At 43.3% G+C, this 144,179-nt stretch overlaps 4 protein-coding genes and 1 long non-coding RNA gene across 8 annotated transcripts in view; 1 reads left to right on the plus strand and 4 right to left on the minus strand.

Moving 5' to 3' along the window:
• Window positions 1-11,624: 11,624 nt before the first annotated feature.
• Window positions 11,625-38,877, plus strand: COL9A2 (collagen type IX alpha 2 chain). Its single transcript, XM_027864518.1, has 32 exons — window positions 11,625-11,696; window positions 14,524-14,598; window positions 16,399-16,434; window positions 16,534-16,596; window positions 20,570-20,623; window positions 20,889-20,924; window positions 21,143-21,166; window positions 23,030-23,083; window positions 23,773-23,826; window positions 24,565-24,612; window positions 24,987-25,043; window positions 25,188-25,241; window positions 25,574-25,627; window positions 26,149-26,202; window positions 27,562-27,615; window positions 27,901-27,954; window positions 29,233-29,286; window positions 29,630-29,683; window positions 29,902-29,955; window positions 31,672-31,716; window positions 31,947-32,000; window positions 32,723-32,776; window positions 33,288-33,341; window positions 33,575-33,646; window positions 33,924-33,959; window positions 34,648-34,692; window positions 34,892-34,924; window positions 35,676-35,822; window positions 36,376-36,430; window positions 36,788-36,976; window positions 37,921-37,998; window positions 38,445-38,877. Exons 1-32 carry the CDS (start codon window positions 11,625-11,627, stop codon window positions 38,642-38,644), a joined length of 2,067 nt encoding a protein of 688 aa, XP_027720319.1. The 3' UTR covers window positions 38,645-38,877.
• On the minus strand, window positions 36,890-40,168 carry LOC114044829. 2 transcript variants are annotated; one of them, XR_003569302.1, is made up of 3 exons: window positions 40,062-40,168; window positions 38,862-39,287; window positions 36,890-38,370 (listed from the first exon to the last, which is right to left on the minus strand). It is a non-coding gene; the product is annotated as an uncharacterized LOC114044829 (long non-coding RNA). The 2 variants fall into 2 exon arrangements; XR_003569303.1 differs by lacking the exon at window positions 40,062-40,168 and having other exon boundaries at window positions 38,862-39,021; window positions 39,130-39,220.
• A 6,930-nt stretch (window positions 40,169-47,098) lies between these two features.
• On the minus strand, window positions 47,099-95,997 carry ZMPSTE24 (zinc metallopeptidase STE24). 2 transcript variants are annotated; one of them, XM_027864509.1, is made up of 10 exons: window positions 95,380-95,996; window positions 88,806-88,952; window positions 82,458-82,544; window positions 77,571-77,687; window positions 76,251-76,403; window positions 70,955-71,096; window positions 63,790-63,974; window positions 58,114-58,218; window positions 53,598-53,741; window positions 47,099-48,909 (listed from the first exon to the last, which is right to left on the minus strand). In XM_027864509.1, the coding sequence occupies exons 1-10, from the start codon at window positions 95,497-95,499 to the stop codon at window positions 48,685-48,687; spliced, it is 1,425 nt and encodes a 474-aa protein (XP_027720310.1). In that variant the 5' UTR covers window positions 95,500-95,996; the 3' UTR covers window positions 47,099-48,684. The 2 variants fall into 2 exon arrangements, with proteins under 2 accessions (XP_027720310.1, XP_027720312.1); XM_027864511.1 differs by lacking the exon at window positions 76,251-76,403 and having other exon boundaries at window positions 95,380-95,997.
• Window positions 95,998-109,587: 13,590 nt separating this feature from the next.
• On the minus strand, window positions 109,588-117,998 carry TMCO2 (transmembrane and coiled-coil domains 2). The gene is made up of 2 exons (XM_027864411.1): window positions 117,774-117,998; window positions 109,588-110,284 (listed from the first exon to the last, which is right to left on the minus strand). The coding sequence occupies exons 1-2, from the start codon at window positions 117,996-117,998 to the stop codon at window positions 109,967-109,969; spliced, it is 543 nt and encodes a 180-aa protein (XP_027720212.1). The 3' UTR covers window positions 109,588-109,966.
• Window positions 117,999-123,034: 5,036 nt separating this feature from the next.
• Window positions 123,035-144,179, minus strand: part of RLF (rearranged L-myc fusion) — a 112,260-nt gene continuing 91,115 nt past the window's right edge. For both annotated transcript variants that reach the window (XM_027864617.1, XM_027864618.1), the window contains 2 exons: window positions 131,566-131,707; window positions 123,035-128,261 (listed from right to left, as the gene is read on the minus strand). In XM_027864617.1, coding sequence (XP_027720418.1) covers window positions 123,513-128,261; window positions 131,566-131,707 — 4,891 coding nt within the window. In that variant the 3' untranslated portion in view covers window positions 123,035-123,512. The remainder of the gene's footprint in view (window positions 128,262-131,565; window positions 131,708-144,179) is intronic.

Raw genomic sequence — 144,179 nt, forward strand, 5'->3', positions numbered from 1 at the left:
CAATCTACTCCCTCTTCATCTACAACTCATAGGATCCCTTTCTTCCTTCAAGACCAGATCAAGCAACACCTTCTACATGATGCCTTTCCTGATTCCCCCATCTCTGGTGCCCCCATTCCCTAATCACTTTACATTTATAGTACATATGTAATTATATAACACCCATCTGGGGTACTTCTCCACCAGCCATCTAAATAAGACTCAGGCCACTTGCTTTAGCATTCATGGGGAAAAGTGGAAAAGAAACAAATTAGTTGCTTGCCTCTCTCTGATTTTTCTCCCACAGTTCCCCCCAACTCTCTCAGGTCATGTGAAGAGGGATGTGTATGTGTTTGTGTTATGTATGTGTGTGCACAGCACATGCTCCTCCCCTCCTGGACCCTAACCCCTAACTGAGGTTAAATAAGAAGGTAATGGTGTCTCACTACTCTGTGCTCTGTGATGGCTGATAGTCCCTGGCACTCTGGAATTGGCCATGATGCTCCCACTGATCTCAGTTTATAGTTTTCATCTCCATTCCAAGGTTGGAGCGCAGCTTTCTTACATGCTACTCCAGAAGCAAGAGGCTTGGGTGGACTTTACTTGTGCTCACACACATGGCAGGAAGTTTTTCAAGCATAGGGACCCACGGTTTCTGATTACCAGAGTCAATGGCCACTAGCTTGCATGAATTCAAACCTCAAGGGCATTGGGCAGAAAAATAAGCATCTGATCTGCCAATCCCAGGTAGAGATTTCATTGAGTCAAGTCAACAAGTATTTATAAGCACCTACTATGTGCTGAGGCATTGCACTAAGTGCTAGGGATGCAAAGAGAGGCAAGCATAGTCCTTGCCCTGATGGAGCTCACAATCTAATGGAGGAGATCACATGCTAACAATGAGGGACAAACAGAATGTATACACAGGATAAATTGGAAGCAATTACAGGTTTGTCTTCTCACACTATTTCTTTTTTTTTAATCTTCATTTGATTTTTCCCCAATTAACAAGAATTCATTTTCCCTCATTCCCACAAATCTTCAAAAACAATTTAAAGAAAAAAGAAAAACAAACCCTTGTAACCAATATATTTAGTCAAGCAAAAAAAAAAAAATCCTAGCATTGACAGTATTTAAAACCATATGTCTCATTTTGTATTTCAAAATCATCTTGTCTCTATCTGAGGTGGGTAGAGTGCCCATTGATCCCTACATTGATCAGAACTCACAAGCATTTCAAAGTTGGCTTACCGTATTGTTAAAATATAAATTGTTCTCATAATTCTGCTCACTTTGCTCATCAGTCAGTCCATAAACCTTTATGAAGAGCCTACTATGTGCCATGCACTGGGCTAAGTGCTAAGGATACAAGGGAAGCTCTTCTCAGTTTTCTCTGAAACCTTTTCATTATTTATTATGACATAATAAATATTCCTTTACATTCATGTACCATAAGCCTTGACAGAGTTTTCCTTAGGGGCTCCAGGGTAGTGATGGAGTAAGTCAGAAAGCAGAGCCCAACTCCCTGCTCTGCAGAGGTTAGCCTTCCCCAGGACTGTCCACAGTCTATGTGGACCCAAACCTGCAGCCTCTTAGTGAGAGAGGTATGCGATATCCAAGCTCTGTACTAGGTGCTAGGAACACAATGGCAACAATTAAACACACTCTGCCCTCAAGAAGTTTTTATTCTTTAAGCTAGGATTTTCATTCTAGGTTCTAATGTTTCCATGTTCTGAGCCTTCTTTGACCTCTAGCATTCCACATTCTGCCATTTTGTGTTCTAAGGTCCCTCCCAACTCTGATATTCTATGCTCTAAGTTCCCTCCCAGCTCTGACATTCTAGGTTCTAAGGTCTCTCCCAGCTTTGACATTCTAGGTTCTAAGGTTCTTTCCCAGCTCCAAAATGCTGTTCTAAGGTCCCTCCCAACTTTGACATTGTGTGAGTCAATGAGTCTGAGCCGTGAGTTGAGCAGAGTGAGAACCGAGCCAAGATCCTGCCACAGAAATAGGTCACTCTTCAAACTTTGTTGTTGTTGTTGTTCAGTCTTTTCAGTCATGTCTGACTCTTTGTGATCTCACTTGGGGTTTTCTTGGTGGAGGTACTGGAGTAGTTTGCCATTTCCTTCTCTAGCTCATTTGATAGATAAGGAAACTGAGGACAACAGGGTAAAGTGACTTGCCTAGGGTCACACAGCTAGTAAGTGTCTGAGGCCGGATTTGAACTTAGGAAGATGAATCTTCCTGACTTCAGGCCCCATATTGTACCCACTTTGCCATCTAGCTGCCTCTCTTCAAACCCACCCAAAGAGAAAGCACAGGACCAGGTGCTCTGACCAGTCTGGGAGTCAATGGACTCTGTTGCTGTCCCGGTCCCTGGCTCTGCCCTGTTTGCTTTCATCTTGGCTGCCATTGTGAGATACTCATAGTGCCCCAAATCTACCACCTCCTTCCCCCTTTGCCCTTCTCCTAAAGTAACCACCAAGCTCCATCTCAATTGCTCAGATCCCTTCTATCTGAAGCTGGGTTTTCAGAGGCAAGATTTGAACCCAAGAGCAGCTTTGATGTCACAGAAAAGAGCATTGGTTCTGTAGTCGTAAGTTAACTTTTATCTTAAATGTTTATAGAAACTTCCAAGTCATGTGACCACAAGAAAGAAAACTAGACCTTTTCTCTGCTCTTTACAACCTCTCAAACCTTTCCAATCTCTCCAAGATGGGAACTATGCACAAAATGAAAGCCATTTCAACAAGCCTCACCAAAGAAATAAAAGAGAGAATCCAGAAGTTAATGACAAATTAGGAGAGAAAAAAAGCAAAAAGCAATAATGTTCAAATGAAACATGATATCCATGCATGGAAAACATTGATCTGGAAGACAGGTCTAGAGATAACTTAAGCAGGTCTCCCAAAAGAACACAAGAAGTTAAAAAAAAAATCTTGAATATCATAATGGAAGAAATGATGCAGATAAGAAAACTGCCCAGAAGTTTTGAACATTGAAAACAAAGTGCCAATCAAGAATCCACAGATCATCTCCAGATAAAAATCTCATGCTTAAAATTCCCAAGACACATAGTGGTTAAACAATTCCAATGACAAAAAAAAAAAAATTTCTCAAAATGACCATGAGAAAAAGCCTCAAATATAAAGGAAAGGAAATTCTAATTACATAAGAACATTTTGCACCAACCAGAAACTGCAGAAGGGAATGGAATAATGAGTTTGGAAGACCAAAGGAGCTGATGATGCAACCCAAGATGTTGTACCCTGCAAACTTGAGCCTAACCAATAAAGAAAAAAAAATGGATGTTCAGGAAAAAAAAGGGGGGGGGGGCACTTGAAGTATTTTTAGAAAGAAAACCAGGCCTGAACAAATTATTTGCATCTCAAACACCTCAGACAATAGAAATACAGGAAAGGTAAACAAATACGGCACTCACAGACAACAACAAAATAACATCGGAACATTGGAGATTTCTTTCTAAAAGTATACAAAGAGACAAGGGTGAAAGTAGGAGGCAAACAGAAGTGATGGTGGAGAAACAGACCTGAAACATCAAAGACTAAATCTCACAACACCCTGCCTACAGGTGAAACTATGTTTTTGTTTTTGTTCTTTGTGAAACTAAACTATAGGAGGAAAGGGTATATGAAAAGATAGAAGAGATGAGAAAGATAGAGAAGTATATGTGATGTACCCTAATCAAGTCAAAGGTTAACAACAAAAGGAAAATAACTCCTATATTCTCTAAGGAAAAAGAAAGCCTATGGGAAAATGGAGGAGGCAAAAGGAAGGATTGAAACAAGGGGAAAAAAGGAGAAATCTTGTTTCAGTGGTAGGAGTAACACTGATGAATGTCCTATGGGGAAGAGAGAGAATCTATATTTTGTTGACTCCAATGTCAATGTTATTTTTCATGACATCAAAGTTGCTCTTGGGTTCAAATCCTGCCTCTGAAAACCTGACTTCAAATAGATGGGATCTTAGCAATTGAGATGGAGCTTGGGCAAAGGAGGAAGGAGGTGGTAGATTCTGGGTGTTAGGAGTATCTCACAGTGGCAGCTAAGATGAAAGGAACCTAGTTATAGAAAGTAAACAGTGCAGGGCCAGGAACCATGAGGGCAACAGAGTCCACTGACTTCCAGACTGGACAGAGCACCTGGTCCTGTGCTTTCTCCTTGGCTAGGTTTGAAAAGTGACCTATTTATGTGACAGGATCTTGACCTGGTTCTCATTCTGTTCAGCTCCCATTAATAGACTCATAGACTTACAAAACGTCTAAGTAGGGAGGGCCCTTAGAATATAATATGAAGGGCAGAATTTATGAACAAACAAGAGATAGAGAGCAATATGAGATATAAAATGGATAATTTTGATTATGTTAAATTTAAAAAGTTTTGCTTAAACAAAACCAATACAACCAAGATTAAAAGGAAAGCAGAAAGCTGGGAAACAATTTTTACAGCAAGTGTCTCTAATAAAGGCCTCATTTCTAATATATATAGAGAACTGGGTCAAATTTATAAGACTACAAGTCATTCTCCAATTGATAAATGGTCAAAAGATATGAACAGGCAGTTTTCAGAAGAAGAAATCAAAGCTATCTATAGTCACATGAAAAAATGCTCTAAATCACTATTGATTAGTGAAATGCAAACTAAACCAATTCTGAGGTACCATCTCACACCTATCAGATTGGCTAATATGACAGAAAAGGAAAATAATAGATGTTGGAGGGGATGTGGGAAAATTGGGACACTAATGCACTGTTGGTGGAATTGTGAACTGATCTAACTATTCTGGAAAGCAATTTGTAATTATGCCCAAAGGGCAATCAAACTATGCATACCCTTTGATCCAGCAATACTACTGCTAGGTCTGTATCCCAAAGAGATAAAAAAGAGGGGAGAGGAGAAGGATCCATTTGTACAAAAATATTTATAGTAACTCCTTTTGTGGTGGCAAAGAATTGGAGATTGAGGGGATGCCCATTAATTGGGGAATGGCTGAACAAGTTGTGGTGTAGGATTATAATGGAATACTACAAGAAATGACGAGCAGGCTGATTTCAGAAGCACCTGGAAAGACTTACATGTGATACAAACATAAAGTGAGCTGAACCAAGAAACCATTGTACATAGTAACATCAACACTGTGTGATGATCAATTGTGAAAGATTTAACTATTCTCAGTAATACAATGATCCAAGACCTCCAAAGGACTCATGATGAAAAATGCTATCTACAGGAGGTAGAGCTAAGATGGTGGAGTAAAAGCAGGAACTTGCCTGAGCTCTCCCTCAAACCCCTTCAAATACCTTTAAAAAGTGACTCTGAATAAATTCTAGAATGGCAGAACCCACAAAGAGACAGATTCCCAGCCCAAGACAACCTGGAAGGTCAACAGGAAGGGTCTGTTTTACAGGGCTAAGAGAGGAGCACAGTCTCGTACAGGCTGTAAGAGCATAGACATGGCCCCAGCCAAGCAGGAGCAGGCCTGGGGGACTGAATCACTGGAGGATTCTGTTGGAACTGGGTGAGAGAGAAGCGCAGTCCAGTATAGAGTGTGCCAATAAAGCTCCAGCAAATCAGGAGCAGGCCATGGGAGTGACTGAATTGGCAGCAGCAGTGGCTGCTCCGGGAGTCATCAGCCCACAGACAGAATGTTTGAAAGTCACCTATTTTGACTTCCCAGAGCCAAGATAGCAGAGTAAGCAGTAAGTTGTTCTCACTCTCCTTTATTGACTTTGAAAAACCCAGAGAATATTGCCCCAGGAAAATCCTAGAATAGTGGAGTCAGCAGAAAGATGATATACAGCAGTCTTTTAGCTCAGGAGGCTAGGGGAATTAACAGGAAAGGTCCCTCTTGCTGGGGCTGAAGGGGACCAGTGCAGAACTGGAGGTGTCTCAACAAGCTGGCAGGAGATCTGAGCCCCAGGGTGGTGGAGCGGGCAAGCACCAACACCAGGTTCACACCAACCATCACCACCAGCTCCAGCTCAGAACCAGGTAAACTACCAGACACCTACAACCTCCAGCTGCCAACATCTGAGGCCCCAGCACACAAAACCAGTAACCAGGCCCCTGGACCCCAGCACAAGAAGCCTGGGTCAGTGCCCTCTGTGCCCCAGAAGCAGAGAGCAACTTTAAAAGCCAGAAAAAAGGCAAACAAGATGAGCAAGAATCAGCAAAGAATAACAATGACCATAGAGAGGAATCTTGTTGACAGGGAAGATCAAAACACAAATTCAGGAGAGGACAACATTTTCAATATACCCATATCCGAAACCTCAGAGGGGAATATGAACTGGTCTCAAGCCCAAAAAGCCTTGTTGGAAGAACTCACAAAGGATTTTAAAAGTCAAGTGAGAGAGGTAGAAGAAAAATTGAACAATTTCTTTAGAAATCCAATTGACAAAATGGAAAAAAAAAAGTACACTGAAGAAAACAACTCCTTAAAAAGTAGAATTGACCAAATGGAAAAGGAGGTACAAAAGCTAACTGAAGAAAACAATTTGTTAAAAAAAAAAATGCTATCTATATCCAGAGAAAGAACTGATGAAGTCTGAATGTAGATCTAAGTATATTATTTTTTGCTTTTTTTTTCATTTTTTTTTCTTTTGGTCTATTTTTTCACAACATGACTAATATGGAAATGTTTTGCATGATTGCACAGGGAGGGAGAAAATTGGGAACAAAAACTTTTTTAGATTAATGTTAAAAATTGTCTTTACATTTAATTGTGAAAAAATATTTTTTAAAAAAAGGAACATAATATAGAGATGAGGCCCTTGCAATAGGTATGATCTGCAGGGATTTGGGACTTTCAAAAACAAAGAATCCTGCCCCAGGAGAAAAGGAATCAGAGTTCCTTGAGGGGAGCTAACACCAAAGAATGAGAGGGTAGAGACTTAGGGAGGAGACTTAAAGGTAAAGAGGGGGTGCCGGGAAGAGAATGACTCCAGGGAGGACAAAGGTCAATAATAAACTGCAAAATCAGGGACATAGGAAAATTCCTACCTTGGGGCAAAATACTCTCTATCTGGGACAGGAACAGTTCTAAATGTTTATTTTGTTTCTTAATTAGGTAAATGTGATAAAACTGTTGGTCAACCCAAATTGTCTGTGGTCATTTTATCTAAAGATCGCCATTCTCTTACTAATTGTATTGAAAAATCCTAGCCCTAGCCTAGAAAATGGATAGTTAGATATAGTACCCTCCACTTGGCAGAGAGGCTGTGGTGTACAGAGGAAGAAGGCTATATATTCTGTCAGATGCAGTTATGTTGGCAGGTTTTGTTGAATTGTTTATTTGTGAAGTATATATGTATGTATGTATTTGTATATATATGTGCAGGTATCTTTGCATTACAGGGAACTGCTCAATGGGAAAAGGGTGGGTATAAATCTGATAATGACCAGGTTATAAATACATAATATATCAATACTTTATAAACCACTCTTCTTCCCCCAAAAAAATAACTGATGTGATGAGTTTCACAATGTTTGCTAGTGTTTCAAATTGTTGAAGCTAGGAAGAGTGATTTATTTTAAGTAATAGTCCTTTTGGAAACAATAGTAAATATATATGTTACATTGCCACTTGAAAAGAATAACATTACAATGTTGAAAAAAGAATTCTTCCCTAATTCAGAATTCCTAAGAAAGGGGAGTGGAATTGCCTTTCTGCAGAAACATTTGTTTTTAAGTTTTATAGATGAGAAAGAAAGAGGGACAGAGGAGATATTTCACTAAACGAGTTGGGCTTGGAGCTTGAAGCTATATTTTACAACAAAGAGAATAGGGGGTGGTGAAGTAAGGAGACCAGTCTTATGTTTTGCACATCTGGCAAAGAAATTGACACCAGAACCCTTCTATGGAGCAGATTTCTAAAAAACAAACAAAAAGCCAAAACAAAACAAAACAAAACAAAACAAAAAACAAAGTAGTGAGCATCCTGAGCTAGGGCACTGGGTTCGAAAAGAAAGCCATGCTTCCTACAAGGAAGAGAGACTGAGTCAACAGGGAAGCCCCACCCCTGCAAAAGAAGAGAAGAGTAGAGTTTCTAGGTATGCTCAGACTGGTCCTCTGGCTCACGAATGATTGACAGCTCAGTTTGTCTTACTCACTAGTGCCACCTGGTGGTTATTACTACTATGAGCTGCTCAAGAGTCAGAAGGAATCTAAGAAAGTCATTCAGTTTAGCCTCCTAATTTTACAGATGAGGAAACTGAACTCCAGAAAGTTGATTTGCCTTAGGTCACATACGTTGTAAATGGCAACGCTGGGATTTGAACCCAGGTCCTCTGACTCTTGATTCTAGTGCTCTTCCCATTGTACAGCATTTTGTGGGTGCTTCACTTGTACATCACTATCTCTTCCCAATAACAATCCACTCAGAAAGAGCCCTCCTTTGTAACAAAGACTTATATCTAAGCAAAACAAACCAATAGAGTGACCATGCCTGACAACATAAACCTCATTTCACACCAGTAGCCCACCACCTCTCTGCTGAGAGAAGGAAACCATGTCTCACAGCCAAGGCTCCAAGGAATAAAAGCTGGTCACTGCGTTAATCACAGTTCTAACATCTTTCAAAGCTGTTTTCAGTTACATTATTTGAGTTACTGTGCAAATTATTCTCCTGTCTAATGCTGTGTCAAGCACTTGATAAGCTTGGGATAAAAATACAGGAGTGAAACTGTCCCTGCCCTCAGGGTACATAACAATAATAATAATAATAAATAATAGTAATAGCTAGCATTTATATAGCGCTTTACAATTTGCAAGGTGTTTTACATGTGATATCTCATTGTGATCCTCACAGTTCTAGGAGGTTGGTGCTATTATCATCCCCATTTTACAGATGAGAAAACTGAGGCTGAGAGAAAGGTAAAGTGACTCGCCCACAGCTAGTGAGTGGAAGAGGTAGGATTTGAATGGAGGTCTTCCTGACTCCAGGTATAGCTCTCAGTCTACTGCATCACCTACAATCAATCACCTCAGGCTCCTTTCAGGTGAATTTAGTTCAGCATTCAAACTCAACTTCAGAGAGCACAACTGTGATGGGCTGGCTACGTTGTTCGAATGCAAAACATAGGCTTGCCAAAAAGACTATTTATGGACAACTCACACAGGGTAAGTGTTCACGTGGTGCTCAGAAGAAGCGATACAAGGACTCTCTCAAGGTCTCTCTTAAGAACTTCGGAATTGATTGTGTGACATGGGAGACACTGGAACAGGACTGCTCAGCGTGGTGTGTCCTCATCAGGGAAGGTGCTGTGCTCTGTGAGCAGAGCAGAATTGAAGTAGCTCAAAGGAAACGCAAGATGCACACTAAGAGAATCCACCCTAAAGGTTCACAGGGACTACTCGTGTCTGATCTGTGGAAGAGCATTCCGAACTCGTATTGCTCTGATCAGCCACAGTCAGACACACCAAAACTTGACTCTAGCATAGTGGTGCCATTTTGGTCCTCTTTGAAAACAAAGGACAGAAGGACCTGAGTTTAAATCCGGTCTCAGACACTTGACACTTACTAACTGTGTGACTCTGGGCAAGTCACTTAACCCCATTGCCTAGCAAAAACAAAGAAAACAAGAGAATCTCCTTATCTCTTCCACCTTCACAGCTATTCTCTGAGTCCCTGACCAGCTGCCAAGGACTCCCCAAAGCTTGGCCATGATCCATCGTCACCTCAGGAATGACACCCCACAGTCCCTGCCTGCTTCACCTTGAGCCTTAGCTGGCCCTGGTCTGCGGGGCTGCAGAGGTGGCTGGTAGGTTTCAGCTCCTGCGTGATCTTGGTCCAGCTATGGATGGACTCAAGCCAAAGCCAGGCAGTCATCCCTCTGCCCACCCTGCCCCTGGGATAGCATCGATGGCCTCTGACCCCCACAGATGGTGTAACTAAGGATGCACTGCCCCACCCCCTCAGAGCAGGCAGAGCCCCCTGGCCAAATGGGTTCTGGTCCTGGGAGGAGGAATTCTGGGGCAGGCTCCTGGGACCACAGAATACTAGAGCTGCAAAGGAACTTGGAAATCATCTGATTCAATTGTCTCACTTTACAAAGTGGGAAACTGAGGCCCAGAGAAGTCCAAGTTTATGCAGCAAGTTTAGGCATGGGGGAAAACCTAGACTTTCAGCCCCCTCAGTCCAGCCTGCCCTCCCCAATTTGTGTCCATGGGTCATTGATAATGGAGGTGGAAAGGTCCTCAGAAATCCTACAATCCAACCTTCTGATTTCACACATGAATTCATCATCTCTTCCCACCACACCCTCCCTTCTTCAGTAGCCTATGCTCAAAACCTCGTTGCCACCCCCCACTTCTCACCCTCTCTCGTACTCCCTCCCCCCCACCTAACCTTCATCAGGTGCTGTTGTTTCTAGCTTTACAACATCTCTCCTACATGCACCCTTCCTCTCCCTCGGCACTGCTACCACCCTGGTAGTAGCCTTCATCACTTCATTCCTGGATTAGTACAATTGCTTCCCAGTTGGTCTCCCTACTTCAAGTCTATACCCACTCCAAACCACCCTCCTTTCAGCTGTCAAATTGATCTTCCTAAAGCTGCAGCACCTCCTCCCCTCAATAAATTCCAGTGACTCCCTATTGCCTCCAAATATAAAATGCTCTGTTTGGTTTCTCAAGCCCTTCACAACCTCGCTCCCTTTCCTTTTCTGTCTTACACTTGAACCCCCTCTGAGTACTCTATAGTCCGGCAACACTAGCCGTCTTCACACAGGACACTCCATTTCCTGACTCAAGAATTCCCTCTACACCTGGACTGTTCTCCTTGTCTCGGCCTCCTGTCTTTCCCAGCCTCTTTCAAGACTCAATTCAAATCCGACATTCTTCAACAGATTTTTCAAGCTTTCTCAACCACTCTTCTCAACCAAAGCTTCCCAACCCCTCTGAGATTACCTTCCATTGACCCTGCAGAAAGTCTATACAACTTTTCGAATGCTGTCTCCCCCACTAGGATGTGAGCACCTTGAAGACAGGGACTGTTAATGCCTTCCTTTGTATGGCTGGGGTTTAGCACAGTGAAGTAAGCATTTAAATGCTTGTTGACTGACTGAAGGAGTGACTCACTGAGGCTCTAAGAAATTAAGTAAGTGACTTGCCCAAGGTCATACAACTAGTAAGTTTGAGTTGGAATTCAAATACAGGCTCTCTGGTGCCAACCCAGAGCTCTCTCTTTCAGACAGGATCAGTACCCTCTGTTTACAGATGAGGAAACTGAGGTGCAGGGGGACAGATTGCCTGATTGTCACTTGGGTTACAAGGTACAGGGACTAGATTCTTAGCCCAGCTTCTTTCCATGTAAGACTGTCTCCCTTCTCCAGCATTCTGGGATGCGATTGAGGAAGCCCCCAAGCCAGGCTCCCCACCCTGCTGGTCAAACAAGCAGCCCCTTCTTCTCAGTCTTCTCAGGTGACACTGACCCCACCTCAGCCAATCCCCTCCTGCACCAAGTTCCCAGCGCCCAGCCCCGCCTCCTGGGCTGGCTCAGGGGAGTGAGAGAGGCAGACCTGACAAGTGAACCTCTTTTCCTGGCCCTATTGGAGCACCAGTGCCTTTGCTTCGTCAGGAACGGGCAACAGAGGACCGGATCGCTTTGGGGAACCCGAAGCCCCCACCATGGCAGGGATGGTCTGGAGCCTCCGACTGTTTGTCCTCTTCCAGGTGCTCAGCCTCTCCCTGGCCCAGATTGTAAGTGTCCCCTCAGCTTTGGGGTCCTTTGAAGGGGGAGGGATCCTCAGCCCTCTCCTTTGCTCCCCACTGCAGCCTGGGGGAGCCCTGTTCTGAGGCGACTGTTTGCACATCACCCCTGCTGTCCTGTCCTCAGGCTTGGGGAGTGCAGGTTGGAAGTTGGAAGGAAGAGGGGTAGTCTCTCTTTTGAGGGTCCTCCCTGAAAGCTCCCCGATGTGGAGTCCTTAGGGCCCTCCCCATTACTCACTGGGGCACCCCAGGACTAGGTTTAGAGCTGGCTTGAAAATCTGGGATCCTTCTCCATGGGATGGGATCGAATCTTGTGGATATGAGGGGCTACTTTCTGCTTGGGGGTCAGGGGGTTTCCTTTGCCTTCTTTCTTATGGGCTTCAGTTTCTGATTCTCTCTACCCCCTAAGAAATTCTGCCAGATAAAGTTGGGGATCCTATAGGGTAGGAGGATGTAGGGCATGTGGTGAACCCACAAATATTTGTGGATCCTCTTTGTACAAGGTTTGAGAGACAGACTCCCTGTAGTTCATGGTTGGGGATTGAGGGTAAAGGTGGAGGTATCCCCACTTCTTTGTATACCCCACAGTTCCAGCCTGATCCTGGGTGGGGGAGAGGCTTGTCCAGGAAAGGAATCCCAGATCTGGGGCCCCCAGAGTCTGGTAGTCTAGCGGTTGAAGGAAAGGTGTTTGGGCAGAGTTGGGACAGCCAGGACAATAGCCCCCATTCATGGTTCTCTCCGGAACCCTCCCTTCCTCTCTCCCAGAGTCTGGAGGCTCAGCTTTAGAAGCCACAGTTAATTTCAGTCTCTGGGTTTTTGGATGGCTAGAACGTAGGCAGCTTACCAAGTAGAAATGTCACTTCTCTTTGAACCTCAATTTCTCCATCAGAAAAATGGGTCTAATATTACCTACACTCACCTCACAGAGCAGTTGGGAGGAAAGTGCTTTGAAAACTTTAAGTCTGAGGTGTGTGTGTGTGTGAGGGGGCTTTTGCAGGGAGTGACCTAGAAAAGAACAGACAGCTAGAAAGGGCTTCTTTTCTGGTGACCCAGAGTTGTGATTTCATTAGTGAAACAGACTCCCAAAATTTTATCAATGAAGATTCACAACTTATCATCTTAGAGAGCTGCCAGAGCAAAAAGGAAGGTTGAATAGCTTGCTCAGGGTCAAAGGGCCAGTATGTCTCAGGGATGGGAAGCAAACCCAGATCTTGATTCCAAGCCTGGCTTTCCACTACACGACCTCTCAGGAAAGGATCTTAGAACAGAGACTGTTAGAAAGGGAAGGGAACACAGAGACCACCCAGTTCAACGTCCTCATTTTGTAGATGGGGACACTGAAGCCCGGAGAGGGAAAGAGACTTGGGTAACGTCACACAGAGTCAATGGCAGGCCTGGATCTGTCCAAGCCTAGGCTTCTGACTCCATACCCAGGCTGGGATGTCTTTACATTGCCTCCTGGAAGCAAGGTGATGGTTCTTCCTTTCTGGTCTGAGAGAAGCCAGCCAGCCATTTTCCAGGCTGTAGAAGACCAAGAGTTCAGTGCCCAAGCTGGGCAGAGCATGTTGGGAGTGTGGAAAGGTAAAGAATTCTGGAGTCATGGAATCAGTCATGGGCAGCAAAGTCTTTAATCTGCTCTGGTCCTTTGGGCCTCTGTGTGTGTGTGTGTGTGTGTGTGTGTGTGTGTGTGTGTGTGTGTGTGGCTATCCTGGAGGGGACCTATGGGGTCAGGGGGCAAGGTCCTCCTTGTGTAAGAGATTTGGTGGGGGGGAGTAAGTTGAGATTGTCACAGCTATAAATGACAACCCTGGAGCTGAGGGTAAAACTGGGGTGAGGGGTCAGGGGAGTAGGAACAGAAAAGAAAAATGTCCAGACCTATCTGGGAGACCTATCTGGGGTGGACATTCTAGGCTTCCCCAGCCTTCCCTCAACCTAATGGAGAGGAGAGAGAAATGAATTTGGAGCTGGGTTCAACTCTACTCTTTGCCAGCAAGACATTTACTTCTCTCGGCCTCAATTTCCTCTTCTGTAAAATGAGGAGATTGAATCAGATGGCCCCTCCAACCCCTTCTGGCCCAGATAGTCTGTGATTCTATGATCTGCCTGCCCCTTCTGGGAGGCAGCAAGGTTCACAGGACTGCAAGCTGGAAATCAGGACACCAGGACCCTGGATCTTCCTCCTTCTGCCTTTGGGACCCTGAACAATCGCTGGGTCTCAGCATCCCACTTTGTGTGGGCAATGGAGACCCTGACAGGTCTTGAGAGATTATGAAGTCCAGCCCTCTCATGTTAATGATGGTCTTTAAGGTCCCTTACAGAACTGATATATGATGATTCTATTCCATCCTAACCTAGCCTATATTTTATGCTGTAACCTCTCTCCTAGCTCTTATCCTAATCTATTCCAGGCTAGTCTAGCCTTTGCCATCCTTTTCCACCTCACTCTATGACCCATTCATCCTAACCTTCTTAATGGCACCCTCCTTTATACAAGATTATGGAAGGCACCCAGAGACACAGGCTCAAAGATCCCAAGAATTGAAAGAGACCTCAGAGGCTCTCAAGGAATCCCCACTGTAACATACCTGACAAGTGGTTGTCCAGCCCCTGCTCGAAGAGCCCCCAGAGCCCCAGGGAAGGGCTGGGAAGGGGTCCTGGCAGACCGCCCAGGTGCCTTCCAGGCTCTCCCAGGACTGGGGTCTTCTGGGGCATGTACAGTGGGAGCTGGCACCTGGACTGGGCTCAAGGCTCCTGCCCACTCTTCTTCTGCCCTTCCCGGCCTCTCGGCTGACTAGGTTTCATGTGTGTTTGTTTCCAGAGAGGCCCTCCAGGAGAACCGGGGCCCCCTGGTCCCCCAGGCCCGCCAGGAGTGCCCGGCTCAGATGGCCTTGACGTGAGTAGGAAGCCTGGGACTGGGCAGGAGCTGGAGTTGGAGGGGGAGGGGGGTAACAGGGAGGCGGGGCAGGTAGACAAAGAGGCACTTTGTCTGGGGGGACCCTGGGGATTGTGGGGGGATGGCCCACCAGAAGAGGGCGCCAGGCCGGACCACAACCCTCTGCGATTTCATCAAAGCTCCAGTGTCCAGCAAAGGTGGGGGAGCAGGGGGAGGTAGAAGAACAGCTCACAAACGCCCTCCCCATACCCCACCTTTCCAATAACATCCCTTCTAGGATGCCACGTCCCCCTCCTTCCTTGGTCTCCATAGGAGGACCTTTTATTCAGCAAAATATTATGGGGCTAGGGATTGGTTCTGGGGCTACAGGGAGCTGCCCACTCCTCTCTGGGTTAGAGACAGAGCAGTCTTGCTTCCATGGTCCCCAGCTGGCTGAGAGTGAAATGGCGGGGATCCCAGACATCCCCCACCACCCCTCCCACTGTAGCTGCTGGTGGTGGGGATGGTTATGGGGGTTATTTATAGAGCTGGATCCAGGACACAAGCCCATTCAGTAACTGGCTCCCTCCAGGAGGCTGGGAATGAGGCAGATACTTCATGGCTTCTGGGATCTAGGAAGGTCTGGGAGAGAAGAAAGCCTGGAACTTGAGAGTGGTTGTAATTCTGACTTGGGGTTGTGTGACCTCAGGAAAACCCCTCTATCTCACCAAGTCTCAGTTTTCTCCTCTGTGAAATGGAACTAAAAGTTATTGCAGGAGCTATATCCCCAGGTTTTTCTGAGGAAAGAGCTTATAAACCTCTCAGCAAAGTGGGAATCATTATTATTGTCCTGAGAGAGATCAGACATCCTTTATTCCTCTTGGGCTCTTTTCTGCTCACCATCAGCCAATCCTTTCTCTGCCCCTTTTTCTCCTCCACCACAGTCCTAGACCCCCAGAGTGTAGAGAGCAGGCCCTACTCTCAGGGAACCCCTGACCTGAAAGATGAAACAGTTTCCCTGGATTCTGTCACAGATTTTTCCTGAAAATATTTCTCTTTTCCCAGGGACATAGCTCAGTACAAACATCCAGTAAAATGAGAGAATAGAGACTGGTTTGGGTTTTTTCCTGCCTTTTTTTGTCCATGTGTCCCCAGTGACTAGTACAGTGTGATGAGTAGTAGTCATTTAATAAATGCTTACTGGATTGAACTATGCAAAAGGGAAGCCTCTTAACCCCTTACTGAACCCAATATCTGTTAGATGCTGTTAGAACTCAGTTTCCCCAAAAGCCCCAAGTTGCACTGCCCATCTTGAGAGCTGCCAGCCTACCTGTGTAACACAGATCTCACACCCACATTTCCAGATCCATCAGCTTCCCATCACACAGAACAGCACAGGTACTAACACAGCGAAAACCCAATTCCATTTTGATTACTCTGGCTCCACCCAGGCTGGGATTGTGATTGGTGGGATGGGTAATTTTTTTCTTTCATTAATAACAGATATGGAACATTGGAATGATAGATTTATGTCACAGGATAATAAATTAAGAGTTGGAAGGCATCTCAAATGTTGATCTGGTCTAACCCTCTCAGTTTATGTACATGAGGAAACTGAGACCCAGAGAGTGACTTACTTCTAGTAATAAGGACTTCTAGATAATAAGGACCAGAACCAAGATTCAAATCCAGGTCCTCTGATACCATGATTCCTCCTTAGCTCCATAAGCCATCTTGGGCTCACTCAGTGCCAGCATTGCAAGCAGGTCCTGTTACCCCCAGGTGCCCGCTCAAAGAACCTCATCTGTTTTTGTCTTATAGGGTGACAAGGGACCCCCTGGAAAACCTGGATCTCTGGTGAGTACATTCTTCCCCAACACCTCTGGCCTTGGAGGTTCCAATATTTGCTTCCCACCATATCCTGACTCCATTTTTCTCTCCTTATCTGTTCATCAGGGACAAAAAGGTGACCTGGGGAAACCGGGCCCAAATGGGACAGATGGAAAGCCAGGAATTGACGTGAGTACTGACCAGAAAAGCTTCAGTGGTTGGAGCAGGAACTGGGCAGCCAGACAAGGGATTAGGAGACTGGTCCTCTAGACCTCCACCCTTTTGTGCATTCTCTGCAAGGGGGAAAACCCAGACTGTGAGCCCTGACTCCTATGTAGTCATGTCCCATTTATCTGTGATAATGAAGGGAATCAGTGGTGCAGATAATCCAAAAGATATCTTCTCCTGAGTTTTAGGGTTTGCAGTTCCTAGTGGACAACAGGTCAACAGTAGCTGAGTTGGCAGTATGAAATGGCGCCAGTACAACATGGCAGCCAGTACAACATGGCGGCCAGTACAACATGGTGGCCAGTACAACATGGCGGCCAGTACAATATGGTGGCCAGTACAACATGGTGGCCAGTACAACATGGCAACCCAAAATGTTCATGTGACCTTAGGCTGCATTAGGAGAACCATAGAGGTCAGGACCCGGAAGATGATAGCTCTGTGGTCCTCTACCCAAGTCAGACCATTGCTGGAGGAGTGTTTCATTCTGACTTGACATTTTAGAAGGGATGTTGTCAAGCAGGAACAACCCCAGAAGAGAATGGCCAGGATGGTATAAGGACTGTAGGCCATACTATTCAAGGATGAGTTGAAGGAGCTGGGGATATTTAGCCTGGGGAAGAGAAGATTGAGGCGATGGGAGGAGGGGAAGCCATCCATGGTAATCATCTTCAGGCCTTTAAAAAGGCATTGTACTTGTACTTCTTGAGGAGAACCTGAGCTATGGGTCGAAGCTGTAGAGAAGCAAATTTAATCTCAACATCAGGAAAAATGTCCTGACAATTTGAACCATCCGAAAGTGGAAAGGGTGACCCAGGAGGGGAGGGACCTCCCCATCACAGGTAGAGACTGGATGACCGGCCACTCGTCAGGGATGTTCCAGTGGGAGATTCCTGGTCAGGTACACTTCAGTGAGGAAACACTAAGATCCTTTGCAAGTCTGAGAAGCCATGATGATAATGTAGTCTACTTTTCGAGGGGGAGGCGGCGATGGAGAGAGCACTGCCTTCAGATTCTGTCTAATACTGTGGGTAGACAAATGGTGCTGGCAGATGTCCCAGCACATGCTGATTAACAGTGAGGGAGGCCTTTGGGAGGCCATTCTAGGGCAGGGAGGTAGGCGGTGGGAGGAAGTAATTTAGGGATTAAAAATATCCCACAGGCAATTTCCATGCAGGTAGTTGAAGACTCTATCATTTTTTAATGCACACATTAGTATGTGTCTCCGTTTATTAATAAAAAAGAATAGTTCCTTGCATTTCTGTACAGTGCTTAGCAGTTGAAAAAAAAACATTTTCAAACCCATATCTCCAAATAACAGGAATTCTGAACTGCAAGGATTCTTAGAACATAAAATGTCATAGCTGAGAGGGCCCTTAGAACAGAGGATGTTGGGGCTGGGAGGACCCTTAGAACAGATGTCATGCTTGGGAGGACCTTTAGAACAGAGGATGTCAGGGCTGAGAGGGCCCTTAGAACAGAGTTTGTCAGGGCTGGGAGGGACTTTAGAACATGGGATGTCAGGGCTAGGACGAACTTTAGAACATAGAATGTTACAGCTGGTCTCAGATTTTTTCACTTTTTAAGTTCTGCCTCCTTAACAATCCCCAAAATAATGACTTTGGGGCTTGGAGATTGTGAATCCTGCCCCTACCCTTTCTCAATCTCATCCACTCAGGATATTTTTAGCAAGGGGGGAAAAACAGGCAAGGGAAGAGAGCACAGAAGAGAGACTTCTGGGCTAGGATCAGGAGACCCTAGCATTGTCCCTGATAATGTGATAATAAAGGTAATTGGACTAGATCAGGGCTGGGAAACCCGCAGCCTCCAGGCCACATGTGGCCCTTTAGGTCCTCAAGTGTGGCCCTCTGACTGAATTCCTAAGGGCCACACTTGAGGATGCCAGCCCTGGACTAGATCCTGGCCAAACTCTAAGGTTCTAGTCAACCTTCTCTGCTCCGTCTTTTTGAGTTTATGGTATAGAAGTTGGATTCAGAGCTTAGTTTACACTAAAAAGAAAAGCAGGCTGTCCACAAGAGATCTTCAGTTCTATAGACAATCCTCTCTATTATACTCTATCTATGGAAATTTCCATTTTATTTGGCATTTAAGTCCAGAATTTTTTTTTAAAGACCACCACCACCACCACCAACAACAACAACAGAAAGAGATTAGATCCAGGAGTCCTAGGTTCTAGTTCTGACTGCCATTTATTAGGTGCAGTACCTTGGGCAAATCACTCCTCTCAGAACTCAGTTTTCACATCTGCAAAATGGGGAGAACAAAACTTATCCTGCCTATCTCAAAGGGCCTTTCATGAGGATTAAGTAAAATCACCAACGTGACTGGGCTGTGACCAGGTTTGTGGGGTGACCTATGGCCCTGACGCTGCCTGGGGCCCTGGGCTGGACTCTCTGTGGGGGGCACAGTTCTGGGGGAGCAGCAGGGACCAGGCACCAGTGGGCCCAATGGCTGGCTTCCCGTGGGGGTGGGCCCAGAATGAAAGGCAACATGGGCAAGCTAACTATGGAGTCTGGCCGGCCTTTCAGGTCACACCGTCATGCCTGGCCAGGGCACATCCTTGGGACACAAAGGGTGATGTTGCCACTGCCTTCCTAGGAGATGTTTAATTTGGCGAAGGGGAGGGGACAGAAGAGGAGCCACAGATCCCGTCCAAACAGGTCTAAACCTTCTCATTTTTTAGGCCCAGAGAGGTTCAGAGACTTGTCCAAGGTCACACAGGTGGTAAGTGACAGAAACAGGACTTGAACCCAGGTCCTAGGACTCCAAAGACCATGCTGTTTCCATTACTCCAAGCTAATTAAGAGAGGGTAGGCCAAAGCAATGGCAGCTAGGTGGCTCGGTGGGTAGAGAACCAGGTCTGGAGTCAGCAAGACCTGAATTCAAATTCAACCTCAGACACTAACTATATGACCCCAGGCAAGTCACTTGACCGCTATTTGCCTTGATCCATTGGGGAAGGAAAGGGCAAACCACTCCAGTATCTCTGCCAAGAAAACCCCACGGACAGCATTGGCGTTCATGGGGTCATGAAGGGTCAGACACGGCCAAACAACAAGCCCAAAGCAATGGCTAAGATAAAATAAAAAATAATCTCAACAGCGGATAATCCTGGGCAGCTAGGTGGCACAGTGGATAGAGCTCCAGCCTTGAAGTCAAGAGGACCTGAGTTCAAATCCGGCCTCAGACACTTGATACTTGACACTTGCTAGCTATGTGACCCTGGGCAAGTCACTTGACCCCGATTACCTTACCAAAAAAAAAAAGTATTTATAAAACAGCTGATAATCCAGCAATAAACAAGGTCAAAGAATACTAAATGGCAGAGGACAAAAAGTGACTAATCCGAAGCACTGCACTGTTAAACAGTAATGATGCTTAAGAAAAGAGCAGGATGGCTCCTCATCTGTCCCCTGTGGCCCAGCCCCAGCCCTAAAGAGCTCACCTGATTAGAAATACAGGGTGTACCCTAGAGAGGACCGGTGCAGCGCGGAGGGCGCTACGGTCAAGGTCAATTCTGCAATCATTTATTACACGCCTACTATGTACCAGGCGCTCTGCTAAGCTAAACTCAGGAAACCTCAGTTCAGATCCCTCCTCTGACACTAATTGGTTGTGCGACTTCAAGCACGGCAAATCAGCTCTCTGAGCCTCAGTTTCCTCAACTGTAAAACGGGAATTGACGCCCTCACGGGGTTATTGTGAAGCTCAAATGAGATGAAGTGTATGTGTATGTGTGTGTGTGTGTGTATAAAATGTGTGTATCTATATCTATCTATCTATCTAATCTTTGCAAACTATCTTAAAAATGTCAGGTCCTCTCTTACTTGTAGGGAATACTAAAGAGTCGCTGTGATGTGGAAACCCCAGGGTGTGGTCCTTGTTAAACTGACCCTTTTGCGTCTTTCTCCAGGGTTTAACCGGAGCTAAGGGAGAACCAGGCCCTCAGGGGCCCCCTGGAGTCAAGGTGAGCTCGGGCTGGCAGATGGGGAAGATGGAGCTACCTCCAGGCAGTCCTTGGTTCTCACTTGGCCAGGCTAATCAACGTCTACCTGCCCAGGATTGGGAGGAGGGGTTGTGGAGATGGGGAGGGGGCTTGAGATTAGGGGTCCAGAGAAGTGGAGGCACGTGGGGAGCTTGGGTGGGCCTGGGGGTGCAGGGTGGCTGCCTGTTCTGAGGACACACGGGCAGGTTCCTTTTACCGCTAATCTTCTATCCCTCTGTGCTTTTAGGGTCAACCAGGCCTCCCTGGCCCCCCAGGGCTACCAGTAAGTATTTTGGCTGGCTGGGCTCCATGCCCCTCACTCTACTTTTTCAGGGCCGCTGTGGGGGGGGAATTCTGGGGAGAGTTCTAAGAGAGGTTCTAAGGTTCTGGAGAAGGGGGCTCTGAAGGGAGGGAGCTCTGGGAGGTGGGGAGAGCACTATGGAGGGGAGGGCAGGGAGGGCAGAAAAGTTTCCCAGTCTCTCCCTCTCTTTTCTGTCACAGGGCCCAGGCTTTGCAGGACCTCAGGTGAGTCCTTGGGGGAGGCTGAGGAAAGTGGATGGAGAAGTAGACCCTAGGCAAGACCAGAAGCCATTTACCCTCTCCCAGCCAAGCCCCACACAGCGATCTGAAGGGCTCACAGTCCACCATCTCCCCCGCTCCCCAATCTTAAATCTTAATCCCTGCTAGAGCAGGCTGCAATGAATCAACAAAGTATTTATTATGCACCCACTATGCACCAGGTGCTGAGGCAGGAGCCACAGATAAAAAGACAAAAGTAAAACAGTCTGCCTTCAAGGAGCTTACATTCTAACAGAAGAGCCGGTGTGTATACATACAAGTCTACTCAGAATATATACAAAACAAATACCAAGTAATTTTGGGAAGTGAAGCCTTAGCAACTTTTTTTTTTTTGGAGTGGGGGAAGAATCAGTAAGACCTTTTGATATAGATGTTGCTTAAGCTGTGTTTGAAGGAAACCAGGTATCCCAACTGGCAGAGGTGAGGAGGGAATGAATTCCAGGCGTGAGGCACAGCCTTTGCAAAGACTTGGAGTCGGGAGATGGAGTTTCCTCTTGTGTGCAGAGTAGCAAGTGGAATGGTGTGGCTGGATTGCAGAGTGTGAGGAGAAGAGAGGGATTGGAGAGGGGATGAACCCTTTGCTAGGGGCCTCTGTGATAACAGGGATTCCAATCCCTGTTAAGGGAAATAGGATAAATCAGGAACATTTTGCTTTTACATCAGCTGATAGCTCTTTACCCACAGAACTTCTCACTGATTTGCCCTGTTGACATCACTGGATTCCTAGAGGGAAGGCCTTCCAACTCCAAATATTTCATTGATCAGATATTGACTGAGCTGTCCCCTGGGCCTCACACTGTGCCAGGTGATACAGAGAGAGAAAACACCCCCACCCCCAACGATGAACTTAGGCACCTGCCCTTCTTTGGCCCATTCAAAGGCAAGCCTCACTCAGACGGAGAGGTGATGCTTTCCAGACCCGGCTCAGACTGGGGTGGGGATGGGGGTGTAGCAAGGAATTAAGCAGGGATTGAGATGGGTGAGTGCAAGCTAATTCTCAGTCGTCTGTCCTAATCAAAAGGTCTAGAACTGGGGGCAGCTAGGTGGCGCAGTGGATAGAGCACCGGCCCTGAAGTCAGGAGGACCTGAGTTCAAACCTGGCCTCAGACCAAACACTTGACACTTACTAGCTGTGTGACCCTGGGCAAGTCACTTAACCCCAATTTCCTAAAAATAAAAAAATAAAATAAAAAGGTCTAGGACTGTAGATAACCCAAAAACTCATTTCCACTTGGTTTGAACAATAGAGGACTTTGGGGGACAGTTAATTTACACGTTCAGACCAGTAAAGAGAGTTTGGATTCCCAGCACCTGCTTCCATGGGGCAGGTGGACAGTACAATGGGTAGAGAGCTGGGCCTGGAGGCAGGAAGAACTGTGTTCAAATCCTACTTCAAGCACTTACTAGCTGCATGACCTTTGGCAAATCACTTAACCTTTGTCTATCTTACTTTCCTCATTTGTAAAATGGGGATAATAACAGAATCTACCTCACAGAGTTGTTGTAGGATCAAATGAGACAATATTTGCAAAGCTTTTAGCACATAGCAGGTGTTTAATAAATGTTTATTTCCTTCCTTCCATGAGCCCTAGGGATGACAGAATAGGTCATAGAAAGTCTCAGGCTCTTAAAACTAGAATGTGATCTCAGCTCTGCTGCTGACCTGCTGTGTGACCTCTCTGGGGTTCAGTTTCCTTCTCTATAAAATGGGAGAATGGGAATAAATGATATGCAAGCCCTCTCAGAGCACTGATATTCTAAACTCTAAAATAATGGGGCCACCTCTATGATACTTCTTTTCTCCCCAAGGGACCTCCAGGACCAGTTGGACTCCCGGGAGAGATCGGTGTCCCGGGCCCCAAGGTGAGACACTGAGCTGCCCCCAGGGTCTTAGGTCTCCTCCTGGTGCAGAAGAGGGAGACCAGGATGGTGAAGAGCCTCAAGCCAGCTGAAGGAACTGAGGATATTTAGCCTGGAGGAGAGAAGACTGGGGGGGGGGGGGGGAATGTGATTCCTTTCTTTAAATATGTGAAGGGCTGCCATGTGGGAGAGTGCCCAGAGGGCAGACTCCGGAGCATGGGGGGAGGCTGGATGTCAGGGAAACCCCCCTGACGATGAGAGCTGCCCCCAAGTGGAGTGGCCTCCTCAGGAGGTGGGGAGCCCCCCTCATTAGCTGTGCCATCACTTGGAGACGCTAGCTACACGTGGCACTTCTGTTCAGGTAGCGGCTGCTTGGCCAGAGCCAAGCATGAGATTCCTGTGATTCTGTGGCAGCCCGGCCGCCTCCTTGGGCAGGAGACGTTATTGTGGCCAGTCCCCTGCCTCAGACCCATGAAGTGCAATGGCTAGGGTCCCTCCAAGCAGAGTCCACAGCCTCCCTGGAGGGTCTCCCAGGGAGAAATGGGAAGTCCGTCCTTGAGTCAGACTGGAGTTTCTCTTCCCGCAGCCCTGGCTGTCTCTCATCCGCTGCCGCATCTGTGCCCCTGCTCCAAGGTTGAAGCTGGGGCTCCCAGGGTGGCCCTATTTGATTTAGCACTGGCATCTCTTTTCAGGGGGACCCCGGACCTGAGGGACCATCAGGACCTCCTGGGCCCCCAGGAAAACCCGTGAGTATCTCCTCTGCTTCCCTTGGGGAGGTGAGGCTGGGACAGAGAAACATGGGCCTGGAGCACTGATTCTGCGGCAGCAGTCAGGCTTGACGATGTATTGTCACGCTCCATTGTGGTGGGAGGCTGGGTGTATCCCAATCCCGATGGCCCCCTTCCCCATCTCTCTTGTCCTAGAGTCAGGTTAGGGGTCATTTTAGATGTATGACCATCTTGGCTGTGAAATGGGGGTCTCCAGGGGAGGTGGAGGTCCCCAGAACCAGGTCTGGGGACTACAGAGGCTGAGGTTTGGCTCTTTATAACTTCAGAATGGTATGTGGGGTTCACTCATCAGCCCCTTGCCACAAAGAGCGCTGAGTCATTGTCCAGGAACATTGTAAGAAAGCTCACTCACCAAGTGAGGGGTGGGGGTTGAGGAGGGGTCAGGGTCAGACTGGGGAGACCTGAAGAAGGCCAGAAGACTGAGGGTGGAGGGATTCTCTCCCACAGCTGCATTTCCTGGGAGCAGGAGACAGGTAACTTTAGTGTGTGAACCTTCACGGTGTGGTCTGAGCTCTCTACCCATTGGTATTTAGTCTGGGCTCCCACAGTCTCTGCCCAAAGCCCCTCATAGGCGACCAGCCATCTCTGAGAGATAAGGGGTACAGGGGACCCAGCCTGTCTCAAAACCTGGGAAACTCTGCTCCTGACACTGTGGCCACCTGCCTTCCCAAACCTCACCCCAGATTCCCCTTTCAGGGCCGTCCCGGGACCATCCCGGGCCTCGAAGGCAGTGCTGACTTCCTGGTAAGTGCTAGATCCAGCTACCCAGGTCATTAAGGACCCTCTGCGGAATGGGTCTGTCTTAGAACAGTGGGGAAGGGGACAGGGGTCATTGGGAGGTTATGAAACCAGTTACATTTGGCCAGAGGAGGTAGTGTCTGGCTGTGCTGAGGGGCTGGTGGCTGTGGCTGTGTCCAGGGAAAGGAAGGGAGGGCAGGCTAGCCCTGGGGCCAAGAATACCCCAAAAAGAGGAAATAAAAGTGAGGGGCTTTGGAAGAGCAGAATCACATACCATGCTTTTGACCTGCCCCCAACCCCAAACCCACCCCAACTAAGTGCAAAGCTGGGCTTTGGATCTGGCCTTGAATAACTGTCCTCACCCCACGTTTATATTTCAGTGTCCAACCAACTGCCCAGCTGGTGTGAAGGGGCCACAGGGGCTGCAGGGGGTGAAGGTGAGTCCCAAAGGGGCTTAGCTGGGTTTGGGGACATGGGGCTCAGTCGTATTAGAGGAGATGGAAACTCAGTCTGGGGCCTGGGGGTTGGGGGTAGGGCCTGGTACTGGAGAATGCAGCTCAAACTTCCTTCTCTCCCTTCAGGGACATCCAGGCCGTCGGGGACCTCTGGGGGAGCCTGGCAGACAAGGGAAACCAGTAAGTTTGGGATAGTGGCTCTAGCCCTCGAGGTTCCTCATTCCCTGCCAGCATCCCTTGTTGAGGGGCAGGGAGGAGGTTGTGCCGAGGGGGCTGATGGAGAGCGTAAGGGGGCTAAGGGCAGAGATGGGAGGCCACAGGCTGGGAGGAAGAGGCCGGAGTGGGGAGGGGAGAGAAGCCGGAGGGACACGGATTGGGGAGGCTCCTCTGTTCCCTCCCCTGACTCCTGAGCTCCCTGAGGGGGGCCTCTGAGACCTATGTCTCTTCCTCTTCTTTTCCTGGACTGATTGACTGTGGTCCTCAGGCCCTGACATCTGCCTTCCATCCTCTAGGGTCCCAAAGGAGATGTGGGTGCCTCCGGTGAACAGGGAATTCCTGGTCCCCCGGTAATGCACGCCTCCGACTCATCTCTTCCTTCTGCTGAGGGGCATTAGTGGGACCCTCCTGGCTGTTCCCTTGCTTAGAGACCATAGAGTTAGTGCCCGCCTGGGAGGAAAGGGCCTGGGTTCTCTCGCTGGACTGGATGCCCACATATTTGCTGCATGACCTTAGGCAACTCACTTAACAGCTCTTAGCCTCAGCTTCCGCTCCTATAAAGTAAGACAGTTGAACTAGATTATCCCTGAGGTCCTTCCACCACCAAATCTCATCATCCCATGATTCTGGATGAGGGCCCTTGGAGCTCTCACTGGGTCCTCAGTTCAGCACATCTGTGCCCACCTGGGTGGGATTTGACTCAGGGGAGCAGGGGACGGGGGAATGTGCCCAGGGCAGGGACTGGTCCTTCTTCTAGGGAATGAGACCAGGGAGATGGTGTGAGATGGGGTAGGGCAGCCTGGAGGAAGCAGAGACTACCCTCAGAAGGGGCTACGCTGAGCCCATCCCCTGCATCCTTCTGTCTTGACAGGGCCCCCAGGGCGTCAGGGGCTACCCAGGCACGGCTGGATCCAAAGGAGAGATGGTGAGTCCTCAAAGAGCCCCAGACCATCTTTTGCTTCTTTTTGTATTCCCAGGATTTAGCACAGAGTAGGTACTTCATATTCATTGAATTAAATTGAGATCATGATTATCTACTGAGACCACAGGCCCCCAGTCCTAAGTCTGGCCTGGTCCAATTCAGCTTGGAGGCCCCACGAGACCAATCTAGAAAATGCCAGGCATCAGCATTATCGATAATGATAGTGGTGATAACGTCACAGGAAATAATCTGGGATTCTTTTTTTTTTGTTTTTGTTTTGGTCTGGATCCACCCGCGACTTCTTTGGTGTAAAGAGCTCCTGATGAGGAAACTCACTTTACCACGGCTGCTAATCAACTGTTCTGCAGCTCAGAGTCTTAGGGAACCAGACCAATGACAAGAATCAGAGACATAATGATATCAATATTATATCAAATATAGCTATTATGGGGCAGCGAGGCAGATACAGTGGCAGGCCTGGAGTCAGGAACACCTGAGTTCAAACTTGGCCTCAGACACTTACCAGCTGTGTGACCCTGGGCAAGTCATTTAACCCTGTTTGCCTCAGTTTCCTCATTTATAAAATGAGCTGGAGAAGGAAATGGCAAACCACTCCAGTATCTCTGTGAAGAAAACCCCAAGCGGGTTCACAAAGAGTTGGACATGAATGAAAATGACTGAACAACCAATAGTTATTATAATAATCAACAAGTGTTTATTAAATTCTTAACTATGCACTTGGCACATAAAAAGTGTTAACAACTCCCTGTCAGGGGTGGGGAACCTTTGGCCTTGAGGCCACACGTGGCCCTCTAGGGCCTCAAGCGCAGTCCTTCCACTGAACCCAAACTTGCTAGGCCTTCCCTAAATTATAGATAGATTGAGGCCTGGACATCTGCCCTGGAGGGAAGTCTGGGAGTCCCCCACCCTGATGAAACTAGAGGTAACAGTCAATAATGATAGTGACCAGCTCCATAAAAACACTAATGCCAATAATGCCAGCATCAGTAATGTCAGCGGTGGTTCTAAGAACATCAATAATAAAAATAATATTCATAACCACTGTCAGGCTGTAATTGATAATGGAAAGAATGCAGGGTTGAAGTCAGAGGACCCGAGTTCAAATCCCAGCTCAGTCACTCATTTGAACTCAGGACTTTTCACTTGATGCATCTCACTAGGCCTTGGTCTCCTTGTCTGTAAAATGAGGGCCGAAGTAGACTAAATTACATCCAAGGTCCTTTCCCACTCTAAATCTATACTTCTGTGTCTGAGATAATGATATTATTAACAATGGTCTTTATGATAAGGTTGATGACGTCAATAGGATAATGGCGGTAATGCTTTCCCTCCTGTCTTCAGGGTCCCCAAGGCTACAAGGGGATGCTTGGGTCCATTGGTGCTGCTGGGAAGCCTGTAAGTCCCCTCCACTCCCACCCCTCAGCCTCTTGGCCTCTGCCCCCTGGCCCCTGGGGAATGTGCATCCTGAGATCCCTCTCTCACTCCTGTGCCTGGCTAGGAACGGCTTTGTTGGGGGTGGGGTCCCCATTTCAGTGATCTGAACCGGGCACCTTCCATACTGTGAAGGGCTGGAGGCCATGGGGGGGCCCCAGCTCAGGGAATGGAGGTGGATGTACAGTTCGGCACTGCCCATCCTGGGGCATCCCTCCTGAAAATCTGTGTGCTCTTCTGTGCGTCCAGGGTGAGGAGGGCCCGCGGGGGCCACTAGGCAGAGCTGGGGAGAAGGGAGATGTGGTAAGTTAATGGTTCTGTGTGTGTCCCTTGCTCTGGTGGGAGCCCAAACTGGGGGGGCTGGAGTACTGAAGGTGGGGAGGAGGGAAGAGGTCTGGGCCAGGCTGGGCTCTCCTCCATCCCCATCCAGAAAGTGTGTGTGTGTGTGTGTGTGTGTGTGTGTGTGTGTGCGTGTGTGTGTGTGTTCATATGTTTGTATGCTGAAGAACAATAAGGAAGTGACTGTCACTGTGTGTGTTTGGCTGTCTATGTGCATGTACGTGTGACTGCGTGTTTGGGCCTGTGCACGTGTGTTACCTGGGGGTACCTGTGTTCAGTGTGGATGACGGAGTACACACATGCATTCTATGTGAAAAGAGTTCCAGCTCTAGAGTCTGACAACCTGAGTGCGAATTCTGCCCCGGCAAGACCTGCGTGATCTTAACAAGTCACTTCACTTTGATGAACCTGTTTCCTCTTCTGTACAATGAGGGGGTGGGACGAGGCCACCTCTGAGGTCTCTTTCAGCTACAGATCTAGGCTCTCATGTGCAGGCATGTTATGTATGGGAGGCTGTATACACGTGTATTACACACGCATATACACATGCACACATACACACATGTTCTGTATGGACCATGGCACACATGTGTGGTCTATGTGGGTGGTTATACACTTATGTGTACATATGTACACACACACAAACACGTACATGTATGTTCCATACGGATCCCCACCTGACCCTTGGGCAGCACCCTCAGCACCAACCATGACCTGAGCTGGGCTAAGGAAGAACCAACCTCGACAGGTCACAGGGGCTATTCCCCTGAGGTAGCTCTGCTTTTCTAGTCTCCACGCCTGGAGCGTGACGAATGGGGAGCCCCAGACCAGAGGACTCCGGCGCCAACCTCCTGCCAGGGGCTCCTCACGCCCCCGCTCCTTTCCCCAGATGCCATCAAACCATAGCCGAGCTAACAGGATTAGAGACTTTAGCGGTTCCTAGCCGGGGTAGAGGTGGTGTGGGGGTCTGGGGCCGAGGGGAGGGGTCGTCACAGAAGTTTCAAGGAGACCCGGAGCCTGAGTCTCTCCTGCTTCCCACAGCCTGATTCCCGGGGTGGAGCTGGCTCCCTCGGGCCATCCGTCTTCCTGATGTGTCTGGGACCCCAAGCTGTGCTGTGGGAGGTGTACACGTGGCTGTCGGTGGCCCCAGACCTCTATCTTCGGCCAGGGAGTCTCCCGGGTGTGTGTTGGGGGGAAAGGGAAGGGATAGTGTGACAATACTTTCCTGCTTGGCTTTTGCAGGGTGGTCAAGGTGTTCAAGGCCCCCAGGGAAGCGGAGGACCCAAGGGAGAGAATGTAAGTACTTCAGTTGGGGGAGGTCCTGACTTCCTGGCTTCTTGTGACCTGGGCTTAACTCTGGGCAGGGGGTGGGGGGAATCAGATTCAAGTGAGTCCTCACTCAGATCTGGGCAGGAACCTGGCCCAGGCTTAGCCAGATGGAGAAGGGAGGCAGTTAGAAGACCTGCATTCTAGTCCTAACTCCTTCTCTGTGGGAAATGGGCAAGCCCCTTCCCCACACTGTGCCTCAGTTTCCCCATCTGTAAAATGAGGGGGTTGGACTAACAGAAGGTCTTTTCCAGCCCTGATGCTCTAGGATGTGCATCATTATAAGCCACGATTTCTTTTCCTTCCTCTGCAGGGCCTCCCTGGTATTGATGGCAAGGATGGGACGCCTGGAATTCCTGGGGTGAAGGTAAGGGAGGAGGGGCACATGGCCTAGAGAGGGAGGGTCCCTTAGGCCTGGGCCAGCCCTTGGGTAGGTGGAGCACGATCTTCCTGAGGCTGGTATGAGGGGGGCCCAGGGCCAGTCACATCAAGCAGTCCCACGAGCCCTTCCTCCCCACCCTGGAGGGTCCCTAGGACCGGGGCCACAAATAGAAGAGTAATATTTGTGGCTATTCCATCCCACAGGGGAGTGCTGGACAGCCCGGGCGGCCCGGAAACCCAGGTCACCAAGGACTGGCTGTGAGTATCAGAGTCAGGGCCCCATTCCAGCTCAAGCCTCACTTCCTCTCTGAGCCTCAGTTTTTCCTCTGTAAAATGGGGGTGTCCCCAAGGCCCCTCCAGGTTCTGTCCTTCTAAGTTCTAAGGTCCTTACCAGGCTTAATGTTCTCTGTTCAAAGCTCCCTCCCAGCTCTGACATTCCAGGCTCCAAAACCTTTCCAGCTCTACATCACATGGCACAGACCTCCTCATAGGATTACAGACTGTCCAAAGCATGGTGGGAAGAATTTGGGTCAGAGGATCTGGGTGCAAATCCTGGCCCTGCTACTTGTGTGGTGTTGGGCAGGTCACTTAACTTCTCTGGCCTCAGTTTCCTCTTCTGTAAAATGAGGAAATGGGACTAGATGACCTCCACCATCCTTTTTGCATTTCTAGGGACCTTAGAGGGCATTTAGTCCAACTGGCACCTGAGCAAGGATCCCCTGACCATTCTAATAAATCAAATTAGAAGCAACAGGTAGAAGTATATGGAAGCATATTTTGGCTCAGCATAAGTAAACACATCCCAGGCATTAGGGCTGTCCCCACGTCGAATGAGCTACCTCAGGAAATGGTGAGCTCTCTGTCTCTGGAAGTCTTCGGATAGAGGTTAGAAGAGCATTAGTTTGGGTCTAGTTGGCATGTTTTCTGCACCTACTACACGCTAGGCACTGAGCAAACTCAGTGCTCTCCAGCTCTGAGATTCTGAGATCCTGTGGACTCTGGCTCCCATAACTCCCTTTACTCAGTGTGACTCCTCTTGACCTTCCCAGTTCCCTCTCCCCTTCTCCCCCAGTTCAGGTGGTTGGCTGACCATGGAGCTGTTTTGTGGGGGACAGATGGACCATGGAACACTCACCTGCAATAGGCATGGTCATAAGCTACTGGATTTAGGTTCATTCCCAGCCATTATGGGGCTTCTGGATGGTGACCAAATCCCACCATCAGCAGTCCTGGGCTAGCTAGGGAGGGTCTCTCCTGCTACTTCCTGGTTGCGTGAGGGTAGGTGAGTCTCTTATCCTATCTGGGTAAATTTCTCCATTGGCAAGCCTCTTATTTACCCTATGTGGGTAAGTTTCTCCATCCTGGCCCTGTATTTTGCATCAGCAAAATGAGAAAATTGGATGAGTTCAGAGGTTCTCAACCTGGGGTCCACGGAGTTTGTGGATAGATTTCAAAGGGTTAGTGAATTTGGATGAGGGAAAATTATATCTTTATTTCAGTATATCAGTTTCCTTTTGTAATCTTATTTTATACATTTAAAACTATTATTCTGAGAAGGGGCCCATAGGTTTCACTAGACTGCCAGAAGGGTCCATGGTACAAAAAAGGTTAAGAACAACTGGATTAGGTGATCTCCACTACTCACAGCCCTGGTAATGTAGTGGCTAAAGCACTGGACTTGGAGTTAGAAAGACCTGAGTTCAAACCCTAACTTGGATAGTTACTACTTGCCAGGTAAGTCACTTAAGTTCTCTGAGGCTCAGTTTCCTCATCTGTAAAATGAGGCAGTTGGTTTTGATGACCTCTCAGATCCCTTCCAGCTGTCAATCTATGACCCTATGATTCTGGCCTGTCTCCCCTGGCTTCTCTCCTCTTTCTGATGGTTGCCCCAAGATTGTGTCTGGGCCTCTGGGGATGGCCTGGAGCCTCCCTAGATGCTATCAGTAGGACCATCACGCTCTTTTCTCTCTACAGGGTTTGCCAGGTCAGCCAGGGACCAAAGGAGAACCAGGAGACAAGGTGAGGGGGTTTCCCACTGGGGACATTCTGGGCATGGAAGGGAAAGGTCTGGAGGATTGGGAGATTCCAAAGTGGAAGCCTGGACTGTGCCACTTGCAAGCAGGGCTTAGGAGTGGGGCCACCCCATGCTTCTCTGAGGGGATGCTGTGGGGTTAATGGAGGAGGGTTGTGCAGTGGCCAGTCTGGAGCTGAGGCCAGGGCTGAGCTGCCTCTGCTCGGTTTTTCCACAGGGTGAGCCTGGCCAGAGGGGTTTCCCAGGATTGTCTGGCCCCCCCGGGAAGCCGGTAAGTGAAGCTGCTCGAGTGATTGTCCCCAAAAGAAGCAGATATTACACTTGAATAGAAGAGATCGCACACCCCCAGCCTCTGCCTGCCCTTATGATGCAATGGGCTAGTGAACACAGAGCAGGCGGGCTACGCCAGGGCCAGGGGCTTAGAAAGTTTACATTAAAGCCTAGTCTCTGGGTTCTAGATCAATAATTCCCTCCCCTTCTAATTTCCTCTTCCATAAAAACAAGATTGGATTTGATGATTTCCGAGTTCCTTGCTAACATTTTGTGCCAACATATACGTACCAACATATAAACCAGTAGAGGACTGAATAAAAGCAGAAGACCAAGATGGGGGAGTGTTAATGTCTGGGCTAAGTACAACTTGGGAGGGAAATCTGCCCTGAGAGCTCTGGGTCCAGGCAGGATGGGGTCAGGGCCCGTGTTGGCCCTTACCTAATTAATCCAGGAGGGCTTTCTGGAGGAGGTGGATAGAATGCTGAACTTGGCTTTGAATCTTACCTCAGATACTTACTAGCTGTGTATCCCTGGGCAAGTCACTTAATCTGCATGTACCTCACTTTTCCTCATCTGCAAAATGAGGGAATTGGGCCCGATAGCCTGCAAGGTCACTTGCAGCTCCAGTGATTCTGTCATTAGGCAGAGTAAGGTATCCCAGGCACATGGGCAGGGCTGCAGTCCCTGCGGTACTAACTGCACCCCACCTCTGTCCCCCAGGGTGAACCTGGGCCTCAAGGAGAAATTGGCCCTCAGGGCATCCCAGGGCTGAAGGTAAGAAGGGAGTGGTTAAATTCTCCTTGGGAGGGTTCTGTAAGATCCCGTTTCCCCCCTGAGGGTTTGCTGTGTGTCTCTAGGGAGGTGGCTTTCTCTGTCTAGAGCCCCCTGGAGTGAGGCTCCCTAGCAGACAGAGCCCTGGGAGGGGCCTTGGAGGATCTGGGTCCAAGGCCAGACTCATCTCCTTAGTTGCCATGTGGCTAAAGTACTTAACCTCTCTGGGTTTGTTTTCTCATCCATAAAACTGGATAACACCATGTGTGCTGCTTCCCTCCCAGGGTTGTTTTGGGGAGCAGGTGATAGAGTATACATAAAGGATTCAGTACGCTTCAATAGAAAAAAAGAACTGCTATTATATGCCGTGAGAATAAAGATGACCTGACATAGGCAGGGTCCCTCTACCCAGCCTTGCTGAGCCACATCTGCATCTGTGGTTGGGGTGGGAGAGGTTGGGTGGCGCTGGGTTTCTCTGGCTTCCTTAATGACCCTCTCTGTTCCATCGTCTCAGGGTGACCAAGGCGAGAGAGGGCCCGTGGGGCAGCCAGGCCTACAAGGCAGAGTTGTAAGTGTGTGAACCCTGCGTGGGCCGGAGGATGGAGAAGGGAGGGCTATCATTCAGTCATGACGCACAGCCCAGGGTAGCGGGAGCAAGAGGAAGGAGAACACACCTGGCCTTTGGGGTGTCTTCTACAGCTCATTTCTACCCTCACCCCAGACCTTCTTACCATGGGCCTTTACATGGCCTCGAGACCTGAGAGTCCCCCATTCTCTGCACTGAGTTTTTTCTCTCTTCAGGGTGCCAAGGGGGAACAGGGGCCTCCAGGGATCCCGGGTCCCCAAGGTCTGCCAGGCGTCAAAGGAAACAAGGTAACAAATGGGTCCAAGAACATGGGGACACAATGGGGAAGCCAGAGGCCAGGAGCACAGATTGTGGGGCAGGGATGGAGTCAGGATCCCAGACAGGAGACAGGGAGCTAAGAAACCAGGCTGGGAACAGAAGGAGGGACCCTGAGCTTCTCAGGAGATTCTAGAGGCCTCCCAGAGGATGTATGGTGGGGGAAGGTACCAAGCTGGGGAGACTGGGGTGATTTGCAGAGTCCAGAGATCAAGGATTACCCCCTTCCCCACTTTGCTTTTCCAACAGGGCTTCCCAGGGAAGATCGGTTCCAGAGGCAGTAGTGTGAGTACCTGCACAGGAGGGGAGAGGCGGGGGTAGCAGAAGGACTGGGCCAGTCTGTGCCTTTTCTCAGGGACTCCCTGGTCAGTTCTGGGCAGTAAGAGTCCAGTTCTATTTGTCCCATTTTCTCTTACCACCTGTTAGTGCTGCACCTATTGCACCCTGGCTGTTCTGGATGCCTTGGGTACCCTATCTGCCACCATGACAGCTGATAAGCAGCATGGTACAATGGGAAAATCCCTCCCTGGCCTGAGTTTCATATTCTACTTCGAATTTATTCACTATTTGAGGATAGTGAATTCACTTACGAGGATACTTGTACTGCCCACCTCATATGGTTCATGAAGAAAATGCTTTGTGAACCGTAAAGAGGAAGAGAGATTGGAACTAGCTTAATAGCTCTTAGCATGGGACCCAGAGGGGCCCTGATTCCTTTCACCGCAATATTTCCAGCTGCCACCAGGAGGAGCAAAGTAAGTACCTTAGTGCATGCAGCCCCAAGGTAGGCCCCTGGTTCACCTCCACTTTCAGATAGGGCTCTCCCAAGGAAGGGGAAAATGAGGGAGGGAGAGACTCCATGGAGAATGGAGCCATTAGGAGAGGTGGGAGTAAGGCTTAGCTTGGCACCAATTCCTTCTACTCCCTTCTCCTACTGTCCTGTCTGCCACCTGATTGGGTCTTTCCTCTACAGGGTGATCCAGGTATGGAAGGTCTCCCTGGGGAGAAAGGAGAGAAGGTGAGCAGGTCCGAGGACATGGCTGGTCCCTGAGAGATCCCCAAGGGCAGAGGGAGACCCAGGTCTCAGCCCTGGGATCTGAAATGTCAAAAGCTGTGGCCCAGCTCTGAAAAGGAAGTTTGATGGGGCAGAGGAAGTGGTTCCAGGAGAGGGTCCCCATGGCTCCCATTGAAAAAGTGACTTTTTTGTTTCCCTCTAGGGAGAGTCTGGAGAACCAGGCCCCAAGGGACAGGTGGGTGACCATCAGACCATCTCTCTACCCATCCTGCTAGCTCCTCTTCCCTCCCTCTCTGTCTTTCCTTTTTCTTCCTTTTTATGCCCTCCTCTCATTTCTTTCCTCTTCTGCTCGCTATACTTCGGCTGCATAAAGAGATATGCTGGAACCAGCTCAAAATGGTTTACTAGAGCCAGTTGTTAAATGTTCAGTATGAGCAGTTATGCATCAGAAATTGGCAAACACTACAAATCTGGGCTCAATTCATTGTTTTGTTGATTGTCTAGACATAAGAAAATGATAGAGAAAATGTTAATAACGCAAATTAAACTTAAAAGTGTGTTGTGTGTAAATATTTTTTCCAGGAGCTGGTTGTTAAACATTTACTAGCACATTCCTGCTTCATGTTCTTCCTCTGCCTCTCTCCCCCTACCATTATAGAATTTAGAACTAGAAGGGGCATTGGAGAACTTCTAGTCAAACGCCATAACTTTGCAGATAAGAAAACTAAGGTTTAGAGAGGTAAGTGACCTGCCCAAGGTCACACATAGAGTAAGGATAACCTTGAGCAATTGCTTCACCTCTGGGCCTCAATTTCCTTATCTTCTCATCCTTTCCATTCCCCTCTTTCTGTCCCTTCTTTCTCCCTTGTTTCCCCCAAGTCTTGGGGATGGGAATGAGAGTGGAGGGATACATTAATGCCTACTCTGACTTTATTCTCCTTCCCACGGTTCCCACTGTGGGCCCCACCCTCTTCTCCCTACCACAGCAAGGCATTCGTGGGGAGACAGGCTTCCCTGGTCCCATGGGGGATGCAGGAGCCCCTGGAGTGCAGGGTTACCCAGGACCCCCAGGGCCTCGGGGGATCACTGGAGAAAGGGGCATCCCAGGTCTGCCTGGAAGACAAGGCGTGGCGGTGAGTTCCTCCCTCATCCTTGGGCTGCAGGTAGAGGAGAAACAGGCCAAAGCCAATATTCCTTCTCTAAGACCTCACTTAGAGAGTGATAGAGGAGGCCAGGCAGAACTTGTCTCTGAGATTCCTGGCGATCACTGGAGAGGCTGGGTCACATCCTGCAAGCCCATCTTGGGAGAGACATTGCGTCCCGGCCGATCTCCACTTTGGCAGCATCTACACCAGGAATGGGTTTGAGCCACAGCATGAGGAACTGAAGTCAGCTGGTCAATATACATTTATTAAGCACCCACTGTGTGCCAGGCACTGTGCTAAGCACTAGTGATACCAATATGAAAAAGAAGGCTGTCCCTGCCGTCAGGAAACACAATCCAATGGGGATCAGGGGAGCCAGGCCTGGAAGCAGGAGGGGCGGGATGTTCCCTTGGAGTACGGGCTTCCCGTGACCTCTGGGAGCCCAGGCTGTAAGGACTACCTGGGTTTTTGAGGTTGGGTTTGGGGAGGCCCTCAGAACCAGGGGGTGTCTCATTCCTACTTATTTGTTCTGGGCTTCCAGGGCCGGGACACCAGTGACCAGCACATCGTAGATGTGGTACTGAAGATGCTGCAGGGTGAGTGAGAGGGAAAGGGGGTAGAGCACGCATTTATAAAGCACCCACTATGTACCTGGCAGTGTGCAAGGCACTTTACAAATTTTTCCTTATTTGATCCTGGGATGACTGCGTGGGATCTGCAGGCCCTTAAGAAGAACAGGCATCCCCATCATCTTCCCCCTTCATGGTCTATAGGGCCCCTTTCTGAAGGATCTGACGAGGTGCCTTTGGGCAAAGGCCTTGTCGGGCAGTCTCTGCCCCTCTCTTGGCCTCAGTTTTTTCCCCTGTCTAATGGGGGCAGTGATCTGGAGTATCGCCCACACCAAGTCAAGTCAGCACCAGCTTCCTCACCCTCCTCTTCTCCTTACTTTCCAGAACAACTGGCCGAGGTGGCAGTAAGTGCCAAGCGAGAGGCCCTGGGTGGCATAGGAGGAATGGGCCCCCCAGGTCCCCCGGGCCCTCCTGGGTACCCGGGTAAGCAAGGGCCACACGGACACCCAGGCCCCCGAGGCATCCCTGGTATCATTGGCGCTGTGGGACAGATCGGCAACACAGGACCAAAGGGTAAGTAAGCAAAAGGGCCCTGCAAGGAGCCTGGGAGCTGGGACTGGTTCCAAGGCGCACAGGAAGGGCCAGGTGTGTTGGACTCAGAGGCAGTCAATCAGTCAACAACCTGCTTTGTGCCCAGCACTGTGCTGAGGGAATTAGAGGACCTGGATTGTTCTTGTCTTGGCTCTACCATATGGCCTACTGGGGCCTCAGTTTCCTCATCTGAAAAAACAAGGATAACAACCTTTACTCTCCCTATCTCACAGGGTTGTTGTGGAGGAAGCATTCTGTAAGCCTTGGAGTGCTATTCAAGTAGTCTCTCCTGATTTCCCCAGGTGTTAATGCCTCCCCACCAAAACCCCAGTGTATTCATTTGTATATATCCTGTACTTACTCTCTGTAAGCATGTTGCATCCTCCTGTAGAATATAAGCTCCTAGAGGGCAGGAATTGGTTCACTTTTGTACCTGTATTCCTATCACCCAGCGCAGTGCCCCCCCCCACTCACATGCATATATATTATATAGCAGGGGCTTCATAAATGCTTACTGAAAAAAATAGTGACAATAAGACTGCTAAGGATAATAGTAGAGCTACTTGTCCTAAGGCCATCTTGGCCTGCACACCATAAAAAAGGGAATGATAACAACAAACAACATGTTTGTTGCACAGAAGTGGCATGCTGGATGGAGGGCTCCTGCTATGCTTTGGGGCACCTGTATGTAGGTGCCCATATCCCCTCCTCACCCCCCTCCCCCAGCTGCCTGCTCTCCTTCCTAGCTTTCCTCCAAGGCTCATCTGGGGCTTCTTACTTGGAAGGGAGAGACATCATCTGATGAGGAAACAGGGCCCTGGGTTCGGAACCTCTCCTCTGGCCCTGGCCTTGCTCCTTCCTGGCTCCTCCCTGCTGGCCTTGGGCAGGGGGAGCCGAGCTCTGAGAGCCTCCTTTGCTCTTGGCAGGGAAACGCGGAGAGAAAGGAGAACGAGGGGATGAGGGTCATGGGCATCCCGGGCAGCCGGGGCCTCCAGGAATCCCAGGTGAGTGACAAGGGTGGGACAGCAGCCGGCTTCACCCCACTCCTCATTCCTTTCCTTCCCCACCACCCCCGAGGCAAAGGCCTGGCCACTCTGCATTAGAGTGGGATCAGGTGGGAATGGAGGGGACCTGTGGAGACATGGCAGTTGGGGAGGAGCTCTAAGGGGCAGGGGAGGTAGTTTTTTCTTTCATGACCACCTCTGCCACAGCCCAGATTTGAGGAGCCACTTAGAAAATTTCAGGAGACCCCGGCTCAATCCTGGAGAAGTTTCCGGCCAAGCAGGTTACCTGGGCAGGGTCCTGTTCTTGTGTGGTGTCCACAGCCTCAGTTTTCCCCCTCTGAGCAATGGGATGTCCTAAAAGTGGTTGGAAATCTGGGGACAAAAGATAGAAGATTGAATTGGGGTTTGATGGGATGCTAATGTTCTCTTCCCTCCCCCAAACTCAGGACTTCCTGGCCGGCCAGGCCAGGCCATCAATGGCAAAGATGGAGACCGTGGATCACCGGGTGCCCCAGGAGAGGCAGGTCGACCAGGCCTGCCTGGTCCCGTGGGGCTCCCAGGCTACTGTGACCCTGCAGCTTGCCTTGGGGCCTCGGCCTATGCTTCTGCCCGCCTCATGGAACCCGGGACCATCAAGGGGCCCTGAGCCAGGCCAGAGCGACAGGGGGTGGGCCCTGCTTCCCTTGCCCAATGGTCACCCCATCCCCTTTGATGGATACCCAGTCCCCCAGCCCAGAGGACATGAGGGGGTCAGCGGGCTGGTAGTCTACGGCCAAGCATCTTGGGAAATTCCAAATGAAGGAGCCATGAGGGGAAAGAAGAATCAGGCAGACCCCAGAGAGATCCGAGGGCCTCTTTCTTACCTTGGACCTCAGACTTTTCCCCCTGTGCTCCCACATCCAGATAAACTTCTTCACCCTCTCTTCTTCTCCTCTCGACTCTCCATCCTCCGGACACGTCGGATGGAGAGAGGGAGGTTCCTAGCCTCAGTCCCTTTTACAGGATAGACTGGTCACCGACATTCTGGGGTAGAAGCGTCCACACTCAGGCCAGCAGTTCAGGCTTCTCCCCCTCAGCTCTGTGTGAATATTTAAATGTACCCCCTCCTCCCCCATCCAGAGCTGGGCATACCCAGGCCAGAGCTGTCCAGATCCAGGGCTCCCCTTCCCAGATGGGGATGAGACGGCAGAGGGCTGGGGCTCTTGGGCCAAGGGCAGTGGTCACATAGCCTGTAACTGGGGGGTGGGGAGGAGGGTGGTGCCACGGCTGGGGAGAGAGTCCTCGAGCCACTGGAAAACCAAAGGGAGTGCAGTCATCTTCGGACACATACCTGTGTATATCTGTCATACTGTAGAATAAACTCCCCCACCTGCCCACCAAGCTGAAGCCCAACTGAGGTCTCAAATCCTGTTTAGCAGTAATGGTCGTGTGATCATGACTCTGTGTGTGTGTGTGTGTGTGTGTGTGTGTGTGTGTGTGTGTGTGTGTGTGTGTGTCCTAATAATGTGGGCTTAGGTGCATGACAGAGGAGGAAACAGAGCACTACGGGAGGTCAGGGGGCAAGGTCATTACTGACCAATGGATCAGTAGGTCAACAAGCATTTATTAAGCACCTACTATACTCCAGGCGCTGTGTTAAGTGCTGGGGACAGAAAAAAAATATTCCCCAACCTTAAGGAGCTCACAATCTAACGGGGGAGACAACATGCAAACAACCACGCACAAACAAGCAACAAACAGGATAAACTGAATAGGATTCACTGAAGGGAGGCACTAGAAATAAGAGCAATAGGAAAGGCTTCCTATAGAAGGTAGGATTTTAGCTGGGACTGGAGAAGATAGAGAAGAGGAGAAAGACTATTCCAGGCATAGACCAGGGAAGGCTTTCTGGAGGAAGGGGCTTTGGAGCTGGGTTTCAAAGGATGAATAGGAATTTTATTATAATATCTGGAGAGGTAGTATGGCAGAGGAGTGGATAAAGAGCTGGCTTCATGGTCAGGAAGACCTGGGTTCAAGTGTGGCCTTTGACACGCTGGCTGTATGACCCTGGCCTAGTCACTTACCCTCTCAAGGTAACTTTGCCTCAGCAACTTTCCACTCTATAAACTGCAGAGCAGGTATTGGTTCTCACTGGTGGAGGGAGTTTCCTTTCTCTACCAATGAAATCACAGGTCTGGATCAAAGGGAAAACAAGCACCTGATATGTCTAGGTTTCTACTTAAAGTGTACAGAGCACTTACATACACCTTCATTTGCTAGTTCTATGAAGCAGGTACTATAAGGCAATGGGGCCAAACGCATCCCTGTGGGCTGTATGTTGACTCAGCAAATCACAAATTGAAATTATCTATGTTGTATTCTATTTTGATTTTATTTAATTAACAAAATTTAATTTGATTTTGTTAAAAGTAATTTCTCCATTCCATTTCTGGGGTCCTGAGTTGACTCATCTATATCATACACTCATCATTATCACAGTTTCAGAGTTGAACAACACCTCACTGCCCCCTGGTCCAATCTATACACAAAAAGAGTCACCACTATAACACATTAGGTTTTTTATTTCCATTTTACAAATTCAGAAACTGAGACTAGGAGAGAGTAAGTCAGCATGTAAAAGGGAGGGAGAAGACATTCCAGGAAAAGGAATAGGATTGGGGCAGCTAGGTGGAGCAGTGGATAGAGCTCTGGCCTTGGAGTCAGGGGGACGTGAATTCAAATCCTACCTCAGACACTTGACACTTACTAGCTGTGTGACCTTGGGCAAGTCACTTAACCCTCATGGCCTCACAAAAAAAAAGCCAAAAAAAAGGAATAGGATTAAGGGAAACCAAGGAAAAGGCAGGAAGAGCGATGTTATGTTGGGGGGGAGGGGCAGAGAGAAGAATTAGATTTGACTGGAGATTAGAAGAGAGAAAACCCAAAGAATGAGGCATGGGGCCAGAAAGCCACTGGGGTCCCTTCCAAAGCTCAAATTCTATGGTTCTGCATCTTGAAGGCCAAGTAAGGAGGGAAAATTTAGTAAGTGGGGTGGTCAACAGTCTCAACTTTGGTAGCGTGGTCACGAAGGCTGAAGACTGAAAAAATATCATTGGACAGGGTGGTCTTAGTGATGGAGGGAGAGAGCAGCTGGGGAAGTCGAGGAGGCACCAGGTATAGACAACTTTTTTCAAGAAGTTATCAGTGAATGGCATGTATATAACCTACACCAAATTGCTTGCCTTCTCTATGAGATGGGGAGGGGAGGGATACAGGAAGAGAATTTGGAACTCAAAAAAAGACTTTTTTTTCTTTTAAATAGTATTTTATTTTTTCAATTACAGGTAAAGGCAGGTTTTTGGGGGGAGGGGCAATTGGGGGTTAAGTGACTTGCCCAGGGTCACACAGCTAGTAAGTATCAAGTGTTTGGTCTGAGGCTGGATTTGAACTCAGGTCCTCCTGACACCAGTGCCAGCGCTCTATCCAGTGTACCACCTAGCTACCCCCTTTTTTTTTTCCCCCAGTAAGGCAATCAGGGTTAAGTGACTTGCCCAGGGTCACACAGCTAGTAAGTGTCATGTGTCAAGTTTGAACTCAGGTCCTCCTGACTCCAAGGTCGGAGTTCTATCTCCTGCGCCACCTAGCTGCCCAAAGGCAGTTTTTAAGATTCATTTTTTTCATATAAAATTTTGAGTTCTAAATTTTCTCCCTCCCTCACCTCCCCCTTCCTTCAGACAGTAAGTGATTTGATATAGGTTATATATATACAATCATTAAAACATATTTCCATATTAGTCATGTTGTGAAAGAAGAAACAGAACAAAAGGGAAAAAAAAACTGCAAAAAAAAAAAAGTAAAAATAGTCTGCTTTGATCTGTATTCAGACTCCATCAGTTCTCCCTCTGGAGGTGGATAGCATTTTCCATCATGAGTCTTTTGGAATTGTCTTGGATCATTGTATTGCTGAGAAGAACTAAGGCTATCCTAACTGATCATTGCATAATGTTGCTGATACTGTGTACAATGTTCTGGTTCTGCTCACTTACTTTGCATCAGTGCATGGAAGTCTTTCCAGGTTAAAATAAAAATGAATGTTAAAAATTGTTTTTATATGTAATTGGGGGAAGAAACAAAATAGTAAGTAAAAAAAATAAAGTTAAAAAAATAATTTATCAGTGAATGAGAGGACAGTAGATGGGACAGGAGTCAGGTGATGGTAGAAGGGCTGAGCAAAGGTATTTTCAGAATTGAGAGCATTTTTCCACACGTAGGAAGGAGCTATTGAAGGGAAGACTGAAGATACATGAGACCTCACTTTAGAGAGCCTCATCTTTTCAGTGAAGTTAGAAGCTAAATCATTCGCTATATTTGGTGACTGGAGACCTGGTTGCCGCTGGGGGAAGAGATTACTCGGTACCCCTCCAGGATCAAATATAAAACCCTCTCTTTGGCATTCAGAGTCCTTCCTGCCTTTGCAGTCTTCTTATATCGTACAACACCCCCCTACATGCTCTCAAGCAAGTCAGTGGCCTCCTTACTCTTCCTCAAACACCACACTCAGTCTCCTGATGCCGGGCATTTCCGTGGTTGTCATCCACGCCTGAAATGTTCTCCTTCCTCATCTCTACCTTCTAGCTTCCCTCGCTTCCTTCAGGTTCCAGTCAAAATCGCACCTCCTCAGCCCCTCTTAATTCTAGCACCTTTCTCCTTTTGATTATCTCCTATTTATGCTGTCTATAGCTTGTTTGTACATAGTTGTTTACCCATTGTCTCCCCCATTAAACTATGAACTCCTAGAGAAGAGATTGCTAAGTTTTGCCTTTGTATCGCCAGCATTTAGCACAGCGCCTGGCACACAGTACGCTAATCGTCCCTCTGTACTCTGTCCCAGTCAGACCACAACTGTGTTCATTTCTGAGCACCGCATTATAGGGGGGACACTGATAAACTTCAGAATGCCCAGAGGAGGGCAACCAGAATGGTGAAGGGCCTTGAGTGGACTGGTTGAAGGAATTTAGCCTACAGAAGAAAACATTCAGTGGGGACAGGATAGTCATCCTCAAGTTTATGAAAGACTGCCAATGGAAAAGGGATTCAACTCATTCTGTTTGGCTCCAGAAGAATGGAGCAATGGAACTCCTGTTCACTGCCGCAAAGAGGTATATTTAGGCTTAATGTCAGAAAAAACAATTTTTCTAACAACCAGACAGAGTTGTCCAGAAATCAGAAAGAGCTGTCTCCTTCTTTAGTGGGCTTCCCTTCACAGAAGATTTTTTTTTTTTTGGCTAGGCAATGGGGTTAAGTGACTTGCCGAGGGTCACACAGTTAGTAACTGTCATGTGTCTGAGGCCAGATTTGAACTCAGGTCCTCCTGACCCCAGGGCCGGTGGTCTCTATCCACTGCACCACCCAGCTGCCCCCACAGAAGTCTTCAAGCAAAGGATGAACACTTGTCAGGTCTGTGGTAGCCAGAATTCTTTTTGAGGGACAGGCTGAACTAGATGGTGGTTGAGCTCTCTTTCAACTTTGAAATTCTGTGATTCTATATTTAGTCTTAGTGATGAGGGTGAAAAGGTGTATTCATGAGAGTGAAAGCGGAGGAGGGTGAGTGGAAGAAAACGTGGTTGAATTGCAATTTTGAGGGTGAGGTCAAAGAGGGGACACAACCTATGTGTGGCCAGAGAGGCATAGAAAGCGGAAGCTGAAAAACCGTGAGGTCACAATACTAGGATGGCCAGGACAGGGCAGAGCCATGAATTATTCTTCAGGAGTCTTTCTGATAGTCTCATTTGGGCAATTCTCTAATTACCTGTCAAGCTCTCTAATCAAGGCACTTCCTAGCTCAGAAGTGAATTAATTTTTCAAAAAATTATAACCCTATTAGGTTGGGAATCAGTTCACTCACCCATTGTGTGACCTTGGGTAAATCATGACCCAGCTCCCCGAGGTGCATTTCCCTATGAAATGAGGAGTTTGGACTAGATTCTCTCTCTCAGCTTTGATATTCTAGGATCAACTTCTATTTAGAAAGAACAGTGGATTTGGGACCTGAGGCTTGAGCTGAAATCTCAGCCCTCTCAAAACCTGGCTCCAACCTGTCTTCCCAACCTTACTGCACATCACTCCCCTTCATACCCTCTTTGGTCCAGCCTTCCTGCTCTTTCTCACTACACTGGCCGTCTCACCGTTCTTCACACACAAGATTGCATCTTCTTTGTCCAAGTCTTTGCCCTGGATGTTCCTCATGCCTACATTAGAATCCGGTTTCCTCCAAAGCTCAGCTCAGTCACCACCTTCCACCCTGAGACCTTTCCCGATTCCATAAACGGCTTCTGCTTCCTTCACAAACATCACCTTGTGCTTGGTGCACCTGCTGCCATGTTTATAAAAGCACACTTGCTGTCCCCCCTGATAAAATGTAAACTCTTTGAGAGGAGGGACTGTTTAATTTTTGTCTTTATGTCTCTACGGCCTAACATGGTGCCCGGCACACACAGTGGGCACTTAATAAATGCTTGCTGATTGAAAGCAGCTCAGGGAGGCCGGTGACCCAAGCAAGAATGGCCCAGTTTTAAATGCCTTGCTTGGTGCGGGCAGCTCTGAGCCCAAAGCTGTTAATCATGGGCCAAAGGAGGTCATAAGCCTAGAGATTAACCTTGCCCTGGATGGATGGAGGGATAAAGACGTTGAGGAGATGAGCCAAGTTAAATACATAAAAACGGCAGAAGGGCTAACACTCCATTGAAGTGATACAACTCATGTGATGTGAGCTTTCTCAACCTTAAGCCTTAACATCATTGCTTCTCTCCTCCCACAGGAGATTTCTGGATATTTCTGCTACACACTAACCTCATTTCCCTACCACCACCTCCTCCCCAAGGCCCTGCTTCAGCAGTCTCCCCTCTCTGTCTCACCAATCTTTAATCTCTCCCTCATTACTGGCTCCCTGAATCACAAATAATAGTTTTGTCTAGATCCTAACTATTCAGCTAACATCTCATTGCATTCCTTCCTTGACTGCTTAACCTACTGAGAATGTGGTCTACAAACAATGCCTTTACCCTAACCCTTATTACCTACCCTCTTCTCAATGCCCTGGAATTGGAATTCTGCCCTCATAACACCGCTCAAATTGCTACGGTCACTGATGACCCCGATTGTCAAATCCAAAGGCTTTTTAAATCAACCTACAGATTCCTTGGCTTCTTGTTTTTTGGAGGCAATCGGGGTAAAGTGACTTGCCCAGGGTCACACAGCTAGTATGTATCTGAATCCGGATTTGAACGCTGGCCCTTCTGACTCAAGGGCCGATGTTCTCTCCATTGCGCCGCCTAGCTGCCCCCCTTAGGTTTTGATGTTGGTTCAGTCTCACTCTCTCACTCACTCACACTCTCACTGGATGTGGGCATGAGAGATGGCACAATCTTCCTGCTCTTCTCCTACCTCTCTAATCACACCTGTCTTCCTGGCTGGCCCCTCTTCACGTGGGTCTTCCCTGGCCTTCACTGTTCTCTCTCCTTTGGCAATCTCATGTACTCCCAGCTTCAATCACACCTTCAATAGAGATAACCCAAATCTAAAGCCATATCCACCCTTTTCCTACTCCCATTACCGCTGGTCAAATCCTCATTAAAACTACTGAAACAGCCCCCCTAAAAGTCTTCCCTCCATGAGCTAATCTTTGACCCGCTGCCAGGATTTTTAAAAAAATATATTTGGTCATCTTATGCCTTAGCTCAAAAACCTTCAGTGGCTCCCTACTGCCTGCCAAGTCAAATTCAAACTTTTTTGTCTGATGTTCACCTGCACTACTTGGTGCTACCCTACCCTTCCAGCTCTATCTCACATTACTCATAAGACTCTATGCTCCAGTCAAACTAATGTACCACCTCAGAAATTTAAAACTAGATGCTAATAATAATAGCCAGCACTTACATGGTGCTTTAAAGCATTTACAAAATGCTTTAGGTTTATTACCTCATTTGATCCAACAACCCTGGGAGGTAGATGCTATTATTATTACCATCTCCATCTTATAGAGGACACCGAGGTAGATAGGTTAAGCGACTATCCTCCACAGACACCAGAGTCATCCTCCTGGGGCGTGAGCATGCCTCTAAATCCTTCAGGGCCTTCGCATCTCCACTAGACCTGAGAGGTAAGGCCCACCAGTCCGACTCCAGGCTGCCTTCTCTCCCAGACCTGGTACATAAATTCCCTTCACAGCCTCGTCCAATGACTTTGCTGTTCCCTGAATGCCACGTGCCATCTTCTACCTCCATGTAGGCTGTCCCCCACTGCACTTTATCTTCATTTCTTGCTTTCAGAAGGCTTATATTCTTTCAAGACTCAGCTCAGAGAACGCCTTCTCCATGAAGTCTCCTTCGATTTCCCCCTTCCCCACCCCAGGTGCAAATGTTCTCTTCTCCCTCAAGTCTTCTGAGAGTACTTTGGGTCTCTCTTTTGCACTCACCACACATTAATTAACCTGTAATATATTTACCTCTGTACTCGTCATATCTGTCTAGTAGAAAATAAGCTTCTTGGAGGTAGACTATTTTTTAAAAATCTTTGTATTCTTAGCAGCTACCATAATACTTCAGTGAATGTGTGTACAGTAGGCACTTAATAAACACTTAATTGAATTAGCTTCATTTGCTAGACTGCAACCCTAAGCTGCTTAGTTTCTGCTGCCTGCTAGACCCCCTCCCACAAGTCTTGACCAACTCAATTCTCGCTGTAGGCGGGGGAACAACATGATCAAAACCTCGAAGGAAGCTTAATTTGACTTCCAGGAGGACAGACTGAAGCGGTTCTGAGTGGAGGCGCCAATCAGTAAGTCTGATGTTGAAAGCAGTCCGGTTCACGATCATCTAAGTTGCATCAAAGCTGAGAGAGCACAATCAGAGCAGAGCAAAAAGAAGTCACAGAGCAACATTCCACTAGGGAACAGGGACCAGAGACAGCCTCGAGGGTGCAAACCCCGGAGGGCTATCGCTTCTCCTCCAACAGCAGAGTTACCTCTTCACTTGGTACTGACAGCTCCTCTGGTGGGCAGAGAATGAGCTTGGGAAGTGGATAAAACATACAGCCTTTCCAACAAATTAAAGATAGAGCATACAACTTTCCATTGGCAATTTTTAATGTTTGAATTGTGCTGGATTCAAATGTGAGTTGAAAGGCACAGGAGGAAGGGAAGGCCATCTCACTGAGAAGGAAAGATAAGGGAGGCTGGAGGAAAAAAACCACAGAACCCACTCACTTGCATTCTGCCTAAGGAAATAAATAATGCATTACAACAGAGATGCTGACTTGGATCATATTTTCATGTGAAGAAGTCACCCCAAACCTCAGCTATGCAAACTTTTACTGACAGAAATCTGAAGGCTGGTTCCGTTCCCAGTTGGAGTAGATACCCAGAAAGCAGATGTACCAAGGGGATGACTCCAGACACAAAAATGTGGGGCTTCCTCAGGCATTGCACACAATTATAAGGCAGTCACATACACATTTCTTTAAAAATGTCAAAAGGAACCTCAGGGCGAAAGGCTGCTTTGAAATAAAAATAGCTTGACCATTGACAACTACTACAACTGGTCCGAGTGGATGCTAGGCTTGCTTCATAACATTGGTCACTTCCTGGGGAAGGGGGTGGGGTGGGGTGGGGTGGGGTGAGTGGAGCCTAAATAAAGGAGAGTTTCTCAAAACAGACAATTTTTACTCTGGCTTCAAAGGGCTTTACTTAAGTGCAAAAAGAAACCTATCATCTTGGGGGTCTCCAAAAATTCCATTCTGTTCTCCCCTCTTCAAATTTCATCCCTTGAATAGCTATGGAAGCTTGCATAATATGGCTGTTTCTGCCCAAAAGAGGAATATATAACTTCCCTTATTGAGGCCTGGCTGAAATCAGGGATAGAAAGGGATTACAAATTCAAAAAAGCTAAAGGGTATTTTGAAAAATACCACTGATTTGCCTAATGTGGTCATACAGTAAGTACATGGCTTAATGTACATTTCAGTACAAATGACATTAAGTCTTTTGTCAATTGTGATTTTCTATACTGTGGAATAGATCCTGATGAATGAAATCCAATAAAACAACAACGAACAAAAAATTTCTTAGAACTGCCCACCTAAACACGGATACAGGGGCAGAAGTCAAAAGCATATTTATAACCATATTTCATCAGAATAATATCAGCTGTAATGACAAGTACCTTCCTCATTATTTAAAACACTGATTGGTTGGTCAGATTAAACATAAACAATTTTAACTATTTAAAGATTCAAATTTGGTATGAGCACAATGATTTGGGACCATGGTCTCAGCCATGTAGAAAGGTTTCAGAGGAAGAGATACCTCCTCCAAAGATGTGCCCAAAGTACCCAGTGGGCAGATTCAATTACGAGTATGAAAATCAATACTTTTACATTTATGTTCAAATAAGTCGGGAGTAAATTATATCATCAAAAGTAAAGTAAAAATACCTTTATATACAATGTGTTTTTAATGCTCATCCAGTGTTTTCCTTTTTTAAAAAACAGATTCCAATCAATTTTAAAATGGGATATTAAATGCATTTAAATCGGGGCACCCACCTGCACTTAATTTTTCTCTTAAAAAAAGGTACAAATATTAAGAGCGAGAACATGCTGCCAGGATGGAAACTTTCCGAAACTCGTCTTCAAGCACAGACCCTGGGCATCTCAGTCTTGTTTTGAATCCTGCAAAGCTTGAAGTCTCTCTAGTAGTGGAGGATGGGAATAATGCCACATTGAAAACAACCAGTCAGAAACAGGAAATCCCAAGTTGTCTTTGTTTAGTTTGATCAGGGCTGAGTATAAGTCTTTAGCCTTCCCAAGTTTCTTGGCAAATGCATCTGCTTGGAACTCAAATCTTCGGCTCAGTACCGTGAGACAAAAAGAAAGCACCTAAGGGAAGGGAAGGGAAGGGAAAGAAAGGGTTACTGGAAAGCAGTGCTTTCGTTCTCACTGAAGATGTGGTGCGCTGAGACCACGAAGGAAGTGACAAAACGGGGACTGAGCATGGGGAAAACAGGCCTGAAAGAAGGCAAGGTGAAGTTCAAGGATATGGAACATCAGTGGGCATCTTTACAAAGTAATGAGGCGGTCCTGTACATTGCCATACATTTGAGAACATCTCTAACCCCATCATTTTCCAGATGGGAGAAGAAAAGCCTCCATAGATAGGTAAATGACTTGCCCAGGGTCACAGAAGTAGTGAGCAGGGGGATTGGGATCCAAATTCAGGTGGAGACTTAAAATCCAGGGCCCTTTCCACTACATCTTACCGTCTCCAATCAAGAAGAGGCATCTCTCCTCAGAGTAAGTCACTCCAGCTCTAAACCAACAATGATGATCACACTGATTGATATCAAATATTAGGGTCGCAACAAAATATTTAGATGCCCTTGAAAACTAATGAGGCAGTCTGGTATAGTGGAAAGACTGTTGGACATGGAGTCAGGAATCCTGCTTCTGACACTTACCAGCTGTGTGACCACAGCAAAGTCATTTACCCTCTCTAAGCCTCAACTTCCTCATTTATAAAATGGGCATCATAATAAATTGTGAAGACAAGGTCATAAACGTCAGCTAAAGCAAGGAGAAGAATGTTTTAAAAACAAGGAAACAAGAGCATCTCTGTGCTCGAAGGAACCCTAGGAGGGCACCTAGTCTGCCATCTAAGGAAGCTCGAATCCTCTACAATGCTCCTAACAAGTGGTCACCCAGCCTGTATGAAGACCTTTGTAATGGGAAATTCAACATCCTCCACAAAACTCATCTACCATCTCCAAAGTTCACTCTGATCCCCCCTCCCAACACCTGAAAGTCACATCGCAGTTCTGTTCCTACACTTATCTTATGCACTGATTTCGGGGGGAGGGAGAGTGGTGTCCGTGAATCTAGATGGAAAAAATTTATATACTTATTTTCACTAACCTGGAGCATTTCCTTTGATTTGAATTTAAAGAATTTTTCTGAGAAGGGGTCCACAAATTTCGCTAGACTACCCAAGGGGTCCTCTATTCACAGACGTAAGCTCCCGAAAGACAGGGGCGCTGTCATTTCTGGCATTGTTTCCCAAGTGCCAGTGTAGTATCTTGCACACAGTCAGTGCTTAATAAATGCTTGCCAAGTTGAATATAAAGTGAGCTCTTTGGCCGCCCTGCCTGCCTCAGGCTGAGCTCCCAGGCTCCTTCTCACAAAAAGTGTTCTCTAGCTACATCTCTCCCTCTCTGTACTTATATAATAATCTCTTGAAGACCCAGGATTCTGCTTCATCAGCAGAACTTTAAAGATCTAAATTAATGATTTCATAGAAAGCTACTTTTCTGACCGTCCCACGATGGGACCCACTAGTATTCCAAGCTCAAAAGGGTGTAGGAACTTCTCTTTGGGAAATGATCCCAGACTCCATTCATAAGCAGAGTAAGAAAATCTACCCTGTTATTTTGAAGCCATTTTTTCCTTTCAAATAAAATCTGCTCAATTCATTCATCACATACTTTTACACATCAGATTTAGCTCCCAGTTGAGCCATTTCTAAAAATCAAATACATTTTCAAAAGCTAAAGACTCATTACCACTGAAATCCAAATGCATTTTCAAACAGCGTCACTGGGAAAAATGTATGGCCTCCCAATACAATTGCTTTCATACAAACAATGCTCGTTAGGATGCATGAGCCCTGATATGTGCGTGAAAACTTTATCATCATCCTATTTATTTACCACTTTTTTGATGTAGTACCTTTGGCCCATGTTTCAAAAGAAGATTTGGGGGAGACAATTCCCCTAAAATCTTTAGGGAAGGTCCAAGAACTGATTCAGCCTTTGAGCAAGTCTTCCTTCTGAACTGTAATCACCAAGGAGCCCCACTGTTTCTTTAACTGGCTTTCTGCCTTTCTTAAATGGTGCTTAGGCAACTAAAATGATCAGTCTATAGTGTTCTGAGCAAGGTAACCTTGAAACAAAGCTGAAAACTGGGAAATAAGTAAAATAATTTCTCTAATCATTCAAACTATGTCACAAAAAGTGACATCCAATTCATGTACTCAATTCATGAGAAAGCCCCCCTCCCTCAAAGTCTACTTAGGCTTTCAGTATAATCCCAGCAAGTACATTTATGGGGTTTTTCCAGACAATTGATGTAGTAAATTCAAACGGACAGGACTGCTCAAGGCAGGTCTTGAGCACTGTTCTTCATTAACATTGAGAAGACCACTGGCAGTGGAGACAAAAAATCAGCAGCTAAGAACTCAGACAGCGCAGCAGTATAAGGTCATCATGTGCTAGGGCAAATATAACTACTCATAACCATGTGACCTGAGGGCAGCACACTCAGCAAGGACAGTATACCAATATTTTAAGAACGAAGATAATGATTCATCAAGAAATGGTCACGTAATCAGTATATTGTTTTGAGAAGGTAAAAAAGTAATACATTTTAGAGATTTTCATCAAAAACACAATTAAATTTGGTGTAGTCAGGGGCAGCCCTGGACTTGAGGAGTATTTGGATATAGATCCCATTTCAGTTACTAATTGTGTGGCCCTGGGCAAGTCACTTAACTTCTCTGTGCTTTGATTTCCAAATCTGTAAAATGGGGGTTGGGGGGGGGTGTTAAGGGAAGAAAAGGTTGGCTTTGATGGCTTTAAGGTCCCTTCAAGTTCTAAGCCTATGATTCTATAAAAGGGAAAGCCTGGGTTAATTGGAAAATGGTCTCATACAGACCATCTCATTCTCTAATGAGGCCAGAGTCCTTCTTTTTGTTTTTCCTGGGTTTCATACCTAGTTAAAATTACCTCTTTTACAGTCTTTTGAGTTATCTAAGAACCCCATGTTTATGTTGTTTCAAGTTGTACCCAATCTGTGTAGAGATTACTGACACACCTCACTTTTACCACTTAGCCTAACTTTGACATTCTTGATCTCTTTCAACATTCTCAGCTGAGCACCCTTACCATAACCAGGTCACCTCCTTTATGCTCTCATTCATTATTAAGTAGGAGTTATGGAATGCTGCTCAATTGGGGGTCAATGTAAGCCGTGCTGAAGGCTACACAGCTGAGTTCGAGTTCTGGCAGGTTCCTATCAGGTTGGAAAAGCTCTAAGTAAAGCCTGTGTGTCTGCCCTCTGAGGACCAGCCTAGCCAAGAGTAAAGAGGCTCATCACTAAGAGGCTGCCCACCACATAATGTCTTTTTTCTGGGTAACAAACTCTCATGAATAGTGTACCCTACAACACTGGGGCCTGTGTTGGTAGAGGTAGTGTTCCCTGAGGAAATCAGCCAAAGGACACCCTACTTTCGTGTCCATCCCACAGTACTGCCCATGCCCAGTAAATACTAGGTGACTGTTCTTTGCATTAAACCTCAATTCAGTGCCACCTCACCAATTCTTGTCCTTTCTGTAGTTTATACCCTGCCAGTGCTATTTCTCTTAGTGACTTTCCACTAAATTCCTGGGATACCAGTTACATCAGGATCTGTACTCAGTGAATGTCCCCCAATTCATTCAGGCAGGTTTCTAAGCTAGGGTCTAACAAGGGCTTGTCTACACTGGCTCCACTCTTTTGCTGGGTTAACTGTTGATTCCAAAGGTAGATTATTTTACTATTGCCACCGTCTTCAAGCACAGCATACCCTCAGAGAACAGCACAATGTCAGAGCTGCAGGGGTCTCCAAGGGCATCTGGTCCAACTCACTGCTAAGCAAATACTCCCCCCCGCCCATGAGGGGTCATCCAGTATCCAATAAAAAAGCTCTCACAACCTCAGAGAATTTTCATTAGAACATTCTCCTTAAATTGGGTTAGAATTTGCTTCTCTTTAAATTCTACCCATTATGGGCCATGTAGTATGGTGAAAATAACAACGGGCTTGAAGCCAGAAGCCTGGATATGAATCCTGGCCTTGCTACTCGTGTGTGTGTGTGACCATGGGCAGGTCATTGATCGTCTCTGAAGGGGAATGGACTCAGTTAGTTGGGTGGCTGCTGAGGTCATCTATGACCCCAGTTTGACCCTCTTTTCAGCCAATCTGCTTCCCCATTTCCTCAGGTTTGACATCTTCTTTTGGGGAAGGTTTCCTCCTATTTCCAGAAGGCCAAAAGCTATGTATAGGCTTGCCTCTCAGCCCAACCCACAATTTCCTCCCAGTTGCTAAAGGTTTCCTTGCCTCCTTTCCAAGGGCTTGAGAGTTACTGTGGAAAGTTTCCTTCTTGATCGCTAAAGTAGGGCCCTTGGCCATCCAAGTGTCATATCTCTTGGCACACTTTGTCTTTTCTCAAATTTAACCATCATTCTGTTGTCTTTTTTATGTTTAGTACCAGCACCCAGTTACTACTCTGGTCCAGGTGGAAGCCTGTTCTGCTCACAGCCCAGCCACTCCACCTGTGATGAAAAGAGTCCCTGGAGCACCTGACAAACTAAAATCATCCTCCCTGGTCCCATCATTTAGTCCATGTGTCGAATAAACAGATTTGCTGATCTTTCAAGGCCTTCCACAGGGAATGGAGTAGTATTTCAAAGACTGCTAGACCTCTAGGTCCAGGACTTAGTAAATTATGTGAACACATTAAAAAGACCATACTTTACCTCATTGTAAGGTGAAAAAATAAACTGGAAGATGATCATTAGTCCAATCAGAGTGGGCTGAGTATCATAAAAACCAAATGCAGCAAAGAGTTCTTTTTGACCAATTAATATGGCAAATAGGAAAAAACAAAGGAAAGAATTCATCTAAAATGAAAGAGACAGACATGCCAAGTTATGGTTAGAATGTTCTCAGCAAAGGGCAACATTCAACAGCCTGAATTTTATTTTTAAATTCTACCACACTCATTTTAAGAACGACATTAAATGTGATCACAGAAAATGCCACGCGCTTAGTTTCATTTCTGCCCCAGACAGGAAGGAATGTATCCAGTATGCCCACCCCAATCCTGTGCTTGGAGACATTCTTAACTAATAGCTAAAATGCACACAGCCCTTCAAAGATGAAAGAGTGTTTTATAGATCCATGATTCTACCTGATCCATACACAATGACCCAATGAGAAAAGCCAGTATAAGTATGAGCAGTAGCCTTCTCACTTTAATGGGGAGGAAACAGACTCAGAGCAAAAGAGTGATTTCCGAAAATCATAAGAGAAAATAATTGCAAAGCCAACACTTGAATATAGGTCTACCGATTCTATATTCAGGGTTCTTCCCACTTCCCTGTGCTCTCTCTTTCAGGTTAGTATGAGAGCAAACTGAACTAATTCACAGCTCTACCAACAATGTAAAAGGGTACCTGTCTTTCAACAACCTCCAACACTGTCTAGTCTGATCTTTTGTCAGCTTTGCTAATTTTCTGGGTGTGAAGTAAAATCTCAAAGTAGTTTTGATCTGAATTTCTTCTTATTAGTGATCTAAAGCAATCTTTCCTATGATGGTTGATAATTTTCCATTTCCACATGCTCTAACCACTCATCCATTAGAGAATGTTTTGAATATCAGACCATTATCAAAGGTATTTTTTCCCAGTTGAAAGTTGCCCACCTTATCTCAACCACATTAATTATGTTTATACAAAACTAGTTCCCTCTTTTATGGAGCCTAAGACTAGCATTAACTTTTTTGGCTGCCAAGTTACATGTTATTCAAATTTCAAATCTGAGCCTTGTCCCAGAAGCAGCCTGTGGCCTTAATGGCAGGTGCCATCTTTCCCTGGTGCCTGGTGGTTCCCTCCAAAGGCATATGCCCTGTTGCTGCTTCTTTCAAAGCCCAACTCTCCTCTTTGGGCAACTTCTTTAGCTCTCACTTTCTGTCTGATAGAGCCTTCAGCTCATTTGTAAAGAAATATCATCCCACCCGACGTATATTTTGGTTCACCCACATTTACCAATTCTTTCATGTCTGCTCTACTGCCTCCCATGTTGCTGGGCTAAAAAAAAAATTGGCTTTTTGTCCAGTAATAAATGAACTATATTATCTCTAAGGTCCCTTCCAACTCTGAACCCTGTAAATGAGGGAATAAAAATCATTAAACAAATTGTGCTGCACATGAATATAATGGAATACCACTGCATTGTAATGAATGGTAAGAAGAATGAGAAGACAACTGATACAAAGTAAAGCAGAACCAGGGAAAAACACACAGAGGGGCAACAAGGAAGAGTGAAGAGAATTGGTTTTGGAGTCAGGAAGACATGGATTCCAGTTCTGTCTGTGACACATACTAGCCAGACAATCATGGACAAGTCACAACCTCTCAGGAGCCTAGGCAACTCTCTTAAGACTCAAAGTTGCAAAACAGATACCTGCTTCTCTCTAGATAAAGTTATAATATCTATATATGCAAAATGTGTCTATATATAATGTGTATATAATATATATTTTTTATTTATACACATAAATACAGACATGAGGGAAACAGAGAGTAGTGGAGGTGGGGAGGGAGGAAGAGGGAGCGGACAGAAGAGTGGATGAGAGAGGAGGGAACAGAAAGGGAGAAAGATAAAGAGGGGAGAGAGAGGAGAAAGTTTTTTTTTGGTTTGGGCCAGAGATTTTATATACATATATAAATATGTATGTGCATGTATATGTGTATATTATTATACATACACACGTAATGGAAAGGCCAATAACAATCAGATCTGACTGTTCTCTAATTATAATGACCAAAATGACTCCAAAGAGATGTGAATGTACCTGCTCCTTTTTTCACAGAGGTGGCAGTGTAGGGGGATATAGAACGGTGAATGTAATGACAGACTTGACTGATGTGTTAGTTTTGCTGGGCTGCTTTTTCCCCACCTTTTCAATTCTTTGTTATATGGAATGGTTTTGTGGGAAAGGAAAGGAAGAAGGAGATACAAAAACAAGAGAGCAATAAAAATTTTATAAAAAGGCATGGATCAAAGTCTTCTCGTGGTCAAGGGCAAAACTGGTAAAAATGGTTGTGGAAAAGAAATTTTTGCTGTGAAAAGCTAACTAGCAAAATAACAAAATGAGTCAGTGACTCATTACATGCTTTCTTCCTCAGACCTTGCAGTTAGTAAAATGACATACCAGGAGTGATTAAAGACATGGGTGAGAATGTGCACTCAAGGTACAGGCATACCCCAGAGATATTGCAAGTTTGGTCCCAGACCACCACAATAAAGCAATCATCTCAATAAACTTAGTCATGTCAATTTTTGGGTTTCCCAGTACATATAAAAAAAAAGTTACTTTTACATAATACTGTAGTCTATTAAGTGTACAATAGTATTGTGTCAAAAAAAAAACCCCTTATAACATATATACCTTAATTTAAAAATATTTTATTGCCAAAAAATGCTAACTATCACCCAAGCCTTCAGTGAGTCATAATCTTTTTTGCCAGTGGGGGGTCTTGCCTTGATGTTGATGGCTGTTGACTATTCAAGGTATTAACTGCTTAAGGCTGGGGTGTCTGTGACAATTTCTTAAAAATAAGACAACAATGAAATTCGCTGCATCAATTGCCTCTTTTACTTGAACACTCAGAGGCCCTTGTAGAGTTATTAACTGGACTAATTTCATTATTATTTTGTCTCAGGGAATAGGGAGGCCCAAGGGAAGTCTGGAGAGAGATGGTGGAATGGGCAACTGGTTGATCAGTCAGAACATACAAATTTACTGATGAAGTTTGCCATCTCATATAGATAGGCATGGTTTATGAAATGCCAAAACAATTACAAGAGTAATATCAAAGATCACTGATCAGATCATCATAACAGATAAAATAATAATGAAAAAGTCTGAAATATTGTGAAAATTACTAAAATATGACAGAGACACAATGTGAGCACATGCTGTTGAAAAAATGGCACCTGTAGACTTGTTTGATGCAGGATTGCCACAAACCTTCAATCTGTAAAAAATGCAATAAAGTGAAGTGCAATAAAATGAGGTATGCCTGTATTGGTCTGCCTGGATGTCAAAATTATTTGTAGTTGTACAAAACAGTCTGGTGAATTTGTAGCAAATATGTTCTTTCTATCAAGGATTAGAACAAAGAATAATAATAATAATTTTTTAAAAAAGCAAGATGGGCAGACAATGATGGATTTTGAACCTGGATTCAAGTCCTGGCTCTGTGACCTTAGGCAAGTGAAGTGACCCTGGTCAAGCTTTCTGGGCATCCCTCTTCACATCTGTAAATCAGAGGCTTGGACAAGATTGAGGGTTCCCAGACTTATTTGTGTCATGACCCCCACAGGCAATCTAGTGAAGCTTATGGAGCCCTCCTTAGAGTAGTGGTTTAGAAAAAAAAAGTATAATAAAATACCCTACAGGATTACAAACAAAACCAATAATAATGAAACACAGTTATTCCTAGTTATTATTCCTAGACCCCAGGTTAATAATCTCTAGACTAGGTGATCTCTAAAGTCCATTCCAACTCTAAATCTTATGATCTCAACTTTGGGATGAAGACCCAAACCCAGCAAGAATTCCTATTCCAGAGTTAGTGAGGTGTGGTTACACATGCCCATAAATCCCTGCTACTTGGGAGGCTGAGGCTGGGGGATTGCTTGAGTTCAGGAGTTCTGAGCTGCAACAGGATAAAGGTGAGAGGGTACCTACATTAATTCTAGTACCAATACAGTGAGTTCCCAGAAGAGAGGATTACTATGCTGCCCAAAGAGGGGTGAATCAGTCCAGGTCAGAAGAGGAAAAAAAAAACTTTTAACCTTAAAGCTTCCCTACAGCTCAGTATTAGGACTGGGCCCAGGAGCAGCTGCTATACATTATAGCCTGGGTGAGATAAGGAGACCTAGTCTCCAAAAAATGAATTCCCACTCCATATATCACTCTTCTCTCCTCTATGTCTTCCTTTCCTTTAATGGCTGCATTGGTCAAAGTCTTGGGCAGTGGGGGAATCTGTGGCCTCGATGACACATGTTCCCCACCCTTGACTTTGGAAGTCAATGACTTCTATAATACCAGTAATTGAAAAGAAATCTGGAGATGTGAGGCCTGGCTGTCCTTCCCAGGAAAGGATTATTTGTTTATGAGAAAGCACAAATATCTACTTGACTTGTAGCAGAGAAGCTGGAAAAGCAGGTCTTCTAAGCAAACCAGAATGCTCACACACTCACCTGACTGATAACGATATTTTTGACAGTGTGGCCTAACTTCCAGTGTCCCAGTTCATGGCCAAGAACAGCAAGAACCTCTTCATTTTTACAGCCTTGTTTCTTATTCTGAGTAGAAAAAAAATAGTAATAACAATCACTATAGGAATCTATTTTTAAGAATATTTCTTGAATCAACAGCATGAACATGGCTAAAAGAGAGCTTCCCCACGCTCACCCCTTGATCATGATAAGCCCTGGGTTTCTCCCTTTGTACTCCCCCAAAAGGCAGGCGAGGGGGGGGGTTATTCCTTTGTCTTAGACTTCGTCACCCTCATCAATATTTGTTCAGCCACACAGTCATTCTTTTGTTCAACACATTCTTACTGAAGGAGCCTAGCACAGTGTCTTTTCCATGTAACAAATAGTTGCTGTTATTGAGTGCCTAATTTGCACAAAGCATGCATACACCAGGGACTGAGAGAAATGCCAGGGTGAGACAAAGTCACTGCCTTCACAGAACTTATAGTCTGGCAGAAGAATAAGATGTAAAGAGAATTACAATATACCATCATCATAAAAGCTGAAATCCATATAAATAAAGCTTTAACATTTGTTTACAAGACATGATCACATTTAATCCTGTAAGGTAGGCAGTGATAGATATTGTTACCCTCACTCTGTAGATCAGGAAACTGAGGCTCAGAGACACAAAGTAACTTGCTCATGATTACACAGTTACTAAGAGGTAAACTCAGATTGCTGCAGGTAACAGCTTTCTTCCCACTCATGACCAGGGCACTAGAGGAGAAATATAAAGGAAAAGGTCTGTTACAGACCACAGGCATCATCGAAGGCAGCTGAAGGAGGAGGCATTTGAGGTGAGACTTCAAGGATGGCGAGGAATTAGTGAACATCCAAAAAAGAGAAGTAGTCACCACAGAGACAGCAAAGCTTTATCAGGAAAGGCCATACAAGATCAAGATTTCCTGTATTTCTTTCAACATCTCCTTTTTTGGAGGGTGACTAAATTGGAAGATCAAGGGAATGCTGCAGAAATTGCTTACCTATATTTTTGCTAAGCACTTGATAAAGTTTCTCATGTTATTTTAGTGGATGAGAAAAAGCACGTGGGCTATGTAAGAGTACAGTTAGGGGTGTGTGGAAATAGAAGAAAGTCTGGACCCAAAGAGCAGCAACTCAGAATGAGATCTCTATCCATGTGCCTTAGGGGCATGTTCTTGGCTCTGTGACAGCTGACATTTTTTCACTAATACCTCAGTAAGGCACGGAGAGCATACTTAACAAATCTGCAAATGACCCGAAGTTGGGAAGAATAGCCACCATGGATTGGATCTATGATTCCATGGCACAGGGAACTTCCCTCTACCAACAGAAACTGGCACCTTCTTTGCAAAAGAGTCTTGGTGAGTTGCCTAGAGAGGTAAAGTGACTCACCTGTCCAGGGCCACAGCACCAATGGAGCTGTGTCGCCAAGATCAAAGGCGGGTCCTAAACCTTCCTGGCTCTGAGGCCAGTTCTCTTCTGACTACATCATGCTGCCTGTCTCTCCACAGATAGCAGATATTAAAAATCAGATTCACATGATAGAATCTGGATCTAAGAAACGGCTGCCGCTTAGAACATCAGCTGAGTTTTCTAATAAGATGAAATTGAACAGGTTATAAATATAAAAATTTACCCTGACATCCAAAAAATCAATCGTTCAAGAATAAGACAAGGGAGCCATGGACGCAGGACTGCTTATTTGGAAAGACTGAAGAGTTTTAGTGGATTTTCAGCATCATATTAATCAATGATGTGATATGACAACCAAAACCCTCTCATTAAACCTTCTGTTGAATTAGAACTGGTCTGATATCTAGATTAGAGAGGAGACAGTCTTATGAACTCTGCTGTATCAGACAACATCTAGAGCACAGTGTTTAGGTGTGGGCTCACATTTTAAGAAGGACACTGAGAACCTGGAGCGCATCCAGGAGGACCACAACGATGGTGATGGGTCACATCAGCCTAGCCTGAAGAAACTGGGAATCTATAGTCTGGAGAAGCTTAAGGGGAGCATGACAACAGCCATCTTCAGGACTTGAAGAGCCCCTCCATGGGAGACAGCAGTCTTGCTGTTTGGCCCTGCAGGCAGAACCTGGAGTTCTAAGAACCTGGGGTCTAAGTCACAAAGAGACAAAGTGAAGTCTGATGTCAGCAGAAACTTCCTCATCATTGGAGCTATGTCTAATTTAACACACTGTTTGGGAGAGGGTAGATTCTCGTTTACAGGGTGTCTTCAGGCAAAGAGGGACGACACCTTGTTGGGTACAGGTTGTGGAAGGCTTCTTGGTCAGATATGGGTTCAGAAGATAAGTCTTCTGAAGTCCCTGACAACTGTGTGACCCTGTGAGGGCAAGGGCTGATGACGTGCCCATGATAATAAGAGATGGCATCTACATAATGCTTTCAGATTTCCAAAGTCTTATCTCTAAGCACTAACAGGGCCTGGAGGAGGGAGAGGGACAGCTGGCACCCAGCTCACAATGGGGGACATCCTCAGGATAACCCTGCTACAGCAGGCTTTGGGAACAGCTGAACTAGATAGCTTAGTTAATATGGCCCACCTTTCAGGGGATTTAGGAAAGCCAAATGATGAAGAAAAGCCTGGGGTACCTCAGGTATATAGGACAGGCAGGTGGTGAGAGTGAGCAAAGGAAAGAAGGGCTGAGGCTGGTGGAGGCAGTGTGGTTGCTGTGCCGTTGGCATGGGGTCTGGGTCTTTCTCTCCTTTGGGGTCACTGATCTGGGTCATGGCCCCTGCTGCCAGAGACCATATACAACATTCATAGAACTGGAGTAAAAGAGGTTGGAAGTAATCCTAGAACTGACTGTCTGAATTATACCAGCTGAGTGTCATCCCAACTTTCTGTCCTTATGACAAAGGTCTGTGCTGAAATCATGAGACATCGGGGGAATGATCCAGAAACTAACAGCAGGATGACCACAAAGCTGGGGTGGAGCGTGCAAGGGCAAATCCAGACCATTCCTCAAACTCCCTCCGATGCTTCCTCAGAGCACACTGGTACCCCTCTGTCCTCTGAGGCCTAAGCTCTGAAGACTCCACTAACTGGAGAAGACGCCCCCAAAGGAGTCAGGGGAGAGGGGGAGGCTACTGGAAACAAACCTCCTCTTCTTCACAGCCAAGCCAGGCAGGAGAGCAGCCAGGGCCAAAACACAAGAGGAAGAACATGGGATTCATGCAGCCCAAAGAAAGGGGGCTCTGGGCCCTACAACGCAGGTGAAAGAAGTGATCAGAGAGTAGATCTCCAGGAGCTATAGCTGGGCCAAGGGGAGCAGCTCAAAGAAACTAGAAGCTGTAGTGACCCAGGTCTCTGCCATACTCTAAAAACAACTGTTGTTCAAGACAGAAAAAGTGCTGTGACAGGCAGCAGCATAGTGTGAATGTTGGCAGCAATGAAGAAATGGGAAGGGAAGAGAATAAGCATTTACATAGCACCTACTACGTGCCAGACACTGCGCTGAGCTAAATGGAATCTAGAGCTACTAATACTGCCCCCTCTCTTAACAAGTCCTTATGTCATAAAGTTAGAGACATTAAAAGAAAGCTGTGTGTATGTGTGTGTGTGTGTGTGTGTCTGTGCATGTACACACGCACAAGTGCAAATGACAGATAAACCATAAAAGTCTGAATGTAAAAAGATACCTAAATGGAGAGGAAAAAAACAAAAAACGGAAGCCACAAAAAAGACGGACAGCTTTGAAAGCATGAGGCTGATATTATGATAAACCTAAAAAGAAAAGCAAACTGTACATAACTGAGGCCTGCCGTTTCAGCTACAATCCATCTTCTGTTCTATTATCTATTATCTATATTATATAAAAGCGTATTCTATTTGTTGTTTGCTAACTTTGGGATAAAATTTTAATTAAAAAAAAAACCAACCAATTGGGTACCTAGTTTTTCTTTAACATTTTAGAGTGAAGTCTAACAGCCATGAAATTGTGGGAAAAGAGACCCAGAACTTCCTGTTCCTTTTTATGGGGATGGAAATACACACCAGGGAGAATGAAGACTGAGGTAGCTAGGCAGGTGCAGATGAATGCAGAGGTGGGGTGTAATAGAACAGTCAGAGAACCTAAAACTAGATCTGAGTCCTATTATCATACACCTGGTGTTGGACAAGTCATTTCCCCTACCTGGAGCCTGGAGACTCCCCCTTGTGTAATAAGACAAGGTCAAACTACATTATCCCTAAGGCCTCTTCCTGCTCTAAATTCTATGATCCTGTGACTGTTTACAAACCTGTCCATGCACCTTACCCTGGCAAAGTTTTGGGTGAGACTTTAATTTCATCTTTTGTTTGTGCTGATGACAGTAGCAGGGGAAAAAAAATCATGTAGAAAAAAACACTTGATTCTCTTCCCAGCATATGTGGGGCCAGGGGAGGAAAACAGGCCAAAAAAGGTAGTAACTCTGTAAAGTATGTCCTCCCTCCCTCTCCCGCGGGTCACAGAGCACCCCTAGGACAGCTGAGCAGCCTGGTCTCACTCACTGCTAACACAGAGTTAATTTTGGACTTTGCCTTCTGCCCAAACATACCCTGGAGACTCAAGCACTGGACAGGCTGTTATCCAATGGTCTTATCACACTTAGCTCTTCCTGGAACACTGCCCCCCTGACATGGGCAAAGTACCAAGCTCTGCCACAGGAACACAGAAACACAACACCCTGCTTCTCCCACTGCCTCTCAGCACACTGAGGAGAAACGGCAGACAGTCCTCTGGACCCCTAAATAGGGCAAACCTCAGGAGCTTGTATTTGTGTCCTTAGCACTAAAATAGTGCCTGGCCCATAGTAGGGGGAAGGGAAGGGAATAAGTATTAATACAGAGTCTACTATGGGCCAGGCACTACACTAAGAGTTTTACAAATATCTCATTTGACTCTCACAACATTCCTCTTATTAACACCATTTTACAGTTGAGGAAATTGAGGTTGAGACCTGCCATAGGTCACTCAGTTAGCAGGTGGATGAGGGCAGATTGGAATTCAAGTCTTCCTGACTCCAGGCCTAGCACTCTATCCACTGCTCCACCAGGGACCTTGATTGCTGGTATATTATATAGGTCTAGTCTAATTATTTTCTGGAAACCAGTAACAGCATTTCTCCTCCTTAAACATTCCAGTTAAGGCTGCCTCTGCTGGCTAATGATGGCAGTCTACTCACCACTATGGGTTTGAGGATTAGGCTAAATGTACTAGTTCTAATGTCCTTCCCAGACATTATGTGTTGACATAGTTTCAATGACATTTTTAGTAAGGAACTTATCGCATCTTCTTGGGGTTTTTGAGAATTCCCTTATCCCAGAAAATGACACTTCTTTGTCTTAAGACAAAGACATCACTCCAAAATACAGGACCTCTATCTGAAATCCAACTTGCCAGTAAGGGACTGTGGCCGTGTCACAAGTGGATCCTGTTCCTGATGGCAAGCAAAGCCCCTGTGGCCCAGCAGCCTCTAACCCCAGAACTAGTGGTATGAGGCAATTATATAAGCAGTGGACAGGTATAGGGATATTCCATGTTCTCTAAACAGGGGCTTCACCCCTGGGACTGCCAACAGTGGCTGCAGATACTGAAAGCAGAAAACAAGAGTTCAAGTCAAACTCACTCGCCCTTTGGCCTTCGTCTCTGGGCTTTCCCCTTCTTCACTCTTGGGGGATTCTGAGGAGCCCTCCTCCGTCAGCTCTTTGTTGAGCACGGAGTACTCTTCGAGCAGCGTGTCAAACAAAACAATGCGCTTGTTCTTGAAGAAGCCATAAAAGTATGCATTGCTGTGGGAGGAGCGCTTCGATCCTGTTGGGAGAGTTCAAAGGAGAGATCAACTAAACTTCTGGGGCCTGAAACTGCCCAGTTCTGCTCAGTGTCATTATGAGAGGAATGGACAAAAAATCCTCTCTGTCATGCTAGCGCTCTGCCTGAGGACTCAGTCAACTACCTAAAATTACTGCCAATATGCCACAACAATATCTTTGGCATTCATTTATTTTCTTCAAACCTGTGACGACATCAGTGCAGAAATCAGCATGTTAGAGAGTGCATGAGCTCCAGGAGGCTGTGTCATGCTGCAAGGCCTGGCAGACAGGCCCAGTGACAGGCAAGGAGCAGAGAGGCTTACCCTGGATGGTCAGTCATCAGGTGGTCAATATTCTGGCCACAGCCAATCACAAGGAACAGTGGAGAAGCTGTGTTCTGCATAAGTGGAGAGAACCCACTTTGATGAAATAATGATCTTTAAAAGTGGTAACTTAGGAGACATATGGTTGCTTTTAGGTTCACAAAGCATGACCCTTATGCATCCTAACAGAGGCAGTAGACATGTCATTATCTGTTTTCTAGACAGCAAACTGAAGCCCAGTGAGGCTCCATGACAGTTAAGTATTGGAGCCCGGATGGGACAGGACAGGTCAGGATGGGACAAGATGGGGCAGGACGGGACAGGACAGAACTGCCTGGGCTGGCCACCCCTAGGACAAGCACTCTTAGCATTGTACCATGCTGACATTCTGACTTAACAAACTCTTTCTTAATCTGTCAAGTCCTTAAAGTCCTGTCACCAGAGAATATTAAAGCACTTGATCAATATTACTTGACTTATATGGTTTAATATTTAGATATTTTCAAACATAGCAACATACAAGTTAGTGGGAATTATCATTGTCTAGATTTATAAAATTCAGACAATTTCTGTGAAAATTTGTAACTGTTTCTGATCCTAGAAAAAAGGGTGTGCATATAACATAATTTAACCTTTAATCAATGACTCAAAGTCATCTTTTTGAACACTGGATTTTACATTTCTGCTATAGATGCAGTAGGTATAGGTCACTGGGCTGGTTCCAAGAAACACCCCATGCTAAGTTGTTCTCTAAATGGCAATCATTCTAGGAAGCCCAGCTGCTGCTAACTAGCTCTTACACAGTAGCACGTTAAGGTGTGTAAAGTACTTTACAACTATCATCTCATTTGCTCCTCACAACAATTCTGCAAGGAAGGTGCTCTCGTTAGTCTCATTTTACAGATGTGGAAACTAAGGCAGACAAAGGCGACTTGCCCAGGGTCTCATACAACTAGTATTTGAGGTGAGGTCTTCCTGACTCTGTGCCCAGAGCTCTATCCACTGGGGCCTGAAGTTGCTTGCATAATACAGATTCACGTAAGAGGCTGAGGCCAGGGGATCTCTTAATAGATGAAGGAAAGTAATACTGATATAGGCAGGGGAGGAGAGTCCAGAACATCTGTTCAAGGAGGGAGGTGCAGGAAGGTAATGAAGATCTAACTGGGTGAGCATAAACCAAGATATTCGCCTCTATAATCAAATCCATTAGCTGACACTGGAAGGCAGAGAAATCATAAAATATAAAATTATACACTAACTACTTTCTTAGGTTAAACTCCACAATTATTTAGCAAAGTAATATTGTTGGCTTCAGCTAAGCCTAAGGTTCTGAAGTGCCCCCTTGCCCACAGATACACAAATATGTTTGGAACTAGTAAACAGAAAGAAAAAATAAAAGTCACCCGAATTGGCTCATGTGCTGGGGATACAAAGAAAGGTAAAAGGCAATCCCTGACCTCTAGGAGCTCTTGGTATGATAGGAGGGAACACACAAACAACTCTGTACAAACAAGCTATAGATCTGGTTTTCCAATCCTAATCCCATGGGACTCCGTCATATGTATTAGCTTACAGAGTCCTCCTATTTCTCTTTTTTTCTTCCTTGGAGGAAGCAGACAATGCACGGCACAGGGACCTCTATAGTACACCCAGCTCTGGTCTGCAACTTGTTGATCCAAAGAGGACTATATGAGATAATGTAAGGTAAGTGCTTTAAGACTGGAAAGCACAATACAACAAAGAGACACACAGAAGAGAATTTAAAAATACAGCCATAATGGATTCTTGGTCCAGGCTGGTGCCTACCTAGCAAGGGCAGGTAAAAATATATTTTCCTGGAATACTACAAATCTAATCAAATAAATTAAAAAAAACAAACAATCCTACCTATATATAGCTACCAAGCTGGAAATCACAGAGTACCCTACAATGCAAGAATTGTAGTATAAATATCCCCAAATTCACAGAAGACAAAATCTAAGAAATGACAGCAACAAACTCACTAACTCAGCTGTTTATAGACAAATGGTCAGAGTAATAGTACCAAGCAAGGCAAACCAGGGATATTAATAAAAAGTAAAGTAAATTTGGACAAAAAGGAATAGATGTGGATACACAGGAAACTCACTGACAAACTCAAATTTGAAAAAGACACATAAACAGACAAGAGCAGATAACTGTCCTGTAAGAACAATTCTAGGTATACTGAAGCTCAGAAGGGGTGGAAGCAGGAGAGAAAAAGAGGAGAGCAAAGAAGAGGCAGGACAGCTGCCATCGGGGTCATTGTGAGGACCAAGTAAGACTGACTACAGAGCATCACATACACACAAGCAGCTCTTCTATGAATCCCCGAACCAGGCACTGGGCCAGTCTGGAATCAGGAAGACTGCAGGTCTCACCTCGGACACACACACTGGCCATCACCCAAGCAAGTCACCTAACTTCTCAGTTTCCCAGACAACGCTCTAAGAACCTGCATTTGTAGAAGGAATTTTCTCACCCAGAGTTCCCCATAGGTCCAACCTGAGCAAAAAAAGGATGGGCTTTATTGATATTTTCTATGACCCTGGGTTTTCAGACACTAGGCGAGGGGCACACAGGCTCTATCAGGTCCAACCAGTCTGGCAAAACTTCGTGGTGGACTTGTTTCTCTTTGTCTAGGCATGAATCTAAACCACAACCCAAAGGTTCACCACCAGAAGCTGACTACCAGATGATGAATTCTCTAAGCCCCAAGTCAAGATACCAGCACAGACTACAATACAGGATGTATTCTATTATGGCCAAGTATGCTATTGCTCTGCCAGGGCCTTCCCTAGGCTATTTTCTGGAAGCCTTTATCTTTACCATGTGAAAGAATGGATGTAATCATCCTGAAAAACAGGACAATTCAATTAACAAACATTAAAGTTCTTACTATTTTCAAGACCCTTACTATGTCAGTCAACCAGCATTTATTAAGCACCTAGTACATGCCAGGCAGGAACTGTGCTGGGGATACAAAGAAAGGTAAAAGGCAATCCCTGACCTCTAGAAGCTCTTGGTATGATAGGAGGGAACACACAAACAACTCTGTACAAACAAGCTATAGATAGGATAAATTGGAGACAACTAGCAGAGGGAAGGCACTGGCATTAAGGAGGATTCAGAAAGGCTTGTTGCAGGTCAGACTTTGGCTGCAACCTGAAGGAGGCCAAGAGGAAGGAGGGAATTCCAAGTAGAGGGAAAAGCCAGTGAAAACTTCAAGAGATAGAAGATCTTGTGTGGAACAGCCAGGAGGCCTGTGTCACTGAATCACAAAGTATGTGGAGGGGAGTAAAGTATAAGAAGGCTGGAAAAGGAGACAGGGGCCAGGTTATAAAGGGCTTTATAAGTTAAACAGAGGATTTTCTATTTGATCCTGGAGGAAATATGGAGCCGCTAGCATTGACTGAGTAGGTGGATGATAAAACCAGAACTGCACCTTAGGAAGATCACTTTGACAGATGAATGGAGTGGGAAGTCTTGTGGCAGGCAAACCCACTAGCACAGGCCTGCACAACATCCTCTACATTATTCAAGGGCCGCCTGAAGTCCTTTGGCCATGGGTCAAAGGTTGTGTAGGCTTGTACTAGCAGCTGTTGCAAAGTCTAGGCATGAAATGATGAGGACCTGCACCAGGGTGACAGCAGCATCAGAGAAGGCATATTCAAGAGATGTTACAAAGCTACAAATGACATAACTTTGCAACTAACTGGATGTGGGAGGTGAGAGAATAAACGATAACACCTAGGTCACAAGATGGAGGGACCAGGGAACTCAACATTAATAGGTAAGTTAGGAAGAGGGGAGAGTTTGGGAGGAAAGATAATGAGTTCAGTTTTAGACATGGTGAGCTTAAGATGTTTATGAGAAATACAGTTCCAGATGTCCAAAAGACAGTAGGAATAAGAGATGTGAAACTGCAGTTCTACAAAAAGATGTAAACTGGACAAATAAATCTGAGAATCATCTACATAGAAATGCTAATGGAATCGATGGGAGTGGATGAGATCATCAAGTGAAACAGTATGGGGGAGAAGAAAAAAGTGCTCAGGACAAAGAGCTGGGGGACATCTACAGTTAACAGAAGTGATCTGGGTGAAAAACCATTAAAGAAGATAGAAAAGGAGCTGTTGGACAGGTAGGATGAGAAGCAGAGAGGAATGCCATGAAATCCTAGAGTGAAGCTGAAGGAAGGATGAGAATTGAAAAGAGGCCATTAGATTAGACAATTAAGAGATCACTGGTAGCTTTATAGAGCAGTAGTTTCAGTTGAAAGCCAGACTCTAGAGAGTTAAGAGGAAAATAAGGAAAGGAACTGGAAAGACCTATTGCAGATGGCCTTCTCAAGGGGTATAGTCACAAAAGAGAAACAAGAACTAGGAGGAATGCTAGAAGGGATGGATGGATTACTGCTCTCATTCCTACATCCATGACTCCACTTATGCTGTTCTCTTTGCTGGAATGTCCTTCACGTTATATCCTGCCCATCCTTCAAGCCTGGGCTTTCCTTCTCCATGTAGCTTTCTTTCCAGTTTCCCCAGGTGTCACTGCCACCCTCCTCTGAATTCCCACAGCCCTCCTATAATTTAACACATAACTCCATATCTTCTTATACTATTTTATGATTACTTCACAGCAATCAATATTTATTCATGATTTTCATGTCAGTTTCTTCTCCTCAATTATACCGTAAACCTCCTGAAGACTGGATCCACATTCTATATTTTTGTTTCTCTCACAATGTTGAACACGTAGCAGACATTCAATGGATATTCAATGAACAATAAGTACTGAAGTGTGAGCACATGTGAGTGTGTGCATGTGTGCTAAAGCCCCAGCAGTGCTACCCTGTTCCTTTCGGTAAAACAGCTCTGTTAGCTGCTCTCATTTCTCAGTTAAGAGACCAAGTCTGCAATGGCTTCTCACAGTCTCTGTTCCCTGTGCTTTTCAATGAACAAATATTTTATTCAGCACCTCCTAGGTGCCAGGCATTGCAGCAGGAGCTAAGGACACAAAGCAAGGCAAAGCAAACCAGCTCCTGCCCAGGAGGACTTTACAGTCTAGTTACACGTATATGTGTGTGTATACCTACATACCTGTATATATATATATATATATACCTACATACCTGTGTATATATATATATATATATGTACACACACACACACACAAATATACACAGTCTAGTGAGGGGAGATCTCACTCTCTCTTTCACACACACACACACACACACACACACACACACACACACACACACACACACACAAAGCAGATGCAAGATAACTGGGGTTGGGGGGACACAGCACCCCACCATGGCAGCTGGAGGATCAGGAAAGGCTTCATGCAGCAGGTACCTGAGCTGAACCGTGGAGAAAGGTAGAGACTTTAAGAGGTAATGGCAACACTGGGATGTATTCCATGCATGGAGGCCAGCTGGTACAAAGGCATGGTGATATCATATGGCACATATGAGGACCGGTAAGAAGGCTAACTGGGCTGTACCATAGTGTGTATGAAAGGGTCGGAGGGGGCCAGGTTGTGCCGGCCTTCAGACGATGGTCACAGGGAGCCACTGGAGTGACTGAGCATACTGCCGTGGTCAGACGTGCGCTTGGCAGATGCATGGAAAATGCCTTGGCTCCTCCTGCACACTCAGCTTTGGTACAAGGGGCTTGGTTTTCTTAGTCACTGCCCCCCCAAAGGTAAGGGGATCATAGATTTAGAGCTAGAAGGGGCCTCTGCAGTCAGAGTCCGGCACTCTCATTTTATAGATGAAAAACTTGAGGCTCCGAGAAGTTCAGTGACATGCTCAGCTATGAAGTCTGAATCACAATGTGAAGCTGGATCTTCCGATTCCCAGTTCAGCGTTTGCCCTGCTGCTCTGGCCAGTGAACTATGCATGCCTTCAGCTCTTTCCTCTGTGACAGCTGGTTTCAGGACAGTTCCAGAGCAGTCAAGGGTTTCATTCCCAGGCAAGTCAATGAGGTATGACCTTACTACTCTCTCCCTTTGGGTATAGAAACAGCCACAAAATGTGCTATACCTGTTATGTAACCTTCGTTAAGTGACAACCTCTCTGAACCTCAGTTTCCCTTTTTATATGAGGATCATAATACTGTATTCCCAGCCTTAGATGATTATTTTGAGAATCAACTGAGATGTTTTGTTGCTGTTGGAGAATTGAGAGAGTGTGACGTAGGAGAAAGAGGTCTTGGAGTCAAAAGACAAGTTTGAATCCTGATGCCAACAGTAACAGTTGTGTGACTGGGCAAGTCCATTCCAATTTAGGCCATAATTTCCTTATCTGTAAAATGGAATTAAAAATGCTTCTACTACCCATTTTACAGGGATGGAGTTAAGAAAATGCTTTGGACATAGTTAATTATTACTATCTTTACAACCTGAAGGTTAAATCATGTTCCATTTATATTATATTTTTCATTACAATAAGTAAAATAATGTCCTTACTTCGCAATAACACTGGGGTTCTGCTGCATCCCCAATTCCTAGAAAACTCAAGATTCCAAATTTTAGAGCCTAACTCTAAAAGCAAACGTTGAACTTTCCTTCATTCACATTTTTGAACTTTAATGACAAAGTTCAAAGCTAAGACCTTCTTTCAGTAAAGCCTTACCTTCCACAACATACACCTTAGTCAAAGGAAAGTCAATATTCTTTGCCATCACTTCAATTTCTTCTTTGAGGGTTCCCTCAGGCAAAGGAATGAATTTATCAAACAAAGGGGCGATGTAGTCAGCATAGATAGTGACAAGCACCTGAAATGTAAAAGTGAGAACAACCTCTAAGAAGTCTTTTGAAGAAGGATTAACATGGACAGGTTTACAAAGCTTTCCGAGGTTCTGGGTTTTGGTACAGCTCCCTAGCCCCTCTGACCAGAGCTCTGTGACGGACGTATCCCTTACCTCTCCCTGCTGCCAACCTCTCCAAGCTACCCTTCTCACACGAACTGAGGACTTTTCCTAATGGCAAGTCTGATCACGTCACTACTTTCCCCAAAATCCGTAAGTGACTCCCCACTGCCTACTGAACAAAGTATAAGCTTCCACAATGGGTCTCCAAACTGCCTTTCCAACTTTCTCTCCTCCACCTTCCCTTCCTACATTCCTCTCATTCTCTGCCGCTGTCCTGGCCTCTCCCATCTCTGTGCTTCTGCTTAAGTGACCCCCATGCCTGGAATGGTTTGCTTCCCATTCCAATTGGTTGAGGCCCCTCCCTCCCTTCGAGACCCACCTCACAAATATCCTCCTCCATGAAGTGACCTCTCTAGCCCGAAGTTGAAAGAATCTTTCCCTCCTCAAAGTTTTCATTATATTTTGTGCTATGAAATTTAGCTGAATAAATTCTAAGTGCCTACCTACTTTGCACGCTAGCAATGGGGATAAAAAGAGACAGTCCCATTCTCGAGGAGCTGGCAATGGGGAGCAAGGGAAGAGAATCCATATGTACATAAATGAGTAAAGGGAAAAGGAATTTGAGGGAGGGAGGGAGGGAGAGAACACTAAAACCTGGCCTGTGTGGAATGATTAGAGAAAACTACTGGGCCCTGAAGGGAAAAGGATTCTTAGGGGCAAAGATGAAGAGAAATTATATTCTAGACAAGGCGGGGTAAGGAAGAGGAAAAAAATCAGAGATGATTCTGAAGTTATGAATGGAAAATATGGCAGTGCCTTTAACAGAAAAAGGAAAATTGGAAAGAAGATGGGGTTTAATAAGGAAGAAACAAGTTCCATTTTGGACAAACTGTATTTGAGAAGCCTCTGGTATATCCACCAGACAGCTGACAATGCAGGAATGATGCTTGAAGGGGAGATCAAGGCTCATCTCCTTTGCATCTCCTTTCTGGTATCACAGTAACTTGTATGCATGTGCCCTCTCAGAATTAGACTGTAAACTCCTGGAGGATAATGTATTTACACTTAAATTTTTATCTTCAGTGTCTATTTCTGTAAGAATTGTAAGCACTTAATAAATGATTCATAATAGGTTATCAGAAAGAGAAGGCATCTTGGAGATCAAGTCCAACCCCCAACTTTACAAATGAGGAATCTGGGGCCTCAAGGGATTAAAGACATTTGCCAAAGATAACAGCTAATAAATAAGAGTTAGGCTGTTAAACTAGGTTTCCTCACTTCTAACCTGCTGCTCTTTCTACCTAAATTAAAGTGAATTTCACCTGTCCCAGCCTTCTTTCTCTGCACTTTGACTGAGGAGAAGCACAAGTGAATAAATGACATGTTACTTCTCCTTAAAGTTCAAATAGCCAGAACAGGCATTGCCCAACAGCCAGTCCATACTAGGTTGCCCCTTTTCTTTTTTTTTTTTTAAGCATTTATTTATGTTTTTAATATTTATTTTTTAATTTTTAAATATTATTTTTAAAAATTTAAAAATTTTTTAATTTTATTTTATTTTTAGGCAATTGGGGTTAAGTGACTTGCCCAGGGTCACACAGCTGGTACGTGTCAAGTGTTTGGTCCGAGGCCCTCCTCCTCAAGGTCCTCCTGACTTCAGGGTCGGTGCTCTATCCACTGCGCCAGCTAGCTGCCGCTCCCCTTTTGTTTTTGTTTTTCACACCTTTTTTAACAAAAATAAATGAGTGAGTACTTTGCAGTGCAGGGCCTCTATGGTTCTGATATCCCTAGAATTTTTTTTTAGGTAAGTAAATGTGTACAATGTTATATGTAAAACTAGCATGTTGATACATGACAATCACAATGAAATGCTGTAGATTAGACTGCACCCTTTGAGGTAGGGCTAAAAAATGAATGTGGACCAACAATCTTTGACATGTGTTCTCTGTTTTTTAATACTTGAAAAGTGGATCATTATTTCCCAGGAGCCCAGGAAGCTTTACTGTGAATTCCTCCTGGCCACGTGTCTTGCTGTCCATCTTCTGGTGCTATTGCTTCCCAGGTCACAAATGCGTCACAGGGTTTGAAGAGGACTTTGAGCTGAGGTTTGAAGGAAGCTGGGAACTCTAAGAGATGAAGATGCATAAGAATAGCTAGCTAGAGGTCTAATAGGACTGCAACGATGTTGGGTGGGGGTGGGGGAGGGAATAATATGAAACGTCTGGAAAGGTGAGAGCTAGACAGTAGATGGTTTTAAATGCCAAGCAGAGTAGCTTACATTTCATCCTAGAGGGAACAGGGATGCTGGTCACCTCCAGTCAATCTGGAACTACATTACTGGTGAACCCATTATGTTTACTACAGCTTACAAGAAACAATGGTAAAACTGCTCCAAAATTAAGATTTGGCATCTGTTTTTATATATATACATACACACATACATACATACATATATGTCTATATATATATATATTTTTGGGGGGGGGGGGGGGCTAGGCAATGGGGTTAAGTGACTGCCCAGGGTCACGCAGCTAGTAAGAGTTATGTGTCTGAGGCTGCATTCGACCTCAGGTCTTCCTGACTTCAGCGCTGGTGCTCTATCCATTGCGCCACCTACCTGCCCTTCGGCATCTGTTTAAGCCCACATCTTACAGCTTTATGTTTCTTCAGTGACTGGAGCTAAGCTCCAGTGGTGGCTGCCATGGGGTGGAGCAATAACAATAGAGCAGGGACATGGTTGGCCCTAGACCTTGCCTCTAGGGTAAGTCAGTCTGGGACAGAGAAGGAAAGAACAGTGTGCAGAAGCCAAGAGATGGGCCACAATGTGTGCCCGAAAGCAGGCTGCCATCCAAGACACATGGTGAAGTCCTACAACGCATCTAGGACGTGAGTCCAGCGGAGCTAGCAGGGGCCTTAAGATGTTTTCTACAAGCAGTCTATTTTCACACGTGACCCTCCTATACCTGACTATGCTCTCCTAATGAGAGCCCAAGCAGAAGCTGAAATGCACTATGTGTCCACTTATCAAGGGCCAAGGTGAACTCTGGGAATCATATTTCTAGTATTTTTAAGCAACTCTTAGGGTTATCCCTTATGCACACTAGTTCAGGGCCCCCACTGTTTTCAGATTTAACCAGACCTTAAACAAGGCATTGACTGTGCAAAATCTCATGACCAATGACTTGTGTTTGTCCTTCAAGAAAATCATCATACAGAAACGTCTTTCCTATCTCTCTGGCACTGCAGATGTTTCTAAGCCTGAAAAAAAGAGAAGTGCTTCTCAGATGTATGGAGGAAAGGATGAAAACAGGGGTGAAAGAGAGAAGACAGTAGAGAAAACAAGTGCTCCTCTACTATATTCCCCTTCATTTACATAATACTCACGTACACTGCACTATGCCAGGCACTGTGGGGGGAAAAGTATAGACTACAGAATTCCTAAGGACAATCTGATGGGGGAGATGAGAAACATTTCAAGTAAACTAACACAAGAAAATGGAAAAACAGCATGACCTAATGGAAAAAGCAATAGACTTGAGAGTCAGAAGACCTAAGTTTAAAAATCCAGCTCTGTCACTTAACAGTTGTGTGATTGGGCAAATCACTCCTCCTCTCTGTGTCTCAGCTTCCTCATCTACAAAATGAAGGGGATGGACTAGATGATCTCTGATGTCTCTGAATTTTTATAAATGCCAAGAACCCATGATTATACTAGCTAAGATCACTTCTACAGCTCTACCATTTTATAATTTTGAATAAAAATGATATAACAATATGAGAGATGTCTTATTGCAGTATGTAATTCTATGCCAGGGAAGTGATAGAGAATGTTTTATAGCAGGAAGGAAGGCTTCATGGAGGAGGTATCTGACTTGTCATGTGAAGACTGGTTAGGAACTACCCAGGAGGAAACTCTCGTGGTCTATCAGGAGAACAATAAACAGGTCAGTTTGACCGAAACATAGAATAGATGAAGGGTAGCAGTAAGAAATGAAGTTGGAAAGTGTGCAGTTGTGTATGTATGCATGTATGTATATATGTATGCTATATGAACATGTACAGATTACTTCCTTCTCTCCTGCCTGATCCCTCCGTCCTCTTCTCAGCCGATCTGTGGGTCCCATGTACAAAAGGCCAGTAAAAAGGTCTGAAGCGATCATCCTGGCTCCAATATGGAAAACGTCACCTCCCCACTCACTCACACCTCACTCCCATCCAAGCTGACTTTTCTTTTCACCACTCAACTAAAAGAGTGATCCCTGAAGTCACCAAAGACCTCTTAGTGGCCAAATCCAAATGGGCTTTTTTCTCAATCCTCTTCTTCCCAGGTGACCCCTGTACAGCATTGTTAACCACCCCTCCTTCTTGATACTCTACCCTGCCTCAGTTTCCATGTCATTATTTTCTTCTGCTGGCTTGTCTTCCTATCTAGAAAAAAAGAACTAACAAAAAGTCAACAGAAATTTTTTTAAATTCCAAGATTAGTCATGGTAATCCAAGTACTCCACACAAACTTGAATCAACGTGGCAGTTTAATAAGCATTCACCTCGAATTTCACCTGTTCCTTAAGAGTAGTTTTCCTCTTTTGCAACATGGCTAATACGGAAATGCTTTGCAAGAATGCACATGTATAATCTATATCAAAGTGCTTGCCTTCTCAAGGACAGGGAAGGAAGGGAATTTAGAACTCAAAAATTATAAAAAAAACAAAGAATTGTTTTTACATGTAATTGAGAAAAAAATAAGAAAATTCTTTTAAAATAATAATCTACTAAATATGTACTTTTTAAAAAGCAAGCTGTACATAACAAATATTTGTGACATATGTGGAAATGTTCTCTCTAGGAGGTATATGTCAAATTCAGAACAAAAAATTAATTTTAAATTTTAACCTAATGAAATCGTAGTAAAGATTACTTTCAAAATAAAATCATTTTCATGCTAATTAAAATTAAAGCAGTTAGTTTCCTTACTGGAGAGAGAGGGAGGGAGGGAGGGGGAAAGAGAGAGAGAGGGAGAGGGAGAGAGACAGAGACAGAGAGACAGACTTTACTCACCAAAGAAACAACTAATGTGAACAGCCAGGCATAGATGAAAAAGTAGTCACCTCCAATTTTAATGATATAAAGTAGAAGTGAAGTAACAGGCAATAAAATACACTGAGTCACAACAAATTTCTTGATAGCATCTTTCATGAAGAACCCTAAGGTCTGGGGAAAAAAAAAAGAAATCATGACAGAAAGCTGCTACTTTAAATAACCAACTGAATACAACTATTTGTTGAAAATATTGCCAATTACTCTCCCACTCAAGTTTTACTCCAATGGCTCACTGTATTGTTAAAATACCCCTAAGTTTCTAAGACCATAGCAGGAAAGTACAATCTCTGGAAGGTCCTATCAACCTGGAGAGGATCCTGACCCAGAAAAGGACCTCCCTTGTCTGATGGGCAGCCTAGCTTAAGGCAGAATGCTGAAAATTTCTGCCAACAGTAACTCTTTAAAATCTTTTACAAGTAAAAGTACACACCACTGAAATCCAGAATCCTTGAAGTACTGAAAAGAATATGAAACATTAGCATGCAATGATCCTGTTTTACCCTGAGGCTAAGCACCTGCAACCTCCTGGGTAGTAGTAACCCCTTTTCTCTACTTTGTAAACATCAATAACCAGAATAGTTGTAAAGAAATGACTACCTTTTGGGCAGCTAGGTGGTGCAATGGATAGAGCACCAGCCCTGAAGTCAGGAGGACCTGAGTTCAAATCTGCCCTCAGACCAAACACTTGACACTTACTAGCTGTGTGACCCTGGGCAAGTCACTTAACCCCAATTGCCTAAAAAAAAAAAAAAAAAGAAAAGAAAAAAGAAATGACTACCTTTTATAAAAAGTAGGAAGGAAGAGGCCTTGGGATTCAGCTCTGAGTGCTCCTCCTTTCTTGAGGTCATTTCTTTACTTGTAGTGGTGTCATCAGAGGGGATGCCACCCCAACAGTTTTGGGGTGTAGGCTCATTAATCAATAGTAAGACTCAAGTGGGGCTAGGTCTAGAGGGCAAGCCTCCTTTCCTGACTCAGTTCATTTTTTTTTTTTTGCATTTGTCCCTCACACCTTTAAAAGAACTGGTTTGAAATTCATCACCTGAGAAATATCTGAACTCATTAATGCAGAAAGGTTTTACAGGAAAAAAAAAAACCAAACCTCAATGTTTGTTGCACCTACCACGCATTTTTCTCAAATTATTCAAGCAATAGAAGTAAAGTGACACGTGTAAGTTAGGTGATGTATGTATAAGTAAAATTGGGGACCCCCGGCACAACGGAAAAGAAGAAAGGTCATCTCCACATGACAATGAACAGTGTCAGTGCATTCTACAATACCTGTTGGTTGAAGCCGTGCTTTTCTTCTATGACAAATGTATTGTAAAGGCTCCAAGGCAAGCCAGTGAGGGCACTGAAGAGTGTGGCCAAAAACAGGAACACCAAGGACTGAGTGATCTATGGATGACAGGAAAAGACAATTACTATTTCTACAAAGTAACATCACAATTCCCCTAAGTCTCAGAAAATAAGATCACCCTTTTCCCCTTGCTACAGTTAACTCCCTCCACTTATGTCCTCAAGCCTATCCCCTCCCTTCTCCTTTGGGAACTTTTCCCAACAATCATTTCCTGTCCCTGGCAAACTGTACTCTCTCCTACCCAGGGGCTCTCTCTCTAATGCCTAAAACATGTTCCGGTCTCCTCAATTCTTAAGAAGACTACCTTTGACTCTGTCTCCTCAAAGCACCATTCTATATTTCTCCTCCCTTCCAACGCTAAAAGCCCAGAAAAAACCATGTCTCCTAACTCCCTCTACCATCTTGCTAGCCATTCTGCTTCTTATCAATCCCCTGCAACTTGACTTCTTGCCCTATTACATCAAGGTCATCAACGGTCTCTTAATTACCAAATCCCACACTCTTTTCTGTCCTCATTCTCCCTTAACTTTTCTGTGAGATTCAACACTGCTGATCACCCTCTTCTCCTAGAGACTTCCTCTTCCCTGGGCTTCTCTATCGTCTCTCTTCTCTGACTGGTCTTCTTGGTATCTTTGGCTAGTTCGTCTTCACTAAATGAGGGTCCTCCTAAGGCTCTGGGCCCCAGCCCCGTTCTCTCCTCTCTTCATGCTCTCTTCTTTCCCTTGTGTTCCTAACGGTTCCACACAGAGGAGGTCCAAGTCTAAAAATGTGGCCTTACGTACTCCCCGGAGGGTTAGTCTTTCATCTCAAACTGTCTGCTGTGTACTTCCACCTCTATGTCCCACTGTCACTTCACACTCCTATGCTCTGCTAAGCGAGCAACTTCCTCCCAACTTCCCTATTTCTATTTTTTTTTTTTAGTGAGGCAATCAAGGTTAAGTGACTTGCCCAAGGTCACACAGCTAGTACATGTCAAGTGTTTGGTATGAGGCCGGATTTCAACTCAGGTCCTCCTGACTTCAGGGCCAGTGCTCTAACCACTGTGCCGCCTAGCTGCCCCTCCCTATTTCTATTGATGGCACTATGGTCCTACTTGCTACCAGGGACCAAAACCTTGGAATCATCATTCCCTCAACATTTTGCCCCCACCATCCAATCAGTTGCTAAGTACAACTGATTTTACTTCCATAATACTTCCTGTATCTGTCCCGTTCTTTCCATTCACTTATAACACTCTTGTTCTGGCCTCTATTTCTTCTCTCTTAGATTATCGTTAATAGCCTGGATGCCTGGAATGCCCTCCCTCCTTCACCTCTGCCCTGCAGAATCCTCTTTATACAGGTCTTGGCTCAGGCTGCAGATAAAGGTATGGGAGGTAATACATTAAAGTGAAAGGAAGTGAATGAGACTGCCAAAGAAAAGGACTGAGGGCAGAGCTCTGAGGAATGTCCACACCTGGGGAAATCGAGGAAGAAAAGAAACAGGCAAAGGGAGCTGAAAAGAGGGCCAGAGGGGGAAGAGCAAGCTGAAGAGGTGAAAAGAAATGAGAGGGTCAAGACTGCAGGGGAGGAATGTAACTTTAAAGAAGAAAAAACTCTCTCTCTGAAACTAAAGGAGGGAGATATAGACTGACAGTCTACTTCTAGCTCTGCGCCTAACCTAGCTATATAATACAGCATACATATGTGCTTATATTATATACATAGTGTATTATATTATATACATAGTGCACATATAATGTATGTATGTATAATAATATATATGTAAAATAATATACATATATAATAGCACACCCATGGTGTATCACAGTGCCTTCTATGGCATCACATTCTCCACTAACAGCCAGCACTTACACAGCGCTTTACGGTTTGCAGAGCCTGAACACACGCAGCAGCTACCTGTTATGGTGGATAGAGCACCAGGCCTTGAATCCAGAAAGACCTTGAGTTCAAATCCAGCCTCAGACACCTCAGACGCTAGCTGAGTAACCCTGGGCAAACCATTTAAACCTCTGCTTCCTCAGCTGCCTCACCTGTGAAAGGGGGATAATAACAGTACCTACAATAGCCCTCACACGGTTGTTGTGAGGATCAAATAAGATAGTATTTATAAAGTGCCTGGAATATACAGAGTAGGTGCTTAATAAATTCTTGCTAAATATTTTTCATTTCATTTTGATCCCTGAGATATACATATATACATACAACATATACATAGATACAGATATATAGATATGCTTCACAAATAGAGGGTGCTTTCTTGTGAAAATAATACTTCCCAGGACTAATAAAGCCTATTTCCACATGACTCAACACTAGTTAGCTTAAGAGAAACAGAGGTTAAAGGTAATTAAACTGATTAAGGGATCCCCCCCCCAACAAAAGTGATCAATGAACCTCATTGCTCAAGAGGTCACTTTACTAAAGATCTATCTTATTGCAGCAGTCAGTTTTGGACAGATGGACACACACACACACCCCTATCTTGCATTAAGTAATGCAAAAGTACACCCCATCCATCTGTGGAGATCACTTTTAATTTTGTTAACAAAAACTGCACACATTAGTGCTTGCTAATTTCCAATATCCTGTCTTGCTTTGAAAAGCCTTTGTTTCTGCAGCTGTGACCTTGCTGAGACAGAAGGCAGTCCTCCCCAAATGTTACCTCTATCAGTTACTACTTAAAATAGAAATGTGAAACATTATTGTCAGTAGCCTCCCTTATTAGCAAGGGAACAAGTATTTCAAAACCTGTTTATTTGTTAAAATACTGCAGCTCCTCCCTTCTGAGAAAGTGGCTTGAAGACACCTACTTAGGGAGGATTAAAAAAAAAATAAAACCCAAACCTTGCCCACAATAAAGGTTTTACTTCTTTGTTTTTCAAAAATAAAACAATGACATTATAAACTAGACATCTATATTATACAGAAAACATGAATATTATCCCTACCTCCTCATATCTGTGTACGCTTATCTCTATACTTAAGCACATATGCACACTGTAACTCCTTCCTACAAAGTTAATCGTGCTTTTATTGATGCCTGCTGAAATATCTAATGTCTTGGCTCAGGAGTTACTCGTCTTTCCTCCTCTGCCATTGTCCTCTCTCCTAGTATAGTAATTCTGACAGGATCAGGGAAAGGGCATGTTGAGATCTGAACCTGGACAATGATGCACCGGAATCTCTACGGCAGACAGAAAAATTTACCCAAGATGCCAAATGAACAAACCTCTGTATTTCTTTTATTTGGAATTAAAGCAGAATTAGAAACTGCTTGCAGATTTGGAACTATGCCCAAAGGGCTATAAAAATGTGCATACCCTTTGACCCAGCAATAGCACTTCTAGGACCCACACGTACAAAAATATTTACAGCAGCTCTTATTGTGGTGGCAAAGAATTGGAAATTGAGAAGATGCCCATCAACTGGGGAATGGTTGAACCAGTTGTGGTATATGAATGTAATGGAATACTATTGTGCTATAAGAAATGATGAGCAGGCAGACTCCATAAAAACCTGGAAAGACTTGTATGGACTGATGCTGAGTGAAGTGAGCAGAACCAAGAGAGCGTTGTACACAATAACAGTCACGTTGTGCGATGACTAATAATGATAAACTTAACCCTTCCCAGCAATACAAGGATCTAAGACAGCTCCAAAGGCCTTGTGATGGAAAATGCTATCCACATCCAAAGAAAGAACTATGGATTTTGAATGCAGATAGAAGCATACTATTTGCTATTTTTTTTTTCTTCTGTTGAGTTTTGTTTCCTCTTTCTGGTGGTTCCTCCTATTGGTTCTAATTCTTACTTACAACATCATTAATGTGAAAATATGTTTAATAGGAACGTATATGTATCGCCCATATCACACTGTGCGCCGTCTTGGGGAGGGAGGGGGAGAAAAATTTCAAACTCAAAAGCATATGGAAGTGAATGTTGATAAATCAAAAGAAATTTAAAAAAAATATATCTGGCCTTAAAAAAAAAAAGAAACTGCTTGCAGAATTCTATGACTCTAATACCACTTCTATTAAATGGTTCAATAATCTCTTTGTTCTCACTGCCCCTGGATTCCTAAGTTCAAGTGTGTGCTCTGACCCAAGGCCCATGAAGTGTCGCTTCTGAAAGTGACAAAGACTGATAAGCAACAGCAACCTCTGGCCCACATGGGACGTCCTAAGGAGTGGTATAGGAAGGCTGCATGATGCAGCGGAAAGGGCACTGAATTTGGAGTCTCAGGATCTGAGTTCAAAACTCAGATCTGCCACTTACTGCCTATGTGACTCAGAAAAACCACTTAACTTTTCTGGCCCTCAGTTTCCTCAAGTATAAAATGTGTGTGTTTGGCTAGATGACCTCTGAGGGCCCATAGCTTTAGATGTATGACCTATGACCCTACGACTTCTGCTGTAAATGAAGGAGAAAGAGGGAGAACATTTGGCTGTTGCCATCCCACAAGCTAGGCCCACAAGTCACTTCTCGATTCTCTGCTCCTTTCTCGATGCTTCCTGAATCCCAATGTAGTTCTGCTGGGGAGTAGTTTGCTCCCTTCCGAAAGGCTCCTTCCTCCAAGAATTCCTCCCATTCTCCTCTGGACTGGTGTCCCACACATCCCCGCACAGCTATGGCGCAGAGCTAATTCAAATAGCTATTTCGTGACAAAATGTTCTACATGCCATTGTCAATCCATGCAAGGTCCTAACTATAAATAACAAATGATTTAATTACCAACAAGATTAACCTTAGAATAAACCTCTGCAGGTCAATAAGGGGGAAAACATTTTTTAGACATAAGAAAAAGTACCTCATACTCTGGCCCAAATCCAGCACGCCTACAAACTACTCCAGAAAAATTCCAGAGATATGGAATTCCTCCAAAAAGAAGAATAACCTGTAAAAGAAAATATATCTTAGCTATTTTTCAAAAGCATATGATAGTACAAACAACTCACAGAGAGAAGGTGAACTGGCTTCCATAAGGGGAAATCAATCATATCTGTCGAATTCATCAAGGGAATAAACTTACAGGTAAACTAACATCAAATAGGTGGATAACACATTTAGTTTCAAAATATCTTTGATGAAAATCAATTGATTAAGCACTTATCAAACAATTGCTATGTACCAGACACTATGCTAGGCACTGAGGATGGATATAAGAAATGAAACATTTCCTATTCACCAGGAGCTTACGTTTTCTACACCAAAAACATACAAAACACAAAATATATACTAAGTGCCTTCTGCATATAATGCACTGTGCTTAGCAATGTTGGAAATTCAACGTTTAGCTAGGATATAGTTCCTGCCCCCATGGTCATGCCAGTATAGGGCTAATACAAACACTGACCACCATAGCAAATCACATTAGATGACAGCTGCATTTGAGAAGCCCAAAGTACAATGTAAGTTCTAAGAGTGAAGCTTGTTATAGACTAGGTGCATCAAGGAAGGCTTCTCGCATGAGAGTAGGCTAGGTGGTCAGTCCCTGAGAGTAGAGAAGTTTGTGCATGGGGGTGGACGGGATGGGGGGTGAGGGTAGAGGACAAAGTACTGCACAAGGAAGCTGACCTCTGTGTGTGTACACATGCACAAAAGCACAAACTTTTCAAAAGCAGGAACGTTTTTCCAAACCATGCTGATGGAGACAGAGAGGATAGTGATAGGTTTGCCAAACAGAGCATATAGGAAGGAGACCCACATAAGTACCGTCCAGAGAAATTGTACTGGGAGGAAAATGCATCCAGTATTATCAATCCCTATGGTCCTTATGGGACTTTTAAAAGATTGAGAACTAGTTCAAATACACAAAACAGAGTGGGGTAAAAAGACATCTCCAAGAATAAGTGGTCTTATTTAGTATTCTCTGAAATGTTCCAGGAAAGGTACTCCGAATTAAAATGTACAAGATCACTGATGATAATATTCCAGGTAATTTAAGCCTGAAATAGGGGGGAAAACTGCACAGAGACTTTTTAAGGTTATATGAGCGGGCAGAGAATGGCAGATGAGTTTCAGTGTGGGCAAGTACAATGCAATGTAGTTAGAAAAATAGTCCAAATTACAGAGAATGCTGTATTCTAAAACACTATCAATTGTTTCCCCTTGTATAATAGCCCTCCCTCCCTGCCACTGCCACTATCCTAGGACAGACCCTTAGTTCCACCTGCTGGGGCTACTTTAGTTGCCTCAGAATAGCCCTTACAGGTCCTACTCTCTTCCCCAACCAATCAGCCCTTCATACCAATACCAAACTAATCTTCCTAATACATGAAGTTGGTCATATCTCTCATTAATTCAAAAATCTTCAGAGGCTTCCAACTGCCTACATCTAGAAAAGGAAGTAAAGATAACACACAAGCACGGCTTCATCAAGAACACTGCAGGCCAGAAAAACTTATTTCCTTTTCTTAAGTGGTAGATCAGGGAAACACTGTAGCAATAGTTTACCCAGATATTGGCAAAATAGCTCATACTATTCTTGTGGAAAATACTCAGTAATGTGGGCTATATGATAGCACAATTAGATGGATTTGGAATTGATGGAATGGCCAGACTCAAAGAGGAATCCATTAATAGTTCCATATCAGCTTAAAAACAGATCTCTAAAAGAAAACCCCCGGGATGTGTGCTTAGCCCTACGGCATTTATAATTTATAATGACTAGGATAAAAGAATGCATGGCCTTATCAAATTTTCAAACACAAAGCCAAGAAGGATAGCTAACATGCTAGATGAGAGTTGGGACATTAAATTTTCTCAGTAAACCAGAAAATTGAGCTGAATCTAATCGAATAAAATTTAAAAGGAACAAAAATAAAGTCTCATGCTTGAGTATAAGAAATTGGCTTCAGAAGAACAAAATGAGGGAGTCATGGTTAGAACTTTTGTCCAAAACATCTGGGGTTTTTAGGGGATTACAAGCTCAATGAGTAAAATGTGATCATATGATCTTGGGCTCCACTAAGAGAGGCATAGCTTCCAAGAATAATGAGGTAATAATCCCACTGTACTTGGCCCTGTCCAAACCATAGAGGAAGTTTTGTGCTCAGTTCTGGGTGCAATATTTTAGGCAGGGCACTGATAAACGGAAAGCATCCAGAGGAACGTAAAGGGCCTTAAGTTCATGACATATGAGGATGGACTGAAAAGATCCTCATGGTTGTGGAGATGGTTAGCCTGGAAAACAGAAGACCTTAAGGGGGTATGGTACGATCACTGTCTCCAAGTACCTGAAAATGTGTCATGTGAAAGGGCGAGGGTTAGACCTGTTCTGTTTGGCCCCAGAAGACAGAGCTAGAACAATGGGTAAAAGTTGCAAAGACCTAAATTTAGGTTTGATGAAAGGAACAACTTCCAACAATTAGAGCTATCCAAAATTGAAATGAGTAGCCTTTGAGAGACAGTGAATGGATGACCAATTACTGGATATGTTATAATGGCCATTTGTCTGGGCGTACAGGTTGGATGGCTGCTGAGGCCCTTTCCAACTCTGAAATTCTACAATACCAAGTTAAACACCTCTGACATTCAAGACCCTCCACAATCTGGTGCCATCGATGCTACTTCTCTGCCAGCCAGGATTACTCATTGTCCCTATACACATGTTCGTGCTTCTTTCCCTTTACTCATGTTGTACCCTGCCTTATAGTGTACTCCACCCCATTTGGCCTACTGAATCCTTATCCATACTTTAAAAACCAACCACCTCCTCCAGGAAGTCTTCTGATTCATTCTTTCCCTTCTCTGACAAAGTACTTAACGTCTTATTCTGTATTGTAGTTGTTTTTGTGTCATAGCTGCCCATCAGACACAAACCTTCAAAAGGGCAAGGATATTTCCCTAGTGAAACATCCCGCTATGTGTCCAATGGGCTCTCAATACACTTTTAACTGAGGCTATAAAAGGAGCCTGAGAGTCACTGTTAGGATTTTACCTTTACACATCAGTCGACAAGCATTTATTAACCACATGCTATGTGCTATGCACTACGTCTAAGTGCTGGGAATACAAAGAAAGGCAAAAAAAAAAAAACAGTCCCAGCCCTCAAATAATATATATTCCAATGGGAGAGAGAACAAAAATAATTAGGTACACACAGCTGGTTGGGACCAGAAAAGGCCTACAGGAGCAGCTAGGTGGCGCAGTGGATAGAGCACCGGTCCTGGATTCAGGAGGACCTGAATTCAGCTCTGGCTCAGACACATGACACTTACTAGCTGTGTGACCCTGGGCAAGTCACTTAACCCCGCTGCCTAACCAAAAAAACCAAAGCAAAACAGAAAAGGCCTGCAGAAGATGAGCTGAATCTTGAAGGAGACCACTGAAACTGAGGCAGAGTGGAAGTCAGAACATTCCAGGAATGGGGACCAGTACAAAGCCACAGAGACTAGAGATACAGGAAGTAGACCCATATAACTAGACTGTAGAGTGTACGGTGTGTAACAAATATAAGAAGGCTGAAAAGGCAGGAGGAGGCCAGGTTATAAAAACCTTTAAATGCCAAATAAGGTTTTACATTTAACCCTGAAAGTGATAAAAGCCCCTGGAGCTCACAGCTACTGGGGGCAAGGCAGGAAAGAGGAATACATGGCTAGACCTGTGAAACCTTTAGAAACATCACCTTGGCAGCTTAGTGGAGGATGGATTTGGAGGAGTGAAATGACTTGAAGCATGGAGATGAGTAAGAAGGCTATTGCCATAATGCAGGCAAGAGAAGATGACAGCCTGCCCAAACTAGGATTGTGGCTGTATGGGGGAAGAAAGGGGACCATATACCAGAGAAGTGAAGGAAGACTTGTGGAGTGAGGAAGGTGTCAAGAATGACACTGTGCGCATTTGAGCCTGGATGACTAGTGCCTTCAACACTAGTACGCAAATTCTGAAAGAAGGAAGGTTTGAGGGAAATATAGTCAGGTCTGTTTTGGATATCTTAAATTTGTCCAAATGTTAAAATGCCCAAGTTCAATATGCTCAAGAGACAGCTGGAAATGTGTGACTGTAACTCAGGGGAGAAGCGAGGGCTGAATTTTATAAACCTGAGAATCATCTGCACAGAAATGATCACAGAACCCATAGATTCACCTAGTGCGACAGGGTAGAGAGAACAGAGAAGAGGATCCAAGACCGAGCCTTGACAGACGGCCACAGTCACTGGTCATGACATGGAAGAAGAACCCCAAAAGACACTGAGAAGAAGCAGTCAGAGAGACAAGAGGAGAATCAGGAAGAAAATGAAATAAAAACTCCTTTGATTACCTTTTAAAATCCTTCACAATCTGACCCCAACTTATCTTTCCAGCCTCATCCTCCTCCTTCTTGCACTTGGAGACCCAGCCAATCTAGGCCTTGTCTCTGTTCTAACTCACTCACCTTCCCCAAGCCTGTAATGCACTCCTCATCTCCCCCAGGGCTGCACTTCCTGGGAACTTCTCCACTTACCCCCCCCCCCCAGAAGCTCATCCTAGGGAAAAACCACATCATCTTGCATAATCCAATCAGCCCTGGTACTCACACCTTCTTTCCTATTTGTATCCTCAGCTTAGCACAGTGCCTGATGGAAGGAAGGAGCCTAATAAATGTTTACTAACTCCTGACTCCACCTCACAGAATCTCCTCTTCCATTAAGATGTATCTCAAGTACCACCTTCTATGTGAAGGTTTTATTGATCTCCTCAACTGCTAGTAGTACTTAACTAGGTTAATATATTTCAATTTATTCCTTTCTATTTATTCTGCATATCCTTACATATGTACAGACTGTCTTCCCTATTAGAATAGGAAGTGCTTTTAGGTAGAGATTCTTTCACTTACTGTATTTGTATTCCCAAGTGCTAGCTTAACGAATGCTTACTGATGGACTGATGGACCTTAGTCATCCAGGCCATGCCTTTATTTTACAAATGTGAGGTCCAGAGTGGTTAAATGAAAATTCATCTAAAGAAATATCACATTCAATCTAACATACCAAAGAGAAGTCATGATCTGCTTCTCTACTCCCTACTCACCACTACCACAAAGTCACAATGGTTGACTGCAAAGGCTCTCGTGTTTTCTTGGCTTACCACAGTCCCTGAGAACCATTATAAATCTCCACGTGCCTTCTCTTTCCCCTCCATCATTTCTATATAGTTTGGGGACAAATGGAATTAACATAACCTCCTTATTGTTCCCTTTCCCAGAACTGGACTGAAACCTGCATCAGACATCCAATAAAAACCAACCTTTCCCAATGCTGAGGCCCATGGTAAGTATGCCCTGAACCCTCTTGCTCTAATCTCCCTCAAATCCACCAGAAGGTACTTTAGCACTGCCAGGTTCTTATGTTTGGTAGGTTCTCAAGATCAACTCACAGACGACTTTACAATTAGCATGCTGTTTCTCTCTTTTACTCAGGTCTTGATTCCATAGGAACAGTGTAAACATGGTATTTTCCAGGTCTCTTCTTTCACTGAACTATCATGCTTCTGCTTTCCTTGCTCCTGATGCACTACTTAGATTTTTTTTTTTTTTTGGTTAAGCCACATTTCTAATCTCTCTAGCTATGTTACTTGTCTGTAGTGACGATTTTAGGGGCAACAGGATAAATGGCCCAGTAATTCTGAAAGGAAAACTCCCAAGATTGCTAAGGAACCAATCAAATAAACAAAAAAAGTAACTGAAAATGTTTATAGACAATATCATTAGCAAACTGACTTCAGGGTACTACAAGAAAATTTTTCCAAAGGCCACATTTGGAAAGGATATAAGGACAGAAAAATGAGAAGAATACATTTCTGTGATTCCTGAAGAGTTTCTGGTCATCAAGAACTGACGGTACTGAGGGAAACCAAACTAGCTCAGGAGCCAGCACTGAACCATCACTTTCTCAATTGAAAATTGATATTTGAATTTGTGCTACATAAATGTGAAATCAGGGGCAGCTAGGCGGCGCAGTGGATAGAACACCGGTCCTGAAGTCAGGAGGACCTGAGTTCAAATCGGGCCTCAGACCAAACACTTGACACATACTAGCTGCATGACCCTGGGCAAGTCACTTAACCCCATTGCTTAAAAATAAGAAAATAAATAAAATTTTAAAAAATGTGAAATCAAACATGTAATAATTAGGCTAAAATTATTTGAGGTTATTTTTTCTTAAAAGAATACTCACAGTGCCTTCTGTTTCTGAATATAATCCTGACCAAAAGCTGAAAGTACTTTTGTCCAGTTGATATAGTCGAGATTTTTCAAATGTTTCTGAATCCATGATTTGTCCTAATTCTTTTGGTACATGGGTAGTGTTTCTGTAGACACGTCTCTGAAATAAATGTAGTAACAAAAATACTTTAATAAACATTCAAATCTGAGTTCACTGGCTTACTTTAAAATAATTTTTAAGAGTCCCATCTTTACAGCAAGACTACGTCCAATCAACTGTATTTGTATAATCTAGTCGATATGAAAACAAATAAGTATGAGATATTGATAACAGTACTTAGCTTATAGCCTCATTACTAATAGCTCTTGTGAAAAAAATATGATCTGCTTTTTTTTTTTAGTATGATCTTTAATATTAAGGTCTTATCCATTTAGAATTTATTGTGAATTATTGTGAAAAGATTTTGGACTAAGCCTAATTTCTGCCAGACTATTTTCTGGTTTTTCCAACAGTTTTTATCAACCAGGAAGTTCTTTCCCAAGTAATTTATGTTTCTTGGTTTTTGAACAATGGTATATTGAATCCCACTATACTATCCCTCATCTAGTCTGTTACACAAATCTACTTCTCTATTTTCTAAACAATACCAAATAGTTTTGATGACTGCTGCTTTTATAACATAGCTTGAGGTGTACAAATACTATTCAATCTTCATGCACACCTTTTTCCATTATTTCCCTTGATATTCTATGTCTTTTGTTTCTCCAAAAGAATTTTGTTATTATTTCATCAAATTCTGTAAAGTATCCCTTTGATAATTTGACTGGCACAGCAATAGGACCAGGACCGTAAACTAAGTTTGGCAGTACTGACACTTTTTCTTATACTAGTTCAGCCTAGTCATGACAGCTAAATATTCCTCCAGCTATTAAAGTTGTTCTTTATTTTTTTAAAGGAGCACCTTGTCACTGAACTTGTACAAGCATTTTATGTGCTTTGGTATATTAACCCACAAATATTTTACACATTTTATAGTTACTTTAAATGGGATTTCCCTTTCTATTAGTGCCTCTCAGATTGTTATTCTTATACAGAAATGTTTTTGATTTGTGTGGGTTTATTTAGCCTGAAACACTGCTGAAGCTATTAACAGTCTCAACTGGTATTTTGATGATTCTCTAGGACTTTTAAGTAAACCATCATCCCATAAGCAAGAAAAGGGTAGTTTTATTTTATCTCCTCTTTGCCTAAATTTCCATCTTTGATGTCTTGCTCTTGCCTTACTGCTACTGCTAACACTTCTGGAACAATATCAAATAATACTTTACTACTGTATTGTTGGGGAACCATTTTACTCATTCAGAAGGAATTAAGGTATTGATAAAAGAGAACCCTGGAGTGGAATGGTCAAAGAAAGAGTATATTAGGTAGAACAGAAAGTTAACCTAAAAACTGAATTTTAACATATTGTGATCTTTTCCTGGCTCAAGTCCTATAAACATTAGCTCAAACTGTCTTGTGTGGATGTGGGACCTCTGAGTTTGGGCATCTCTCTCTCTCTCTGAGAATAAATACTTGGATTTAAATTCACATTAAACTAATAAAATTATTTCTGGCAGACTCATACCTAAAACACAGAATACAGTATTATTTTTTTCTTCAATAGCTGACTGATGCATAAACTTAAGGGTTTGGACTAGATGATATGTTCTAAATGTTATGATGTTAATTCATAATTTTACAAAGAAATATTTATTAAGTGCTAATATGTGCAAGGTGCTGGGGATACAAAGACAATTTAATACATATTTATTACTAAAAACAAGGCCCTGTGCTAAGCACTGGAAATCCATGAACAAAATGAAAAAAGACCCTGCCTTAAAAAAAAAATTTACATTCTATGAGGGTTATGTTAATATAACATATAGGGGCAGCTACATGGTGCAGTGGATAGAGCTCCAGCCTTGGAGTCAAGAGGACCTGAGTTCAAATCTGGACTCACACACTTGACACTTATTAGCTGTGTGACCCTGAGCAAGTCACTTAACCTCTACTGCCTCAGCAAAAAAACAAAAACAAAAAAAATTTTATATAAATATATATGTGTGTGTGTGTATATACATATAAAATATATAAACAAAGTAACAGGGATGGGTGGGTTGAACTCTAACTGGATAGGTCAAAAAAGGGTTTATGTAGGAAGTAGCATTTGAGCTGAATGTGGAAGGGAGCTATACATCCCAAAAGATGGTAGTGGGAAAGAACATTCCAGGAAAAGGGAAACAACCTTATATGAACACAGGCATGGAGATGGTTGATGGAATGCTCTATATAAAGCAGACTGACTAATTTAGCTAGAACAAAGAGGAGAAATATTATGAAATCAGTCTAAAAAGAATTTTAAATGCCAAAGAGGGGAGTTTGTATTTTTACCTAAAGCCAATGAAGCTTTTTGAGCAAGGGAGTAACATGGTCAGACCTGACCACGAATATTATTTGGCAGCTTGGTGGAGGATGTACTGGAGAGATTTGGGAAAAGACTAAGGAGGCCAATTAGGTGGCTTTGAGGACAGTCCAGGGAAGAGCTGATGAGGCATTAGACGAGATAATGGACCAAAGAATTGTTGTGGAGATAAAACTGACAAGACTGGATGACTGGGGAGAAGAGGGAAGAACTGAAGAAGACTTGAGGATCCAGAACTTGAGTAGCTGGAAGGATTTTGACAGAAATAGGAAAGTTGGTTGTAGATAATAACTTGTTTCAGACATAATGAATTTGAGATACTTATGGGTTATCCAGATGGAGAAGCCAAGTATGCAAATCAGGACTTGAGGAGCTGACATGTAAATCTGGGAGTGATGTGAATCAAAGTAATCACTGATCCCATGGGAGCGGATGTGATCATCAAGAAAAATATGTGTAGAGGAAGGGAGCCCAAGACAGAGCCTTAGGGTACACCTATCATGGAAGTGGGACAAAAAGTGAAACAGTCCCTGCCTTGCTGGGACTTACAGTCTACTGGAAGTGAGTAGACACAGAGTTTGGGAACAGCAGAATTAAAACAAAGTTATTATTTCACAGTTCACATGAATAACCCAGAACTATGTGAATGGGGAAGAAATTTTAGGAACTCAATTAGCTGTCACTCACAGACTTGTCTAACAGGAAGAAAAATGTGTTTATCATTAAAAACACTAAAAATATCTCTGAACAATTTGCACAAAGGCTCTATGTTAGACCTAAGATTCTATAATAATTTATATACATATATTTATATAATTATTATATATACTATTATGTAATACATAATTATATTAAATTATGTAATTTAATCAAATAAAATTTAATTAAAATATATCCCTATATCCAGAATTTGACATACTAGTCAAATGTAGCCTGCATGACCTCAGGATGTGGCACAGGATGAGATTTTTAGTGAAAATTTTTCCTCCTTAAAACTGTACCTACACGTTCATGCCTAGTACACCTAGGCATGAACTGTCACACCAGTACGGCCAAAATTCCTGCACATCACTGCACGACTGGGTAACAGACTTACCACAAGGGGTTATGTAAGTAAGCTTGAACTTGTATAGCAATTGTAACAGACTCACATATGGACTTCTGGAAATATGGCCTACTCTTGAAAAACATATTTGATGAGAAAAACACCTATTATGAGACAAGGCTTTGACAAAGAACTTTACTAATACAGAGCACTGTACAGTTTACAAATTGCCAGGATAATACAGAGTATAGAGTGTTGGTCTGATGCCAGTGGACACTGTTTGCCACTTATTATCCAAGTGACCTTGGGTAAGTCATTTAACTTCCCTGGGCCTTAATTTCCTCATCTGAGAAAACAAAACAAAAGAGGGGGTTGGACTAAATGATCTCTAAGGTCTAGGACAGCTCTACGGGAAAGAGAATAAACATTTACAGACCACCTACTATGTGCTAAGTGCTTTAGAAATATCTCATTTCATCCTCACAACAACACTGGGAGGTAGGAACTGTTATTTTCCCCACTTTACAAATTAAGAAACTGAGGCAAAGAGCAGTTAAGTGACTTGCTCAGGATCATAGTTTGGAAGTGTATGAACTCTTTGACCACAGGCTCAGTGCTCTATCCATTGTACCACCTGATCTTGGAGACAGTTATTGGAGATATTGGACCTCCACTATCTAGCTCAAGCCTACTTTTCCATACCTTATTTCATAAAACCCTCCTTCATAAAGTCTAAAATCCAGCCAACTCGAATTTCATCTCCTATCCATGTATTTAAACGGTCTGTTCACTAGGCCTGGAACATATTTCTCTCCTCATCTCCGCAACTCAGAATTCTCATCTTCCTTTAATGTTGAGTTCAAGGTATTATATCTTCCATGAAATCTTTCCCAATATTTCCAGTTGTTAGTGTTACCTACTTCCTCAAGTTATCTTTATGCACATAGTACCCCACCTCCCCAGTAAAATGTAAACTCTTTAAGGGCAGGGATTATTTCATTTTTGCCTTTGTATCTACAGTGCCTTGCACATTGCAGCTCTTAATACATGTTTGCTAAATTGAACTGAACTGTGAAGTAGCTACAGCCAGTCATATTTACATAAGAAAGTGAAACTGAAAGACAGCTGAGGAATTGTCTAAAGTTACAATGTATGGCAGAGGAATGAAATCCAAGTCTACTGACTCAAATTCTAATGGTCTTTCCACTATACTACCTATACTTAATTCTCTACCTTTCCAGGTAAAAGACATATGACATTTATATACAAAAATGGTAAGGCAGAAATACTTATGGTAAAAGATGATCTGCTGGTACAAGGCAGAAATGGAGGGAGAAATTGAGAGAAGAGTGAAAAAAAGGTGGTGACAAAAGAAAACAGCAGGGAATATAACTGTTTTTGCACTCTGAAAAGGAATTTTCTAAATATCATGGAAAGAGTTGGCATTATTCAATAATGACTTACATAAGCCTTTAAAGAAAATAGTATGTATCTTGCATGAACTTTAAGGAGCCTCTCAAGTTTCTGAATCTAAAGTCCCTCCTCCAACCTGGCTCAAAAGTAACTCTGCATCCTCAAAGGCAAGGCACAAGCTCTAGACAACTCTACCCGAATGAAAAGATTTTGAAGACAGGTCCCAGTGAACCACCTATAACTGTCATCTGAGGCCCAGACTAGCTAGGCACCTCACCCAACTGAGTTTATGAGTTTTTCAGTCAAAACAACTCTAAGATTATCATCTAATATTGTCAGAGAAGGGTTATAATCAGTGTCAGTGGACAGAGTACCCACACTAAGGAAATTGTGGATCCCTGAAGTACTGATACTTAGAAGATAAGCTCCTGAATAGAGCTGAAAGGCAGCAGGCTTCAGAAAGTAATTTTCTAATCTTATGGCTTCATACTAACAATAACAACAACAACAGGATGGTCCAATGACGTGAAAAGCAAAACAAATTATAGGCACGTAAGACAGAGGAGCTGGAAGGGCCCTCAGAGATCATCCAATCACAATCCTCAGGGTTGCACAGCAGAAAGACTTGGAATTAAGAGTACCAGATCTCAAATCCTGATTCTTCAATTTTAGCATTTGTGTGACCTTGGACAAGTCATTAAATCTTTCAGAGGTATAATTTTTTGGTATGAAAAATGAGGTGGATAGACTAGACCTAACAAGGTGCCTTCGAACTCTAAATCAATGACCATACACTTTTACATTTCCTCCTTTTACAGATGAGAAAAATGAGGTGCAGATTCAACCTCAGGCTCCCAAGTCAGGACTATAAATCTTCTAGAGATCCCGGGATTATGGCAGGGTAGCCAGGGTTGAGTTCAGTTCCTAGGAGGCTTTCTGCCTTACACCAAAGATCAATTCCTGTTCTCAGTTTCCTCATCAGGAAAAATGGGCCTGCTATTCTTAACCCTACCGAACTCACAGGGTTGTTCTGGGCAAAGAACCATTTTGGGGGAAAGCAACCTGATACAGCAGAAAGAACACTAGATCTGGGACTCCTGAAAGTGTGGTAATACTCCCTCAAGGGATAACTGAGAGGAAGCCAACTGGAAAATCCTGAAGCCCCATCAAGATGTGGATGATGACGATGATGCTACAGAGCCACGTGCCAATAGGAGGCAGAGGATCACAAACTTACAGGCGGATGGGATCTGAGGGCATCCTGTCCAACCCTCTCACTTTACAGATAAGAAAACAAGCTCAGAGAAGTGAGCCCGGCCAAGGTCACATTAGGAGGAGTGAGCAGGGCGGCAGCGATTCGAACCCAGGTCTTTTCTCCAAAGCCAGCCTCTGAGGGAAGTCACTCAATCCAAGCTTTCATCAAACATTTATTATGCGCCTACTGCATGCCAAGGATGGGAGGGGTGGGGGTGGAAGATGAGGAAGAGGCCTAACTTTTGGTGGAGTGGGGGGATTTGGGGAGCGAGGGCGGACCGCGACGGGGCCTAGCGCTAGGTGCCCCCCTCCCGGCCGTCGCCGGACGCGGCCGGCCGGGACCCTCGGCCCACGTGGGCAGGCCCGGGCGGGGAGGGCAGTGCGGCCTTCCTCCCGCCTGCTCCGCTCACCTGCCGCTGCGCCAGGAAGGTCTCCCACAGGTAGACGGTCCAGGAGAAGAGCAGCACCGCACCGAAGATGCGCTTCTCCAGCGGCAGCGCCCACAGCGCGTCCAGCAGCGGCGCCCACATCTCCGCGGCCTCCGGCTCTCCTCCGCGCTCCCACAAGCCGGCGGCGTCCCGGTCTCCTCCGTCCCCTCCGCGAGCACGCCCGCCGGGGGGAAGGGGGGGAGAGGGGAGGGGGAGTCACACCCACATCCGTCCCGTCACCCGGCTCGGAGGTGTCACCGCCACATCGGTCCCCAGTGCCTCAGCGCGTGCTCGGTGTCACAGCCATATCAGTCCCCGTCTTCTCAGCCTCCGGGGTTACGCCCACATCCGGCTCCGCAACAGCGTGCTGACGGTGTTACACCCAAACAGTCCCGGCTTCTCGGCTAGCCCAGGCGGCACCTTCACATCCGTTCCCCGAACCCGGTTGTGTCACACGTCCCCAAGAGCCCACTGAAGTGTCTTGCTGACATCCACCTCGTCACCTCAGCTCGCTCTTTGTGTCGCTCACCCAAACCCCTCCACCCTCAGCTTGCGGTGTCACGTCCAACACCTTCCCCGTCGGTTGGGAAAAGGCCCGGAAGCCGAGTAGAGAAAGCGTGGGCAGCCCCTCGACTTCCGCTCAGCCCCACCCTGGCCCTCGTTCTAAGCGGAGCTGCGCTTGCGCGCTTTCGGGACGCCCTCGTTCTTAGCTAAGCTGCTCGTGCACGCGCTCCCGAATGCAGAGTTCCGAGCGCAGCGCGAGCACGCTCCTTCACCTGACCCTGCTTCGGCTCATGCTCGGAGTTCTAAGCCTGCTCCCGGCCCCTCCTCGGTGCAGTCTCTGACCCCGCTGTTAGTTTCCCTGCGGATGGCTGGTCCTCAGTCTAGGACATGGACGTGTGGAAGTGGATGCTGCCCTTCTCCCGCATCCCTGAGCCCTAGCGTTCTTCCAGGCGGGGACCTTGGCAGGGGTCCTCACTCCTTCCATTCATTCAACCCTACATCCATTCATTCATCCACCCATCCGGGCTCTAGGAGCTCAGTGCCTGCCTCAGTCTCCCTCTCTAGCCCAACCCACATCCTCATACCCAGAAATGCCTGCAGTTAGCCCCCTTCACCTCCCTAGGACCAGCTACTTCCCCTCAGCAACTCCAAAGATCTCTGTCCATCCTCCACCTGGGAGGCAGGTGGCACCTGAGCCCTCATTCTTACCCCAGATTCCGCCACCTCCATGACTGACCTCGAACTCTCCCTCCGTGGTCACAGTCTCCTCTCCTTCACTTGTAAGTCGTGGAGGCCTGATGAATTATTGTTGAATTCATTTGAATTGGCTCATTCCTCCTGCACCTCCTGTGATGCGGTCTAGGGGTACTGGGAACCCAGAAATTCAAGGGCAAACAACGCAGGTCCTGCTTTGAAAGAATTCGACTCAAGCCTTCTTTCAGTCCAAGACAAGGTTTATTAAAACACCGGTTGGGGTGAGCGAGATTCATAGTGAGTCTATGCCATTGGCCAGATTTTAAGAATCTGAGCGATTTAATGGGGGCAAAATGGACCTTTTATACAGAAAGACTATGGGAAGACCTGGATGTGATGTAGGAGTGGCCAAGTGGTATGGGGTGACTGTGAGAAGGGGTCTAGATGGAATTAAGGAGGGGAAGTGGCCTAGGCAAGTCGCTTAACCCTGTTTGCCTCAGTTTCCTCGTCTGTAAAATGAGCTGAAGAAGGAAATGGCAAAACCATTCCAGTACCTTTGCCAAGAAAACCTCAAATGGGGTCACGAAGAATTAGGACTGAACAACAACACAGTCAACAATAGCTTCAAGATAAAATCACCTTTTATCAACAACTTTCATAATGACATTTGGATAGGTCTACATCAATAACAGGGGGATGAGCCATTGCATCTCAGTTTGTCCCCAAGGTAACAAGTACATGGCAATTTGCCAGGTACAAACAGGTAGGGAGTGACTTCCTAGGTGACTAATAGCAGGTAATACAAAGCTGTAGACTGAGTGACACCTCCCCCAACACTGATTGACATGCCTGAAGAACAGTGAGTCAAAGAGTCTGCATAGCTTTCAGTAGGGTTTAAGCCCAGGTCTTCTGAATTCAAATCTAGTGCTCAAGGCCTCACCAAGAACCTAAGTACGTGGTTCTCCCAGGTATTAGCCCCACTTCTTTTGTTCCCAGTTGTGGCTTTATAATTAACCAAAACAGCAGGGAACAGTGGCACTCATCTCCACTTTTGATTCTCTTCCCCTTTGTCCTAAGTCACCTCCACCATCTGCCTCTCTAGCCCTCTTGAGCTACTAAATGCTGCTAGGGAAGACATAAAATCCTATACACTAGGGGGGCTCACCACACATTCATTTTATATAACCTCAAATGGGTCTTTTCCTGTTCAAAAAGCAGTTCTTCCACTATCCTGTTCTTCTATCACGTTTTTCATAGTTTTTCCAAAGCCCCTTTTTTCTTCAAGCCCCTACCTCTACCTTTGTGCCTCACCCCAGCAGATGTTCTCTCATCCTGTTTTACTGAGAATATTGAAACCAATCCTCTTGACTTCCCTGATCTCTATTCTTCAACACCTTGACCTCTATATCTCTACCTATCCTCCAGTGACTTCAGTCTCTGAGGATGAGGTTATCCTTCTTGCCAAAGTTAATTCCTCCACTTGTGACCTGGATCCCCTCTCATCGGCTCCCTTTAAGAGCTTGCTCCATTTATCATTCTTGTTCTCTCCTGATCTGTTAGCACCTTCCCCATGGCCAAAAACTCAGGTCCCGCCTTGTCCTTAAAAAAAGTTTTGATTCTGTCATCCCCACTGTATTGCCTTATATCTCTCTTTTTCACTGGCAGATTCCTAGAAAGTCACCTACATTTGTTACCTCCACTTCCTTCCCATCAGCGTAACCCTCACCTCCTTGCAATTTGGTTTCTTATATAAAAATCTACTGAAATTTCTCTCTCTGAGGTTACCAGTGACTCAGCTGCCAAATCCAAATTACCTTTTCTCGGTCCTCAACATCTTTTGCCTTCTTACAGAATTTGACACTACCAACCACTCTCTCCTCCTGGATACTCTCTTCTCCCTTGGTTTCCATAACACTACTGTCTTCCTGATTCCTTCAGCTGTCTGATCCCTCCTTTCCAGTCTCTGCTGGCTCCTTTCATCTTGCCCTTTAAGTATTGTTATTCCCCAAAGCTCTGTCCTAGCTACACTTCCCTCTGCAACAATATACCATTGCTAGCCTGAGGGATGAGGGAGGTGGTGTTCATGTACCCTCTTTTATTAAAGGGCTCCAGCTTTTCACAAGAAGACAGAATTCAGTCCTGAGGAAGCCTAGTTTCTAACAAGAGGGGTTAGACTTTTTTTCTCATCTGTCTCCTTATGTCACCATCTTGGAGCCCCAGGAAAAATCATTTACAACTTAGGTTTAGCTCATGTCTAGGGTCTCCCCAAAAGGGAGCAGAAAGATACTCAATGTATCATATAGGTCAGTGATAGGACAGATATTTGTTTCTTCCATACAAAAGAAACACTGAAAATACAATAGACATATAATCAGGGCAGAGGAGAAGACTTAAAACAATAACCTATAACTCTTTGTATACTCTCCAGGGAGCTTGATACATAATACACATATATCAATTAATTAAAATCAATACTTAATACCCATTTAAACACGAAACAGCCATTTCACCTTCACTTTGGTTTTGCACTGTCCGAACAGCTCCCTCAAGATCCATGTCTTCCATCAAGTCAGACTAGGGCTTGGGATCATCTTCCTGGGGGTGGTTGTCCTTTGCAGAAAGAGTGTATTTGGAGAAAGCTTCTCCAGCTGACAGTTAGCTCTACCTGAGGGACTTAGGAGCTCCTGACCACTTGAATTCATGAGGCTACTACCAAGACTAGAAACATCTATCTGAGGATCACTGTTCAGTCATCTGTACTCAAGGAAAAAAATTTTTAAAATAAACAAACAAAGCAGAAAAGTAAGTCTGAGCCTTGAGATCCTGACTCAGGCTCACCTAGACAAGCACATGTACTCACTGCCACATGTGAGCAACCACCATAGGTTCCAGGGGGAAGGGGGCCCTTATGGGAAGCCTAACTGTAAGTTTCAGTTACCATGTGTTTGGCAGACAGAAAGAGAGAAGGTGAGGATGAATGTTGTCTCCCCCTTTAAAGTCTACTGACTGCTCTTCCTGGCTCAGTGGACAATACCCTTTTGATGCATTTTCTTCCTCATGTTGCTGTCATAGGGTCCAAGGGATTGCTTGCTCCATCATCCCAGAGCTTGGAGCATCCCAAAGCTCCAAGACTTCAGTACTGAGCCAGTGCACACATGACCCACCAATAATTGTCACGGGAGCTCAGCTCAGCTCAGCTCAGCTCCACATATGCTGCATGGGGTGTGCTCTAGCCAGAGCACATCAAGATGAGGGGATCATGATCACCCCCATTATAACTCTTTCTCTACTTTCTTCCTTGATGATCTCATTTTGTCATCATGTCTGTTCAGATAACTTCTAAATCCATATTGCAGTTTTGATCTCTTCTCTGAGATCTTTTCTCACATTTCCAAGTTCCTGTTATATATCACTTGAGCACCTCAAATGCAACAGTCAGTCAAACAACAAGCATTTATTAAGAGTTTAATATGTGTTCAGCTCTGTGCTAGTGCTGTAAAAAAAAAAAAAAAAAGGAAAAAAATAGACCTAGCCCTCAAGAAACTCACAGTTTAATGATGGTGATCACATGTAAATAACTAGTTACATATAACATACCCAGAGAATAGATAAAGGCATTTTGAAAGGGAAGGACTGCTGGGGGAATCAGGAAAGGCCTCTTGCAGAAGGTGAGCTTTGAACTACCTTGAAGGAAGCCAAGAAATCTAAAGAAGTAGACTGGAGGACAGTTAGTGAAAAGGCCCAGGGGTGAGACATGGAGTATTGTGTTTAAGGAACTACAAATAGGGCAGTGCAGCTGTGTGTGGGATGTTTGTGACCCCCAAAATAATCAAATCTGAGACTTTTTCTTAAGAAGGGCAAAAAAGGAGTTTTATTGCTTTCTCATGAGAAAGGACACACCCAGCATTCGCTGAAGATGGTTCCAGCCAGGGTGTGCGCCTGCGTGTCTTGTAAAGCAGAATATATAGACCCTATCCACAATGTCCCCGCCCTAACCCCCCTTCCCCTCAACCCATTGGCTGGGTATAGTAGGGGCACAGTCTATTCGTGGAATTCTAACTTCTACAGAAGGAAGTTCAAAACAAGTTAGAGGGGAGTGGTCTCTTTGCACAACCAGAACATCCGGTTTAGCCAGAATGTACTGCAAGGCATCTGGGTGCGGTCTCCCAACAGTCATAAGTATGAAAAGTAACTGCGGTCAGGGATAGTTCATTCCCCTGAGGGGGCTTCACCCTATATTATTCCATTCACTCCCTTATCTTGTTTACACATTTGTGTAAACCAATAAACCAAGAAATCAATTAATCAATAACCTAATCTCCCCCTGTCCTCTTTTCTTATCAATTCTGTGGCAACCAAACTGTTAGCATTCCTCACAGCTGGATCATAGGGTGTGTGGAAGAGAGTTAAGTGTAAGAAGGCTGGAAAGGTAGGAAGGGGCCATGTTATGCAAAATGCCTGCTCAGCTACACAACAGACAGAGAGATAGAGAGACAGATAGAGACAGACACAGAGACAGAAAGAGAGAGCACCTTAATCTTTCTGTCAGTGTCTTTCTGCTCCCATCACCAGAATTTAACGATGAACTGAAAAATTTCTTTTCCCAAGGACAGAAGAAGATGAAATATGGAATCTTGAGAATTGTATACCTGCATAAAGTGTCTTCTGCCTCCCTGCATCTTACTGATCTATATCTTCCCATGAACAAGTCTGAGGACCCCTCTGCATCTGACTAAGGTGAAATGCTGTTGGGAAACTCCCACTATGCAAAGAAATTTTGGAAGGAGTACCAACAATTAAAGAAATTAGGCATAGTAAGTAGGTCAAATTGGCTGAAACCCACTGGGAAATGATGTCAAATAATTCTGGACAGGTAGACTGGAGCCAGATTGAAAAGGACTTTAAATGACAAATTGAGGAGATTGCATTTTATCCCAGAGGCAATAGGGAGTCAGTGAAGACTCTTGAGCAGGTAGGTCAGAGCTCCCTTAGGGATATCAATTTGGCTGCTATTGCCAATTAAGTGTCTATTGCAATAGCTCTGTGAGGGATAATAAAGGCCTGCACTGGAGTGGGCAATGCCCTCTTAAGAAGAAGCACAGCTATCCATATTGTCTCTAGGATCAAATGTAAATTCCTGTTTGGCACTCAAGGCCCTTCATGACCTGGTGCCTCTAACTTTCTGGACTTTATACATGTGATACCACAACCCTGCCCCCGCCCCCCACATATACTCTCTGAGATCCAGTGACACAGGCTTTCTTGCTGCTTCTGAAGAAAGAAATGCCACCATCTCCGGCCTCCGAGGATTTTTATTGGCTGTCCCCATGTCTGGAGCATCCTCTCTCCTCATCTCCACCTCCTGGCTTCTTACAAAGGAAGCCTTTCTCCATCTTTCTCAATCCCAATGCCTTTTCTCTCTCAGTCATTTCCAATTTACCCTGTACATAGCTTGTTTTTGACATAGTTGCTTGCATGCTGTCTCCCCCATTAGACTGTGAGCTACTTAAAGGCAAAAACCGTTTTTTTTTGGTTTTGGGGGGTTTTTTTTGGGCCTTTCTTTGTATCCCTACACTTAACACAGTGCCTGGAGCATAGTAGCCACTCAGTAAAGGTTTATTGACTGATTACTTGGCCTTCTTTGTGTACAAATGTTTATGTTTATTAATGGTTTTATAGCTCATAATAAAACACATACCAATAAAAATAGGATCTTAGGATCTGTCTTTTCTCCATGGAAAGTGGAAAAAAGGGTAAGATTGGATGCCTGTTTCTGTGTTTGGCATGAATAGGAGTTGGGGGTGAGGGTGGAGTGCTGTGAGCATGGGCCAAACCTTACTAAACAGGCACCACGTATTTTGTGCTGATAAAAAGAAAAAAAGTAATATGCTAGGAGCTAATGGAGGGAAATAAGGAAATTTAAATATAACCTTGAATGTGAAAGAACTGAATTTACAAATAAAAGTCAAACTAATTATAGTGTTGCATGAGCTTTCTTTTTATTGGCTAGCCTCAGTCAATAAATCAGTATAAGACAGAAACAGGAAAACTGCAATTAATTCACTCAGAGCAGGACACATTCGACCAACAATTGATGGACACGTGTGTCTCGTGATTCAGCTAGTAGTATCTATACCATTTTACCATTCAGTTAGCAAGGCAAAGAGGGTGCTTGTTATAAAGCAGTCTTGGTCACTAGGGAGGAAAGGCCTGCTTGCTAAAACAAAAGACAATGCTCATCACTCATTACAAAAGCAAGCAGGAATGTATTCTGGTACCCATAGCTCAATAACATAGCATAGACCAAAGGGAACCAAACATCCTTTCTGAGACTAGATAAAGAGAAGGAGCAGATTTCCTAGGGCTATTAAAGTTTTCCTTTGCAATTTTTTGCTATTGTTCAGTCATGTCTGACTTTTTGTGACCCCATTTTCTTGGCAAAGATACTGGAGTGGTTCACCATTTCCTTTTCTAGTTCATTTTACAGATGAGGAAATTGAGGCAAACAGGGTTAAGTGACTTGCCCAGGGTCACACAGCTAGTAAGTGTCAAATGTCTGAGGCCTTATTTGAACTCGGGTCCTCCTGACTCCAAGGCTGGAGCTTTATCCACTGTACCATCTAGCTGCCCCCATAGTTAGAATTCAGATTGCATCATTTGGATCAGAGTGGCTCCATTAGCACTGAGTAGCTGAGATGCACCAAAGGTCTTTGGCCCATAAATGGTCTTTAGAGCATCACAGAAGCACTTTGGATTGCTACTATCAGCATAAAACTGAATCTCATCTGCCTTCTTACTGAGCCAAGAATCCTGCATCTCTCTAAATTTTGCTTACACTTTACTTTTGTTGGAGTTAAATTCTGCCTTCTTAGAGATGGATGATCTATTCTGTTGATAAACCCTGTGGAATTCTCGTTTTTTCGTTTAGCAGCTCTTAAATTTCCCCATCATTTTAATCCACCCAATCTTGATGTTTTCAAGCGTTCTGACCCAGATGAGCAAATGTGGTGCTGTACACCAAGTTTCTGAAAGCTGCCCACTCCTTTTCTGCTCCACTGTTGCTAACTGATAGAGCTATACTGATCAGTGATAAGGACATGATCCTGGAGAGATGTACTGAACACTTCCATAGTGTTCTCAACAAACTGTCATCAACCACTTGAGGCCATTGACCTCAATTTCAGATTAAAGTCAATCCCTCTTTAGCCAAACTTCCAACTGAAGTTTTGAATGCCATTAAGTTCCTCTTGTATGGCAAAGCTCCCAGTGCATGATTCTGTCCCAGCAGAGATTTACAAGGCAGGAGGTCCACCGCTTATGCTGATAAAGCCAGTAGAATAGCAAGAACTGCCAAAAAATTACAAAAGTCCAATGCTGGTAGGCTGTCAGGAAACAGGCAGTTTAATACATTGTTGGTATTGCCACTAACAGTCATATTTGGAGAACATGATGGCAAGATGTGGTGAGACAGCGTGAAACAAGGGGTCATGGACTGACCTCAGAGTTAGGATGACCTGGGTTCAAGTCCTTATTGTGAGACATGCTGGCTAGTGACCCTGACCAAATCAATCTCTCAGTGCCCCCAGGAACTCTCTAAGATGACAAATTTCAATATAGTTACCGATTACCTTTGGTGGAGAGAGTTTCCTCACCAGGAGTTTCCCATACAAATGAAGTCACAAGTCCAGACTTCCCTATTCCCCAAAAAGGCAACATGCAATGAGTCACAAATTGATCATAGTTTTTGATACAGTAATTCCATTGTTAAACTTTTATCCCTTCCCTACCCCCCAAAAAAAGAAAAGAGTGACTTCTTAGTATAAAATACAGTGCTTAGAATAATGAATGTGACCTCAAATAACAGTGAGGAAAGAAGTTAGCCTTGCTTTACTCTTGTGTTTATTAGGAAACCTTCTAGCATTTCTCCATTGCATATAATGATAGATTTTGGTTTTGGAAACACATTTTTTAACTAATCTTCTAGCCAAGAAATACTACAAAATATTTACAAGGTGATAAATTAATTGTAAAGATGCATCTACACCCTGATCCCTCTGACATATGTGAGCCTCTTTCTCTGACAGAATTGAAAGAAACAACCTCATTGGATCAGTAGGACCTTAAATGGCTCAGCCCTATCAACAAGAGTTCAATTGAAGAGATTCAGGGTTCAGGAACATTTTGTGAAAATCTCTGAGGAGAGGTAGGGAGAAGGTGATTTCTCTCTCCTCTCTTCACCTCCATTGGTGCCCATCATGGCCAAACAGGAAAATTCAACTTCACTAACCCTGAACATCTTGTTCCTTCTTATTCTTAGAAGTAAAGTACAAGATATCTTCTGGTCATATAATCTCATCAGCATATAAATATATAAACTCAAAGGCAGGAACCTATAGAAAACCTGATGAGAAATGGAACTGGGAACAAAATTATTCCACCTGGAAAAAAAAAGTTTATGACAGTCTGATGCAAGTACACACAAACCGAGTACAACCCAGAAAGAAGAACTAATTTATGCTATAATTGTGGTCTGCATGGATATAGGAGACATAAGCATACTTGGAGGAGGAATGCAGACTTTGTATGTTAGAAGATTCATTCCAAAATGCTATCAAGGAACAAATGTTGCCAGGGTTGAGGAAGTCACCCTGGATTCTAAAAACAGTAAACTAGGCCTCATCTTCAGATGCTTATGGGTGCACCCCATTTGGATTCATTGGACATTGTGTACAAGTGATAGTGAAGATTGAAAATGTGAAAAAAAATTAAAAAAAAAAAAGATTGAAAATGTGGACTGCACTGCCATGTTGGACAGCAGATCCCAAGTGACCATTGTATTCTTATTATTCTATGAGAGAAATTTGAGAAAGGACCTTTCTAGTCTATGAAAGATCTAGGATTCAATATAAGTGACAAGCGCTGTTCATATTTGGGATACAAACAGGGTTAGCTTGAAATTTCCTAAGGAAGTTGTTGTCAATAGAAAGGTAGATATCATAGTTCTATTGTATCTAAGATCAGCAATTATCTCTGGGGCATCATTATTGATTGGAACCAACTCCATCTTCTTCGAGCTATTAGCAGGATACTATGGGTGAGAAGCTGGGACTTGATCCTTAAGTACTCTGACCATACATTCAGCCTTGCAGAAGATTATGGGAAGAGAGAAGTGAGCCATCTTAAGAGTACTGGCTCTTCCAACTTGGAAGAGGATCCTGAAAAGCTTTCTTTTTATGACTCATCAGTGACTGAAGAATGGAAGGATCAATTGAGAGAGAAGATTAGAAAGAGGATAGATGCGTTCTCATTGTGGAGAGTGACATGTTCCCAAAGAACCTCTGCTCTCAAAACCCACCTGACTTCTGAACTTTCTGAGAGCATGCTAGACAGATTCCTTTACCTGTAATGATAGACGTCACAGACCATCTGAATGAAAGGCTGGTCAATAGCTTCCTCACAGTCCAGCAGTCTATACACACTGGACTATAGCAATGGTGTGGAAGCATGGGAAAACATGAATATGTATAGACTGTTGTACTTGGAACAAAAGAACTAAGGCAAACCATGCCAAGAGCTCAAGATGCCCTGTATTATTTGCTAGGCAACCAGCCGTCCTTGGTGTTGGGTTACCCAGTGGAGACTATCAGATTTCTACAGTAGAAGAAAGAAAGCAGCTTTCATCTGTCCACTCAGCTGGATTTTATCAACATGTGTATGCCCCAAGCCATCTTGGAAGCAATTTGCTATTTTTCCAACAGCTGATGGGGAAAGCAAGTAGGGACATGAACTTCATGGAGATATTGGTGTACCTAGATGACCTCATTTTCTTTGGAAAGATACAAGAAGAACAGAAGGGAAGGCTGAAGAAAGTGCCAGATGGGTTATAGGAAGCTGGTCTGAAGCTGTCACCTGACAAGTGCTAGTTCTGCTGAGCTTCTAATCAAGTATATGGGTCCCACGGTGTCTTAGCAAGGAATGAGTATTGACCAGAGAAGGCAGAAGCATCCACAGAGTCACAGAATTTGAGGGGTGGAAGGGAACTCAGCAGTCAACTAGTCGAACCCATATTTGAAAAGAAATCCGCCCTCCTCTATAACACACCTGACAAGTGAGCATGCAGACTTTGCTAGAAGACCTTCCATTCCAGAAGCTGTGCCCCTCCTAATGCAGCCCCAAATAGCATTAGCTTTTTTTTTGATTAGCACATGACACTGCTGACTCCTACTGAGCTTTCAGTCCACTAAAACCCCCACATCTTTTTCAGAAGAATTGTTATCTAAGCCTCCTCTATCTTATACTTTATTTCTTCTTATACTTATTTCTATATTTATTTCTGTATTCAAATGAAAGACTTGACATTCACTCCTATAGAATTTCATCTAATTAGTTTCAGACTAACACTCTAGCCCAGGAGTGTCAAATTCAAATAGAAACAAACAGATCCTTGCTTGCCTTATATAAAGAAAAACACACATTAACATTATCTATGTTGTATTGTATTTTTATTTATTTTATTAAACAATTTCCAATTACATTTTCATCTGGTTCCAGTGACACTTGGGAGTCCCGTAGCCTCTAGTTTGACATTTCTACTCTACCCTGACTAGATCCTTTTGGAATTTGACTTGGTCCCTCACTGCATCAGCTATCTCTCCTAGCTTTGTATAATTGCAGTCCCAAAACCCACTGGTGTAGCATTCTCTCCTTATTAGTGGAGATGAATGCCCTGTGTCTCCATGTGGTGAGAGCTGTCCCCCTACATATAGCATGAGGCTATAGTTATGTGGCTCAAAGGTGGGGAGGATGAACATCTCTACCTAGAGTAGGCAGGAAGTCCCTCTATCCTTTTCCAAGGGAGACTTGAATTCCTGTCAGGAGGGGAAGCAAGAAATGGAGGGTAGAGGCTTGGCCACTTTAGAAGGAGATGGTCAATAAGCATTTATTAAGCACCTACTATGTGCTAGGCCCTGTGCTAAGCATTGGGGATATAAAGGCAAGAAACAGTCCCTGCCCTCAAGCAGCTTATAATCTAATAGACAATAAGAACATAAGCCATATCTTAGCATTGACTAATTGACAAAGATGTCCAGACCTTTGAATGGTTGGGACCTTTTCTGAATCTGCTCCAGAAAGGTAGCAGAAGCAGGGGAGGGGCGAGGATCTCCTTTTCCACATGGGGTCTTGACAGAATCACCAGGGTAGTTACTTGAATACACCATACAGTGAGCAAATTATACTTTACACTCCTTTGTGGGTTAAGTAATTATAAAATGACATAGTCTTCCTAGGGGTTTAAGGAAGGCAAGACAGAAGCTAGTGAAAGCTGCTAATGCCACTTTAGCCCTCAAGGATTATTTGGGATACTCACCAAACCTACACACAGACCACACTATTGTCACATTCTTAGAATAAATTTGATCTATCCACTCTATTCTGGGCCAGCCCCAATCTAGGCTAGCCCAACAATTTAGGCTCAAGAGTTAAAATACAGTAAGGCATCCATGGACCAAGAAATACAATAAAAACAATTTAACAGAGAAGAGATTAAAAGAATACAGTTTTTAAATTTATAAAGGATATCACATCAAACATTACTCACACACACACACACACACACTACAGTATCCCTATGGCAACTGACCATAGTAGGTCAGCAAAGTCCCATAGTAGGTCCCAAGCCCAATGGGATCTCTACTAAACCACTGGTTCCAACTGGCTCTCCACTGGGCCTTTATGCCTCAGGTGGCATGGATGCCAAATGGTCTCTCTGCTCCCTTACAGAACTACCCAGCCTCCATTGCTTCTGGAGTCCCTGTCTCCTGTGTGGGGCACTGAGTGAGGCTCCTGAGGAAGAAGACAGATCAAAGAGAGGTGGGCAGGGAGGAAGAGGAGGCTTCCCCAGGGGCCAGCCACAGTAGCCATGTGGTTGTGCTGGCTGCTTCTCCTTGGTGATAGCCTTGGCAGTAGTTCGGTGAGAACAGCATCAGCAATAGTGGAGACCTCAAAATGTCACTCCTACCACATACTACCACAGCCTAAAGACATGCCTAGTGGACTTGCCATCTTAATGAGTGTGGACTCTCATTTTAGCGTGGCTTTCAGAGTAGCATAGAATACCATAGCCCAGAACTCCCACTCCAGAGCTGAGGACTACAGAGAGAGCAGGCCTTGGAGACAGGAAGTTGGGTTTAAGTCCTCCCCTGGACACATAGTAGTTATCTGACCCTCGAGCAGGTCACTTACCCTGAATGCATCACCACTACCACTACCACTACCACTACCACTACTACTACTACCACTACTACTAGTTAGGCTTTATGAAGCCTTCTCAAGGCGTGCAAAGTCCTTTCCATGTGACATCTCTTTTGATCCTCACAAGAACCCTGTGAAGTAGGTACTATTATTACCCCCATTTCAGAGGAAGAAACTGAAGTTAGGTGACCTGCTCAGTCACACAGCTTGGGTCTTCTTGACCAGCTCCATCTTCCCTGGGTTATGCCATTGAGATGCCTAGACAACTTTCTTAAGTTTTTGTTCATCCTTTGTTTTCAAAGAGGACCAATGACATCACGGGTGATGTCTTGACTTGCTCTTAAATTGGATTTAAGTAAGGCACAAAGTAGTCAGCTTCACTCTCTCCTGCAGAGTCATTGGAGTCCAGTGGCAAGACAGAGGTCAAGACAACTGGTGATGGCCCACAGTGCAACAGGTGACCTTGGTCTTTCTAAATTAGGGTCTTCCCCAGGTCACAGTTTGTCTGTGGCCACACTCATTCAATGACTAAGGTCTAGGTAAAAATTCAGACAAAAGATGGCCCAGTTTACCATTCCAAAGATATTAATCTGGGTTGTTTAATTATTTTCTTAAGACAAAAGTTGCCAAGCAATTGCTTATCTTCCCTGGTAGAGGAAATTTCCTCAGCCACAAATTTGCTACACCAGCAGAATCACAGTTCTAGACCAAACCCTACATACCAAGTAGGAAACTAGATCCATATTCCATGGAATTTATTTACCTTTCCCATATCACTCTTTTCTCTCATCCAGAATGCCTCTTGTCCTCTTCTTCTCTACTAACTTCTATTTCTGGGGTTGGACCTCAGTAGGTGATTGATGCTTTGAACACCATTTTCTGGGGAGCCTCTTAATGTTTGTGGGTGCTGCTGCCACCTCATGTATGTCCCAGCCCCCTCTAGACCCCACCTCCATGGGAATCTTCTCTTTCCCTCCTAGGAAAGAGAAATAATCTAGTGCACGAACAGGCGGCTACAAAGCCAGATCAGGAATATGAGGCATTTTATTTGTACTCCACACGCCACTCAAGATGATAGATGGAGGCCTTTCTGGAAAGGGGTGGACTCCTCATCCTGGCTTCATTGTTCAGAAGTAGAGGTAAACCCAGAAGTGGGCAGGGGGCTCCGACAGTTCGAGCAGTTAGAAGAGGGCCTTGTGCAATTCTTGCCACCTTTGTAGGTCATGATCAAATCCTCCAGGTCCTTCACTTTACCCTCTACCATCTGAAGCTTTTGGAGGATTTTCTCCTGCAGGCTCAGGGTGACCAACATGTTATTGCTACCTTGACTAGTGGGGTAATGGCTTATTCTTCCACTGTTGTTGGACAATATATCTTGAAAAAGATCTGTGCCCTTCTTGTAAAGCATAAGGAGTAAATTAATAAAGATGATGATTTTCTAAAGGAAAAAAAAAACCCGTAAGTTGGTTACACTTATGTACATGAAAACATTACTAATCAACCCAATTCTAGTGAGGCTTGTCACTCAGCCTCTCATGGCCTTAACTTTCTCATCTAAAGAATGGGGATAAGGGTCCTAGTGCTACCCACTTTTTGTAAATCCTAGTGTTATATAAATAGTTATTAATTGGGCAAAACACTCTCTTATTCCGAATCTCTAGGGAATAGGGATTCTAGCTGAGTGTTTTCTCCCCAGGTTTTTCCCCTGGAGAAATCTTTTTGTTTCAACCCAAGGCATTATGTTTCCTTTAGAAATGCATTAGAGCACATCCTTACCCTATTCGGCACATGGTAGAGTAGAAATAACAATGAACTTGGAGATCTGAGGATTTCATCTTTTCAAGCCTGTTTCCCTATCCATAGAATATTGCAGTATCTTATGTCACCTACTTTACAGGCATATCATGAAGAAAGTGCTGTCTAAAGAAATCTTCAGGAGCTCCCTATTGGGTCTAGGAAAAAACCTAACCACCTACATGGACACTAAAAACTTTTCACAATCGCTGTAGCCGATCTTCCCTGGCTTACCGCACACCATTCCCTCCCGTGCATTCTGCATTCTAGCTGAACTGGCCTCCTTTCTGCTCCTTAAACTCCTACCCTTGTGCTGTGGCACTGGTTGTGTCCATTATGCCTGGAATGTACTTCCCCATCACTACCCTCTGCTTATTCACAACAATAACTGACATTTATACACTGCTTTTAAGGTTTTCAAAGTGCTTTGCAGACATTTATTTGTTTCTCCCAACAACCCTGTTGACAGATACTATTATCCTTCCTCTTTTACCGATGAGGAAACAGATTCAAAGAGGTCACACACTTGACAGTTAAGTGCCTATGGGAGTGTTGGACCCTATTCCTGACTCCGGGTCCAATCTTCTATATACCATGCCACACTGCAGGGCCGAAAGACACCTCAGAACATAGACTGTCAGAGCCAGAGGGAACTAACCCCTGATTCTTGATCAAATGGGGGAAGACAGCTTCCTGATTTAAGTCAGCTAGAGAGGGCAGTGAATACAGCACTGGACCTGGAGTCAGAAAGGCCCAAGTTCAACTCCCATCTTGGACACTTGTTGGCTATGTGAACCAGGGCAGGTCACTTAACTGCACTGTGCCACAGTTTCCTAAACTATAAAGTGGCTATAATAATAGCACCTATTTGCCAGGGTTACTGTGAGGATCAAATGAGATAATACTTGTAAAGCGCTTAGCACACAGTGCTAAGTCCTGACTCCGTCTAGGGCTCCGTCAGTGGCTAATACAGCACAGCTGCCTCTTAGAATCCCTAGCTTCCTCCAAGGTAATCCTCATGTGTCCTCTTCCACAGGGGATCCTCCCTGACTCCCACAGGGACTACGGCAATGGTTGGGTTGGAATAAGAGAAATGGAGGTGACCTCTAGGACAAGGGTGGCCAGAACATGAAATGTCATTCCATTTTTCACTGGGGACTAGGAAGCTGATCCTACATTAGAGATTTGCTTAAAAAACTGTTCAAAGCAACCTTAGAGTACAGAAGACCAAGCAGAATAGGGGCTCCAGCCAGGACCTGCCTCAGAAGGCAGTCTTTCAAACCAATACATGAGAGGCAGCCAGGTGGTGCAGTGAACAGAGCTCTGGCCTTGGAGTCAGGAGGACCTGAGTTCAAATCCAGCCTCAGACACTTAACAAGCTGTATGACCTTGGGCAAGTCACTTAACCCTGATTGTCTCACCAAAAAAAACCAATACATTAGATCAGATTTTTTTTTCTTCTTTGTCTTTAACTTAGTCATAGGGGCATAGATTTGGAATTAGAAATGACCTTATAGATCTCATCTAGGCCAATGGTGTCAAACTGAAGTAGAAACACACCCCTGCTGGACTTCATGTTGACTTGGAAAATCACAAATTAGCATTATCTAGATGGTATTATATTTTTTGGGCGGGGGGGAGGCAGCTAGGTGGCACAGTGGATAGAGAGCAGGGCCAGGAATCAGGAAGACTCATCTTTCTGAGTTCAAATCTGGCCTCAGACACTTATTAGCTGTATGACCCTTGGCAAGTCACTTCACCCTGTTTACCTCAGTTTCCTTATCTGTAAAATGAGCTGAAGAAGGAAATGGTAAACCATTCCAGTATCTTTGCCAAGAAAACTCCAAATAGGGTCAATGAAGAGTCCGACGAAACTGAAAAGACTAAACAACAAACTTTACTTTTGTTGTGTTAAACATTTCCTGACCGCATTTTAACCTGGTTCAAACTTCGAGGCCCAGGCCTGGAATCTGACACCACTGACTAGTGCCTAACATTCTTATTTTAAAAATGAGGGTACTGAAGACCAGATGGGTTAAGTGATTGGCTCACAGACACCATATAGGTATCATCTACTAGTCATGTATGGTGGGGAAAATGCCTCTTACCTTGGGGACGCTTAGGGTGTGATTATCCCTGAAAAGCAGAAAAAGGAACCCAAACTCCTTTCCAAGTCAGCCAAGAGCAGAGCCCGCAAGCCATACTCTCATCATACAAATCTTTCTAAGATGGCCCAGGAGGCTTCTAAGAAAAGCCTGTTGTGAACATTTTAGGATTACAGCATTAGAGAAGTTATCCGGCTCAGATGTGCCCCACTTATCTCCAGAACCAGATTAAAATGTAACTGGGAAGTGTTTAACAAAATAAGTAAAAATACAATACAATATAGATGTTAATTTGTGGTTTCCCCAGTCAGCACGTGTCCCATCATCCAGTTTCCTTTGAGTTTGGCACCATTGCTCTAGCCCATCCCTTCATTTTACAGATATGGAAACTGAGACCCAGAGAAGCTGTGACCATGTGCCTAGTATGTGATGAGAGTTCTAAAAATACACAGGCAGTTCAGTCTAACCTTGTGGTCCCACAGAATGTCTTTCATTTGACAGATGGGGATACAGAGGCCTGGAGAGGAGGTAATGACTTGGCCATCAACATGTTAAGAGACAGAGCCTTCACTAGAACCCTGGCCTCTGGACATACCGAGGATTCTCCACCACCCAGTGAATGCTGTCCCTTCTGCTCTCAGGGTTCTCCACCTCTTTTGTGTCACTCTGGTGAAGCTGATGGACCCCTTCTTAGGATCGTATTTTTAAATGGATAAAACACATAGGATCTCAAGGGAAACCAGTTCTATTGAAATACAATGATCTGCAAAATACTGTTTGATGTTATTTGAAATATCCAATATCTCAAATTATTGAAATATCCAATATTTCAATTCTGTTGAGATACAATATTTGAATATTGATTTGAATTTTAGAAGTTCACAAAGCCCAGGATAAGATCCTCTGCCTATACTCAGTCTACCAAATAAATTATTGCCTCAAATGCTCCCTTTTCCACAGGTGAACTCCAGCCTTTGCCCCTCTCCCACTGACTCCAGGACAGTCCTATTCAGACGAACTGAAAGCTTGGTGGCACAGAAGACAGTGCACTGGACCTACAGTCAAGAAGATCTAAGTTCAAATCTAACTCTCTGACATTCACTAGCTCTGTGACCCCAGGAAAATCACTTAACCCCTCTGTTCCTTAATTTCTTCATCTGTAAATGGGGATAATAATAGAATCTACTTCCCAGAGTTGTCGTGAGGATAACTTTGCAAGTCTTAAAGTATTATATTTGTTGTTCAGTTGTTTCAATCATATCTGACTTTTTGTGGGGTTTTCTTAGTAAAGATACTGGAGTGGTTTGCCATTTCCTTCTCCAGCTCATTTTTACAAATGAAGAAACTGAGGTAAATAGGGTTGAGTGACTTGCCCAGGGTCATACAGCTAGGAAGTATCTGACGCTGGATTTGAACTCGGGAAAAGGAGTCTTCCCAAGACTCCAGGCCTGGTGCTCTATCCACCTAGCTACCAAAAGCATTATATATAAATATATAAATGGTAACTGTTATACATACATATATATATATATATGCACACACACACACACACACACATATATATATACACATACACACATATATACATATTTTAATGCACACATACATATATACTTAAACATATGCACATATAAACATATGCATATATAATATTAAATATAAGTTATATATACATATAAAACTATATATAAATAACTAGCTGTTATTATCAACACCACCCATAATCCTCATCTAACGGGACCCCTGCTACTTTTACATTCTTTCTCTCTCTCTGATGAGGGGTTTTCTCTTACAGAAAATTAACAAAACTGATGGCTATAATCCCAAAGAACTTTCATACCCTTATCCAGGAATGTGAAATGAGAACTTGTTATCCTGGTCAAGTTATGGTTCATTCTGGACCTCACATTATAGGATTTGGAGAAAATCAGGAGGGTAACCAGGATAATGAAATTAGAGATAGGCCGCCAGATTAGAGATTGTTAGCTTGGAGAAGAGAAATCTATGATGAGCTGTCAGGGGCAAGAGGGTTTATTTAATTTGACCTCAAAGGTGAGAACTGGAAGCAAAGTTACTAAGAGCCAGATTTTTCACTCAAAAACTTCTTAACCTTCCAGCATTGTTCTAAAGTGGAATAAGACCCAGATTGTGAAAGGCCTTAAATATCAGGCTAAGGGATTTGTATTCTGTTCTACAATCTAGACAATGGAGAGCCACTGAAGAGGAGGTTCATGACAGCTGTGGCAAAACAAGGAGACCAATTAGATTACTGATGTTCCAGGTGAAAAGTCACAAGGCCTGACATATGACATATCTGACGTACGTGAATACAGACGAATCAATAGGTGCAAAAGATGAGGAAGGCTAGCTGATGGCTGGGCTAGTTAGGATGGCTAAGCTGAGGGAGAGGAAGGAGTAAAGGATGTCTCTGAGGTTAGCTAGGTAACAGGGAATGACATGGAGGTTGGTGCCCTTGACAGAATAGGAAAATCTGGAAGTGGGAATGGGAAGGAGGAGGATAATGAGTTCTATTTTGGACATGTTAAGTTTGAAGAATCCAAAGAAGGAATTCTGGGGGGAAGGGGAGACAGGGTCAGTGAGTGGGCTTTTTCCTGCCTGGGTTGTTTTTATACATGTACTACCATTTCTCTAGGAGGCCAGGCCTAGGACTAAAATAGTACAGAAAAATATTTATAGTTATACAATGATAAATGATTCTTTCTATTTGACAAATAAAGAAAATTGAAGCTCCAAGCAAAGTCGCTCCCAAGGTCACACACACACACAGTAAGCCACAGAGGCAGTACTTAAATCAGGTCTTCTAACGCCAAGGCTGGAGCTACTTCCATTGTGCAGAGGCTATCTGGCTTACTTAGGTCTTGCTTCTACGACATGTCTTCTTTCCCCTCAACCCCACCCCCTCCAGCTTCCCTACTTCTGGTATGGTACACAATCTTCCTAGTCATTCAGGATCAAAACCTTGGAACGATCTTTGACTCTCCCTCTGCCTCCCAAAATATAACCTCTTACCAAGTCCTTGGGGATTCTCATGTTTTCTTCTACTCCCATAGCTACTACCCTAGGTCAAGGTGCTTATCACCTCTCATCTGCACTATTACCTATGTCCTAGATGGTCTCCAAAATAATAATAATAATGATGCTACCTAACATTGACATAGCACTTACTGTGTTCCAGGCACAGTGCTAAGCCATTCACAATGATCTCATCTGATCCTTAAAACCATCCTGGAAGGTTAAATGACTAGCTCACATTGCTAATAAGAAGCTGAGGTTGGATTTGAACTCAGGTCTCCCTGACTCCAACCCTGGTGCTCTATCTACTGCACCACATAGCTACCCTGTTACTTTTTCCAAGTTTTTTTCATCCATTTGAAATTATCCTTAATGCCTTGTTTCCAAAATAATTTAATGAGCACGTTTGACTGTCACTCTGTAGACAAAGAGCCTTAAGTGGCTATCTTTTGCTAAAGGACAAAATACCACTTTTTAAAGGTCTCCACCACATGGCCCCAGTCTACCTTTCTTCATCTTAAAATTTAACATTATTCCTTTCCTGCACACTCCACATTCTTGCCAAATGGCGCTAAGTCCATTCATTTTAGCCACCCCATATGCTGGCAATAAATACATCTCCACATCCTTCCCTTCCACTAGGTCAGCTCAGGTAACACTTCCTCCATACGTAGGAGTCACAGATCTCTACACTTCCCCTTCAACCTCCTCCTCCTCAAATTTCCTAGAAGCACTTGATCTGAATCTTCCTTAGCCCTTACTCTGTTTTAGACTTATGTGTCATGAACTTCCTCTGGGGGACTAAAAATTTTTTTTTAATATCTCTAGCCCCCAGCACAGGCACTTTACCTGAACCCACAGCAGGCATTTGAAGTCTATTGAATTTGAATTTTGCAGGGGAAGCAAGATGGTGCAGTGGATAGAGCACTGGCCCTGGAGTCAGGAGGACCCGAGTTCAAATCTGGCCTTAGACACTTGACACTTACTGGCTGTGTGACCCTGGACAAGTCACTTAACCCCATTGCCTAGCCAAAAAAACAAAACCAACTAAATTTGAACTTTGCTCCAGAATTTTAAACATTGCAACCAACTTTTAAGTTCAGATCAACTTACATTTTTTAAAAAATCTGAACTTTATATTGAAGATTCTTTAAAATGCTGGCTTACCTTCAACTATTCCAAGTTCCCCCTGGACTCTTGTCCTAGGACCCTCATAGGACTCTTTGGCCATCTTATATTTGGGTGATTCAACTCAACTCTCCAGTTCACCTTAATTTGGACACACGTGCAACAATGATGGGGATGAAAATGACATTAGATTATAGCCTCCCTCATTTCAGAGGTGGAGAAAGGGGCAGGGAAGGGAAGTAAGGAAAGTCAACAGGCACTACTCAGTGTCTACTTACTTGAGCTGGGGGAAGCAGAGAGTACTAAGAACACTCTCAGTACCAAAAAATCATGACATCCCACTATTAAAAGGAATTTCAGAGGATTTTGAGTACTCTCATGTAAAGCATGAATCCTCTTTTATAACCATCAGTGATCTCACAGGTTACACTTGAAACAGGACAGGGGATCTCACTACCTCTGCATAGGAAGCTCCTCCTCATAACCAGCCTAGAATGTTTTTTTACTGTAATTTCTGCTCATGTAGCCCCTAGTTCTACCCTTTGAGAGCCTAGCTCAACCATTTAAGCCCCCATTCCCAATAAATCCTTAATATATTTGAAGACAGTTGTTATGTCCCATTCCAACAACTCTTTTCAACCAGACTAAATCTTCATTTCCTTCTATTGATTCCCAGTGAGTCCTGTTCTCCACCTTGGTCATATGACTTGGTGCAAATGCAAAAACATGCTACACATTGATTCTCTTAAGTGACCAGAGCTCATTTCTGAAAATACCAACCCAATTTAAAAACTCTTCAGACTGTTAATAGTAATTACATCTCTTGTGCAATTGCTTAAATTCCTCAGTAACATAAAAGAATATAACCTTAATTGACTGAAAAGTTCGTTTCCAAAAGGCATATGTTCCTACTAGCAGGAAAAAGGAAAGGATAATCCAAAAGATGGTTTGCCAGCTTGGACTTATGTATTCTGAAAGCCAAGAATCTGAATTCAAAATGAGATTATTCTCTTGCAGCCAGTTCCAAAGTGAGGTGAGAGAGAAGAATCCTGAAGTTTGAGCCAAGGGAGATGATGATGACATTTCACCCATATTGCAACTCCTGGAACTACATGTGTAACATGCAGGGAAGAACCTTTCATCAGAGGCCTTGGGAGTCCAGGTTTGTTATTAGCAGCCACAGGAGTGTGCCTGTCAGGTACAGGCTGCTCTTCAGCTTATGATGAACTGTGTCATTATGATGTCATTACCCCACAGGCCATTTGATAGGATGACCAAGTCAGGATATTATATATCTTTCTTTCCCTGTCCCTTCTCCAAATCATCCTATTGTCCTGTTACTCATACCAGGTAACATTTCTACAGCACTTTTAAGGTTTCAAAAGTTGTGTAGTGCAAAACTTGTCCAGGGACCTGGGTTCAAAACATGGCTCAGTCAGTTATGAAATCTCACACAAGTTAACCTCTCCTAGGACTCTTCACTGCATTTACAAAATGAGGGGATCAAGTTAAATCATCTCCAAGTCATTTCTGTACAGCATCTTCCAGCTCCAAACCTATAGTCTTAAATTTATTTTTATTACAACCCTGCAAAGTAGTGTATATTATGGTTAATTCTACTCTACAGAAGGGTATTACAGTGGATAGAGTGCTGAGCCAGATGTCACGAAGGTTCATCTTCCCAAGTTCAAATTTGGCCTCAGAAACTTACTGGCTGCATGACCCTGGGCAAATTGCCTCAGTTTCCTCATCTATAAAGTGAGCTGGAGAAGGAATGGTAAACCACTCCAGTATCTTTGCCAAGATAATCCTAAATGGGGTCATGAAGAGTCAGACATGACTGAAAAATTACTAAATAACTATTCTATAGTTGAAGAACCTGAGACTTTTAGAGATTGAACCATATATTCAAGTCATAGTAAACTGAGAGGTCCCCAATGCCAATCACGTCTCCCGATTTTCAGTTCTGCATTGTCATTCCCACCAGGAGACCAACAGGAGTGATCGTGGAATGGGATCCTTCTGTTGGGTTCAGTGAGATAGCACAGCATATAGTGATGGAAGAGAATAAGGAGATATATACAAGTTGGGCCCTCAAAATTTACTGCATTACCATTTAATACATCTCAATCTTTATACTTAGTCCTTTGTCAGTTGCTCTGTGAAGAAGCCTGAAACATAATCTTTGCTCATCCAGAGAACTCAAGGAAAGAAAAGATTAAAATGCATAGGAGAACAGGAAAATATACAAGTTATGTACTGTATGTTGGGGCAGACTGAGTTCAGAGAAGATGAAGATCAGTAAGGGTTAGAATAATGAAGGTACATTTCATAGACATAGGTTTTAAAGGCTGGATAGGGTTTCAATTGGTAGAATAGCATTGGGAGGGCAAGAGGAGGGATGAAGACTGGGGCAGAAGTTCATTTTATTTCACTGATGGCCAAGAAGATGCTCTCTGACTAGAAAATGCATGTTTGGCATGTAATATGGGACCAGATTGAAAGCCTAGCAGAATTTAGAATTGATGAGGTAGAAGAAAGTTGGTTTTTTTTAGCTTTGGGGTACGTGTGTAACATGGTAACACTGTTTAGGATTGTAATATATACATAGAGTGAATTGGAGGAGGGGGAATCTAACATCAGGAAGAATAAGTGACTCTTAGCTTTTTGCCTAAAAAAAAAAAATGAATGCTGGTGAAGGGTGAGAAGCTGATGTTTGGGACTAAACTAGATGCCAGATATTAGTATCTATAGGATATTATAGACCTGAAGTTAAAGGCAAAGTACAGGGATAGAATAAGAGAATATTGTCAGAATTAACTGAAGCCATGAACTGATAAGCTTTATAGGAGAGAGCCTGATAATAGGACAAACATTTAATAACTCCTTGCCTGTTTAGCCTAAGCAAAATGGTCTGTTGAAGTTTAGATGAAGTACATCTTGTTAAGTGATGCAATGTATTAACACTTTCCCCAAACAGGGATCAGTAGTTGAATATCTTATCTTAAATTTAAAATGACTTTGAAGTATCAAAGCAAAACTGAAATTGAAGCCATGATTCACAAGTTTATTGGCACTCAGGTGTAAGCAGCATTTCTGACTCAGTCCAAATAGCAACAACTGAGAATTATCATACTAAGATACAGGATCTGTCTGTGATGAACAATTAAGAACAGGAATCATCAGGAATGACTAAAAGCTCTTGATGTATGATCTCTATAGTTTTGACGTCAACCATTCTCTTGTACTAGGAACTTTATCTTGGCTTCCAAAACATTATTCTCCTTCTGTCAGGCCATTGCTCCTCAATTTCCTTTGCTGGATCATCCTCTTCCTCCCCATGAAGTGTGGGTGCACTCCAAGGCTATGTGCCTTCTTGACCCTCTATATTCTTAGAGAACTCATCAGCTACCACATATTCAATTAACAATTCTACACAGATGACTACCAAATCTTTATGCTCAATACTAGCCTTGAGCTTCATTCCCACATCATGTCTATTTGGATGTCTTGTAATAAATAATAAGCATTAAGCACCTATGGTACTTATGGTTCCAGGTACTCTACCAAGTGCTTGAAACACACACACAAAAAAAGTTAGATCAGGTCCCTGCCCTCAAGAAGCTCACATTCCACCAGGGAAGACAACACTGTGGGGTATGTAGGTATGGTTTTGGGAATGTATACACCTAGTTGTGAATGTATATACTTAGTTGTGAACTAAGGGGAATACTAAGGGACATAAGTGAGAAGGGCAAACGTCTGGAACTCAATTTGTTCAAAATGGAATTCCTATGTTCCAACAAACTCATCTCTACTTCAAACTTCTCTATTTCTGTAGAGGACACCACCGTCCTTTTAGTAAACCACTGTTTCTCAATCTGGGCATTAATCTTTGACTCCTCTGCTTTACTCCCATTCCAAATCTTGTCTTCTCTTACCTCCACAACTTTCATGTGTCCCTTTCCTTTCACTCATACCCTAGTTTAGGTATGTTATCACTTATTATGATAGCCTCCTAATTGTTTCCCCTACTTCTTCCTTCTCTCACATATTTTCTACTCCAGATATCAAACTTGAGCAAGCAGCACCTGATGGCCAAACCAGATTGAAATATAATAGGAAATCTTTCAACAAAATAAAAAAATTACAATGTAACGTTTTTCTAACATGCAGCAACCAGTACAGCTACAAATTTGACCACTCTGCTCTATACAACGTACAAGTTGCTATTTCCAAAACAGATGTGAGCGTATCACTCCTCAATTACAACAGTTTTCATTGCCTTCCTATTGCCACTAGGATGGGATACAAAATCTTTAGCCTGGTATTTAAAGTCCTGAACAATGAGGCTCCTACTTACTCTTTCCATTCTTATTTCATTAGCTGCTCCCAGTACTTGACACTACATCTCCCACCTCTGTGCATTTGCACAGTCCAAACCCCCCTAGCCCTAAATGCAGGACCATTCTCTCCCCCCACTTCCATCTTTAAGAATTTCTTGACTTCCTTCGGAACACAATTTCAGTGGTTCTGTTTAAATCCTTTATCAAATTCAGTAGTTGTCTATAACCTCTCTTTCCTTCTAGGAAGTATGGATGTATTTAGTTTGCACATATTTTCATTTACTTCTATGTATTTGACCTATCCCCAAAGTAAAATTTTAGATTGTTTAGGGAGATGATTTTCATTCATTTCTCTGTAGCCTCACTACTTAGCACAGTGCCCACCTTCCCATCCTCCTCTCAGCCCCAGTGTAAGTACTAAGTGTCGATCAAAATGAATATAGCACAATCTCGCAGTACCTTGTATTCAGAGAATGTCAGAGTAGGAAGAGACCTCAGACAGAAATCACTTAGTTCAACACTCTCATTTTATAGACAAGGAAGACAAGTCCAGAAAGAGAAACGGACTTACTTAAAAGCTCAGGTCATGAACTAGTTGCAGCATGAGACAACCTGACTGGTTTCCAGACTCCCTCCCAGTGAAAAGGAATTGAAGATGAAATTGCTCTTGTCTTCATATAAGATTCTTATCTTGAAAGAGTGACAGATTATTATTCCCACTTTAAAATCAATCACTGACTTTTAACTTACTAACTTAAAAAGTTACCAAAACATTTGTGTTGAAAAGTTTAGGAAACTAAAGAACAATAAAGGGCCAGAGTTACCGTTAGTAAGCACTTGGTGTGAACCATAGAAATTCTAGGTTGGAAGTGACACCAGAGACCATGTAGACCAATCGGTACCTGAATAAGAATCACCTTTACAATATTCCACTGAGCAGTCACTGGGCTGGTTTGGGATTAGGCTGACTGGGGATTTGAGTAATCAAGAAACTGCAGGGTAAGAGTAAGAACAGGAATATGATTTATGGAAAGATGAAGTATAGTAGGATAGAGGATATAAAGAAAGCTGGTGTTATTGTATGCAGAATGGTGAAACAAGGGTAGAGGAGAACATCTCTAGGAGCATTAAAACCTAGATACTTAGATAGACCTATGATTTCAGTAGTGTATTATCCTCATGGATAACAGAAAAAAAAAAGACCCTGGATATCTTAGTTCAATTATCTCTAATAGCATGTGCAGAAACCTGCCCCGCCAACAAACAGTACTCTCTCTACTTCCTTCTGTTCAAGTCTCTCTCTGCCTCCCATTTCTAAAAGTTCACAAAAGATGTGATTTTTTTGGGGGGTGAGGCAACTGGGGTTAAGTGACTTGCCCACAGTCACACAGCTAGTAAGTGTTATGTGTCTGGGCCAGATTTGAACTCAGGTCCTTCCTGACTCCAGGGCCAGTGCTCTATCTACTGTGCCACTGAGCTGCCCCAAAACGTGTGACTTATAAGTCATATCAGGGTCACTCTTCACACAAGTCTGGAAGTGTCCTTTTGGTGAGGTTACATATGAAATTTCAGTGAACTATGTGACAGTGAGTTCTACAATTCCAGGTTGCATAAAGTACTGCCCCCTCCCTTTCATTTCCACATTTTAAAACAATGATTCTTCTTTAAAGAAGTCTAAACCTGACTGCTTCATTAGTCATGACAGAAAAGAAACACAAGAACACATGTCCATTCCATCCTGGGAGTGGCATGAAAACTCTTGCCAATTAAACCAGAAATGGGTGAAAAATTGTAATTTATTGAAACTCAACTCAAAAAATATAAGATGCTGTAGTGTACAATATATTACACAAAGCACCCTCAGGTGCACATTCAAGTCAAGTAAGAACTCTGCCTGCCTCCCTCCCCCCAGCCCTCCCACCCTGGGGCCTCAGAATCTGTTCCATATACAATCATGCACACTTAATTTGAAAAAGGAAGCCCCAGTATATTTGATGTATTAATTAGCACCAAACAGAGCACAGTTCCATTTTCTTAATAAAACAAAACAAAACAAAAAAAACCAACCAATAAACAAACCAACTGGGGAGCTAATGAACGCTGCCAATACTGTTGACAAAGATATTATACATTCATGAAAATGCACAGCCTACCCTACCCTAAACAATGGTGTGGCTGCTGCTCAGCCTTTGTTCGCGTTGGCAATTGTCCCTATGCTGCAGTACTGGAGCCAGTCTGTTCTCTAAAACAAAATTGCTACTTAGGAACTCCCTACTACACAAAGCTCATCTGTTTTTTTTGTTGGAAACAAGTCTAAAAGAGATGTGGAAAATTTTGATCTTTCCAGGACGACCACCGGCCGCAGATAATGAAGCTGTTTTAAGGCAAGTTCTCCACAGTCTGTTAATGCCTTATCTAATATGACCCTCAGATTTTCGAGGGAAGGGACAGTTGATGACTCTGCTACAATGATAGGCTGGATTGTGGTCAGGTTGTCATGAATTGCAGAATCACTGGAAGGAAGAGGTATATCAACTTTAGGGTTGCTTTCATTCACTAAGCTATCCACAGTCACATTCCCTGCTAAGTCATCATTGGGCTGTGGGACATCATTTACTGTTAAGTGCTCCGCTGGCTCCCAATCATCAAAATCATCCTCTTTTTCTTTACTTTCCTGAATGAATTTTAAAAATGAAGATTCAAACCCCATGGGTTTATAAGTCTTCAAATCAAATGATCTGGCCTGCGAATGTTTCCGAAATGTATCTTTTGGGACATGAATTGGAGTTTTTACCACATTGCTTTCCAGTCTAGAGCTATGGTGTCCAGCTTCTGGCACCCTTTTTCTTGGTAAAGGCAACTGGAAATTTGTTAAATAGGGCCTGCTCTCAGTTCCATCACTGTTCTTAGGTGCAGACTTTTCAGTTTTACAGGGAGGGGGCTCAGTGACACGACACTCTTCCAAGCTAGTGGTTTCTGAACTATGGTTACATTTTGAAGTTTCTCTATACAGGAAGGTATCTGTATTAAATACCGAATTACTTTCTACACACCCTTCCTGACTCCCATTTCCTTTATTTTCTGGATGAGGGGAACTGTTGCTTTTCTGGAGAGATGCTTCATTTTCACCTGGGGGGTGGGTATGCACTGTGCTTCCTGGTTCACAGTTTCCGGTTTCTTCCTTCTTTATACAAGGCTCTATCTCAGAGGCTGGCTCTTCTTTAATTTTGGTACCATACTTAACGCAAACTACTAGGATTTCCATCTGCTGCTCTAAATAAGCACTGCTCATTTGGTGGGTACGTTTGTAATGTCTTAATATACTACTTTCCAATTTGACAACAGATGCACAGCCTTGAATCATGCAGGGATATTGAGTGTGTTCAGATTGCTCTGCACACATATTTAGGGCTTCCTCTTTTGTTTTAAAAATGATTGGAAGCTTTTTCTCTTTAATGAGGCTGCCACATTTTCTAGTTTTAGCATTCAATGACTTCTTATTATTCTGACTTGCTTCACTGTGAGCCCGGCTGGTTCCAAAACCTTTCTCACCTTCACTTCTCAGTACACTCTCATTTTCCACTTTTGGATTTCCAAAGAGATCATCATAATAGTCCTTGTGTCGGTAATACACGTGTTGAGAGTAGTTACTTCGATGAGTGAAGATTCGATCACAGCCATTAAGGTCACAATGAATTTCAAAGTCTGAGTTCATCTCTCCTTCAATACCATGCTGTTCCATCAAATGCTGCTTCAACTTGTTAAGAGTGTAGAAGACAGCCGGGCACTGTGGTTGGCTACAGGGAAACCTGGCAGCAGAGTCAGTCTCAGAAAGGGCTTTCTGATCTTCAACAGGGTCTAAGTTATGGGAATCACTACAGTGTTTAGCCAGTGCTTTGGAGCATAGGAAGCGCTTATTACACTCTTTATATTTGCAAGCAAATATCTTTTTACATTTGACCAGTTCCCTTTTTGTTCGTGCTTTGTCTTTTTCTAAACACAACTGCTCTCTGTTATACTGATGCACTGTTCGATAGTGGCGAATCAAGCCCTTTAGATTTGTGAATGAAGAATTGCAACTTTTATGAATACAGTGGAATGGTTTGTGGTACTTGTTCAAAATATAGCACAGATTTCCTTTGGCAACAGTCCTTCTACTCCCTCTTCCCTCTCTTGCTTCTAGTTCTTCCCTGTGGCTATCTATTGGTGATGAAATGCTGGATGATTTTCCTGTCACATTACTGTCAATTTCTTCACAAGAAGATTCCAAATCAGTTTCTGAACTACACTCTTCTTTTTTAGGATGTCGGATTTGCTTCTCAGAATTATTAGACTGATCATCTCCAAGCTCTGTGCTGCCACAGAAAGTAGAAGCAGAGCAACTACCCATGACATTACCTTTCAAATGATCCCCTGTGCATGGGCTGGCATGATCACATTTTCCATTATCAAATAATTTATGAGTGACTTTTTCATTGCTAATCTGATGCTTATTTTTATAATGAATTCTAAGGTGGGTTTTTCTGGTAAATGACCTTTGGCAAATATGACACTGGAAAGGTGAGTATCGATGCTGAAACATGGATAACTGTAGAACCTTGTCTCTGGAATAATTATGTTTTTTGACATAATGCATCAACAAAGCCTCTCTGGTCACAAACTCATACTTGCAGCCTTGAAGTTCACAGAAAAATGGCTTGGCTGCCAACTGTGCAAGATATTGACTTGACAAATTTTCTTCTTGATTCTGAAAGTGAAGGTCTGAGATAGGGCTTGATGAAACTGACTGAAGGGACTTAGCACCATTGGATGGATACACTGGCAGTGACCCTGAGAAAGATGTTATTGAGTTTTTCAAGCTTAAGTGTTTCAGGCGTAACAGAAGCTCCAACATGGCATCCTCAGTACACGGCACTCTGGAAGCGCAAATGGTGGCTTCTGGAGGATGGTGGCAACTCTGAAGATTACTTCTACATTTTGTGTGAATATTGTGATCCAGACCTTCATCTGGGGAGTCACTGTTTGTGTCTGAACCTGGCTTAGGCGCAGCACTGAAGTTCTCATTTGTTTGACTGTGTTCACTGTCCAAAAACTGAAAGATCTCTTTATCCTTTATTCCTAATGTCTTTTTATGCTTGAAATGGTATGGATGAATCTTTCGGAGATGCCTCTGCATACCTCTAGCATTTTTGTATGTAGAACCACAGCCTTCAAAACCACAGGTAAACTTTTTCCCATCAAAACAAACTGCCACATTGGAACATTTCTCTTTTAAACTGGAAGGGACCAAACCTTTACCATGAGAGGACATGAAAACATCAGGCACGGTCTCAGGCGAGTCCAGCGTATCAATCATTTCTTCATTCACTGAGGCAGATGAGCTGCGACTTAACTGATCGCTCGAGCTGCTGTCACTGTTGTCTTTTAGGTTATCAGAGCCCATTTCCTCAACATCTGGAGCTAACTGAGAACTAGTCGACTCCACTGAGAAAAGCAGATCCTCAGGTAAATGTGATTTCTCAGTTGGGTCAAGTAGATGATGCTGATCTTGACAGCTGTTCTTTTCATTTGCTGCAGGTTCAAGCTTTACTGTTGTCTTAACATCTCCATTTGAAATGTCACCATTATGCATGGAAAGGTGATTCTGAAACTCAGTTTTAGAATAATAGAATTTTTTGCAACCAAGAAAGTTGCATGTGTATGACGCATCCCGGAAGTGCTGTGCTTCATGGTGATAAAGTTGTCCCAGGTCACTGAAAACAATACTGCAGCCATTTAATTCACATTTGTATCGAAGATCCTCATGTTTTTGTTTGTGATTAAGTAGCTCGTTCACTGACCCAAATGTCGCATAGCAGTCTATAGAGACACACATGTAAGGCTGAGGCCCACAGTGAACTCGTTCATGCTCCCGCAGATGAAAGGCTGTCATGAAATGTCGCCGACAATAAGAACATTTTTCTCTCCGGTTCTTCATGTCCAAGTAATGCTTTGCATTTTCATCATTGTTTTGGTGTTCGGCTTTGAGGTGCACACTTAGGTACTTAAATTGCTTAAATACTCGGGAGCAGTCTGTCCCAGGGCAAGGGTATAAATCTCTATCTTGCAGGTGGCAATCCTCTAGTTTGCTGAATGTAACATACTCATGAGAATCTCCCTGTTCGTTGGATGGCAGATTTTGATCTGATGTTGCAGAAGGACTTGGGCCATTACCCTTCTGAGAGCGTTCTCTTTTCATCAATAATTTCTTTCTGGGTCTGTCTCTTCTGCTTGGTGGCATTTTCACATGTTCCATTACATGAGGTACAAAAAATTCTTTTTTCTTGAATTTCTTTATACAGACAGGGCAAGTATAAATTCCATCTTCCATATGCATCTTAGAATGATGGAGTATCCTAGCTTCTATACATTCCCTCTTGCAGAGCACACAGAAGAACTTATATTGAAGCCATCGCTGGTACCTTTCAGAAGAACCAATTGGCTTTTTGTCTCTTTTCTCCTTCTGCTGATCTGCCGAATCTCTTCTTTTGGAATGTTTATCATCTTTATTCTCTTCATAGTCACTGAGAAATGACTCCAAAACATCTGTCTCATTAATTGATATCTCATAGCCACTGAGGTCATCATCAGAATCAGAAGCTTCTTGACCTAGGAGTTGGTGACAATGTCGTTTTAAAGTTTTCCAATCCCAAAATTCAGGATCAAAAGGCCAATGGGCTTTTAAAGCTAACAAAAGCTCACATCGGAGAGAGTTGGGAACTGGAGCATTTTCCTCATCGAACTTTTGATCTGGTTGCAGGTATAGTTCTTCTAACATATTAAATCCAGCCCAGCTGGGCTCCAATAAGAATTCAGTAAGCTGACAGGCTCTTCTAACTTCAAGGTCTTCTGGTAAGAGACAACCAATTGTTTTACACACTGATGTTTTCATTTCATCATCTTCACTTGATCGAATCTGAAGGGCTCTCACACATAATAAAATGGACACTGCTACACCAGCATCTTCTGCCTAACAGAAGAGAGAAGAGGAAAAAATGTTAATTTAATTTTGTCCTGAAACAGAGAAGAAAATTATATAAAAATATCCTCACCAGCTCTCCAGTCCTGTACTTATTCTCTGGCCCTTGCAATGAGGGTATATCTGAACAAATGACTGAAAACAGAGTTGATTACATCTGTATAAAAATCTGCACTATTGTTATGATTTCTAAACATTCCAAAGCTTTATATCGGATTTTCTCTTCCTTTTGAAATCTAGCTTTATCTTACTTGAATCTCAGTTATGTGAGATTTCTGTACCTGTGAAATTAATGACTTTAGGGACAGACTCTTCACTTTTCTTTTCTTGCCAGTTATAACTCAAAAATCTATATCACCTTTGAAAACTTATCTATATCTGTTTTGGGCACAACCTTACTAAAAAGCCTGGAGTGTATGTGTTCAAAAAGAACTAGCATCTCTGGAGTGAGGGATTGTCAGACCCTTTAAAGGATGCTCATGTACCTTTGTTGTCTACTTGGCACTCAACTCTCACCTGTGGCTCTAAGAAGCTACAGCATGGTCAGTGGCCACATACCCCAGTAAAACCATTTTGGCAGATGGGCTAAACCAGGTTGAAGGTAACCAACGGGTCACAACTTGTTGGTGAATTAAGAGGGCTGTCTACCCCAAGCATATGAAACCTTCCCCTGGTGAAAAGGGCAGATGAGAACAATTTGTTCCACCAGTCATGAAGGTGGTTGAGGCAAGCACTGTAGAGTGCTTAGAGCCTGGCCAGACATCGAAGACGCCAAGGTCATTCACTGAATCCCGGGGTACTTCCAGTCATACTGACTTTTGTCCTGCCACTGGATGCTGATGATTCAGGAAAAGAGAGTAAGACCGATAACTTTGTACAATTCTGCTCCACTTAAATCTAATTCATGCACAAAACACCATCCTGTGATGTCACTGGTCTTCTTTGAAAATGAAGAATAAATAATACTAATTAAAAAACCTAACAGACAAATGGTTGAAATATTTCCTAAGACAACTACATAACTTGCTTTGGAAAGATGTTCCAGTCTCTCAATCTTAGTAGGAAGATGTTCCCAGTCTTTAACCTGCATCTCTCCCGTAGTACATTCAAACTGGCTCTCACTTGACCTCATATAAAAACGAATAGTGAGAAAAATCACCACAATCAAGACTTCCTAAGCTTCTCCTGTGGGAGATACAAAGTAGTACAAAACTTAGTCTCTAGCTTCAAACTTATAACTTGGTAATATACACATAGATGTACACTGATACTTATCAGTATTGTGGTCAACAGAAGGTTCAAGTGGTTGTAGTTTGGGCTTCAAAGAAGCAATAAGACAAAGTGGACCCATGAGGATGTAGCTTAGATAAACAGGTTAGAGTTAAGAGGAGAGTATGATTTTCTAGGTAGGGGCAACTGTATGAGCAGACACGAAAGCTGGAAAGTCAGCTACCAAGCCAATTTAAGGTCATGTGACCAATACGGTGTGTTCATTTAAAAAAAACAATCTTGTTTTCATTTTTATTCAAACCATTAGTATTCAGAACATGAATGTGTTGGGAGCACTTTAGGGAGGATGCATTTTTGTATAATTCACACATCTGTGCCTATGCCCACTGGGCGATGAAGGAAACTGAGGCACTACTAATTACGTGACCTGGCACAGATATATTATATAAAAAGTTATATGATGTATTACCCATCTGATGATCTTTCTTAGAATCACAGACAGCTGGAAGGGACACTGGAGGTCATCTAGTCCAACCCCCTCACTTTACAGAGGAGGAAAACTGAGGTCCAGAGAGGTTGTGTGACTTGCCCAAGGTCACACAGGTAGTAGTAGTAGTAGTGGTAGTGGTAGTAGTAGTAGTAAGTAGCAGTCGGGCAGCATTCAAACTCAGGTCCTCTGACTCCATATCCAGTGTTCCTTATACTATACCACCTTCCTGATTCTCCACCTCTGTTCCAGGAACAAGAATAGGTAATTATGTCTTCATTCAGAGACCACAACCTCCTTACTGGTTGTTTCTAACAAACATTATATCTCCTCAAACTTTTTAGGGCAATTCACTCAACCCCACCCAGTCTTTGACCATGTTAAAGAGTTTTATGTAAGTTTATCATTACACTCCTATGTACCTAACATATTTTATCTTCTTTGACTATTCTTAGCCCAACTGTCATTATTGCAGAAAGAGGTTCTACAATCATACTTACAGATTCTTTCAGAACTCCTTTGCACATTACTTCCTTACGCATCAATTTCCTCACTGGTAAAATGGGGATATTAAAAACCTAAAGCACTTAAATCACAGAGTCAAATGAAAGAACATATGTAAAGTGCCTTGAAAATCTTAAATGCTTCCTTAAATGTCAGTTATTATTATCCTGGAAAGTAATTTTCTGGGACTGGAGACTTGCTCTCATGTAAAGAAAGAGACTCAATGCTCTCTTGTAATGCCTTTATCTAAGCCAGGGTTCAATTCCCTTTTCATCATTTCCAGCTTTAAGATCATTCTCCTTTCTGGAAAAGGAGGAAGGAAAACAAGTATTTCAAAGAATGATGATAGGAATGGTTACTGAAATGAAGACTACAATGGAAAAAAAATAGCAAAAAACACTAGTCTGTACATATCTGGATACTTGGGTTAGAGTCTTAGCTCAGTCATTAGATTTGACTTTAGGTGAGTCCTTTTTCTTCTCAGGGCCTCAGTTTCCCCCTCTATATAAGGAAAGGATTAAACTGGCTAGAATGGCAAGTCACCTAACTTCTTAAGCATCAGTTTCCTCAACTATAAAACAGGGATAATAATATCAACTAATTCCTGTGGTTTTTGTACGGATAAGACAAAATATCATAAAGCATTCAGCCCAATGCCTGGCACATGGTAGGTACTTCTTCCTCCTTTCCAAGAAATTCCCTACCAGTTATGAAATTCTAAGATTCTGGTTAAGGACTTAATTGACATTATAATCCTTGCATGAAATCAAGGTGGTGGTTCATGATGTACAACCCTGAAATACTAAAGTATTAGAGTTGGGAGTGTGATGACCTCAGGTATAATCTGGGCCTGTCCAAAGAGAAGTGTCACTGCATACTGTTAGATAACTGGCTTTTGAACACAAAATATGATGCTAAAGAGAATATGGAATGCACATGGAAAGGGCATTATCCTTCAACAATGTCTTATAATGTATATTTTTATGCCAAGCTCCAGCACTGATTAGTCGCATAACCGTGGGCAGGTCATTTTATTTCTGAGCTTCATTTTCCTGAACAGCCTAAAGTACTTACTTCTGTTTGTACGACTCTAATCAAGCAGAAGAGATGTTGCTGTGTTTTAGCAATAACACCAAACTGTCGACATCGCTCCAAAAAGATATCTAAAGAAGGATCAATTCTTCTTTGCAACTTACTCCAAAAAAGAGTCAACTCCCTAAGAAAAAAAAAACAGAAAAAGATAGTTGGAAGATCATTTAAAAACACTGAGATGTGTTTGCAGTTTTACTTATATTAATCTGTGAGCAAGACTGCCAAATGGGAAGGAAAATCTGCAACGCTATTACTAAGATTTCATTATGTTAGAAAACTGCCCATCAGCTTGTCTCAATTATTATCCTTTTTTTGCTCCCTTCTGAATCTAAGGGAAACTCCACTTCCCCACCCACAGACCATTTAGGTGTATGTTGCTTTTGCAACAAACTAGGTTTCCAAAAGGGTAGGGACTATATTCTAGATTCACAAACATACATTTGACAAATATTCTGAGTGTACTTTGGGCTGCCTAATTTCCAAGTTAAGCTCCTATTAATTCCATGAATCTGTATCAGACTGTATTGTAGAGCTACTGAACCAATCCTCAGAGAATTAAGGTAAAATCTATGATCTGACTCACTGAAAAGTATTTCAACCCTAAAAGTAGATTATACATTCAGTTTTGGGAGGTAATTCACTTTTAAAAAGGCACTGAATTATGTTTTCAGAATCATGCTTGTTTCTTATAATGATCATCTCATTTCCCTTTCCTGGCTCCTTGAAAAGGATTTTTAAAAATTACTTCAGGGAAATTTGTTGATTGCAAATACAGTGCATGGCACATGGCAGATGGTTGTTGCAAGAGTATGTATGTGTGTGTAGCTTTTATGGTAAGCAACAATTGGGACCAATGAAAGCACCAAACACTTCCAAAAGCAATCTAGCCCAATCAATCTTATTTAATTCTGGGTATAATAGCTCACGATTGGGCAGCTAGGTGGCACAGATAAGAGAATGCCAAGTCTGGAGTTAGAAGACTCATCTTCGCAAGTTCAAATCTGGCCTCAGACGCTTTCTAGCTGATGACCCTGGGCTAGTAATTTAGCCCTGTTTGCCTCAGTTTCCTCGTCTGTAAAATGAGCTGGAGAAGGAAAGGGCAAATCACTCAAGTATCTTTGCCAAGAAAATCCTAAATGGGATCATAAAGAGTCAGACATGATTAAAAACAACTGCAAGCTATGAATTATTAAACTTAATTAAACTAGCTCGTATTAGTAATTTGTTAGAGTTTAACCTTCCTGCTCCTGTGAGCCTAAGTTCCTTGTTTTGCAAGAATTCTCCTTTTTCTGCATGAGTCAAAGCTCCAATTCCTCATTTGGACTTGTGGAAAATCGTACACTTTCCACATGTAAATTCAGATATTGATGTTGTTAATAGCCCATTTATCAATAAGCTTCTGTAATGCCTAGTTAATCAGAGAAAAAGAGTGTTTACCAACATGATTATTATGGATATGTTTTACATGACTACACAGGTGTAACCTATATCAAATTGTTTGCCTTCTCAATGGAGGTAGGGTGGGGAGGGAGGAAGGGAGAGAATTTGGAACTCAAATTTTAAAAACATGTTAAAAATTGTTTTTACATGTAACTGGGGAAAAATAAAATACTAAATTAAAAAAAAAAAAGAAAAAAAGAGTATTTACTACTGAGAGATTATACAATTTTCCAGTTCCCCATTCTAAGAATAGGTTCCCTGTTTCTAACCCATTTCCAACCATGATTTCCCTATTCCTGTCCTTGTTCAAGATGCCCCAGGATGTTTTGTTAGTCTACCTTGTGCCAAACTGATACAACTTATGGTTAGAACTCTCTGTGATGAACACCCATGTTACTCAGGAATTTGTAATTTTGACTAAAACAAAGTTCTGCAAACTCTCCATAGGGCCCTTGGTTTTACTAAGGAGCCTTGGATTCCACTTACTGGTAATTGCTAGCCTTGCTAACAAATGGAATGTGCTTGGAACTTTGTTGCCTCAGTTTCTCTTTATCACAGATTTTAATTGTGACACAAGGATATCATTAAAACTAGCAAAAAGCTTTGGCAAACACATATAGGCATCACTTTATATTAGTATTTAGAGGTCCACCAACTACAGTTAACATTTTAGTCATAACTATCAAAGAGCTGGGCTTAAAAGATGCTTGAAAAAAACTCTTATTAGAGAAGCACCTTTAATACTGTGCTTTTTTTTGGAATTCTAAGGAGTAGGGCTGGGGTGCAAATTGAGAAGCATAGACCAGCACCTACACTGGAACTTAAGAATCTCCAAAGAGTTGTCTGGGAGCACTTTCTAAGTGCTAGATCCAAGTGTTCTTGTCTCTAATGTCAGTGCTTAGACCACCACTGCACGTTCCTTTTCACATGTATTTTACTCTAAAAGCATACACCAAATCAAAAGCTCTTTGGAGGAATTGCATATTCTCTTTGTCTTTTAGTCACACTGTATGACTAGGAAAATGTGGTCTGCTGAAGAAAATCTTCTAGGAAAGACCACCTATTATCTTCTCACATCTTCACTGAGGATGCCCTTGCTTCCTGCACAGACCATTATCAAATACGTATAGATATGAAAAAGGAGGCATATGGGTCATTATTACCTCACAGCACCAGACTTCTGTTAATAGTCTAATATTACACTGTCTTTCTTGGCTGCCACAACATATCACTGACTCAGACTGCTTTGCAGTTGAGTGGAATGCACAGATCTCTCAAAAGACTTGCTCTCTAAGGGCAGCTAGATGGTGGTGGGGCCGGAGTCAGGAAGACCTGAGTTCAAATCTGACCTTAGACACTTACTAGCTGTGTGACCCTGGGCAACCTGTTTGTCTCAGTTTACTCAACTATAAAATGAGCTGGAGAAGGAAATGGCGAACCAGTGTAGTATCCTTGCCAAGAAAATGGGGTCACAAAGAGTCACACACGACTGAACAACAATTACTATTCACATCACCTCCAATCTGTATACTTGCGCAGTTGGGTTTTTTTTTCCGGTGAGGCAATTGAGGTTAAGTGATTTGCCCAGAGTCACACAGCTAGTGAGCATCAAGTGTCTGAGACCAGATTTGAACTCAGGCGCTCCTGACTCCAGGGTCAGTGCTCTATCCACTGTGCCACCTAGCTGCCCCTGAATTTTTTTTTTTTAAACATAAATGCAAGGCTTTACATGTAATCCTATTACATTTCATCTTAGGAGATTCAATGCTGTTGTTGTTGGTCTTTCGTTTTCGAAAACAATGACATCACAAGGGTCATGTTTTAACTTGCGCATGAATTAGATTTAAGTGAGGTACAGCTGCACAACATATTCCAAACTGATTTCTAATCCTGATTCACTCACCTAACGAATAAGCTTTCTCTCAGGTGTGTGTAGATATTTGTCAAGATCAAAACCAATTCCCAATAGCAGTAGCCCTAAACTTACAAATTATGCTCCAAAAGTTCATCTGTAAACTGGTTATTACGAATGCAGAACTCATTTTCCAACAGGAACAATGTAAAAAAGCCTTAAAAAGTAGGCTCAACTACCTAGCACAAATAGTGCTATGACCTAACAATCATTTATTTGTGATGCTACTCGCAAATCAGGAAATTTAGAACCAATTTTCCCTTCCAGGATGTCTCTGGGAGTGACCGGGAATGATCTCCCCAGCAGCTTTAACAGGTCTTTGTATTTAAGGGTTACATATATAACCAAAAGAGAGGTGATAAGAAACGACATGATAGAATGATCCCCCAAAGGAACTTAGCAAATGTAAAAACACTAGCAGGGTAAACATTTCTAATTGTCTGAAAATGTAAAGAACTGTAGTTTTAAAAATGTGACCATGTGGTAACAAAACACATTGATGGTTGCAAAATGAGGCAACTGCATGCTGTGTAAGGAAGTGATCAGAGAGGACATACTCAAGTCAGAATCCTGACCCAAGGTGCTGACTACTAAATGGGTTCCATGGGGCAGTTAGACGGCACAGTGGATAGAGCACCGGCCCTGAAGTCAGGAGGACCTGAGTTCAAATCCGGCCTCAGACCAAACATTTGACATGTACTAGCTGTGTGACCTTGGGCAAGTCACTTAACCCCAATTGCCTCACTTAAAAAAAAAAAAAGGTTCTATCTAGGAGCATTAGGAAGGACTAGAAAAGTGACATCATAAAGGTAATAGGACTTTTCTAAAGAGCCTATTGTTTTTCACCTTTAAGAAGAAACTTCTCCCTGGATGACCACATCTTTGGGCAAAAGATATTTAGGCTAAACTTTTGCAGAATCCTAGAACTTTAAATGGGGAGTGAGGTTAAAAATCAAACCGTCTCATTTTACAGAGAAGAAAACCAAAATGCTAAAGACTGTATATGCACATTCTTTACGCAGGATGAAAAAATTACGCAATGTCCTGGCACCCACCACAGATATCCTTCTCCCTACTTCATGTTATGAGAACTTGAATGATTGATAACTTGCTACTGTAAATGTAGAAAATAAATGAAGGAGGGAAGCTTGCAATTTATGAAGCAACCAGCTGCAAGAGAACTGTGAATAAACCGACTTTAAAACTAACAGAGATATGGAAATGTTTCCAAGGCCAAATAGCTAGATAGGAACAAATGGATGTGAAAATGAACAATTTACCCATTGCTCTCATGGGAAAGAAAGGGTGCCAATACTTATACATATTGCAATAAGGAGAATATAAAACAGAAGTGCAGAAGATGATGTGTTTGGCTCAAGTGGGGCTTGGAGACTACTCTCTCTCTCTCTCACTCTCAAAGTTGAGTTGAGAATGGGAGAAGCAAAAGAATGACAGAGGGTGCTTACTTTGAGTTGGGGACCAGATTCTTCTCAAGACTTCTTGGTGTTGATATGATCAATTAGGCTGATAGTTTTCCTAATACTGAACCAGCCCTGTATTCCTGGTATAAATCCTACCTGGTCATTGTGTATTATTCTTGTGATAAGTTGTAATCTATTTGCTAATATTTTGTTTAAACTTTTTGCATCTATATTCATTAGAGAAATTGGTCTGTAATTTTCTTTCTCTGTTTTGACTCTTCCTGGTTTACGTATCAGCACCATATTTGTATCATAAAAAGAATTTGGTAAGACTCCTTCTTCACCTATTTTCCCAAATAGTCTATATAGTATTAGAATTAATTGTTCTTTAAATGTTTGATAGAATTTGCTTGAAAATTCATCTGGCCCTGGAGATTTTTTCCTAGGGAGTTCATCAATGGCTTGTTCATTTCTTTTTCTGAAATGAGGTTATTTAAGTATTTTACTTCCTCTTCTGTTAATCTGGGCAATTTATATTTTTGTAAATATGTATCCATTTCACTAAGACTGTCAAATCTGTTCGCATACAATTGGGCAAAATAGTTCCTAATTACTGTTTTAATTTCCTCTTCCTTGGTGGTCGATTTACCTTTTTCATTCGTGATACTTCCAATTTGGTTTTCTTCTTTCTTTTTTTTTAAATTAAATTAACCAAAGGTTTATCTATTTTACTGGTTTTTTCATAAAACCAGCTCTTAGTTTTATTTATTAGTTCAATAGCTTTCTTCATTTCAATTTTATTAATTTTTCCTTTGGTCTTCAATATTTCTAATTTGGTGTTTAATTGAGGATTTTTAATTTGTTTTTTTTTTCTAGTTTTTTTAGTTGTATGCCCAATTCATTGATCTCCTCTTTTTCTATTTTATTTATGTAAGCATTTAGAGATATAAAACTTCCCCTAAGAACTGCTTTTGCTGCATCCCATAAGTTTTGGTATGTTGTCTCATTATTGTCACTCTCTTGAATGAAACTGATTGTTTCTATGATTTGTTGTTTGACCCAATCATTTTTTAGGAATAGATTATTTAGTTTCCAATTATTTTTTAGTCTATCTTTCCATGGCCCTTTATTACATATAATTTTATATATGTATATGTATGAACACAATTACAAAACACTTTTCACACAAATAAAGTCAGATCTAAATAACTGGAAAAACAGTTCCTCATGGGTAGGCCGATCTAATATAATAAAAATACAATTTTACCTAAGCTAATTTACATACCAATCTACCAAAAAAGTATTTACAGAGTTAGAAAAAATAACAAGATTCATTTGGAAGAACAAAAGGTCCAGAATATCAAGGGAATTAATGAAAAGAAATGCAGGAGAAGGTGGCCTAGCCATTCCAAATCTTAAATTGTATTGTAAAGCAGCAATCATCAAAAGTGTTTGGTACTGACTAAGAAATAGAGTGGTGGATCAGTGATATAGGTTAAATATGCAAGACACAGTGGTCAATGACTATAGTAATCTATTATTTGATAAACCCAAAGACCCCAGCTTCTGGGATAATAAGCCACTCTTTGGCCAACGCAACCAAGATTAGAAGGAAGGTAGAAAACTGGGAAAGAATTTTTACAACCAGTCTCTCTGATAAGGGCCTCATTTTTAAAATATATAGAGAATTAAGTCAAATTTATAAGAATACAAGTCATTCCCCAACTGATAAATGGTCAAAGGATAAGAACAGGCAGTTCTCAGATGAAGAAATCAAAGCCATCTTTGGTCACATGAAAAAATGCTCTAAATCACTATTGATTAGAGAAATGCAAATCAAAACAATTCCGAGGTACCACATCACAACTATCATGGCCAACATGACAAAACAGGAAAACAATAAATGCTGGAGAAGATGTGGGAAAACGGAGGGGCAGCTAGGTGGTGCAGTGGACAGAGCACCAACCCTGAAGTCAGGAGAACCTGAGTTCAAATCCGGCCTCAGACCAAACACTTGACACTTATGAGCTGTGTGACCCTGGGCAAGTCACTTAACCCCAATTGCCTAACCAAAAAAAAAAAAAAAGAAAAAAAGAAAAGAAAAGAAAATGGAACACTAACGCATTGCTGGTGGAGCTATGAAATGATACAACTATTTTGGAGAGCAATTTGGAACTATGCCCAAAGGGCTATCAAAATGTGCATACCCTTTGACCCAGCAATAGCACTTCTAGGGCTATATCCCAAAGAGATCATACAAATGAGAAAATGACCCACATGTACAAAAATATTCATAGCAGCTCTTTTTGTGGTGGAAAAGAATTGGAAATTGAGAGGATGCCCATCAACTGGGAAATGGCTGAACAAGTTGAGGTGTATGAATGTAATGAAATACTATTGTGCTATAAGAAATGATGAACATGCTGACTTCAGAAAAACCTGGAAAGACTTGTATGGTCTGATTCTCAGTGAAGTGAGCAGAACCAAGAGAACGTTGTACACAACAACAGCCATGCTGTGTGATGACTAATACTGATAAACTTAACCCTTCCCAGCAATACAAGATCTAAGACATCTCCAAAGACCTCATGATGGAAAATGCTATCCACATCCAAAGAAAGAACTATGGAGTTTGAATGCAGATTGAAGCATACTATTTGCTATTTTTTTTTCTCTTCTGTTGAGTTTTGTTTCCTCTTTCTGGTGGTTCCTCCTATTGGTTCTAATTTTTACTTACAACATCACTAATCTGAAAATATGCTTAATAAGAATGTATATAAATATAGCCTATATCAGATTGTGCGCCGTCTTGGGGAGGGTGGTGGAGAGGAAGGGGGAGAAAAATTTTAAACTCAAAAGCACATGGAAGTGATTGTTGATAAATCAAAATAAATTAACCAAAAAAAAAAAAAAAAAAAAAGACTCCCTGGCACTCTCTAACTAGCATTTTCAAAAAGCTCCTTTGGAGATGGGTCCAAGGACATAATGGGAATGGTATTAGCACCACTCTGCTCTATTTTCTTAGGAGGAGTTTCCTTGCAAGTTGCAACCTGTACTTTTATCTCCATTTTTCAATCTGTATATGTATTTCCTCTTTTTTCCTAAGCCTTAGTTCTGCTCATTTCCCTTTCAACCATGTCTTCTCTGTTAGACCACAGTATGAGTTATTTTAATGCTTCAATGGACCTGAAGTAAACTGACAGTTTTCCCTTCCAATACCACAGACAATCTATCCAAACCTTCACATCTGATGTGTCTTTTGTCCATGTCATCGTATAAATCCTTTATAAAAGATCCATCCTTCCTCAAGGTTTTTCAATATTTTGTGGGTTCAGGTGTAGCACTTTGGTTGTCTGTTCTTGCTACATGACTACCAACCTCCCTCCGCGACCAGTCTTTTCCTGGATAAATCTTTTGCCTACTTCATATATTCAAGTCATCATTGATGATGTGCCCACACAGGTATTTCAATTAGGGTTACTCAAAATTCTGATTGTACAGAGACTGTCCTATTTCATAATTCATAGTTGTATGTACTACCTGAATAATACTGGTGTTAAAAAGATTGGTTTTTGTTTGAGTTACTATTACTATTATTAGTTATTTAAATCTAAGTTCTCACATAAACTGGCTGATTTTTGACAATTTCCATTTTTGATGAACAACTTGCACATTTGCTTTTGAGACAAAAATTCCCTAAAGGAATCCATGTATATTTTAATAGGACTTACCTAATAAATGTATATATCTTTTTTTCAAGGAAGGTCCAGTGGAAGTATATTGGGTACAGTTTGACAAAATACATTACTATGTTAGAATGTGAGCTTCTTGAGCTTAGGGATTACTTCATTTTTTGTATTTCTAACCTAAGTATTTATCATAGTATGTGTTACAAGTGTTGCTCGGTACATTTTTACTGAAAGACTGAATTTTTTTGGTTTCTTTTTTAAAAAGGAAGAGAAATCTTGTTCTCAACAGGACAGAAAACTTGGGAGGCATTAACCACTCAAGAATTTAGGTAGATTGATATAGGACACAAAATCTATCACACCAAAAGCTTTTGTCATGGAATATTAGACACTTCCTGCAGTATAGACTACCCCGTGGGTCTAAAAGACTATCACATGTATCTAGAGTTTCAGGTTTATTGGGGTAGAGCTAAGAATCCTTTCAAAGGCTGTAAGGCTATCACTCCATTCCCTAACATGGCTATGGCTACAACTGGTTATCAATAAGAATGTGTAATCCTCAGGATCTCTCCTCCTTTTGTCTTCTCACCATGATTTTGTGCTTTCTTTGGTCCTTATTCCAGTATACTCCTGTGCTAGAGCAGGCAATGAATAGAGCCAACTTACAGAGATACATCCCTTAAGAGTGCCTCCATCTCAAGTGTATTTATGGACAGGCAAATTTTTATCTCTTGACTGATTTAATGCTTCATGACCATTGAGAATAAATTTCCATCTTAAATAGAAGGCTTAAGGAGGTCCTTCCCAGCAGAATGGTTCTGGATACTAAACAAGTCAGGAAGATTCAGAGGGCATTCATTCCTTGGAACTGTGTGGAGAAATTTGCTGAGACAAAAGTACCACTTAAGTTCTCCTCACCAAAAAAGCCAATCAAGGATGGTTTTAATAATGACCTTAGATAAAATCAGTGAGCTGGCCCCTAAATCCTAAAACACAAAATTACTGCGCCCAGTAAAACTCTCTACTATTCCTACTTGGCAGGGCATCCATGTATTACAGAAACTTGAGTAAAAGTTGAGAATATGAGTATTTGAAAAATTGTATGATAAATGTGTTGTCTTTGATTAGCTTATGAGCCTAGGGGCTATTGCTCAAAACTTCTTACATGAATCTTTTTTGAAACTGTTTTAAAACCATCTACACATTTCCCCCCCAATATCTTCAAATCTTTGTCTTCTGAAAGTGATTTTGCCAACCACTAATTATCCACACAAACAAAAGTCATCTAGAATCAAATCTGGTGATTAAAGTTCAAGCCAAGAAATTTCATTTTGGGTTTCATGCAAAATATGAGCACAACGTATTGAGTCTGGTTTGCTTATGTGGTTTGTAGTCAGGCACCTCCCAAGTTGACTACCGAAGGAGAGGAGGAAAGAACAAATAGTAAGCACTTAGATGAATAGGTAAAGATCTAATTAAAAACAACAAAAATGTTAATGTTTTCTAGTTATACCTTTCAGATTTAAAAATATTCATGCATTTGTGATCATGAATATCACATAAACCCTAACCCTCTAATCAATAAAAGAACATGCTCTGAACCAAAGTCTCAGATATTTTCACATGAAAAGAAATTCAATGTCTCACAGGAAAAGCTGGACATCTAAATATCTACCCAATGTTACATAATCCTAAAACTTTATTTCAAACAGATTTGGGATTCAGTTTCTGCTTAATGAATAGTCTTTCATATGTCCTATTCTAACTTGAACATTCCACCCACCTTGTCTTTGTTTGAAAGCTACAAAAGGCCAATACTTAAAGGGTTTTTCAAATCCTGAAAACTCTTTCTTAGCTCAGATTGCTATTATAAAGATTCACTTATATTCTCAAATTGGGACTCTGTTTCACAAGCTCTATTCCTCTTTTGGAGCATCAAGAAAAAGGAATAAAACATTTAATGTCCAATAGCTTCCTTGTCCCCCATCAGAACTGTTCAAGAAGCAACTTACAGAAATCTCTGCTAATTTTCTACTGTTGCAGGAAAACAGAATTAATTCTAGTTGTGTAAGTGTCCCTGCAGGAATCACTTTAATGGTGGTTCAGGTAAAAGGCTGGATAAATTTGATTAAAATTTTTTCTATGGAGCCTAGCAAAATATAAAGGTTAATGTTAAAGGAATGAGAGAAGATTTCAAAGCCTTGAAAATTTGATGACCACAAACAACATTGTAATTTACTTGTCTTCTAGTTGAGACTCTACGACTGAAAGATTCTGGTCAGCCCCCTTAGCTTTCCAGGCTCATTTCATATTATTCTGATCCACGGACTTTCTTTCATTCTAGTCAAACTGGATGATGACTATCACTATTGTCCTATGCTTTCCTATTATTGTGTTTTTTCCTTATGTTGTTCACTACCCCCTGGCATACCATCTCTCCCATTCTGTGATTGCTGACTTTCTACTCATCCTTTAAAGCCTAACCCACACACCAGCTCCTGACAGAAACTTTTCTCAACAGCCACTTCTACTCCATGCAGATAATGACCTTCCTCCCTGGACCTGTCAATGGGCATTTTGTAAAGCATCTTTCTGGTGCATTTATTATATATCATTGTGTAGTTTTCTGTTTATGCTGTCTTATCTCCCTACTAAACTATTAACTTCAGGAGGGCAAGAACCAGGTTTTATCTCAAGCTGGTATATTCCTTACATCAAAGCAGAACATATTCAATCAGCATTTAATAAATGTTGAACTTATTTAGTTTAATCACCACATACATAAAAAAGAAAACCCCTAAGCTCACAAATAATGCTACCTGCTCCCATCTAAGCACTTGGTAGTCAGTAATCATTATGGAAGGGGAAAGAATAAGCATTTATGTAGTGCCTATGATACGCCAGCCACTGTGCTTTTCCCTCTGTTCATTATCTCCTATTTATCCTACATATAGCTTGCTTTGGATATATTTGTTTGCATGTTGTCTCTTCCATTAGATTGTAAGCCCCCTGGGAGGAGGAGCTCTTTTGCTGGGCATATAGTAGGCACTCAATAAATGTTTATTGATGGATTTTCTAGATGAGGAGGAAAAGAGATTTGTGCTCGAGGACACATGACAAATACATGATAGTAAGCCCTTGAACTCAGGTCCTATGACTTACAGAGCACACTTCGTGCTTCATAGTTCAACTCTCCTTATCTGCTGCTGCTGCCACCATTTCCTTTCTACTTTCCCATTTCTTCTAAAAATCAAATCTGTCATCATCTTACAGAAACTAATTCTTGCACAGTTGCATAGCAGCTCTCCTTGACAGATCCAAAAGATTTTCAGTCCAATCTAATGGCCAATCTGTCATTTTTTTCCCCTTAATTGCTCTGTGGCACAGGACGACACCATTGAGAATCAGGTCTTTACTAGAACTAGCCCCTCTTTATTTTACATCCTTATCCTTTCAGCTCCCCCAAAATATCCCTTTGTGTTCCCTTCTTCCACAGCATTTAAGCATTCTCACAGTCTGACTTCTTGGCCGTTTGTCCTGTCTTGCCAGGTTCTCCCGGATGTATGGGCTCCACTCTCAAAATTTCATCCACAACTATCACTCTGTCCTCTCATTCCATTGCTATTTTTTTTTTTTTGGGTTGGGCAATGGGGTTAAGTGGCTTGCCCAGGGTCACACAGCTAGTAAGTTTTGTGTGTCTGAGGACGCATTTGAACTCAGGTCCTCCTGAATCCAGGGCCGGTGCTCTATCCACTGTGCCACCTAGCTGCCCCTCTATTGCTAATTTTTGAGGTCCAAGTATCTATATGTTGGGTATTTCCATTTTGATGTTCTAGTTCAAGGTGTTAAAAATCTCCATCACTTCTCCCATATGGCCTTTCTGATGACCCTATGTAAATGACACCATTCTTCCTGCCATTCATGTTTACAAGTTAGCATCAACTTTGTTTCTTCCTTATCTTCTTTTAGTCTATTTATTTATTTAGTCATTTATTCTGTTGGTTGTTCTTTACAATGCCTCTCAAATCCCCATTTCCTTCTTTATTGCTACTGTTTCTGCTTTGGGTCTGGCCTTTATTACTCTATTCCTCAACTACTGAAACCGCCTCTTACACAGTCTCCTTGTTTCCAATC

The sequence above is a fragment of the Vombatus ursinus genome, unplaced genomic scaffold, assembly GCF_900497805.2.
Source record: "Vombatus ursinus unplaced genomic scaffold, bare-nosed wombat genome assembly UNPS02014775.1, whole genome shotgun sequence".
NCBI classification, from domain to species: Eukaryota; Metazoa; Chordata; class Mammalia; order Diprotodontia; family Vombatidae; genus Vombatus; species Vombatus ursinus.

Bases quoted from the DNA above. Each gene is read 5' to 3' on its own strand.
- COL9A2 (XM_027864518.1), top strand. From the start codon at position 11,625: ATGGCAGGGATGGTCTGGAGCCTCCGACTGTTTGTCCTCTTCCAGGTG. The intron at 23,084-23,772 runs GTGAGACACTGA...ATCTCTTTTCAG, and splicing joins TCGGTGTCCCGGGCCCCAAG to GGGGACCCCGGACCTGAGGG. The intron at 24,613-24,986 runs GTAAGTGCTAGA...TTTATATTTCAG, and splicing joins AAGGCAGTGCTGACTTCCTG to TGTCCAACCAACTGCCCAGC.
- ZMPSTE24 (XM_027864509.1), bottom strand. From the start codon at position 95,499: ATGTGGGCGCCGCTGCTGGACGCGCTGTGGGCGCTGCCGCTGGAGAAG. The intron at 77,688-82,457 runs GTACTTTTTCTT...TGTCATCCATAG, and splicing joins GATTTGGGCCAGAGTATGAG to ATCACTCAGTCCTTGGTGTT. The intron at 53,742-58,113 runs GTGAGTGTGTGA...CTTTCATTTTAG, and splicing joins AAAATATCGTTATCAGTCAG to ATGAATTCTTTCCTTTGTTT.
- TMCO2 (XM_027864411.1), bottom strand. From the start codon at position 117,998: ATGGGTGAAATGTCATCATCATCTCCCTTGGCTCAAACTTCAGGATTC. The intron at 110,285-117,773 runs GTTATATTCTTT...TTTTTCCTTTAG, and splicing joins GAACTTTTCAGTCAATTAAG to AAAATCATCATCTTTATTAA.